At 40.6% G+C, this 144,179-nt stretch overlaps 3 protein-coding genes across 5 annotated transcripts; 2 read left to right on the forward strand and 1 right to left on the reverse strand.

Moving 5' to 3' along the window:
* The first annotated feature begins 22,329 nt into the window (after positions 1 to 22,329).
* Positions 22,330 to 53,355, forward strand: quob (quattro b). 2 transcript variants are annotated; one of them, XM_078248086.1, is made up of 24 exons: positions 22,682 to 23,010; positions 34,031 to 34,228; positions 35,008 to 36,517; positions 37,586 to 37,789; positions 38,019 to 38,142; positions 39,588 to 39,681; positions 40,099 to 40,185; positions 40,294 to 40,410; positions 43,055 to 43,153; positions 43,256 to 43,404; positions 44,766 to 44,904; positions 45,131 to 45,253; positions 45,476 to 45,673; positions 45,854 to 46,839; positions 47,071 to 47,320; positions 47,723 to 47,812; positions 48,250 to 48,474; positions 49,192 to 49,362; positions 49,798 to 49,975; positions 50,366 to 50,482; positions 50,646 to 50,900; positions 51,289 to 51,524; positions 51,985 to 52,041; positions 52,186 to 53,355. In XM_078248086.1, the coding sequence occupies exons 1-23, from the start codon at positions 23,008 to 23,010 to the stop codon at positions 52,021 to 52,023; spliced, it is 5,592 nt and encodes a 1,863-aa protein (XP_078104212.1). In that variant the 5' UTR covers positions 22,682 to 23,007; the 3' UTR covers positions 52,024 to 52,041; positions 52,186 to 53,355. The 2 variants fall into 2 exon arrangements, with proteins under 2 accessions (XP_078104213.1, XP_078104212.1); XM_078248087.1 differs by lacking the exons at positions 49,192 to 49,362; positions 49,798 to 49,975; positions 50,366 to 50,482; ... (2 more) ...; positions 51,985 to 52,041; positions 52,186 to 53,355 and adding an exon at positions 49,051 to 49,184 and having other exon boundaries at positions 22,330 to 23,010.
* Positions 53,356 to 57,475: 4,120 nt separating this feature from the next.
* On the forward strand, positions 57,476 to 76,384 carry tgm2b (transglutaminase 2b). 2 transcript variants are annotated; one of them, XM_078248088.1, is made up of 13 exons: positions 57,476 to 57,587; positions 67,782 to 67,961; positions 69,084 to 69,302; positions 70,945 to 71,063; positions 71,556 to 71,684; positions 71,801 to 71,978; positions 72,126 to 72,258; positions 72,732 to 72,835; positions 72,941 to 73,180; positions 73,701 to 73,976; positions 74,082 to 74,242; positions 75,035 to 75,174; positions 75,903 to 76,384. In XM_078248088.1, exons 1-13 carry the CDS (start codon positions 57,578 to 57,580, stop codon positions 76,051 to 76,053), a joined length of 2,040 nt encoding a protein of 679 aa, XP_078104214.1. In that variant the 5' UTR covers positions 57,476 to 57,577; the 3' UTR covers positions 76,054 to 76,384. The 2 variants fall into 2 exon arrangements, with proteins under 2 accessions (XP_078104214.1, XP_078104215.1); XM_078248089.1 differs by having other exon boundaries at positions 75,035 to 75,171.
* Positions 76,385 to 78,146: 1,762 nt separating this feature from the next.
* On the reverse strand, positions 78,147 to 108,532 carry vstm2lb (V-set and transmembrane domain containing 2 like b). The gene is made up of 4 exons (XM_078248090.1): positions 108,427 to 108,532; positions 79,987 to 80,156; positions 78,708 to 78,752; positions 78,147 to 78,455 (listed from the first exon to the last, which is right to left on the reverse strand). Exons 1-4 carry the CDS (start codon positions 108,530 to 108,532, stop codon positions 78,147 to 78,149), a joined length of 630 nt encoding a protein of 209 aa, XP_078104216.1.
* Positions 108,533 to 144,179: the final 35,647 nt, after the last annotated feature.

Consider the following 144,179-nt stretch of genomic DNA (forward strand, 5'->3'; position numbering starts at 1 on the left):
GTATATAAAGAGGAGTAAAACCGTTTAAACTGATCATAAATTTTTTTAGGATCGGTTGTGACGCCAGAAGGAGTATGAATTTGTGGAATCTGCTGAGAGGAGGAAGCCTGTCGAAGCTTATGGGCCAAAAGTTTGGTCGCCTTATCCCCAGATTCATAATAACAATATTTAGCTTTAAATAAGAGCTCCTCAACCTCTTTAGTAGAAAGAACATCAAACTCAGCCTGAAGAGAGAGACGATCCTTATATATGTTCGTACGTTCGCGCTCCTGTATGAATAACTCCAGTGTGATCAGAGCATGATCTGATATTAGAATAGTATCATAAGAGCAAGACTGAACAGAATGGAGAAAACGGTTGTCCAGGAGAAAATAATCAATACGAGAAAAGGAGTGATGTACATGAGAGAAAAAAGAATACATTTTACCAGACGGATTAAAAAAGCGCCATGGATCAGAGACCGAGAACTCATCCATAAAGGATAAAATGGTCTTAGAAGACTTTGAGGGCACTCCTGGTCTAATAGAAGAACGATCTAATACAGGATTAAGCCAACAGTTGAAGTCACCTCCCATAATGAGTAGATGTGTGACTTGGCGAACAATTGATGGAAAAAATTGTCGTCATCCCAGTTTGGACCATACACATTAGCCAGAATCACAGAATTACTATATAGCTGTCCCGTTACAAACACAAACCTTCCATTGGGGTCAGCTATTACATTAGAGCACACAAAAGGAACCGATTTGTGAATCAAAATTGCAACACCCCTAGATTTACCATTAAAACTAGAATGAAATACTTGACTGACCCACCTCCCCTTTAATCTGATATGGCTGGAAGATTTTAAATGAGTCTCTTGAAGGAAAACAATATGGGCACCTAATTGTTGAAGATGGTGAAGAACTTTGCTACGTTTAAAAGGCTGATTTAGACCATTACAGTTCCAGCTAACAAATTTCAGTCCTGTCCCTGATTGTCGTGGCATCCTAGACTGCTGCATGCTAGTCAAGTATTAGTGTACACTGCAGCATGGAATGTATAACAGTCACAGAAATAAAATAAAACATGGGCGACCTGACTAAACAAAACACAAAACACACAGCAAGAGAAAAAGGGAGAACTCCTCACACACCCACCCACCACCCCACGAGCTGAAGCGTCTTCCCAAACAAGATGCGGGCAAATCCCACAAACTACCAAAAACATCCTAACACGCTCCGTTAACAGCACAAACCAGTAGTGCTCATGCGAGTTTGTAATAAAGCATAAAATAAATATGTAAACAAACACAGTAGCAAAATATTAAAAGTGACTCAAGTCCAAGTGACACAAACTTAAAGCAAGGCAGCTTACCAACAGAAAACGGGTTAAATTTACCCCCAGTTTACCAAACAAACTGCCAGCCGCTTTCAAACTGTAGCTCCAGAAGAGACACCAGACTTTATGTTCACCTTGACAAAGTCCATTGCAGTGGCTGAGTCCTCAAAGGTGTGTGTAGCTCCACCGGGAAGAGTGATCCTCAAAGTCGCGGGAAACCTCAATCCAAACTTCACTCCAGGACACGAATGTAACAGAAGTTTAACGTCCGTGAATGCAGCACGTTTCTTCGCAACCGACGAAGTATAGTCAGGAAAGAGAAACAGTCTTTTGCCTTGGTGGAGAAGAGGAGCCTCGATGGCCCGGCATAAATTGTCATTCCTTACGTGAAAAAAGTGCACACGAATCACAAAGGGTTGGGGTGGTTTACCATCACTGGGCTTGGATCGGAGAGTGCACGCGGCTGCAACTCCGTGATAGCTTGATCATGGGAGCTAAGTTTTTGTTGCATTGGTTCACTTGCGTGCCTAAGCTTCTCTCTTACCGAAGAAATGTTCGCTCGAAGCTCGCAAGACAGTGAGTCTATTTTGCCGCAAATGTCCCCTTTCAACTGGTCTAAGATAGGCCGGAGGTGATCCAAATTGGGCGCACACTCGGGGTCCGTGATCACCTTCGGCGGAGATACGGGCTCAGTCGAGGGAGAAGCCTTAGTACGGCCTGTGTGAGCCGAGTTTCCACGTGCAGCTGCCATTGTCGGTTGAAATTCCCCAAAAACACACCGAAACTGACCACATACTTGTCACAATTGTGCACCGGCCAAACTAGCGAAAAGAAACTGTGTTAAAAAGTTAAAATAAACACAAACTCGCGGAGCAAAAGGGAGACACGTCCTACATGCTCGGTGTCCAACAGCGTCCCCCTTGCCATCCACTCTTACAGGCCTGAAAAGGTAAACATATTCAGTATCTTACCAAAAAGAGACCAAATGAGAAATTAGGACCACATTGAAGCAAAAAACGAAAACCTTTCTATTTTCTCAGGCTTTTGATAAGTTACTGTGTGTGTGTGTGTGTACATATCTCTGTCTGCAGGGTACATGTGGAGTTCCTCCCTGTTCTTGTGTAGGTGGTTGCTTTTTGTTGTATTTTCCCTTTTTTGTTATTGTTGCATTTTCTTGTATTCTAATTGTCTTTGTTACTTGTTGCTGTAAGAATTGTGATGTAAAGAACGTTGAGTTTACTTGTAAGGAAATGTGCTTAATTGCCTTGCCTTGCACCTGCCCTTTCTTTTTTTCTCCTTCTCTAACTCTCACCTGTCTGGACTGAAGAAAGATTAAATAAAAGATGAAAAAGGGAGCAGACATCTGATAGAAGTAAAATCCCAGAGCATCATTCATCCCTCCACACAGCATCGCAGCTAGCAGTCTCTGTAGATGAGATCATTCAATGCTCATCTGTCTCTCTGCAGAGGAATAACGATCAAACACATGTGTGTCATATAGTACATTGACGCATTTACACGTCGGAGGATATTAGCATATGGAAAGATGTCACCTCATAAAACTTCTGACATATGCATGTGTAAATGCCATGGGCAGCAGTTAACACTGCATCTGCTGAAAAGCTTCATAAAAAGTTGGATCCATAACTCCCACATGTGAAACTTGGCAGTTATGTTTTGATTTTTGGTGGGCGTCGACAGTACTGCTTCTCTGAGATACTGTGCAACTACGGTACTGTGCTTCGCTACCATCATGCTACAACATCCTCTTTTTGTTGAGTGCAAATAGAAATCAAACACATTTAAAGGTGCATAATGTAATACTGACAGCTAGCGTTTAAAATGGTTACTGCAGTCCAAATTCAAAATACTGGAGAGAGCCGGCCCCTCCTCCCCAGACTCGAAGTTTACGGGGTTGCCAGGTTGAGAACGCTGAACCCAATGTCCCACAATGTCAATGTTAGCTAGATGCTAGTCTCGCATTGCCAGACATTACTCCACAGCGCAGCGAAATATGCTGGCTATGTTGAAAGCCATAAAAGCCCGTAGTCTCACGGAACTCTGTACCCAGCTGACAGTCACCCTTTAACGACTTAAAATCAGTGTAACGACCGCTAAAAAGACCACAACCTTACGGTCATCTGTACCCGACTGACAGCCACCCTTTCTCGGCCTAAAATGACTGCAACAACTGCTAAAAGACGGTGACCTCGCAGCCATCTGTACCCAGTTCACAGTCACCGTTTGTTGGCTACGGCCGCTGAACTGAAGCGGGGAAAGAATTTTGGCAGGGAGGAGATCCCGTTATATATAAAAAAATTAAATAAACATATAGCCTTTCTTCCATATGATTATAACTGTGTCTGAGTTTATGTGTAGATGAATATAAATATTTGATGATTGGAGCCTAAAACAGAGTATTCATCAGTTATTTTCTCCGGCAAAATATAAGGTCATAAAACATTGAACTGTCCTTTCCCTGTTCCCAAACAATAGTCCCATTTCACTGGACAAAACACAAATTGTGTGCTGAGAATGCCAAATAAAATGCACATGGTAGAGTAAAATACTGGATCCTTTGTTAAAGAATAAATAAAAAGAAATAAAGAACCACTATAGAAACATTTGTGTGTATAGCACGGATTTAATTTCAAATACATTTGCAACTCTATGCAACCATTTCTAATCATCTCAACTACCATAATATATTCATCAAACTTCTAACAATATGAAAAGCAGTGTTTGTCACAATGGGGCTGCAAGGCTTGGACCGAAATGCAGAGTATGTTGAGCTTGATAATTTAGTTAGTAATTCAATCAGGGCGGGGCAGAACAATCAAACAGGCGGGAAAACAAAAGACAGGAAGTAAAACAAGACAAGACTAGGAAGGAACACAGAGACTACAAAATAAAACAGGAAACACTAACAGAAACTAACAATCGTGACAGTGTTTCTAAACACAATATAACAGTAACAATGACTGTAACGTGACTAATTATAAAACATAATGGTAACAATGTTAAAATAATAACGGTACTTTAATGAACAGTGAAATGTACCTATTGTATTTTAATGCAGACTAATACAAAAAGGTAAAACCCTAGCTGCACAGACTACATCTCAGTGATAACTTAGGTGCCTCTAGATTACATCTCAATGGTAACTTAGGTGCCTCTGCATTCATGAAACCGAGTCAAGCCTAAATTAAGCCAGGATACAGCTGGGAAATCCCGGCTTAATCCACTATGTAGGTTTTTGTATTGTATATGAGCAGTTGACAACAACACACAAGCCAAAACAAAAACAGACATTCCATCCCGGAATGGAAATTTCAATGGAGAAAATACTGGCTTTAGTATTGTTGTCAGAGAGGTGAAATACTTACCATGTTTCCTTAATATCTGATGACATATTGTGGTATCTTTTTAATTTAATACAGTAAACCCCCCAACACACACACTCACACACACACACACACACACACACACACACACACACACACACACACACACACACACACACACACACACACATCTTTTGCTTGCATTTATGTGTTGGACAACTTCTGAACTCTGCAGCACACACCCACACTTTTACAGTATCTGCAAAATTGACAATAAAATTGATGTCTGAACACCCCCATCTCTCTCTCTTTTCCCTGTATCTCACACTATCTCCCCATCACAGGTATTTCCACCAAGTGGCCACCCACCTACCCAGACCTTGTGAACCACTAGAGGTTGCTATTGCTCATGTATTATACTCTTTTGCAGTGTCCTAAATTCCACTTGCTTATGTAGCAGCATCCTCTCATGGGTTTAATATTCCCCTAATAACATTCAACTTTTCAGCACTTTAAAAAAAAAAGAAGCAAAACAGCCTTTTCTACAGAACAGGAGCAAGAGTGTTTTGCCACAATAACTGACAGCCAGGCAGAATTTCAGTGCCTGCAGACAAAAAAACAGTATAACTTCCTGTTATTGTTTGGGTAATGGTTGTGAAGTGATACAAATACAGACAGGCAGGGTCCAGGGTTGAATCAGAGTGTGTGTGGGAAGACAGCGTATCAAGTACAGTATGTTGTGTAAGAGTGTGAATGTGTGTGTATTTGTCCACATTCTAGAAGCTTAGGATCAGCTGTTTCAATTTGCAGTACTTTTGTGCAACTGAGTACTGAAGTCTGCAAAAGGCAAATCAGCTTTTTAATTTGCATATCTTGCCTAACTGATGTAACAGCAAGAATGAAGAGTTTCATTTTGGGATACAAAATAGCTGGTTTGGAAAATTAGATTTTAAGGATTTGATCCTAAAAATAATGACTCATAACTTGCAGAGCGATCAATAATTACCATATGAGAAACTTTTTTTTTTAAGAGGGTGTGCACTTTTGTTTCTCATGATAATTAAGTTTAGATCAATTTCAGTCAAATTGACTTAACTTGACTTTTAAAGAGAAACTCCATGTCTAGAGGCATTGCATGAATAAGCCATTTTGGAACATTTTACATGGACATATTTGTGGTGCTGGAGGGGAGAGACACTGTGATATTTTCATTTAGACCTTCATCAACTCTGATTATCTAAGATGTCCGTATAAGAAGATGTTTTAGTCCAGCAGCAAGTTATTGCTCCTGATGTGGTTGTTTTTCAGGGCATCAGTGGAAATTTAAAGCTATAGTGCGTAGTTTCTGTCTCCCCCATGAGGAATTCTAAGTAATGACAACAAAACTGTCGGCGTGTCCTTATGATACAAGCCTTCTGTGATCGCGCACCACCCTCCCCTCCTTCACACGGAGGATTAAAAAACATGATGGACTCTTCAGAAGAGGTAATTATCTTCACTTGAGTGTCTGAGCGTGAAAGTCGCCGGACGACACTAGTTTCTGAACACAGCCACACAGAGTTGTGTGGAACTGATAGTCTTAATTATCTTTGTAACAACACATTTGGCAATGGCTTGAATGTAACGGACGTTCGTGGTGTTAAATGGTTTGTAGTCCATATCCACGACTTTCCACCTCCAGCATTGTTCAGGTGCCACTGGAAATTCCGCCGGATGTCTTTCATTTCGGCCGGATGTCTGTCCCATCTGAGTTTTCTGTTGCACAACTAAAACAACTGTTGAACTTACATGTTCCACCAAAACAAGTTCCTTCCCGAGGCTATATTGCAGAGGCGCTGTTGCTCCGTGCACTGCTTAGCGCCGCCCAAGACGATTGTGATTGGTTTAAAGAAATGCCAATAAACCAGAGCGTGTTTTTCTCCCATCCCAGAATGCTGTGTGAACTCGCCAGACCCTCCTCCGCAGTGCTGTGGAGGAAGGTCTGGCAATGCAAGACTAAATGGTTTGTGTAAGTGCTTCACTATACTTGAAGATGAATTGATTAAAAATGGTCTTTAATTAAATTTGGTTTCGATTTGATCTGTTGTACAGTATATGGGCTTTATTCATTGCTAAATTAATTATTGGTCAACTGTAGACAGTAGGCCAGCATGCTATTACTGGTAAGCTTGTTTTCATCAAACAATATTATACGTGTTCAGCATCAGGAGATCTGACTGTACTGATTGATTACCCAGCTCTCCATATGCCCCAAATATTATCCTCAACAGTGGCACAAAGCACAGCAGGACTGTCCTGCAACATTGACTGGGCCTGTGGTGAGGCTTTTAATAACATCTAAGACGGGAGGTGAAGTTAAACTCCATGCAGACACGAATATCATGAGATGCTAAGGGTTTGCAGACACGTTTGAACATCCTGAGGCTAGTTTTTGTTTGAACCATGAGCATGCGTGAATGAGTTTCGCTATAATGCAGTAAATTGTAACATAATGTAAAACATAATGTAATCAGTGTGGCTTTACTCTACAGAACAATATTTATTAATTGTTTTTTCCGCTGTAAAGTACAGTAGCTCCAGGATTCATTTTTCATTCATACATCACATGAAAGTTATTCTGCCTCAAACAACATGCCTGTTTGAATGTGTGACCCCGTGTTGACAGGAGGAAATGAGTCATATTTGCTAAAAATACATATCTTTAAAGTCAGAGTTAGCCTAAGGATGAGTAGTATTCCTGCAAAGGAGTGTAGTCATGTGTGGGTAAGTGCACCGCATATCTCGTCAATAATATTTGAAAGGCAACACAAACAAAAATGCTGAATTCCTAATATTTCGCTTTGGTCTCAGACCTGCAGCTCCTATGGCAGATCAAAACCCAACTCATTAGGGTTTCTGTTTGTGTTACAAGCAGTTTTTGAATCGCTGCATATCATGTGCTTTCATCATTCAGGAGAGACTTTGTTGCAAATATGCAAAGGTTTATTTGTACATATGCATAATATGAAATGTACAGAGTCTTTGGAGATTAGACTCCATCGTTATAAAAATAACTTTAAAGGGGTAGAGAATCCAAGGCACATCCCCCTGATGGAGTCTAGACACTGGTGGTGGTGGTGGTGGTGGTGAAGGAGCCCGAAGACCAGACAGAAGGAGCCGACGGTAGCGGTCTGCCGGAGGAGGACCCAGGGTGCCATGGGTGACGATGACTGGAGGTGGAAGGGGAGGAGGGGGGTTGCACGCTTTGCTTGAAATGACAGCAGCAGCAGACAGAAGAACAGAATTAAAGCAAGGATGCCATGCTGTGATTGGCTTGTGAAATTCATGACCAATTCTGGTTGGTTTAACTGAAAAGTGAACGCCTCGAAACAGCTGATCAGTTTTAGGAAGAGAAAGAGGTGGATGAAGTTTAGAAGTCTTCCTGAAAGAATTTACGCTAAGCTTCATTAGTAGTTTTGCTGGAAATATCTGAATGCCTGAAGCAAGTTCTTCCATATCTGGGAGCAAAAGGTAACAAGAGTAAATTTAGCTGTAAACAGAACTGTCAGATTAACTGTGAAAACAACCAACTGCTTGCTACTTTACAGTGTGAAACATGCTATAATTAAAATGGACGCAAAGCAGTTGTTGGGAAACACATAACAGCCAACTATTATGTACTTGTGTATGGGGAGCTGCCACTAAAAAAATATTTCTCACATTTTTGTTATTATTATGTATTGTAGTATTTCATTATGATAAAAAATGTGACATGTCATATCAACATCTAATTGTAATGAAAAATAATCTTGTTTTCCTCATATGCTTTGCTACTTTGCAGTTCTTGGTTGTATACTGTAATTCTACAACTACAACTACTACTTCTGTTTATTTGATTAAGACGATTGCATGCCAGTCAGTCCTGAAAGAGGGTGGTGTGTGCTGTGAAGCCCGGTTGAATTGAAAATTAGAGAACATTATTTTTATGACATTTTAATTTATATGAGGACACGTGATAGTATTTAGTTTACACTGCAGCATTAGTAGAGAGTAAATTCATCAAGCACGAGAAGATTTCCTGTTAAAAAATGTTTCCCGGTGTTACAGCTCTGTGTTTCCATACTGATCCAACAAAAGCACGTCAGGTCTGTGGCCCGTCTCTGAACCATTGTCAATAATTAAAGACTTGAAGAGTGAAGGATTAGATCAGACTAAAACTGGCCTACATCTCTGCATGAAAACCCAGGAGGGTGCTGGTGATAACATATTCTCTATAGGAGGAGGTATAGTCATGCTGAGGTGCACTGCATGCAGTATACTGTTTATAGTGAACTGCAGTATACTGTATGCAGAACTCTGTACATGCAGAAGCAGTCAGATAATCCACATTTGTCCTTGTATAAAAACAAGCCACCAGTCTCTGAAACTGCAGTGTGAAAGCAAATTTTCAATTTTCATTTTTCATTTTTAAATAAAAAATTAAAATATGTCAAATTTTGAGACATTAATCTGTAGGCTAATAATTAAATAATAAGTCAAAATGTTGATTTAATATTTATAGTATCTCACAATTTTGATTTAGTAAGTAAGTAATATCAAACGATATTATAATCACTAAATAATATGGGAGATTTGTGCAATGATTCAGAGGCCTAGAACCACTGTTGTAAATGTGACTCCAAATCTCAAAATTAAGTGGGTATGATTAATTTTGACTTAGTATATATATTTTTGACTTACCATGAGTACTGTATGTTTCAGTCTTGTCATTTTTTAACTTTTTCCAATTGGTTTTTCTTTTCATGGTGGAAAAGGGCTCTTATACTGTACACAGGTACACACAAATACATTTCCCAACAAAGGAAACATTTTGTTTTTCAGGAAAACAAAACACTGATATGAATGGGCAAAACGTAATTTCAGTTAGAAGTGTTTCAGCATTGGACAAAAATGAGACAATGAACGATGCATGTGGAGGCAAAGTCTATCCCACCCGTCATCTTTGTTTGTTGCTTGTGTGTACTCCCTCAGCTGTACTAACACACCACCCCACTGTGGCGTTTTAGTGTGATTGTCAAAGCCTGTGAACGTAGAGATAAAAAGGAAGCCTGGGATTAAGATAAATGTTGCAGAACAATCTATGCAATGATGCTGCAGTCTGAACAACTCCTGGGGCTGCTTGACCCAAATTCAGAGCTCCATTTTGTGTGATGGGTGAAAGGCAGGCACACTGGGCACAGCGAGAACAGGGTCGGGCTGTGCATGAGATACACAGCTATATTTATTTAAAAGAGGTTACCTCCAACAACCTCTATCACCAGATGATCTATGAAGGCCAGTGTGTTCTCTGTGGAGTCTTGAACAAGGGCAGAGCTACTTTGTTTCAAGTGTTACACACAGATTGTGTTAATATTTTTCTTTTCTATCATTCCAGATGAGTCTTTTTACAGTCTGTGTCATAATGTTTTAAATTGTGAATTAAAAATAGGTTTTGGGAGCACGGCATTTAAGCTACTTTAATACATACATCCCCTATACTCGGGACTGAATCCCTCTTTTTTTTTAGGTTTGCAGTCTATAAAGTGCAAATGAAAACACTTTACAGCTTCAGTGAATTCAGCTAATGTAAGCGCTGATGTAGAACTAAAGCTTCCCAACTGGTCTGCATATCAACTTAGCCTATCATGATTTGAGAATCTTGTTGTATTGTATTTTATTGGAGTTTTTTTTGTTTTCAATGGCAGCGAGGGTTGGCTGGTGAAACTAAGTAGGACACACCTACTAATTGAAATTCTGTTGCCAAATTGACAACAATGCAGTGTGTTTTTCCACTGGGGAAGCCAATTAGAGCAAGATATCTAGCTCCAGTTACAGCATGTTCTGTGGGAGAAATGCTCTTTCCAAGGCTTTGCTTTGAAGCTCAGCTCAGCTCAGTTGTTTTTGTGCAGGTTTCAGATCTTTTCAGTATCCAATGGAGAAATCACAGCAAGCAGGTTTTTCTTTTTACTTTCTTTGTGTGTATGTCTGGAAGTCCAGTACAAGTTCCTAATCCTCTAAGAAAAATATATGTGAATATAATATTTAAAGCTTTAAAATATTGTTAGAAATAATGGGGTAGAAAGGTGATACAAGCTATCGTTTCAGAGGCCTAGCAGTAAGATGACACAAAGCTGTGTTTGACAAAAGGCATCTGGACAAAGTAAGTTGACGTATTTTTGAAGTGGTAAAAGCCAGGAGGTCACCTTTTCTACCTGTAGGCCTTTTAACTTACACAAAGACTGTAGTTTCACTGACTTTTCTGTTCAGGACTCTGTCTTCCATCAAGGAATCCCAACTGTTGGCCACAGACATTGATGTGTGTGAGTGTGTGTAAACGTTGTTTTCTTTCTAGACTTGTGGAATATGTTGAGTCTCTGAGACTAAAGGTCACAACCTCTTAATAGTGTCCTGCGGCCTGTCTCAGGTTCAGCAGCTTTTGCAATGAGCTGAGCTGCCATTAGGCTTTAACAACTTGAGCAACATGACCCATCAATCAAGCATTCATAAAATAGGAAGACTGGTGCTTCTGTAATTACGCTTTCACCCTTTTATGCCCCTTAATTATTATGTTTTAAACCTAACAAAGATAAAAACATGTCATTTTCATGAAAATATTTTTTCCTGTGCAGAGGAGTGACATGTTTTGAACTACAGTTTTAACTGCTCTCAATTCAAAAAATGTTACCAATACAAAAGAAACTATGAAATACTATAAAATCTTTCTTAGTAATGTTAACTCACTGCAGTGTGTATTTTGCCTTATTTCTGAGGCAGTGGCTATATTTATCCTGGCTTTTCTATTATTCCATTTTTCCACTGTTCATCTGATGCACTGTCACATTTCCCACATAACAGTTTTTAATGTTTCCTGGAACGGAAAGCCTTACAATCCTGGGCAAACACAGGCACAGACAGACAGGTGTGCATATAAACCCATCACAAAACGAGAACATGGACAGTTGTTCGAAACTAGATGTGCATGTTCTTTTGTCGTTTACATTTTAGACTTGTAGAACTCTAGAAAGATTGATGAAAATTGTTAAATCACTGTGTCAAGTAAAATTAAATTAAAATTCACAGCATTCATTTTGTGTGCCCCGTTAAGAGCACATCCTTTGAGTTTGTGTGTGTTTAAGGACAAGGCTCTTTGCTACTAATGTCCCTGTCAGGTTGATTGCTTACACAGCTGCACACTTGAGGATCCTCTCTCTCTCTCTCTCTCTCTCTCTGTCTCTCTCTCTCTCTCTCTCTCTCTCTCTCTCTCTCTCTCTCTCTCTCTCTCTCTCTCTCTCTCTTACACGGTTGCTTTTTGCACACAATGCTTCAGACACACCCTATGTTGAAGAACTTGTGTATATCACTTCTCTTTGCAACAAACCAGCTGTGTCTTTAACAATATGACACACTGAGATCCACTTTTGTCCACCACCAGAGAAGTTGGAGCAAATCCAGATTTAAAGCCAGACACTATCTTATCAAACCAGGAGAATCTTTCTTTAAAGACGTGTTTTGTGTGTGCGTGTGAACCCTGCATCACACAACTTTGCCAGCCAGATGTTTTCTGGTTTTGGGATAATAATACCATACAAGGAGGCAGGTGAAGAGAGGGTCATAATGCCCGTAAGTCCACATGCCATCTGGATCAATCTATCCTCTCAGTGGAAATGACTGCCTTCACCTGGCATTAGGGAGAAAACACTTATCATTAGTCCTTGTTTGGTCCAGGCTCGTTTCAGTGGGTCATCTTGTCCTTTTTAGGGAAGGCTGCTCCTGCACTTGAACTGTATGTTTAAATCTTTTTCATTTAGAGGCTTTGAAGTCAAGATATGATATGCACATGATGAACAAATCACTGAGAGCATTTACAGCCCTCTCTTTCTGTGGTCTTGCTGAGAGGAAGAGACATCTCATATTACAGTGACAACACAATTGTGACAGTTGATGAAATATGACACCTAGTGGTCTCATATTTACACTGCAAGTTCAGTGAAGGAGGGACACAGGCTCGCTGATGTGTTTAGTGTGAGTGAATATGCCCAAGTACAACTGTATATTTTCATCATGTTCTAAATATATTGAAAATGAAGTGTGAATGTGTACCAGTTGTGATTTTGTCTCCGTCTCACTTTAGGGACTGTACGGAAATTATATTATTATGTTTTACTTTACAAAAAAAGGCCTTCCCATTAAACATTATTCATGTTTTCTTTAAACCCATCTTTTGAAAAAAACAGCAACACCCTCTCCATAACAAGTCAAAATAATATTCAATCAAATACTCCAATTTAAACCTTATTATCTTAATGGAACGGCCAATGTTATCAATAATAAAACCCTGACACAGAGACAGAACTGTTGTCTTCTGCATATTATGGCAAAGTATCTCTTTATGAACCATAGTGCATGTGAAAGTTGTCTTTTTAATGTAACTTTTTATATAACAATCAGCTATACTGCAAAGAAAGGATTAATTTAAATATAAATTTAGCAAGATAATAAAATAAAAACAACTCCTCACAGTCGCCTAATGATTTGTGTACAGTCCCTTACCAATGGCTTTCATTCCCAGATGTCTGTCACATGGATAGTAAATCTTGATCCTGTTGTGCATTGGGTTGGTCCTGTAGAATGTCAACCCACCGCTGTGTGGTGTGCCTTTATGGTTATCTAAAACATCTGCTGTACCCACAACCACAACCCAGAGAAAGCGAGGGAAGCAAGCACAGCTGGGACTTAGAGAAACCTAACGCAACTACTGTAAACACAGTTTTACGTAAGCAGACACGCCTAAACAAAATAGGAGTAGTATCAAAGAAGTCAAGAGGAGGGAAACATGGAGAGAATGTGATTGTCTCACCCAGTGAAATAAAATGATTTGGGGTTGGTTTTGGAGTAGATACAAAGAGATCAAAATGACAAGAGAGAGACTGAAAAACAAGGGGGAAAAGTAATGAGGCATAAGTGAGTTTTTCATGCTCAGTGCCTCAGTAAAGGACTATCAAATTTGTCCAATTCAAGTTCCAGTTATCAAATGATAAATCAGACATATTAGCTCCACTCAGAGGCAGCCACCTCCCAACAGCTGCTTACAGTAAAAAAAAAAACAAAAAAAAAAAACTGCAAGAGGGTGAGAAGAGTGGAGACAAAAGAGCAAAAACCACTGAGTTCAGTTGGGATAAGAATAAGCAGAGTGTGATAAAAAAAAAAGAGAGCAAAGTGGCAGGAGGAATTAATGCAAGAAGACAAGACATGTTTAGGGGAAAATGGAGTAGAAAAGGAAATAGCTGACACAGACGAATGCTGAGAGATCTGTGTTAGGGAAGGTAACTCAGTTAGAGGCGGTCAGAGAGAAATGATCCCAGGAGACGCTGAGGAGACAGATGATGAGACAGATACTGGAAAAGAGAGGGGAAAAAGAGGGGTGGGTATAGTCAACATATCAAATTTACACAGACTTGTGGTGACTCAGTGGTATTTTAATAAAGCTCACAAATTACTGTCTCGGGCTTTCCCAACAAAATTAACACTCCTGTTTACTCGCATGTCAAGCTCTGTAAATAACACCATACATCTGTTGTTGATATTGGGCTATATGCATCCCACTTCATCTGAAAATAGGCCTTTTCAAATAAAGCTTTTGGCTGTCTCCTGTTAACCGGTTTCCTCTGTTTATTAGTGGATCTAGTGAGAACCAAACATTACAATCTCAGTACTATATGTTTACTCTGGACTGGTCATATATTAGGAGAAGGATCGGGGAAGCATGAAGGTATCTCCTCCAAGCTGCTTTGTTTCTCATACAAACACCTGTTGTCCTCCGTTTCACCTGAAACAACATTGTCTGTGTGTGCAGCAGTCTATCTCTGAGTCAGCGTCGTGTTTGGGTCTCCCTGTTTCCCATGGGCCGGCAGCAGGCGTTGTTTTCATATACCACTTTCCCAAAACACCATTGTATCGACAGCTTTGCTTACCCAAACCAGTAGAGTTGAGGGTTAAACATTACGGTCTTACAGTCTTTACTGATGTCTTAATGACTACTTCAGTCAGGTGACCTCCCTAAAAAGCTTCAGTATCAGCAAGAAAAAACCTTCATGTTTTTCAATCATTTTTAGCACAATTATAAGGTCGGTCGGTTACAACGTCAGTCAGTCCGTTGGTGCAACACCTTGTTCCAGCATAAAATCTATTGACTAATGGATTACCAGGAATTTGGTACAGACATTCATGTTTTCTAGAAGATGAATCTCAATGACTTTGGTGATGCCCTGACTTCATCTAGTGCCACCAATATGTCAAAAATGTCCCCTCATCTATGAACACTTGACAATTCATGCATGAACGTCTTAAATGGCTGAGTGTTGAAAAAAGACTATTAGCCAATGTGCTTAGTTTGTTGCACTCTGTTATTCACACTCAAACACCATCATTTATTTTTGATAATATAAGTTGCAGTTCAGATATCCACACTTATTTAACAAGAGGAGCCAGTCGGGGGCAGATGATTGTGCCTTTACCAAAATCCAATAACGTAAAAAACATAAGTTCTTTGTAGAATAATATCCCAAATAACATTCGTTTTATCACAGGAAAGATACATTTTAAAAAGAAAGTTAAATCTTACCTTCACTTAAATTATTTATCATGAGGTTTTAGTTTTTTTGTTTGTGTTTCTTAATCTTGTTTGTTTGGTTTAAATTATTTGATTTTCTTCTTTGAATATGTGAGCTACCTTAATGTTAGCCATGTAATATACTGTAATATATCATTTTGTTTACAAGATATTTCTCTATTTTACTTGGTTTGTTATTGTTGTCATGATTGTGATTTCCATTTTGTTCTGTTTCCTGTTTTATTTTGAAGTCCGTCTTGTCTCCCTTGTCTTGTCTAGATTACTTCCTGTCTTTAGTTTTCCCTCCCTTGTGATTGCCCTAATGTGTTTCACCTGTTTGCCCAGCCTAGTGTCACCTGTCCCTTGTTAGTCCTAGTTACCTGGTTTATTTAGTCTCTGTGTTGTCTTTGTCTGGTGTCGGAGCATTTTAATTTGTTGCTGTGTTTTCTGTTGGATGCTGTGTTTGTGATGTCGTGGATTCTGTTTTTGTGTATTGTGCTGATCTTTTCTGTTGTGGATTCTGTTTTTTTTCTGTTTGTTCCTGGCTACCTTCCTGAGGACTTTGTGTAAGACTCTTTTTGTTAATAAATTACCTCTTAACTGCATTTGGGTCCAAGCCTTTCCTGACAAACCGTGACAATTGATTTATTTTATTTAATTCTCTTTGGAATCTTTTTGTTATTTAATTCTGTAAGCAGATATTGTATTTATTATCCTTTTTATTTCTTTTCTTTTTGTATATGTCATGAAATGTTTTAATATTGTCTGATTTAAATGTTGTTTTGGACCCCAGGAAGACTAGCTGGTCATCTAGGTGTCAGCTAATGGGGATCCTTATACTAAATACAATTATCTTTAAAAATACCTCAACCAGTTGTACTTTAGAGCGAGCTATGTTCTGTTATCTATGTTCCCCAGCGCTAAATCTATTTAATAGGACTCATTTAGGAGACCTTTTCAAAGGGTTTTATTTTCTCAGCAAAGTTTTGCTTGGGTCAATATGTTGAAATTATCCACCTACAGCTTTTTTTTTTTTTTTTTTGACGTTAGACATTAATATCTCCGTTCAAAGTGCATTTGAAAGGTCAATCTTACTTTGTTGCAATTTCAACTGCATGATAGCCCTTACCGATCTCTTACAATGTTAGTTTATATCAAGAACATAGGTCCCTGGGAGAATGAACCCTGTTGGATTACTGCTAATATAACATGCTAACATACTAAATTTTAACATGTTACTGTACAAAAAACATGGTTTACCATTTCAGCATATTATATGCTAACTGTATGCATGCAAATTTTAGCATGTTTCAAAATGCTATCTTTGCATTTATAGCATCATGCTAACCAAGGCCATATCAACATGCTGACAGCATTGTGATATTCAATCGCTGTCAACATGTAAAAATGCTAATGACAGACATGTTAACATGATATTTGAGCATTGAGCTCAAACAATAGCCAAATACAGATGGCGGTGACAAGGTACAGCATATACTGCTTTCATGTCATATCATTCAGATCTCAGCCGCCTGGTTGTCAGATTTTAGGAATGTTGTATCTGGTTTCACTTGTTAACAAACACCTCCAAATATATAACGCAGCAAATTATGCTTAATCAGACTATTTAAATGGTATGATGGCATCATCCTCAGGTGAAATTGACAATGTCTGCCTCACTGGTGGTAAAAATCCATCTACTTTTGTTTTGTAATGAGCATTACATCCTCACGAGGCCGCTAGCGTGGCTCCAGACTGTTGCTCTTGTTTCATTCTGAGTAACTTGTTAGGAGAGAGGTAAACAAACGTTTTGAGCCTCAAGTCTCAAGCTTCCCACATTCTTGTGCCTCAGCTTTTAGCCGTTTCTTTTTTTCTCTAACTTGTCTGCTGTTGTGAATTTAACACCTGCTTCCTACACTGGACCAGCACCCAGCAGTGGCCAGCTGAGGTTAAAGCCTCTCAGCTCTGTGGCTCTCAGGAAAACACATCAGGACAGAACCAAAACATGTGGAACTGCTTGGTGGGTCTACCATGAGAGTTTCACATATGACAATAATCAATACAGCATCTAAATGTATTTATTTATTTATTTTTTAACTCTGGAAACAAAAGCTTGCACATATTCCACAGAGATTGAAAAGTCTTTGATTTGATTTTAGAAAACTATCTGGAGAAAGGGCAATTGTTTCTTTTGAAGCTCATTGCACAGTCCTCTATTACTATACTGTAAATTGATATCTCCAAAACCACAAACACTTCACATACAATTGCCCACTTGAATGTCCAGTCAAAGCCTACATTAAGAATATGGAACAAATATGCTTTGTTCTTTCCAGCTATGGCAAAGATGTTTCCAGTTTGCATCACTCCTCTCCTGCAGAGCATGCATGGTCCATTAGTCCAAGCATTTGATGTACTAAGCTCTCACACACAAATGGATTCAGGCTATATTCTAGATTGCAGCTGAGTGGGATTCATTGGCAAAGCGCATTGTTTTTCAAAAGGGATTGAAGTTCATATTGAGGATTTGCTATAAACAGGATTTTGTGATGTAATGACATGAGGACAGTATCATCTGGAATGTGGATATCTGAGCTGCTGCACTATAGGCATCAACAGAGGATTATAATGAATCTTGCTATACTAATAATACATATTAAAGCCTGTTGGTAGGACGGTTTGCTCATTTTTGCCATAATTTAGTAAATTACACTAGTCACTACTTTTCTACAATGATCGAATAGCCATTTAAAAAAAAGATTCTGTATTATGTTATGAACACGTAAGTCTTTTGTAAGAGTCTTGCCTTTTTTTAGTATTTTGTAAGAAGCAAGATATCTTTGAAAAGTTAGACTAGCTACACTGACAAAAGGTTTTATTTGTATCCCAGCAAGACCTTTCTCATTGTATTAAAATGAGATGTCTCATTATAAAATCTCAGTGGGAACAAAGCTGTTAAAGTGGGACAGATGGAAAGCAATTTAAGTGTTGCAAGCGGCTCTGTCCTGTCTTTTATTAGCCCTAAAAATGGAGCGTGATATGTAAAGCTTGATGGATTTACAAAACGAACATTTGGGAACATTTAATGTCACGATGTATCACTCGTCGGCACCTGAATGAACAATGAAAGACGAGTGCACACACATATGCACAGAGCCCCACTGACCCTGCTGGAATGTCCTTGAATGCACCTATTCTCCAGAAGACCCTTATTGTCTCTTAAGCACCACACAAAAGTAACACACTACTCAAAACATACCTTCAATCCTTGCTTAAAAGACCCAGAAATACCTCAGACAAAAACATCTGTGGTGTAGACCAATATAGACTGGGAAGAAGCCTGGACTTCTATCGCTTCTGTTTGCTGAAAAAACAACCAAATGTCTAAATCACAAGCCTGGGCCCCTAATCTTGACGGGCTGGGGTTAGGCAGGAAATGATGTCACAGTCACAGCAGCAGATCTCCAGACATTGATAAGGTCACTCTCCCTGGGAACGTGAAACAAGGGAGGGAGACAGATAACCCCTTTGTCTTCTCTTTCCTCCTTTCATCTTGTCCCATCAAGACAAGAGTGATTACAGACGAAAGCTATTCAGACATATTCAGTCACTGAGACAGTGCACTTCATAATAATTTCACTGAGACATGCTGAAAGTGTTTGCGTCTGATCCAAGAGCAGGATATGAATTATCAATGCTGAGGTTGCTCCTCTTCCCTTGTGTTAAATCCAAAAAATGAATATACATTTGGAGAGCAAATGGATTCAGGTAATTGATCCAAGAAGTGATGTAGGGGGTAGACTGCCAAGAGGAGAGTTTGTGTTTTCCCATTCTTTAATGACGATATTAGTGTGCACATTCACTGTGAGTCATGTTTTACAAACTGTCCAGACTGTGGGCTGCTGTGTCTAAGTATACATGAGAGGTTGTGTGGGCTCTGAAGGGGTCCTGCTCACTCGCCTTAGGGGTCTCCCACTCACTAAAAAGGAATTAGACACAGAGGGAGGAAGGGAGGACAGAGGGCTCAGGGTCTCATCCCGCTGTGTTTGCGTGCAAGTGTCTGTAAATGCATGTGTTTATGTACTTGAGAAATTGCAGTACATGTGCATGTTTATACGGTTGCTTAATGATCCTGTGTGGGGATGTGGGGTGTGTGCTTCCTGGCTTTAACGGTATCTCCGGACACCCGCGCTCTTTATCTCTGTGTACATCTCTTCGTCTAGTTTTGTCTGGTTCTCTCTGTGTGTACCTATTTGTGTTTATGTCTGTGTTTTTAAGAGGGCCCTATCAAATATCACCATTCACTGACTCACAGAGCACATCGCAGCCCCCTCCACCCCGTCCACCGTCTCTCTGTTGGCTTAGATGGACAGCCCATCTGGTTTTCATGAAAGAGTGATCAAAACTGAGTGCCAGCCCGCTGCGGACCGCTTTCATCCTCCCTGCCTCAGCTCCACGTCACGTTTCTGCTGGGGAGACAGCCTGGACTGGTCTGGACCTTGACAATGAGTGAAACAAAAAAAGGAGATTGCCCCTCTTTCTGATAAATCATAACAGGTATTAGGTAATACTAACGAGTAGAGCCTGATGTACCATATAGTAACTGGCCGGTTTTAGCTTATCACAGATATTTCGTATCGCTGAATACATAATCAATGGATAAGTAACAATAAATTGCCAAAGATATGTTTGAGATCACTTAGAAACAATGACATCGCTACATAGTTTGTTCTCCTGTAAAATGTCCCGCTCAGTACATCTTTGTCACAACTGAAATTTAAGGGATACTTATAAAAAAAAATGCCTATTTATGTGTTGTGTTTATGTTAAAAACACTTATTGGCTGATAGATTGTTATTAACAGATTTTTTTTTTATGACTGCCTAATGTGACAGGTGTTGCGGGTCGTGAGAACAAACTCACAGAGCTTTTTAGTGTCTTTTATCTCATTGTTTTAGGCAAAACTCTTTAGCGTAATTTCTAGACAAAGTTAGCTGGCAGTTTTTCAGAAAAAATGCCCTGATTAGCAATAGACTGTAAAAAAATAATGGACAAAGCTACCAGACCTGAAAAGTGAAGCCAATGCATTCTATCTAATTTCCGGTAGGGGTCAACTCCACTGGTTGCAAAAAGAAGTCCATTTCTATAGAAGTCTATGGGGAAATGACCTTATTTCTTACTTGATTTATTAGCTTAATAACTATTTCATAATGAGTTTATGGTCTCACAGTCTAGGCTATGTGATTAACCAAGTGTACTGCCCAGCACCAAGCGGAAAACAGACAAACGTGAACAGTAAAGCATTTAATAACTAAAGCGTCAGATATTATTCTTGAGAGTTGGTGGAGACCAAAAACAGAGCTTAAAGAGGAATGAATATTTTATTTACAATTACAACTTTTTGCCAACACGTTTTCCATATCTACTTGAATTATCCAAGTTGGTTAGCACCCTGAACAGCGTCTCCCACCCCCTCTATGACATGCTGGTTGAGAAGAGGAGCATCTTCAGGCAAAGACTTTTTTAATTCATTCCCACTCTGTCGCAAAATGGACATCAGTGTGCTGGGAGGCTGCTCAGGTCCCTCTGGACTTCCTCACTAACTGTAACTGGACTCACATTTACATTTATATTATCTGCAACTTTGGCAAAGTGCAATATATATCTTTTTGTACATATCATTTATAATAACCTCCATTTTGCACACCCAATGCACATCCAATCTTCACGCTGTTTGCATGCACATTAAAGGGCATACTGCATGCTGCACCTTATAATTGTGCAACATGCAGACTTTAAGGTGATATTCTATCAGTGTTGTGTTTACAGCTTCTTTCTGTTGTAAAAAAGCAGTCAATGCACGTTGAAATATTGATAATGGCATTGGTCTAAAAATTCAGTATCGATCAATGTCAGTCACAAATATCACTCTTAAGTAGACTGTTCATTGTTGATTTAGTATGAGCTAGCAAATTTGGCTAACATCCTTTAAATAGGCTACCCTCTTTTCAGTTTGTTATAGTTATAATGAATTCCTATATAATGGGAACTTAATAGAGCTTTTCTTTTGGAAAGGAAGTTGTGGCCGACCCAAGTTGTGGCCCTTTGTCAAAAAAGTAAGAATGAGGTAAAGAAAGACTGATTGAAAAGGAGAAAAATAAACAAAAAGGAGAAATAAAGAATGGAGTAGTGTACCACATTTCAAGAATGTCACCTACATATTTCTTTGGTTTAGGGTGAAAGATAAATTAGCATGGCTTTCTTTCTGTGAAAGAAAAAAACGTGAGGAATGCTCAAAAGACTGCAGTTTCTTCAGTGGGAAACCACAGATAGCGAGAGAATTACAGAGAGAGAGAGAGAGAGAGAAAGGCAGAGGCTTATGCTTTATGTTTCCAGCTGCAACTTCACCTGCGGAATAAAGAGAAACTTTTGATTTAAAGAAATATATTCTGCCGGTTCTCCTCGCCATGAAAATATGCATGGACTCTCATGTAATTTCTGGAATTTGAACCAACAAACAGACAGGAATTGAGGCCAACTGTGAGCTGCTTGTCTAAACCACCTCACTCACACTCATTCTCAGACAGAAATAAACGATTGCCTGTCAATCTTTTTTCCTCAATGAATGTCTCGGTGCTAAACCATGCGTCTTGCAGCAGGAAGTCTTGGATTTTATACTATATACATCGTCCAAATCCAGATGTAAGATGTAGTCCAGAGGGTGTAACCCCTACATTCCTCTGGCCTAATGTGGAAGTATAGCAGCACTCTTCACACTCTGCTGTCCGGCTCAGACCTCTGCAGGGAAGCCCCCTCTGCATTCTCTCCATTTGATACGAGTCAAAGACTGGGCAGTCTGCCGGAAGACAATTGCTGAAGAAAGGAAATGAGAAAGCCCGGAGCAGACAGTGGAAGTCTACGAGGGAAAGGAGAGAGGAGAAAGACTGACTTAGCCTTTTAAAAGCACCCAGTGATTAAAATAGAAAGAAAAGGGGCCACAAACGAGGGGCTGGATTTCTGCAGCTCTCTGATGCCAGGCAAAATGGGAGTGCATGCATCCGTGTGTTTACATCATGACAGAGTAGGATGTGGAAATGTTTAAATTCCTACATTACATACAGTAACACACACATTCAGTGAGTGTCTCTGTGCAGACTGGCATGGTTTTGTGTATCCATCTGTGGCATATTGTGTCTGTGGGTGTGCTCGGGTATGTGATAAAGCCTGTGTGTTTCAGAGAGAGAGAGAGAGAAGAAACTCTGAAAAGCCTGGAGGGGGATTTCCTCTGAAAGAGAAAGCTTTTCTCCTCCCCCTCTTAGAAACTCTCTCACTCCCTCCTTCCCTCTCTCTCTCTCTCTCTCTCTCTCTCTCTCTCTCTCTCTCTCTCTCTCTCTCTTTCTCTCACCCCCAAACACTAAAGCCAGAGAAGCAAAAGAGAAGTGAAGCTAGAGGATCAACAAGCAGCCTTATAATTTGCTGTTCTTTGTGCTACACACTCAGACTTGTGGATAGTCTATGAAGGATGGAAGTGACTTTGATTACTTTTCGATCAAGACAACTCACTGTCATGTGGATGTACTTCAGTCAACTTCTGTTGTTGATACTCTAAACATGGCAAGACTCTCAGCACAGAGCCCAGGGAGGCTGTCTGCAGAGGATTATCAGGACCAAAAATGAAAAACCCTTCTGCCTGATAGAGGAGAAACCTCTGCAAAGATGGTAAAGTAACATCACAATAGCACAAGTTTTACTCCTGATTGTAATTTTTGTCTATTGTTACTTTCTGGTTTAAGAGTTAAAGTGCTCCACTGACCCAGTGACTGAGAGTGTGAGCCTCTGGTTTGGACAAGTGACTTTGTTTCTCTCTGCGGCTTTGCCAGTTATGTGTGACTGAAATTTTGGAAGTCTGATATGTTGTAACTAATGCATTTTCTATGCTTTTAGCAACCCTTTCTTTCAGTTTGATACTGTGCACAGTATTGATGCACATTCTTTGTTCTCTTTTCATGAAACCTTATCTTTGTGACATACAAAGGCAGCACAATACTAATGTAACTGCACTCTTCAAACCTTTTTGTTATCCTGAGCCCAGTTGGTGGGACTGGTTCACATTGACGGCATCTCAAGCTTTTTAAGTGTGTGCACACTGACAAAGAGAGAGAGACAGAGAGGAGCCCATTGTCTTTTGTTTTGCATCTTTAAGTCCTTTGATTAGGACTTAATTGATGTGGGTGGCACACATACTTCAGTGAATGGAGAGTGTTTTGGGGTATAAATTATTTGACTGCTTTGCATGCTCAATAATGGAATTCTCCAGTTCAGCGTTTGGCACTTTCAAAAGCTGAAATCACAGGGCTTTTTACGACTGGAGAGGACTAGTTTAATCCCGGTCACAACAGAAACTAATTAATGACAAAGAATGAGCCACAAGATGGGAACATGTTTGATGATGGGTTTGTGGGAGGATGTGGCTTCTTTGATCTTTTATTTACTGGTTGTTGTTGCTGCGTAAATTGTCAAATAAATGCAGATAAATAGCAAGGGTTAGATAAAGATCATAATGATGCATATTTAACTTCTATCTGGTATTCAACTTTCTATGTATTCAATGTACTTTTCTTCTTTATATGGAAAACAGTCAGACCCCTAACATCTGTCCAAGCATGCCAGATAAATGATAGCTTCACAGAGAGGAGCATGGAAGGATGTTTAAAGGAGTCCAGACTTAGCTGCTCATCGTGGCCACCACCGTACAGTACATTGTCCTCCCTTCACATCCACTGCAGCACTTGTTTGGCCAGCTTTAACTGCCCCAACTGTTTGCTTTACTTATTGCATGACTGATGACGTCTTCGGTGACCATCCTCCAACTTCCAGTCATGAGCCCGCAGAGTATAAATTATTAGATTACTGCACCCTGCATGACCAGGAGTTTCAATCTTGGGTAAACAAGCAATAATACGTCGCCCAGAGCCCTAGGTTGCTAGTGAGATTTGTATTTGCCTTTACAGGAGTGACTGTGTGACAAGTACAGCCATGAGTCATTCATTCACCAGCAAGGTCAAACACTTTCTTTTTAAGGCATTACAGCAGCCTGTGTTTCATTCATTGTACATGGCGATGCTGTAGTTAGTATTTGCAGTGTTAGTGTCTGTTGCAGCATTCAAAGTCTATTCAAAGTTAATGCAAATCAGTAAAGCCAGAGGTTTACTGCTGGGTTTTTGATATGCTCTTGACTTGCCAAACATATTTAGTTTGAGGGTAGCAGTTTTTTCTGTGATTCGTCCAAACTGTCATTAGAAAACGATTATTTTAGAAGAACAAGTGAACGATGGCAGATTTAGCATTTACAAGGCAAAACATGTATGTTAGATTATGTTTTTCATAACAATTATTATCACATTATTCTTTTAAACCTTGCCTATTTACACATCAAGCAGACACAGAGCAACATTAGAATTCATCTGGTGTTTGTGTCCAACTGATATATGTAAGTCCAATATATCACTTTCCTTTTAGCTCTGTTTTGCTCTCCACTAACTCCTGGGAAGAAATATCAGGCTAGTTAGCTGCTAAATGCTCAACAGTATTCACCAGCTAGTCGCTAATGCCTGTCTGCTGTTTGGTGCTAAACAGGTAGTGTGCAGTGGGTGGTCATTTTTTATTTTTTTTGCTAAACACTACCTACTAGCTGCGTGTGACATTGCGGGCGTAAAACCAATGAGTTGTAAGACACTAAAACGCTCAGTAGAGTCGAGGAGAACCGCAAGGTCGGGTGATAATTCTCTGAGTTATTTAGTTTAGTTAGTTATAACAAGTGACCACCTTTAACACACATGAAGTCATTTGACCCATTGTTAATATAAAGATATTTTGTATGGCAGCTTTAAGTCTCTTGATAACTGACAGCAACAAACTTTCACATACTTTACTATACCTGCTCCATATCATCAGTCAGATATGCTCATCAGTCACAGTGCATTTTTCAATCACTCAGCTTAAAGCATGCATGCACATGCCTTAATCTATTAACTGTTGGAAACACTGTGGACACGCTGTGTGAGAGCATCCAGATTTTGATTGGCTGGCAGTATACGTACTGGCCTAGCTTTAAAGGGTCACAGCTGTGTCTCTCTCTTAAACAGCCATGGGACAGACAATCATCAGTAGCTCCCTCCCCTGCCTATAAGTCATTACATCTTTACAATACTGTCGTCTGTACTCCCTTTGGCAGACAGACAATACTTCCTGCTCACTGCTTCACTTGCTGTGACTTTGCCAAATTTGAACAGAACCAGATGGGGAAAATCTATACAATAAACTAATGTGACGAGCCAACATTTACTGAAGGCTAAAACCTTCAATTTGTATGGCATGTAGTCTGCTGTGCTCTGTTTAGCTCTGTTTGGAGTTGTGCACTTGTTTGGACTTACAGAAAACTTTGCAAAGCTCAGGAACGAAGAGAAGCAGATGTCTGTGTTTTAGTACACTCCTCATAAACACACGGACCAACTAACAAATCTCTTGTGTTATGGCTAAATGGATTTCACAAGGCCTTCCTTTACTTGTATTATTAATCTTTTTAATTTATTTCTTGGCCATTTTAACATTGTGAGGTGAAACATGGAAGCTATTATGGTGTGTTACAGCCTCCAAAAACACATTTTATTTCCTGATAGTTTGCCAGAATGCAAGCTTTGGGAAATGAGTTGAGATCCAGGATACTTTGTTTTGTCCTGTTTAATGGGAGTGGTTCATTATCAATCAGTTATGGAGACATTCTAGAAGAAAAAAAAAGTCAGCATGTTAACTTTTTAGTTTTTGTCAGTTTTTGTTTTTAAATGCACATTGGGGACTTTTAATATTTTGGGGAAGCCTTCCACATATTTTATGTTTTAAAGCCACATCTGTCCTTTTTGCCAATCACATCATCAGGCATTGGGCAACTCTTTTTTTAACTATACAACTGTCTGATCCTTTGGTACTATTTAAAAATACGCTGACCTGGCATGACAGGAAAAGAGATAATTAGTCTAAAAAGTCTTTTTTTTTGAGTGCATCCAATACAGAATTAGATGCAGGTATTGTTCCAGAGCACATAAAAGGGCAACTGTGAGTCAGTTTTTGATTTCAAAAGAGATGGCAACAGTGCTTGATCACACTTGGTTGATTGTCCTACAAGATGGTAAAAGACAGCTCTTTTCAGCAGTATTGTTTTGAGTCTTCCAAGTTACATGGTAGAATATTACAAGACGTCCATTGTTCATTGTTTGCAGGATTCAGTCCATTGTGAAATCAAATCTCAGCTCACCCTCAGAGTAGGCTACTGTAGAAACTTGCTGGTTTTTAATACCTTGAATATTATGCAATATGAGATAAACACAAATGTTTTATGTTATTAATGTGGCCTCTTCACTTTATAAACATAGCTTGGGTTCTTAAAAACTACAAAATGAATGAATAATAGGAACCCTGCCAGATTAAAGGTCTGATAGCAAACACACACCATGTTTACTCCTGGCAGCGGTGACTCAAAGATTTTTGTACTGGTTAAAATGATTTAAGATGGCTCAGCTGAATGGAGTGCCCATCTGCTGAGTTTAACAAGAGTGGATCATACACAAAGACAGCACTGTCTCACCGCCAAATAGGAGATACCGAATGTTAACAGAGGAAAAAGTGGAGAAGGATAGAGAATACCTAAGAGATATCAGTAACATGTTGTTGTTTTTATTATGATTGCTCCGAGACTCTTCCCACTTTAAGGTTAAGTGTGAAACCATGTAATAGTAGTGTATAAGCTGCAAATGACCCTTCTTCCCATGATAATATTTCTTGTGGTTTTATGTTGTATCCCATCTGCCCTCTGTGCCCATTATGTTTGGCTGACGTTATGGCTGAGTTGGTGGTGTGTCATCTGAGACTCTTGAACATATCTGCACGTCCGAACATGCAGAATTCAGGCAGTCTTCAGGATTTACTGACAGGTTTTGACTCAACTGTGACTTCTGCTTATATTTTGGGTTTAGCCCGGAGGTGCAGTGACAGTCCATTTCTAACGAGGATGTCAAGCAAATGTGATGACTGGTCAAGACAGAGACCTCAACAAATCCTTTCAGCATGTCGTATCAGGAGCTGCGCCCATTTAGTTGAAGTTATTCTTTATAATCACATTCTGGTCAGCTTACCTACTCTAATCTTGACACAGATACACAATGTGCATTACATACCTTGACATCTTGTTTTTACTGTGGCTTAAATCTGGGTCCTGACTTTCTTTGGCCAAAGCCCAAGGCAATTTGGAGGAAACCTGTAATTATCTGGTTAATACTCAACACTGCAAAAACTCCCTGGGGGCCTGAAGGGCGGACAAGACAAAGAGAGATGCCTGTTGTCCACACTAGCATGCCAATTCAGGTCAAACAATGATCTTTGTTGGAGACTGAAGCTATTTCTAGAGAGGCTGCACTGGCCAATAATGGGCACAGAGGGAATCCCCTTGTGTTGAATGTGTAGAGGAGGCGGCAGTTGCGGAATGTGGTAGTCAGCTGGACATCGATCAAACCCTACTGTCTCTGAAGGCCAAAATAAAGGTTCAGGATTTAAGCTTGATTGAACTCTCCTTGCTGGCTGATTGTTGGAGTAAAACTACCTCGGAAAAGGAAGTATCAACTCTGTTTCTGTCCACATAAGGAAAAGAGAGTTAGGCACTATATGATTATATACAGTGAAAAATTGTGTTATCATAAGGATGTAGGGAGGTGATTGTGTATTTAACAAATTGCTGTTAACCAGGAGTTTTTTTAATGAGAGGAACTGTTAAAAACACAAAAGGAATGGCTGCAGCAGACAAAACAGAATAGAGGCAAAAAGTTTGACAGGACATTGTAGAAGTACTGCACACTTTAAATGGATAAGCAGCTTATACATTACTATGGGTGTGTTCAGTCAAAGGGAGACAGCACGACTAGATCAGGAAACTTAACCATACACACGGTTTCCGGGGGGTCTTAAAAAGTCTAAAAAAGTATAACATTTTAAAGATCAAAAGTTTAGGCCTTAAAAAGTCTTAAATTAGCTGAAGTGTTGTGTTCTAGGTTTTAAATAATTTTAAACGGGTCTTAAATTTTCCTACGTCCATGCAATGCTACCGCTAATACTCACTGATATGTTTTTTATTTATTTATTATTTTTCTGTGTTGTAGTTCTTTCTTCGTTCATCCAAATATAATTCACTGTTTATTTATAGATCATTATTACTCCGGGTCGCTTTAATTCAATTTTGATTAAAAAAAATAATTAATTTGCAAGTACTTTTGTTAATCTGAATTTCATTGTACTTTTATGTCGTGATATAGGTCTTAAATTTCATCCATAAAGGTCTTAAAAAGGTCTTAAAAAGTCTTAAATTTGACTTGCTGAAACCTGCAGAAACCCTGATACAAGCATACATCTCAGAACTTTAAGTGTATTCCTGGCATTTATAGAGAATATGCATTGGCATCACTTTTTCATGTGGTGTGTACAACTTCTTCACCTCAGTGCCCAAACTAACCATCTATTGCTACTATACATTGGGAGAGCTGTGATATTGGGAGAAAACAAACAAATATCTTGAAAAAGTAAAGGACATGTGAGTCAGTATGATCCGTACAACACGCAGAATGAAAAAAATCCTAATCATGGCGACTACAGAAGATGAAGTAACTTGGTTTTCCACGTGTTTTTAATGTACCAACTGCAGTGAATAAAGTACATAAAGTTCTGGATTTATTCTTTTATAGATCCAAAATTGCTTGCTTACTGAAATGTGCAAGTACTTAGCTAAGTTTTGATTATGATTAAATTAATGTTTTCTTCAAATACTAAACCAATACTCAGGACACAATTTAGCTTTGTCTTAGAATAATTCCTGCTGAATCTTTCACAGTTCAGGCCTGTTTGGCATGTTGTCTGGCAGTTTGTCAGACGTAATGAAATACAGAAGAACTCACAACACCGGCAGCATACCCTTCCTACTCTCAGTTAATTTGGCTGACTAGCCTGTCTGAACTGGGTCCAGCTTAGCAGTGCTTCGTAAACTCTCAAGAGGGTCTCACTCATATGAATATCACTCCCCAAACCACCCACAGAGAGGAGTTCCAGTCTCATGCTTTTAACCTCCTTTGTTTTGAGAAGAAGTTTATCCAGGCCAGAGTGTTAACAAAAAGATGTTTAAATCTCAAATGATTTTTGAAGTAATGTTATGACAATAAGTCACTAATATTTTAGTTTAAAGTGCTCATATTGTGCTTTTTGGCTTTTCCCCTTTCCTTTATTGTGTTATATATCTTTTTTGTGCACATTATAGGTTTACGAAGTGAAAAAGCCCAAAGTCCACCTCAAAGGGACTTACCATCTTCCAGAGAAAACACTGTTCACCAACTGCTCCGAACAGCTCTGTTGTAGTCCAGCTTTTACTTCCGTGACGAACGTGCGTCACTTTGTAACACACGTTATAATGCTCGCCTAGCTGCTAGCATGGCACTCCCTCATACTCTGCAACTGACTGGCTAGCAGTACTTACTGCGCATGTGCGACTCCTAACAAAGATGGTACAGAAGTGAGATGTCTCACTCTGTAGCTAAAACAGAGAGCTCAACACACAGGGTGAAAAGATGAGCTGCAGCAATGTGCAGTACAACAAATATATGATGTTTTCTGAAAATTAAACCACATAAACCTATTCTGGTACAACCTCTAAATACAACTCTGAACCTGAAAATGAGCATAATATGAGCACCTTAAGGTGGAATTACAGTGAAGGATTGCTTTAAAGGTCCCATGGCATGAAAATTTCACTTTATGAGGTTTTTTTTAACATTAATATGCATTCCCTTAGCCTGCCTATGGTCCCCCAGTGGCTAGAAATGACGATAGGTGTAAACCAAGCCCTAGGTATCCTGCTCTGCCTTTGAGAAAATGAAAGCTCAGATGGGCCGATCAGGTAACCTTCTCTGGAAGGTTACCTCCCCTTTCTTTGCTTTGCCCGCCCAGAGAATTTGGCCCACCCATGAGAGAGAGACATCATGGCTTTCAAACGAGCAAAGTGGTAGTTGGTCAAGGCCACACCCCCACTCTCCACCTTGCCCCCCTCTCTCCTCCTCAGTAGCTACAGACACAGAAATGGCACATACTAAGAAAAGCTCATTGTGGGACTGGCTCTAGTGGCTGTAGTTCTGCACCAAGGCTGAATTTCAGGAAAGAGACTTCAGATACAGTATTAGGGGACCACTAAGGCCTATATAAAAGAGACTTCAGATACAGTATTAGGGGACCACTAAGGCCTAAAAGCATCCAAAGAGCATGTCATGGGACCTTTAAATTCAGGCTACAGAAGAGTTGACACACACTAATAATTTTGTAGAATCATCAATGAAATCTGAATCTCCACTTAATCTCAAATAAAACTTACACATAAGGAAATTGAACGTCCCAGCCCTGAACAGTAACTTCACAGAGCTGTGTCGTATTAGATATGACCTCAGGTTTATCGTTAGCTTTGAGAAATACAGTACAACCCAAAATCAAATGGCTGCAGTCAGTCTAAAACAGCTGTGATGCATTACCATTCAAGAGCCAGCCTCGAAGGTATTCTGTTCTCCATTTCCTAATCTGTTGTGACAGATGTGCACAATCAGAAAAAGGAAGCATTCTTTTCTACTGAGGACATGCAATGTCTACAAGCTATACAAAGACTAAACATAAGTGGTCAAATATTGATATTGATTTACATCCAGCATCCCACATTTAAAGGTCCAGTGTGTAATGTGTTTAGTTGTTCATTATCAAAATCTGTGTTGCCCGTTCACAAACTTGTCATTTATCATGAATATTTACCACCACCATCAATTCCAAGTATTCCTTTTGGCTTGAAATTTTACATTTGCATGAACTGGGGTAGACGCTCCATATTCATGCTCCATCTTGAAATACGTTAGCCGGTAAGGGACATACAGGACATACTGCTCCGCCTTTCGCGTTTTCGCTGTCACATGATAAACTCACAGGTGCTGGGTATCGTAGCTTCCCGGCCTCGGCAAGTTTGAAGAAGGAAACATGGAGGACCACATGTATTCATAATCCAAATTTCAGGAACAGGAGTCTTCTTCTTCTCCCAGAAAAAGAAAAAGGATATTGAAAAGAGCAAGAGACCGGCTTTTTGAGGCGTGAAGGCTAGCTGTAATAAGTACTTTGAACTGCGTGGTACGAGAGAGTTGATTGCGATATGTGATCTCAACGTTAGTTGGGAGAAATTCCTACACATTGGACCTTTAATGCTGTTGATTAACGTTTTTCATTTCAGACACTTCATTTGAACAAAATCACTTTGTGTCTAAATGCACAATACAAAAGTTTTAGCTATGCAAACACTAAAGTGAGTAGTATAATCAAAGTTGAATGAGTCACAAAATTATTCAATGAATCATGAAACAACTTTATGACCTTTGTTCCCAATGTTTTATGACTGTCCAAGGTGCTCACATAAGCATCCGTTAGCCAAGCAGTCAGAACAGTCCCAGTGTGAGGTCTTTGAAGCTGCTGCACTTGTGTTTATCCTGGGCTGGTCTCTGGTCTTGGTTAGGTCATCAAGCTAAATGAGGAGGGGGGCTAAAAACAGACTCCTTTGTGATTCTGGGAGATTGACACAGCAGGGATACTGTGAACTGATTGTATGAATAGCACGCCTGCTGTGGTTAGTGGCTGAGACCTGTACAGATCTAGGGTAAGTGTCAAGTCCTTATTTATAACTCAAGTTGAATATTATTCATTTTCTTTTTTATTACAAAGAGACATTTGTTTGGCTGCACTGGATGTGAATGAAAGAAGAAAATTGTACATCTTCAAGCACTCTACAGGTGCTAAATGAGAAAGCAAATCAAGATCAATAATATCAAAGAAGTACTGTACCCCTCTATCCAACACCAGACAACACTGTTGGATGTACTGTATATTAAACACATGTACCTAGTATATAAACAATGCCTAGAAAGTTTGTACAGACATTCATGGTTCCGGGACCATGTGCCTTTGGTGATCCCCTGACATTTCCTGCAACGTCATCATGAGGGTCACATTTTTGTTTTTTAGTAAAATGTCTCAACAACTATTCGATGCATTGCCATGAAGTTTTTGTACAGATAGTCATGCCCCCCTAATGCTTAAAAACACAAGGCAACATAAAAAGAAACACATGAATAATTATGTTAAATTATAGGTTGACAGCCCTCACATCTCAAAACATCACCTCAAATTCATGCCGTCGGGTTGTTCACCAAAAATGCTTTAAAGATGGCCTCTTTTCATCTTTAAAGGTTTCCCTGTGTTTAGCTGGACGTCACCCATGACACAGCTAGTGCTAGCAGAATATCCAATGCAGACATTGATACATGCAGTAAACACTAGCACCAAGTGTGCCTCTTGTTGCATCTTTACTATATATGCATTTCTTTGGTCTGCTTTGCTTCTTCCTGTCACTTTGAATAAGATCAGACGCTGACCCTGGTCTGCTACAAATATACTTGTTTAAATGAAGCATATCCTGGCCAGACATGAAAGAAGTTCCAGAAACTCATGCAGGACAGACTTAATCATCTCCAGATAAGTTGAGAAGCTTTTGATTCTGCTCAACCAAAATACCCCTCCTGATCCTCCTGTTTGTTAAGTGGATAGAATTGTTTGTATTGTTTAGATTTTGGTGAATTTGATCTTTTGCTGCAGGTTTTAGTTTATTAGAGATTATATTGCCTTTCACTTATACAGGTAGGCCCAGCAATAATTCACTGATCCAATACTGTAAGTGCACTCACACAGAGAAGTTTATCACTTTTTCTTCTTCTGACTTTAAAACCGAAGAACTCAGTACAGTGAAGGACAAAAGGCCAAGAAAAATATTTGTCCTGTCATTTTGCATTTGCAGAGCATTTGTTCTTGACACATTCTGGCTATGTGCACCTTCTTCAAATAAATCTGTGTTGAATTCCATTGAAATTCGTGGTCTGCATTACACACTCATTTTCACACACATTTGACCCAACCCTGCATAGTACACCAAGCCATGAGATGAAAAAAGCCACTCTATTAAGATTAAAACCACCTTCAATAGTATTTAATAACTGCAATGCCAGGATTTTGGTTCAAGGGCAGCTGTTTTAATTATATGGACAAGACAGTCTGTAATGAAAGATTTATTAAGCCTGAATTAATTTAGCCTTGGTTGAACGGTCAATACAATTGTCATTTTAAAGGAATGTGCAGATCACACCGCTCCTTTATTTATGTAATGACATTGATGTTCTGTTAACCTTCATTATATGCACAGCAGTGTTTTTCATTACTTTCTTTACTTTGTTGTACAGTTGTTGTTTTTTTTGGTTTTTTTTATCTCTGCAATCCTAGTTTTAGGGTTTGGTTGAGTTCATGTGGTTTTGACACAAAATGAGGTCCAAAAGTATTACAAAATAATGCTTTTAACATAGTATTGATCTCTTTCTCAGACAGGGAAAGTTTGTAATAAAGTCAAACTGTATCATCTACATATGCACTTTCCTTTGATTTATTGTCTATTTTAATGTTGTGTAGTTGCTGGTAGATGTGTCCTAGACAAAACTTAAGCTAGAGTCTCACAGTCTATATAAATATTAAAAATGTTATTCCACAAAGCTCATCTCACTGACCACCAGCTCGTCTTGTTCTCCAGAACCCAGAATCTCTGGACTCGTCCATCCAGGGTGCACTCTCGGCCCTCTTCCCGCCTTTCGAGGCCACAGCGCCCATCGTCCTCAGCCAGCTGTTCCGCACCATTGAGGAACGTTACCACGGTGATGCGTTACAGTGTCTGCTGGACTTCCTCATCCCCTCCAAACACCTACTGGAGAGTGTCCAACAGGCAGCATGTGTGAGTATCAATATATCTCAGTGGATACATATGCACTCACACACTTTTTCCTCAGCTCTCTCTGTATGCTGCAATAATAAAACACACAGACATAATACACAAAGCTCAAGTTTAGCCCACAGGGTATCTCACTAACTCCATGCTGACATCATATTTCCTGTTTACATTCCCCAAGCCCCCAAATTATGGGAACTGTAGTTCCAAAACTTAGAGCTACTTATATCCCAAATAGGAGTAGGACAAAGAATAATAATCAGCGTGACATACAATACATTAATATTAACTTTTTTATTGTTGCAGTTGCTCTATCAATATTTTTTTGACATTACTAAGACTCAGGATGAGGCCCATTGACATTGTTCTTACATACGAGCACTGACACTCTCCTCTATCCATACAGTTTGGCGCAGTTGTCTATGCATTCCATAGATAAAGTTTATATAAAACCATAATACATTTTTAAGCTACAGCTTAACCTGTTTATACTGTGTTGTACAGTACAGTGTATATACACGCACAGAAACGCAAGTGAGATAACTCAGCTCTTCATATGCTGTATGCATTAAATGATCTTGAAATCATCAATGGTTAAAATTACACCTGTAATAAATTCAATTTAACAGTATAGTCTGACAAATGTACTGTAGATAACTGAGATTTTAAAATAGGAGGCAAAATAAAAGTACAAAGAAATTGCAGGGACGAAAATACATCAATGAAACTGAAATTAAGAGCAAATTAAACCAAAATGACACTAAAAACTAATTGTGTTTTTTCAGGCTGGGTACTCCGATGTGGTTTTCCGCTGTGAGGGCTGGCCTCTGTGTCTCCGTGACAAAACCATCATCCAGTTAGCACCTGTGAACCCTCTGTTGCTGCGTCCTGGAGACTTCTATCTACAGGTGGAACCTTTCGGGGACCAAGCAGCTCGTGTTGTCCTCAAAAGTCTTCTGGAGGAGGGTTGTCGAGAAGTGGAGGAGACCCCCGTACCTGAGACTTCCTACCCCTGCATCTTCACTGAGGAATGGCTGCACGACATCAATGAAGGACGCCATGGAACTCCTCTGTCACGCTGCTTGCTTTGCACAGATCAAGGAGTAATCAAATTGCCCTGGGCTGAAATCGCCATCCCAGAGTTTTTAGACAAGCCTAAGATCATGCCCACTTATCGGGAAGCACCTCCTGAGCCAAAACAGATCTCAGTTCCCTGTCATTTTAATTCCTCCACCCTCCCGATGGAAGCCATTTTTCTTCCTGCAAAAGACAGAATGCCTGCATCTTTGAGACCTGTGGACTGTTCTTCCAAACTTGTCAAAATGGATTATGAAAGACGAACCCCCAAATCACGCTCCAGACCTTTGGTGAAACCCGTGGGTTGGGTTTCTCCTAATACCTGGGACAGTCGCAACTATCGAGAGATTGAGGGTGATTATGTAGACCTGGTGGATATCACCAAAGGGAATGAGTTTGTGGATAAACAGAGAGGCAGCCATCCAAAACCACCCAATTCAGTTTTGTTCAAACCTGTCAGGCCACCGCCACCAGTACCTCTGGGGAATATTGTTCCCTGTGGACACACACTTCAGTATGCAGAGGAGCCTTGTATGCCGTGCAGCCAGAAAAAGCTGGGGCATGAGCCCACTGAGCAAGACTTGAAGTGTAGGTACAGAGACTCGTATGTGGCAGCACTGAGAAACCCAGTCGCTTTTGAGAGGGGGAGTGTAGACCTCCTGGCTGCCCTGGAGGAAGTCAGCCTTTGTGAAGAGGGAGAGTTGAGATCCAAGGGTGCATTTGAAGCTCCAAGAGACAAACGTAGAATCTTTTGTAACCACTGTAATAAACCTGTAATAAGTAACGAGCTCTGTCAATACGGACACTGCTGTGAGCCAATTCACCAGAAAGACCTTCCTACAAGTTCTGAATCCGAAAACCTAATGAAGGAATCACCCATGATTTTGAAATCAACCCCTGGTTTAAGCCATAGTCACAAAGTGCAGATGAAACTTATTTCCCACCAATCGGGACATCATGCTAGTGAGCATCTGGGATCAGATGGTGACATTAAACCCCATCAGAAAGTGGAGGTTGTGAAACCATCAGGAAAACACAAAGTTAAGGTTAGGTCTCTGTCAACTGTGTCAGAGACTTCTAAAGGGAGTCCACTTCTCTATAAACTCAACAACAGGAGCCACAGTGATATCTGCCCTGAAACAATCACCAGCGTAATGCAGTGTAAGAAAGGTGAACTGTTGGATCAGGTCACTCTGAAGCTGACGTCCCCTAAAAAAGGTAAGCAGAGTAGGCAAATTAAGGCTGAACGTTCAAATGACTTTTTTGATACAATCTTTTGTTCTCTTTTCCTTCCCTCTGTCCTTTTTAAACCACACACAAAGTGTGTTATTACTGCACACACACAGCCGTTCATTATGATCTGTTGCTCAATGCTTAAAGGACCACTGAACATTCACGCCAAACAGAATGATTTAAAATCGACCGTGACCTTGCATGCTTCAGGGAATGTGCTCCACTGGGATCATGAAGAAAGAGGAAAGAGGGTTAAAATGTCAAAGATCAGGCTTGAGTATGATCTTCTCCCACTGCTCTCTGGGTTCTTTGGCAGTACGGCTACATTCACATATTATTGCATACATATAACATACATTATTCCCATCACCAAAGGAGTGAACGGAAATAGCATGCCGGACCCCAATGAAAGGGAGGGCCTGAACCCATTGGGTAAAAAGAAAGAGCAGAACATTCCTCTAATGCAGAGAGACAGCATGACATGCAAGAACGAGGTTTCTGTGTCCCCTGCACCCGCTGGCATGCACCCTCATGCCCTCAGAGGGGCATGTTGAGATCTTGACTGGAGACAGGCTTGTCATGGACTATTAAAGCAGCAAAGAGAGAGCACAGGCAAGGCTTTGTTGGCCCTAAGGAGAGGCCAATTAGGATATCTGAAATCAAAGCCAGGCTTAGTATGCAGTTGTTACAGAGACCATGTCCAATGTTTAAAGGCTGTCTGTACACAGCTGTGCAGCTGCATCCATGTTGATAGAGGAAGATATTAAGATATTAAGATTTATGGATGAAGAACTAATTAATTACTGTTGGTAAAAAAAGGGCAAAAATTTCTGGACAGAATAGAAAGTTGGTGAAAGTTGAGAGTTTAAAGGAAATATTAGCACTGTCTAGAAGAACGTTGAAGAAGAGACAGTTGATGGATTAAACAAAATCAAGTTATGAGAAACAAAATACACACAATCTAACTTTTTTCTTGCAATTGTCAATTGCATTACTTTGGTTTTCTTAATTTTTTTTCTGTGGGAAACTAATGTTTGTTTTACTGTCATGCAGACTCCCAGTCAAGTAGGAGTGACACTCCCTCCACTGCAGATGGACCAGACTCCAAACTCCATAACTCAGAGATAGAAAAGCCATCTTCTCCACAAGTTCAACTTCCTTCTGCAAGTTCTGACACTCCTCATTCTCCACAGACCGAGGAATCAGGTTTCAAAGGCATCGGTGGTCTGCTTGAACTGGGCATTATAACTTTGCCAGGTACTTCTGTATGATTTCAGTATCTCAACAAGTCCCTATCAAAATCATTTTATACTGTACTTTCACAGAATTTGTCATTAAAAACTTGACTTTGAATCAGAAAAATCTGAATCATATTTATTACCAAACCAAATTGTTTACTTGCAAGGAATTTGAAGGTTACTCTTTGCACCTTTTAAAAAAACTATTATTTTTCACCAACCTTTTTCTCTGTCCTGTAAACCCTCAGGTAGCAGGGACCGGACAGGCAGGGCAGTGGTGCAGGTCCATGGGGACAGAAAGGACTGGATGTCCCCTCTTGTGTCAGCCCACAATGTCTGTGAACTACTGCTCTACTTACACTCCATACCAAGGTATACTGAAAGCGATGACTATTAGATATCTGTGTATCAAAAAATCAAACAGACCAAATATCTGTAATTGAGAGGAAATATGTTATTGTTAGCTTATTGGGTAGCTCCAATGTATGCTGGTATGTAATAAGAGGTCTGACCACTAGAGGGCAGCAGATACCATTTGAAAGATCTCCAGTGTTCAGCACAGGCTTTCAATAATATGATACTTTTTTTTTTTTTACATCCAGACTAAGTGATGCCTTTGTATAGTTACTGTTTTACAACGAATAAAACTATATTCTATGCAGAATCACAACTATATGAACTGAACAATCCTGCCTCTGTAGTACTTAAAAGGACAAATCCGGCGCAAAATGAACCTAGGGGTTAATTACATATGTGTACCGAGTCAACCGTTCTCTGGGATATGTAAGCAGTCACAACCAGTCGAACGACAAACGCCGTGCTTGAGCTATGTTACTGGTTATTGGTTGCACGGCGTTCGTCGTTCGACTGGTCGTGACTGCTTTCCCAAGATGGTGTCCGTCTGTATACATGAACAGTACTGTCTCTCTAAACTATCTTTTAAAAAACTGTCTGTACACTTACAAAGTTCTCAATGCTTCGGTTTACATGTAGGGACCCTCATTATGCTACCGTGGAAGTGTGGTGCTATTTTGAGCCTTGTTAGTGGTACAGAAATAGCGATTTCTTTTTACTTTATCCTCTGCCCTGACGACTAGCGTTATAAGCTAATTAGCGGTTTGCGATGAAACTGGTCACACATTCGATTAGCATGAAAACATATCCCAGAGAACGGTCGACTCGGTACACATATGTAATTAACCCCTAGGATTTGTCCTTTAAGATCAGCTGGCAGGAACATTGACCTGTGCTGACCTCTGTCAAATGAGTGTCAATACTCTGCCTCAAAGGTCTGATAGCGAACACTTTAACAGTGTTATATGGTAACAATGATTTAATGGAGTCTTTGAAGTTCAAAAAAGCCATTCTAGATAGCTTGGCCTTCTTCTGTCCCCACTAAAGAGTCATACCTCAACAGTCTCTGGTCAGGCTGGCTGTCAACTGTCTGGTATGCAGCGCCTTGCTAGAATTAGCAGCCATGTCTGATGTAGGCTCACACAATAGTAACCCAAGAAGAGGCCATTAAGAGGGGGGTGTGAAGGCATCAAAGTGTGGAAAAGGATGTGTGAAGAAGAGTGTATGTGTGTGTGTGTGTGTGTGTGTGTGTGTGTGTGTGTGTGTGTGTGTGTGTGTGTGTGTGTGTGTGTGTGTGTGTGTGTGTGTGTGTGTGTAAGGCGGGGTGTCAGAGAGGGATTAAATAAAAATACAGATTTGAGAAGTGGAATAAGTAAATATGCCCGTAAGCCTTTTATCACACAAAGGCCATGCTGAAGTGAAGAAGTTCCATTGTGCCCTAACAGGTTTCAATGTTTTGGCAGGAAAGAAGTTCGAGAGTTAGGAATGACTTTGGTCATCAATGCCAGGAAGAAGCCTCCTTTGCTTCACCTCTACAAAGCTCTGCTGATGGCCCAGGTTAAAACAACAAACCTGCATGCACAAGTCCGAATCAACAATGCCTGCACTCACCCAAAAACACTCACACACGTCATCAGATGCTGACAGATGTCAAATTGTCACGTACCTTGATTCACAGATAAGTCAGTGTGTGTCTGAATATATACGAAACACAAACACTCAGTAACACAATTTGTGCGAGTTTGTGTTTTGTTAGCAGTAAAGAAAACACTGTAACACACTGTAGGCCTGTTGTACTTAACCTTTATAGTCAATTGAGAGGGAAGGTCACTGATATAGTACACTTGTTTTGCGTTGACAATCATTTATCTCAAATATAAATGATCAGAGCAACTAGTGCAACGTATGTTGAATTTAAACAAATAACAGTCTGACTTAATTTTTTGTAGTTAACTTATTGACTATGTGCTACAGGAGCAAGCTCTCCATGCTGTCCACAGTATTGTGATGCTGGTGGATAAAGACACTTGTCCTCGACCTGAAAAACAGCCTGGTTTACAGGTCAGAAATGAAAAACACTTCCATGTACTCCTTTGTTCTCTTGATTCAACGAGAGATGAGTGGTACTTTTAATTCATGCCTAACCTTGCCTTTGTGTTTGTCTATAAGATGGACATAGTGACTTCTATGAAAGCCCTCAACAAGACAGTTGAAGCTTCCCAGCTGACCCCTGACCTGGGAGGGACCTTTACATACAGTCATACCGACTGGCTGCAGTTCCATCAGGTACTGAACATTCCCATACATCCCACACTCACTTTTCTAAACTGAGGAGTTTCCCATATTCAGAGGAGACTGTTGTTCAACCACAGTTCACCAACCGACTCGTTCCACACACCCACACCAAACATTCATCATCTCTTGTTGTTGTTCTTGTGACATTTAGCTTTGGTTTTTAAATGGAGGGAGGATGAGGTCACCCGGCGAAAGTCCTATACAAATGATTAATTCAATTATTCATTATAGTGTAAATTACTGACACAGTATAAGATACAGTATTTTATACCGGTCATGTAACACTGATCAGTACAACCCTCACTGGCTCCACTACCAAAAGCTGGGTGTGTGTGTAATATAAGTATTTACTGTAGCTCATATAAACTATACAGTATTTCAGCATAATTTAATGGGAATGGGCATATGATGACTGCAAATAAAATGTGGATGTATTTTTAGGATGCATTCAAATATCCAAAACCCAACCCACCCTTTCTGACTAAATGTCCCTTGTTTGTTTGCACATTACATTATATCAGGCTAGAGGGTCATAACTTGATTAACTGGATAGGAAAGCAGACAATACATAACATACATAACATTTTTCTGCTAATTGTTTTTGCAAACAAATTTTTGCATTTGTTTGTGATTTTCTGGATAATTATTCATCTTCTGGCCCCTACCGATGGATTTCTTTAAAAATCTTTCGAATTGTTTGGCTTTGGATATTCTACAGAGTGTAAACACGTCTCTTTTCTCAGGTATCTTTCTACAGGCCCTGAAAACTGCAGTCATCAAGCCAATCTTAAAAAAGAACAATCTAGACACCTCACTAATGGACAACTATAGGCTGATATCAAACCTTCCATTTTTAAGCAAAATTATTGAAAAAGTGTTTTTTCAACAACTCAACCTTTTTCTATCCCTAAACAATATTTTTGATGCCTTCCAATCAGGATTTCGACCTCTTGTCAAAGTTTTTAATGACATCCACTTGAACACATATGGTGGTAAAACAGTCCTAGTATTACTCGATCTCAGTGCTGCATTCGATACGGTTGACCACAATATACTTTTGGATCGATTAGAAAACTGGTTTGGCCTCTCTGGCTCGGTACTAAAGTGGTTCCAATCCTATTTAAAAAATAGGAATTACTTTGTGTCCATAGGTAATTATGTTTCTGAGCACAAAGACATGACATGTGGAGTTCCCCAAGGCTCTGTCCTGGGGCCTCTTTTGTTTAATATCTATATGCTTCCACTGGCCCAGATAATGAAAAACAATAACATAAGTTACCATAGTTATGCTGATGACACACAAATCTACATAACGATGTCGCCTGGAGACTACAGTCTAATACAAAAACTGGCTAAGTGCATTGAACAAACTAATGATTGGATGTGCCACAACTTTCTTAAATTGAATGAAGGAAAGACTGAGGTGATCATTTTTGGAGCAAAAGAGGAACGATTAAGAACCAGCGCCCAGCTTCAAACAATAATGTTAAAAACAACAGACAAAGCCAGAAATCTTGGTGTAGTTATGAACTCTGACCTGAATTTTAGCAGCCACGTTAAGACAATAACAAAGTCTGCCTTTTACCACCTTAAAAATATATCAAGGGTAAAAGGACTTATGTGTCAACGGGATTTGGAAAAGCTTGTCCACGCCTTTATTTTCAGTAGACTATACTACTGTAACGGTGTCCTTATAGGTCTCCCTAAAAAATCTGTCAGACAGCTGCAGCTGATTCAGAACGCAGATGCTCGAGTCCTCACAAACACAAGGAAAGCGGATCACATCACTCCAATTCTGAAGTCTCTACACTGGCTTTCTATACCCCAAAGAATAGATTTCAAAATTCTTCTGCTGGTTTACAAGTCGCTAAATGGTTTAGGGCCAAATTACCTTACGGATTTACTTGTTAACTATGAACCGCAGAGGCCTCTAAGATCATCAGGGACAGGTTTGCTTGCCATCCCCTGAATCAGAACAAAAAAAGTTGAAGCTGCGTTCAGTTTCTATGCACCACGTATCTGGAAGAAACTTCCGGTAAACTGTAGATCGGCACCTACGCTCAGCTCTTTTAAATCAAGGCTGAAGAACTTTCTTTTCAATACTGCCTTTATTTAATTATTTGCACTGCACTGTTTTGGGAATTTCATTCTTCTATTCCTGTATTTAATCTGTTTTTGATTAATCTGTTTTTAATTTCTAACTGTGTTTTAATGTTTTATGTAAAGCACATTGAATTGCACCACTGCTGAAATGTGCTATACAAATAAGTGTGCCTTGCCTTGCTTTGCCTAAACATAAAACAAACTGAGAAAGAAAAAAATATTATTCGGTTTAACGGGTCACCATTCGTAGACATAATGCAAAGTAAGGGGCCACTGCTGTGAAGCAGAAGCCTGATGTAGATGGTCCAAGACACATTGTTCAGTATGTCTGAGGTCCCTGCCATAGCTAGCAGCACACTGACGGCAGTCTCCTGATTTTGTAGCTAATAAGCACACCTCAGGATGGTACTGCCTGTGGTGATCTCTGTAGGCAGCAGATGGCAGAGATGTAGTGTCTCTTCACCTCAAGCCTCTTGTGTTCATTACGATGTATTAGTTTTTCACTTCCAGTCTTAAATTAAATTTATTTCAGAGACTGGTTTCTTTCATGACTGACCTGCGAGGGGCAGACAGCTTGTTGCAGAAGGCCATCAAGAAAGTGGATGGCAGCAAGAAGATAGACTCTGCCCAGGTAGCATATACATTTTCATAGTGTGACGTAATGTAATCAGTGCACCGCACATTTTGGAGCAGGTCAGATGTGTTGACTTTGCTTTTGCTTTGGCTGCTACAGGAAGTGCAGCAATGCATTCAGGAACAGAGGGCCTCAATGAAAGAGGTGCTGGAGGACATTCGACTGGTAACTCTGCAAAGAGAAGGAGGAGCCATACTGGCCAGAATGAGGAGGGAGGAGTTCAGATTTCCACAGTCTGAGGACTACAGGTATCAGATAATGAATCTACTTACAGTATGTTCTCCTTCAATCAGTACACTAAAAGACATACATCACAGCAACATCTCTCAGTGTTTTAACCATATTTCACCTCTACCTCGACCAGTTACAACACTGAAACAAATCAATAATAATATAACACTGCCGTGGCACACTGTGCAGTATGATTAGTATTATTACTTTATGGTTCTGTTAAAAAAATATATTTTAATATTGAGTGAATTATCTATCTTTTCATGCCTAAATATTTGTTAAACATTTACGGAAGATTTTAATATATATACACATTATTTACACTTCACTTGTTTGCAATCAGCAGTATGGCACCACAATTTATCAATAATAGCAAGTTGGCATGTGTGTAGTTATTATGCACTTCATTTTACAGCCTTAATGAACTTATTTCTTACATAACATATTTAAGTATTTGCAAAAACTCAAACAATATATGATAGAACAAGTAAGGGATAATGTAGAGCGAGGCGGTCGTTTTAGCGAATACAACCCCGACAGGGTGATCAGGACCCCTTAAACACAATGTTGCAATGTAACTAATTGGTTGTTGTCCCTATGGCTGAAGTTATTGCATAGCGATCATAGAGTGTATGATTTAGCGATAGGCGCTCACCAGATCTTTCTGCCGTTGCCTGTATTGGAGGACAGGAATTGCTCCACGTTTTCCCACTTTTTGCCACAGCTGATAAATTAACTGGACTTCTTTCAGTGGATTGATGGCTGTCCTCCAGAGTGATCAGAAATGCGCCCATGACATGCTCTGCTTTGCATGCAGCGGTCTGTTATAGACTACAGTACTTAGCAACGGTCTTTTATAAAGAATTAGCAGACCGCAGAATGCTATCGGATTTAACCAAGCCGCCCAATAATATAATAATAATGTCTGTGTAGAGGCTAAGCCCAAGCTTTAAGCCCCTGAGGTGCTGTTCCACGGGTAGAGTAATTGACACACTTTTTACCTTTTTGATCAATGAAAGTCAAAGTCATATTTGCAGTTAAAACCTTTGGTTCCATTTATTTCCATGAGATCTTAGTTGGGTTTCCAGACAAATCACTGCATGTTTGTATGCCTGTGTAGTGTTGTGGTGTTTGTGTGCATGTGGTCAAAACTGTATGTGCTTCTGGGTTGCACCCGAGGAACCAAATATTGGTTCCTATATACACCAAGGGTATTAATTAGCTCTTACAGTGTGTAAGCCTGTAATTTTCGGAGGTGATCCTAACTTAACAATGGTGCATTTACCCCCTCTTGAAAAATACAGCCGATACTTTACAATGCAATTCAAGTGTGATTTTTCACATAATTTGTAATTTGTTTGTTTCACCGTCCTTGCAGAGATGCTCTGGAGTCAGTGACAAGTCTGTATAACCAGGTGGAGGAGAAGCTCCACACTCTGGTTATGAGATCAAATGAGTCACTGCAGCACCTCGGATTACTCTTCAGGCTCAGAGAGATGGAGGCCAAAATTAGCACGGTAATAGCAGTTCTTTCAGTCACTTCACAACATTAAAATCTACAACATTAAAATCTACAATACAAGTTGAAACAGCTGAAATTCATTAACGTGGTGTTGTACACAGGGAGATGAAAGTTGCTCTCCTTTTGTACATTTCCATTATTGTGACTGTTTCTAAAAAATAAAATATGTAATGCCAAGCTCACAGTTTTGCCAAGCTATAAACCAACGTTACGTCTTGCAGGCCGGGCTGTGGTTCAGTGCAGAGGGGGAACAGAGACTGAAGGACTCTTACACTACAGACAATACCCTGGTGTGCACTGAAAAGGCCTTGCAGCACTTTGATGTGTTCCTCACTCAGTCTAAGGTACTATGGCAAAATAACAAAAGGAGTTTAAAACTTAAGAAAAGTTGCCCTTATTTGGCTGTCTGTGTTTCTCTTTACATACAAACAGTTTTCTTTCATTTTCCCGAAAGTTGAAAATATTTAAATTACTGCACTGTTAACAGTAATCAGTAGATCAGAGTCTCGCATAGAGGAGGGGGAAGGAAATACAAGTTCCACTTGACAACTTATCATTCGCTACAGGAGAAACAACAGTACGCCTTGATCCTGGTGGCGGAGGCAGAAGAAGCTGTTGGCACGAGTGATTCCAGTCCTGCAACAGATGTTTTTCGGACTCTGGTCAGCACTTTCAAATCCAATGTGGATGATTTTATGTTGCGTGCAGAACAGAGGCACAAAGAACTGGATACACTGGTGCATGTGCACCGCTTCTGTGAACAGGTTTGGGTTTTGTCCTTTGTACTTTTTCACCCAACTGACATTTTTAATGTAAGAATCTTTCTTTCTTCACTTGCCTTTTGTCTACATATTTATGACTGATTTGTGTTAACCTTTAAATCTAAAATGGTGACTTTACTTCTCTCTCTCTCTCTCTCTCTCTCTCTCTCTCTCTCTCTCTAGGCTTCTGCCCTGGCCAAAGAATGCATTAATTCTTTGGAGCAGGTAGAGCAGGGGTGTTATTCAGCTCAGGCCCTGAGCACACTTCAGATGTATGAAGAGAGATTAGGTGGCGAATTCTCCACCCTGCACTTCCAGGCTCTAAAAGCTAAGGCCTGTGCCGTGGGAACAGGGGCCTTGGGGGTGATGAGAGTGTGGAATGTAGCCTGGGTCCAGTGCCAAGAAGTTAGGCAGCGTTTTCAGGAGAAAAAGGAGCAAGGCGTAGATAAGAACCAGATCCAGCCGACCACAACTGCAAACCCTCAGGGAGATGACGGGGGAATAGAGAAGGAGGAGAAAAAGAATGAGGAGGGGGAGAATGAATGCTTCCTGACCCAGCAGCCAACTTCTCAGAAAGAGTTGGTCAGTATATCAGAAAGTGAAGGAGAAAGCACCACTGCTGCATGCTTCAACCACCATTTAAAACCTGACTTGAAAGCGAGCGAGAAAGGAGGATCTCAAGAAAAGAAATTACCTGAAGCAGCAGTTACAAATGAGAAAATGACTAAATTTTTTCCACAAAACCTTGACTGTCATCTAGAAACCAAAGGGAGGCCAAGAGAGCACCACAGTGAAGCAGATTTGAGGAGCTCAGACTCAGTTGAAGGGGGTGATGACTTTCCATCACACCAACTTTTGGGCCGGTCCCTGAGCGAGGGTTCATGTGTGAGCTCTCATTTGACAAGCATTTCTGGCTTTTCACCTTTGAATGTAAGACACAAACACTGTCAGAGCGAAACTCAGCCACTGGAACAAAATCTGCAGCCCGTCCAAAATCTGCCCATTTCCCATAATGAGAGTTTACAGTCAGGAAACCTGAGCTGCGAGTCAAAAAGAGACAGTAATGAAGAGGAGGGTGGAGGATGCACACTCTTCACCCAGAGCCCTAAAGATTTAAGGACCCAAGAGACATTACTCACACCAACAGAAAACAATGGCAGCAATGTTTTGTAAGTAACAACCCCCTCCCTCAGCTGTAATCTAAAGCTCAGTGAGATGCTGACCAGGACGTTGCAAAATACATTGTATATATAGTCATGAATGGCACAGTTGTTCTCCAGTTAAACAACACTATCATACCTACAAATAAATAATGTAAACCTGAGCTCATCTGGGTATAGTTATGAGCTTTAATAAAATCAATGATTTTTCACATTTTCCATTTCCTATATGTGGAACAGGAAACTGCGGAGAATCATGGAGGAGCTGCTGTCCACAGAGAGGGAGTACGTGAAGGCTCTGGGTTACGTTCGAGAGCACTACTTCCCCGAGCTGGAGAGGCCTGACGTCCCTCAGGACCTCAGAGGCCAGAGGGGGAGCATCTTCGGCAACTTAGAAAAACTCCACGACTTCCACCGACACCATTTCCTTAATGAGTTGGAGAGCTGCGTGAATGAACCCTTCAGAGTGGGACGCTGCTTCCTCCGACATGTAGGTGTATTGAGAGCGCACAGAAGTATTGAATATGAATTATAGTTTGCAAGTGGGGTGCACCTAAGTTATTGCTGTTTCCGTGACACTTCCAGGTTTTGGCAGATGGGGATCTGTATTATGTCAAGTAATGGTTTCCTGTTTTGAACCAAAACCCTGACAATTAATCGATTGCTAACAGAGGCCATTCCAGATGTGTTTTTACTGATGTTATGTCTTTAATGCTTCTAAGGAATTAACTGCTTAAGTGATATCATTGAACCCATTTATTGGAAATAAGGAGTATGTAGCTCATACAGCTGTGTACTGCTATGGTAGTCTGCATTTTATGTGGCGCCTGAATTTCTTTTGTTGGTGATTATGCTGATGACTAATGGTCTTTATTTCTTTCTTTTATTTTAGAGAGAGAGCTTTGCTTTGTATGCCCTTTACAGCAAGAACAAACCGCAGTCTGACAATCTTCTCATCAATCATGGACAGGCTTTCTTCAAGGTGAGAACCACTGCCAGCATTCCTTTGCTCTTCATTCTCTCATTCTCTCTTCTCAAAACCACATCATGACTTTTCTTAAACAAGAGGGGAGAGAATAGTTTATTGTAACAAGATCAGAGTCTATGCTAGCAGCTCTGTGAGGCTGTACTTTGACAGAGCAGTGCTTTGAGCCTAATGCTAACATCAGCATGCTAACATGCTTACAGGACAGACACCCTAGAGCCAAGCTGCTAGCATTGCTAATAAAAAGAAATTACCAAATAAAAATGTGCTGTACAGTACATCTCTATACACTATTTTAGATCTGTTGGATGCCTTCTAACCTTCTAATACTTAATATTAGTGTGTTCTCCAACTCAGCGTTAGCATGGTCCTGATAGCTTTAGCCATACACTGCTGCAGGTTCACTAAGCACTCTGTCTCTCCTCATACACCAGCAAAAGCAGCTTAAGCTGGGGGATAAGATGGACCTGTGGTCGTACCTGCTGAAGCCCGTGCAGCGGATCAGTAAGTACAGCCTGCTGCTGCAGGACATGATGATGGAGTGCGGTCCGGGACAAACCAGAGAGATGGCTGAGGTCAAGGCTGCCCTGGAGGTCATCCACTTCCAGCTTCGCCACGGCAACAACCTGCTGGCCATGGACGCCATCAACCACTGTGATGTAAGACAGTTTTCTTTCTTTTAACTTTTGTGTCATTTTGTAAACCGAAATATAAAGCAAGATTTCATGTCTTATATATAGTACATACATATACAGGTATGCTGCACAGATATAGTATGTACTTTACTGTGATAAGAATGACTTATCACACTCTCATCCAGCATTAAGCAACATCATTGGAATCTCACCAGCGATGGGGATGGCAGAGTAGGGAAACAGGCACTTTGTCATCCTTGAATGAAGGATGACGTGTAGTGAGGGAGAGGAGACATGTTCTGGGAAGAAAAGAAAGATTTATCATCCTTTCCATGGAATGCAAAGGGGAGTTGTGTGAGTGGGATGATAGCCTGGAGCTCCATTATCTGGAAAGCAGAGATAGAGGGAATAAAGTTGGATTCCTAGGATTTTTTTCAGGTAGTTTATGAAAGTTAGGCCTCTGTTTCATTGTCAGAAATAATAAAAAAGTTCATATTATTTTGTATTGATGTTCACTTTAATCGCATGATTCAATTATTTCAAATATGCCATTTTATTTAATGTTAACAAGTCTGTATGTTTATTTGACTGTGTCTTTAGAAGCTTACTTATTATTTTAGGGAGCAAAGGCGGATTGTATTGGACTGGAATTGTACAGTTAAAGTAAGTGATTTCTTCTTTTTGGTGCATTATTGCTGACTACGGTACATGACCCCCAGACTCTCCTTTTGTGTTCGGCAGGTTAATCTGAAGGAGCAGGGGCAGCTGATACGTCAGGATGAGTTCTTGGTAACATTCAGGAAGAAAAAATGTTTACGCCACATTTTCCTCTTTCAAGAACTCATTCTCTTTAGCAAAACCAGGAAGACTGACGTAGGAAATGAAACATATATCTACAAACAGTCATTCAAGGTACACACATTGCAACACACACAATTCCATGTGAAGTTCAAATGTATCTCATGTGTGAGAAGTACCAATAAATTAAGCAATAGCAGCAGTAGAAGGCCTTAGTAATGCCACCACTTCCTCCTTCCAACAAGTCAGTACAAGGTTACCAACAAATATTTCATCTTTTACTGTATACATAGAAAATGCAGCTTGAGAAAATTTCCAAATCACATTGATAGAGGGAAGGACTGGACATGAACATTTTGGCCCCACGCCATACATTAGAATGAATATTAAAAAAATATTTGAATACTATATTACGTTATTTATAGAAGAAAATTGTTGCATTACATTAAGGAAATGTAATAATGTCTTTTGTCTCTGTGTTTTGCCAAACTGCTTGTCATATTTGAAACTACTATTTATAAAGATCAGTTTTTCTTTGTTGACATTTAGACATCAGATGTAGGCATGACCCAAAACAGCGGTGACAGTGGCCTGTGTTTTGAGATCTGGTTCAGGAAGAGAAAAACCCAGGACACATACACACTTCAAGCAGTCAGCCGAGAGGTGAAGGACGCCTGGACCAAGGACCTGGAGCGGATCCTGTGGGAGCAGGCAGTACACAACAGAGGTATACCAACAAATGCACACAGACACATAGCTAATCAAACACAGTTGATGCTCTGATTACAGATTGTTTGCAAGCGGTGTCCCCAACATTATCACAGCAAAGGTTATAAGGTTAAAGAGCTTTCTCCATGCTAATATATTGTACATACAGTACATTATCAGAATCATATGGTAACGTGTGAGGAAAATGTCATAGAGACTCATTGATAGAGGCTGGTATGTTCATAATATATCAACATTTGCACTGCCTATGTGTACCTATGTTTTTTTGACATTTCAAAGTCAGTGACAGCAACATTTCAATTGTCAGTGTGTATTCAACTTGAACATGTTTTAATTCCATTTGTTAAATTTGAAATATTCTTAAACTAATTATTTCACGTTTTTGTAGAGGTCCGTATGCAGGAGAGAGTGTTCATGGGTATTGGAAACAAGCCTTTCATGGACATCCAGCCCAGTGATGCAGTTATCAATGACAGAGCCGTCAACTATGTACTGATGGGAAGAGGTAAGCAAATACTGCCAGTTAAACAGGTTTACTTAGTTATTCATTACTTTCATTTTAATCAGTGGACATTGTGATAGTTTTCTATCACTCTTTGGCTCTTCTGGCTTTTCCCATCTTATAACACTTTTCTCTCATAAAACTTATTCTCACCTGGTCTCTGCAGAAAACAGGGTGCTGTCCTCTGTGGGATCATGTGGTTCACAGGACAGGCTCCCTGGGGGTCGGCCCAAATCTGTTGGTTCAGGAAGCAGTTCTTCTTCCTCCTCTTCCTCTGGAAGAGGTTCCCTGTCCCCTGTGCAATACCTGTGCGGGCCAAAGCGGAGGGTGGTGGCGGGGGGCCTTGGAGGATACGTATCGCCTCCTGGAGCTCTGGAGGAGGATGACCTGGACCATGAGAGTGGGAGTCACATCTTATTGTGTGAGTTTAGTGTGTACAATTAGGCACATATGTTATTAACTCATATATGACCAGAATGGATTATTAGATGCAAATGGTACACCCAGGAAGCTCCCATTGCCATGGCAGTGGTATCATTGATGGCCCCTGAACAGCTTCACTGAGGCTGCTGGGTATCGTGTTTCGAGCCTGCCAACGAGGTCAGAGGCCAGACATCTGGGTCAATTATTTTTTTAAAGGCATCCAAGGACATTTTAGAATGGAGATTGATTGCTGGCACAGTGCTTGAACCTTGGCTTTCCAGTTCAGAAATGTCTCTTACTCACTAAGTTACACAGGTTGATGTATTGAATGGATCATGTATCCATTCAGTGATCATATGTATAATCAAGCCTTTTCTTTGTTGCAGTGGACAGCTCTGAGTCATCAGGAGAGAGTGTGAGTGGCTTCAGCAGTTCCAGTCACTCTGCTATTGGAGGAGAGGTGGAGGATGCCTCCTTGGTCTCTGTCTCTGTGATCACTGTGAAGGAGGCAGCGGTTGCAGCAGTTGCTCTGGCAGGATCCCCAGAAAAAAAAAAAACACCAGTTGCACCCAAGCCCAAAATCAAACCACAAGACCAGGCCAAGGATCTGCCCTGTAGCAAGGTGCAGTACAAAGCTCATCATTGTTCATATGGTTAAAAACATCAAGAACTAGGGATGTTTGGCCCCCGATCCGATTTTTAAAATATTAAATATCTGCCGATAAAGAGTCCTGATCCAATACTTGTATGATAATAGAGCAGCACATTGTTTACAAAAAATAACTAATAACTAACTAACAAAGTAACTAAAGGATGTCTTCAGCGTAATACATTTAACTTAACAGCATTTAATACTTTTATTTTAATTTTAATACTAATGCAACTTGAAAGTAAATTACTCACTCAATAAACTATCTCTGCCCTCCTTATACTGTAAAGTCTATTTTTTTCCTGCACCTGATGTCAATGATTATTCTGTAAGCACTTTGAATTGCCTTGTTGCTGAAATGTGCTTTACAAATAAAGCTGTCTTGCCTTCTGTTGTTATTAATATTAAATTAATGTTTTTATGAATCTCTCAGGTTCAAAACACTAGTGTTGGAAAATCCACTGAGGTTTGACCTGTGTTACAGTACAAGGTGAGTGTAGTGCAATTATACATCACCCATCCTTTCTTTAACTTGTATATAATACGACTAATTTTTTAATAGTTAGTTATTATGTGTTCATTCATTATAAACTGTTCTGCTGTGGAAACGTACATTTAATTTTTTTTTCTACAGATTTGGAGGCAACCCAAGAAAAGCAGAGAGCAGTCTGTTGGTGTCAGCGTTGAAGATGAAACTATTTAAACATACATCCTTTTATACCAGCTGTTGCTGTAATCCATTGCCACTCTGTAAAAAGATGTTCTTTTTTAATCTCACCACTAAAACAATAGGTCAGAAAAATGTCTGTAAATGTATTGTAATTAAACAGAGATAAATCTCGAAATGTGTAACTGGCCTTTCACAGTGCACTGAAAATCATAGTTTCGTAGCTCATGCAAAGGATCATAGAGTTGCTGCGGACTTTGAGTCATTGCTTACCTGCTATTCGTAGCATAATGCTAAACTTTACAATAGGCAAAGAATGTGGCTAAATAATCCTGGTGAAATTAAATGCGCAGATTTCTATAAGCATGCACAATCCTGAACCCTGAGGAGTTTGATAAAATCTTGTGAATCTGTGAAGAATTGTGTCACAAAGGCAGTAAACACCATAATGCCATCTTTTATGTGCCAAATGTATTTCTTTTTGTACAGATTTATCAAACTTAATACTAACATACAGTATGTGTCTTACTTATTTCCTAGAAAATAAAACACATTCACTCTGTTCTTTCTTTTGATTAACCGTTTTGTATAAACAAATATGTTACTGGAGATTTGTGTATGTAACACTTATATGGGTTTCTATTTGAAATACAAAACTATGCAGTGATGCTGAATATGTTGGCTTTTATCTGTTTTTATTTGCGCCACAAATATTTTTTTGCAATAAATTTAACCAGCATGCTTACAGTCAGATGGAAATGTCTAAACTCAATTATTGGTGGCTAATATGTTACTTGTCTTTAACTTGCATTTGCCAAATAGTTTTATTACGTGCCCATTTGTCAGATGACAACTGTCATTGATGTAGATGCTGTAATATGTAATACAGGTGTATTTCTCTGGATTAAATGAAAAGAAATAAGCTATCATAACATCACATCATCCAAGTTTTTCACGTATATCACTGAAAAAAAAAACTGTCCATATAAAATGTAGAGAATCACTTGGTTTTGCTACAATACTTACTTTTTTTGCAGAGAAGAAAATGAAACATTGGACATGCCAAGTCACATTTTACTGTATCACAGACATTTAGCGTAACTACTGTACTAACAATAAATGACATTTTATGCTGAATTGCTCTTAACAGGTATCTCCCTCTACGTCACGGTTTTTTTTTCAATGCTTTTTGCAATATGGAAAAAAATCACACTTTCCTTAAACTATTTTTATGGAACGTTCTTTGGAAGTACATATGAATGGCTTCATCCTACTACTTTTATTGACAAAGTTACACAAAAAGTTCAGAGTGTACTTATTCTTTGGTAACCACGAAATAGGCTTAGCACAAAAGTCACCATTCTGACTGTAATGAATCACCGGATTTCAAAAAGCATTTTGAAAAAATCACACTTTCCTTAAACCATTTTTATAGAACGTTGTCTGGAAGTACACGTTTCAAAGCTTTGTTTTTACACACATACACACATTTATTAATAAATCTGGAAGTGAGCCTAGGCGATAGATGCAACATTCCCTCTGAAGTAGTCAAGCCTGCCTTGGCAAGGGCAGTAAGTCATTTCCACTCTGTGGGTTTGGAGAGAGCTCTGGCTTTGGTTTCACCCCTGTTAATCACTGAATTCACTTTCCTGATATGTAATGCCCAACTCTGGAGCCAAGACTCGTGTTTGTCGTTATTGCTAGTCTGCAAACCCAGATAGCAAACAGTCATTGAAACTATGTTAAATCAACATTCCATTGTCTGTCATTAAGTCATTCAATCAACATCGAACTCTGATGTTGATTCTACATCATTTTGCACCCTGTTTTAATATTGAAACGTTGAAATCCTGTCCATAGATCAACGGAATTTCAATGGTATTTCAATTATCAGGAATATTGAAACTGTTGAAATTTCAACTGAACTAAGGATCAACGTGATTTCAATGGAATTTCAATTGTTATTAAGCCATAGAAAAGTATTGTTAGGCATACGAAAATGTAATGCCCTAAATTAAATAGCCTATAATGAATATCCTGCTTTATCTACAGCCAGGATGTTAAAAAGTGATGGAACATTTGAAAGCTTGTATGCCTATAGCCTAGCCTAAAACATTGACCACACCACACTATTTAAGGTAAAAAAATAAATAAAAATCATTCTATTAGCCTCTTATTTCATTATTTGTCCTCTTCAGCATATTTACAGTTCATGGTCCTCTGACGTCTGACTGGTTTGTCGTCCAGTCCCTCCTGCCCAGTCTGGCGCATAGTGCAGCCACTTTTGCACGGCCTGGGCAAAAGTAAATTGGGTGATGGCGGCTGTCCCCATCTGCTGCGTAAGAGCATCTAAAACAGAAAATACAAGCACAATGCAAAAAAATGAGCCTTTAAATTAAACAGAACACCCACATATGCACACTTGGAAACACATTCAGTAGCCTAGGCCTAGGATTTTTCGTATCGGATAAGGCAATTTGTCCAGTGTTGTAGGCTAGCCTATCATGTTTTCCCTACATTCAAAGCACTTTTCAAAAGTGCCCAAGAATATGTGCATGGGTTTATTCGAATTAAAGGGAAGCAAAAAGGATCAGCTTGCAGTGACACCTGTCATAAGGAAAATTTCCAAGGCCTCTCCCCCAACACACACACACACACACACACACACACACACACACACACACACACACACACACACACACACACACACACACACACACACACACACACACACGCACACACAAGAAGGTTACCATTTTACTTGCTTCAGTCCCTCCTGCAGGTGATCTCTCTTTTTTTTCCCTCTCCGCCTGGCATTTTCCTCTCTCTAAACACATTACAACATCATTAGAGCAAATACAGTCCTTGCCAAACATCAGTTCAAAATAGATTTTTATGCTAAGACTAGCGCTAGCTAATGACCTAATTCTAAAAGTTGTCCTCAGCAAAATCCAAAAGCTATAATGCAATGTCATATCCGATCATTTCCTTGCCAAAACATAATTTCCAACATCATCTGTATCATATTCTAAGACTAGTTACTGCTAGCTAACGTTAGCTAACATTAGCTATTTTTAAAAGTTGTCTTCTGCAGAATCCAAAAGCATGATGGACAAAACCATCATGTTAACTAGTAACAGTATTCGATTTGGTACAATTCATTCATATCGAACATTACATAAGCAAGCTTATCTGATCGTATGGGTCCCAAGGGTCCATAAATGAGATGTCGCGGTGCAATACGTTGGTCTACCACCCGATGATTTCCCGGTCAACCAAAAATGGATTTTCAATCATATTTCCCGGTCAACTATATGTCGATGGCTTTTCAACAACAGGTCGTTTCCCGGTCAACTCTAGCTAAATCAATGACTTTTCAACACATTGGCAATATCGCCCGGTAAACCAAATATCAATGCTAATCAATCATAAAGATAAGATCAATTTGTTCCAATACTGTTGCCATCAATATTAATAACGTCAGGTTTCATCGATATGGTAATGGTGATTCAACATTTATTTTGCATTGAAATTTCAAAATATCAACCATAATGATGATTCAGATGGAAAATCAATATTTAGTCAATGTTGGCTTGCTGTCTGGGAAGAGTGCTTCAAACCATATGAATGGCTTCATCCTATTACTTTTATTGACAAAGTTACAATTTCAAAGTCATTATTGACTTTACTTTAGCATTTTTGGTGCATAATTGGTACTTGTTGTCAAGTGCGGACTAATAAGCGCCAGTGCAGTATATGTTTTTAATTAATTTTGGGACGTCTAATGTCTGTGGCACTGATATATAAGCTACAGACAATAAGCCTAATTTATGTTTTTTTTTTGTCTTTTAATTGGATATGTGAATAATACGAAAATACAAAATATCGCCAGCCTGACCTTTTCACTATGTTGGATAACTTTTCTAAATCTCAGTGAAACTATAACATTTTTTATTTTTAAAGGTTTATTTAGATAGAGACAGATACAAAAAAACATAGATACACTTCAACAGTCATCTGATGTATGTATCATAGTGTTTTTAGCTGAAGCTAGTTCTCGACACTTGTCCCTAGTAGGGCTTTTGGTTACAAATAAAAATACAGATTTACATCCATCCATCCATCTTCATCCGCTTATCCGGGGTCGGGTCGCGGGGTAGCAGCTCCAGCAGGGGACCCCAAACTTCCCTTTCCCGGGCCACATTAACCAGCTCCGACTGGGGGATCCCGAGGCGTTCCCAGGCCAGGTTAGAGATATAATCCCTCCACCTAGTCCTGGGTCTCCCCGAGGCCTCCTCCCAGCTGGGACGTGCCTGGAACACCTCCCCTAGGGAGGCGCCCAGGGGCATCCTTACCAGATGCCCGAACCACCTCAACTGGCTCCTTTCGGCGCAAAGGAGCAGCGGCTCTACTCCGAGCTCCTCACGGATAACTGAGCTTCTCACCCTATCTCTAAGGGAGACGCCAGCTACCCTCCTGAGGAAACCCATTTCGACCGCTTGTACCCTGGATCTTGTTCTTTCGGTCATGACCCAGCCTTCATGACCATAGGTGAGGGTAGGAACAAAAAACTGACCGATAGATTGAGAGCTTTGCCTTCTGGCTCAGCTCTCTTTTCGTCTAACGGTGCGATAAATTGAATGTAATACCGCACCTGCTGTGCCGATTCTCCGACCAATCTCCCGCGCCATTGTCCCCTCACTCGCGAACAAGACCCCAAGGTACTTGAACTCCTTCACTTGGGGTAAGGACTCATTCCCTACCTGGAGAAGGCACTCCATCGGTTTCCTGCTGAGAACCATGATTTACATTATTATTAAAAATACAATAAAGATGAAATAAAAAGAAATGAAATGAAACTGGAAGGAAAGTATACAATGAGACCACAGTGTAAAAACTATAACATAATGGTAGGCCACTGGTTCAACCTGCAACTTCAACTGCACCCAACAATACTGCATAGTAGCCTAGTGACCTGCCTATGGTTCCCACCATACCTGGGCTTCCTGTTCCCCATGTGTTGTTTTATCTCGTCTGATCATTAGACAACATACACTGCACACTACACTTTGCAATATTTTTCTGGCTCGACTGCTCCACACAAAAAGTTCAGAGAGTGTACTTATTCTTTGGTAACCACGAAATAGGCCTAGCACAAAAGTCACTGTTCTTCTGACTTATCGTCTGTAATGAATCACTGGAGAATTTAACACAAAGTGGGCGTGGCCACAACAGACTAGCACGAGGAGGGGAGACTACATATAAAAGACCGAGACAACGACGAGGAGTGACTACAATACTTCTCTGAGCTGGAGATTCACTTGAAAACACAGTTTAGTCAAAGAACACAGCAGCAGTCATGGCTCAAGGTAAGTTGTACTCTGACTACTTATATTGTTTAAGTTTATAGCTAAATAGTAAAAAAAAAAAAAAAAAAAACATGTTGGTTGTATAGGTTTATTCCCCATAATATGAGTGTTTGTGTTATTGCAACGTTAACCCTTGTAAGGTGTTCGGGTCTGTGGGACCCGTTTTCATTGTTTGCTAAAAGAAGAATATGCTATTTATTATTTATTCTAACTCAAACTCATTTGCCGTGGCTCATTTTCTGTGAAGAAAAATAACTTATTTTCAATGACTGCACACGGTACACCCCCCCTATACATAACTATTACATATGAGGTGTTCGGGTCTACTGGACCCGAGTGTATTTAATTGTAGGTACCATGTTGTCTTTCTGCACCTGAGTCCCACACAAAGTTACAAAATTGTTACATTTCAGGCACTTTCACCTGTTCTGATTAAGTTCTAAGATATAAGCATTAATAATGATCAGAAATCTTGTTTTTATTTTTTACCTGTTTTATAATTGAATTTCCTTGTTTTCTCACAAAAAACGAATATTCGTTTTGTGAGAAAACAAGGAAATATATATATATATATAATCATAAATGTGATCTCACAGGGGTAAATGGCAAAAATGAACCATAAATGATGTGTATATATCATTGGTAATTGAGCTAAAGTAAACATATGTTAAGTATTTTTACATAAATTGTTATGGCTGTATTGATTTAAAAACCTAATAATGTGGTGGGTCCACCAGACCCGGAACATTGGCTGTGTAACAAAAATATGAACACCACACAAGGGTTAAATGTAACTCACTGTGTGGAGTTTTTCTAGTCACTGACAGAGGAGTAAATGACCAGGAAGAACAAACTTTCACACTGTTGTCACTAAGCATGCTGTAGACATGATGACTAAGAATAACAAAGGTGACAAATGTGAAGTTATCACAGCCTGTACTATTCACCCATATATCTATATATAACTATTCGCTGGATTCAAAGCTGCACTCTGTCAAGCAGATGTTAATCAAAGGTCTAAAGACCGATGCATCTAAAAAATGTTTCACTCTTATGTCTGAGCAGATGATTGTTGCCCTGGGACCCTTATAATAGCAGCTGAAGCAGCTGGAGCCGCCACCAGTCAACTGCTGCTCTCAGACTCTGGGCTACCCTACAAATAGTTACCTTTTATGCCCTTGTAAAGGCATTAAAAACCTCCCAAACAAGAACCTCCAGGTTTACTCAGAATCACTTCTAAAGGTTGAAATACATTTTTGAACTGTGTGTGTAGGACTATAGGCAAAATGTTTAGCATGCCAAAAATATCCGAGGAGGGCTTTTGGACATTATATGGTAAAAATGCATAGAGATTTTACTTTTAGGTTGTGTATTTAACATAACATCTGTGATCAGGAACAGGCTAGTCCGAAGTCATAAAAAATACTTTTGCCATTTTCTATATTTAATCTTCATAGTCATAGGATGTTAGGAAGTCTATTGGAGCAGCTACACGCTGCACACAAATATGAGCAAAACTTACACCACTGCAGAACTTGCAGGGAGAATAAACCGCATATTGATAAATCAGAGTCACCTGCTTCCCGTCTGTTGGAAGTTTACAAAGCATTTAGTCAAAATTGAAAGTGTCTGTGATGGAGCACTGAAGTCAGCATGGGTGTTACCTGCGAGACTGAAAACTCCTTTCACTTCTGATGGGAGCATATTTATTTTTCCAGGATTAAAATAGTGTTTACTGTACCAACGTCTACACCAGCTAGATCTTGTTTTAATGTCCTTATTAGGCCTATGCTGGCCTCAGTGCTGCATACTGAGACAGTCCCTGTGTGTGTGGTGTGGGTCATGGTTGGTAAAATGGGATTGAAGCGTGGGCGTGCACAGTATGTCAAGGTTAGTGAGGAGGGCAGGTCAAGGCTGTGGAATTTTTGCACATGCATTTCATATTAGAGCATTATGCTGCTAGAAGTTGTGTAACCCTACAGAATAAAAGCTGCAATAAAATGCATTCAGTTTGGCTTTACATCACACATGGCTACCATCTGCTATACCACAACTGCATATTCTCTTTTAGATCAATTATGTAGCCACAAAAGACCCCCAAGTTACTTCAGAAAGCATGACCTCAGTTTCCCATTGCTTTATTAATCTGTAGTTTCTAAAGGTTTGGCTCATTCATATGTTATTCATTTTTGTAATACATTCTATAAGCAATCAGTGAAACTCCTCTCTCTTCAAAAGAAAAAAGTGAAAAGAAATCTGAATTTTTTTGTACCAAAGTGAGATATTTCTTTCCCCAGATGGCTTCTCAATAAACTGTTAAATAGCACCTGTGCTCCAATGCAATGCTGATATTTATTTGACATTAACACAGATCAAATGTGAGCTAAATGATTGGGCAGTAGGCACAGGTTAAACAGCAAAATCCTCATAATCGTCTGACTACAATCTCCAACTGCCCCAGAAAAGGTAGTGTTGTCATCTGTAAGGCATTTCCCCAAACATGTCTTCAATTAGGAACAGGACCAAAGTTAAGATCAGTAAAACATCAGAGCTATGAGAAATACTGAGGATTGATGGACTTCATGTAAAACAGCGGGGAGTCTTTGCTTTCCAGTCTTTGTTTACCCAAGTCCAGCCTAGCCTTGACACAACTACCTCATGTTTGTTTGCAGGGCTTTTTTTAACACCAACCAATAATATATGGGGAGGGGTAATCTCCTGACATGTCATGGAGCAGGACTGTGGAGGCATTATATGGGGGGAACTCCTACAAACAGGAAGTCAAAGGGTGGCATTCTCTTAGTTACAAGGTGCCCTGGAGAGAAGGAGTGGTTGTGTGTTTGCACATTTCACAGGGAGTGACTCTGTGTCTCTCTGCCTATGTTTACCTCTTGTTCAATCCATACAGAAAGCCCTGTGAAACTAAATTATCTTACCATAAATGACTGAGTGTCCTGCAGTTTTATTCCAACGTCCACATAATTTGCAATGGCTTTGAGGATCAAATAGTAAAGCTTTTTCTTTTCTTTTTTTTTAAATTAAATCAGCCAGGTAAATAAAATTATTATAAAAGTCTGTTTGTAGCTAGGAAAGCAGTAGAAAGTTTAAAAACCACCTTCAGGACCACAACATGATCTAGTTAAGCACAGTTTTCTGGTTAATTCACCACAAGTCTGCCATGAAAAAAAAGTTATTTGTAATTGTTGTGTCTTGTAAATTCTATTACGTATCCCTTACTCTATACACAGTTGTAAGTTTCACAACTTGCACTTCATCAAGACTATGTTTTGGCATTTTAAAGTGATTCATAAACATATAACTGTTATGGCTACCATGCACTGCCGATCTTCACAGCTGCAGCTAATCATCCAGATTCAACCCAGCAGTATTTAAACCCGGGCTGATCATCCCCTCAGCGCCAGTTCGTTAACTACAACCCATGTGTTCCCGCTCAGACCTGCTGCTTTCTCCGCTGTGCCTGCATGCTCCCAGCCTCACCGTCCAGCCTCAGTCTCCACTTTGAGAAAACCACCAGTGTACTCATCTCTGCCTGTCTCACTCGTGTCCCGAAACCACCTGGACTCTTCCCCGTCGTCTCGCCTCTATCTCGGACCAGCCAGGAGTTTTCCCGCACTGTGTAACTCTGAGTACACGTTGTTTACACCTTTTAAAACTGCTCTACATTGTCTGTGTTATATCTCTGCGTTCTGGGTCAGAACTAGCTCCTAACAGAACGAACTGGCCATGGACCCTGCAGAGATTTCACACGTAACAGATGAAGACGGCATCTTTCGTGGCATCAAAAATCAAGGAGCTTTGTTAGGGCAGCATGACCAGTTAATTCACTGATTACTCGAGACCAATCGGCAATTGTTCAATCAAGTGACTCAGCTGTCTGCTCAAATTGCTACTCTGTCTCTTCCCAGTGCACCTAGTGTTTCACCTCTCCCCACTCCTCCCTCTCAGTCTGCTTCCTCAGCCATGGACCCCGCTTCATTCACCCGGGAACCCCCATTGACACCACCGGAGCCATTCTCTGGAGAACTGAACAAATGCAGAGGTTTCCTGCTCCAATGTGGACTCATTTTTCAACAGAAGCCGTTGTCGTTTGCCTTGGAATCATCCAAGGTACATTATGCACTGTGGTTACTCAGGGGAAAGGCACTAGTGTGGGCAGAAGCTATGTGCTCTAATCAACACCTCGCCAGTTTAACCTTTTCTGATTTTTTTTTTTTTCCGCACGGTTGAGAACCGTTTTTGATCACCCAGATTATGTCGGAAACGCCTCCAAGAGACTGTTGGACCTCAGACAGGGTACTGAGAGTGTGGCTGAGTACTCAATTGAGTTTTGGACATTAGCAGCTGATTCCAAATGGAATGATGAGGCACTACAGGGAGTTTTTGTGCATGGTTTGAACCCTTCAGTTAAAGATGAGCTTGCTCTTTGCGATGAACCCAGTACCCTGCACAGTCTTGTTTCTCTAGCCATTAAGATCAACAACAGGCTCCAGGAGAGGAGACAGGAGAGGAGCGGTCACACATGTTCTGGTTCGGGCGTCCAAGGCACCTAAGTCCTGTTCCTCATCTCCCCGTCGAGAGCAAGAACTTGGGAGAAGTTCGGAGAAGACATGGAGAAGGACTTTCGGTCGGCACCAAGGTGCTTCTGGAAAACCGTTCGCCACCTCAGGAGGGGGAAGCGGAGAACCATCCAAGCTGTGTACAGTAAGGATGGGACGCTGTTGACCTCAACTGAGGAGGTAATAGGGCGGTGGAAGGAGCACTTTGAGGAACTCCTAAATCCGACTAATACGCCCTCTATGGTAGAGGCAGAGCTGGAAGATGAGGGGGGATTGGCATCAATTTCACTGGTGGAGGTTGCTGAGGTAGTTAAACAACTCCACAGTGGCAAAGCCCCAGGAATTGATGAGATCCGTCCAGAAATGCTTAAAGCTCTGGGTGTGGAGGGGTTGTCTTGGTTGACACGCCTCTTCAACATTGCGTGGAAGTCTGGGACGGTGCCTAAGGAGTGGCAGACCGGGGTGGTGGTTCCCCTTTTTAAAAAGGGGGACCAGAGGGTGTGTGCCAATTACAGGGGTATCACACTTCTCAGCCTCCCCGGTAAAGTCTACTCCAAGGTGCTGGAAAGGAGGGTTCGGTCGATAGTCGAATCTCGGGTTGAAAAGGAACAATGCGGATTCCGTCCTGGTCGTGGAACAACGGACCAGATCTTTACTCTCGCAAGGATCCTGGAGGGAGCCTGGGAGTATGCCCAACCAGTCTACATGTGTTTTGTGGATCTGGAGAAGGCGTATGACCGGGTGCCCCGGGAGATACTGTGGGAGGTGCTGCGGGAGTACGGGGGTGAGGGGGTCCCTTCTCAGGGCCATCCAATCTCTGTACGACCAAAGCGAGAGCTGTGTCCGGGTTCTCGGCAGTAAGTCGGACTCGTTTCAGGTGAGAGTTGGCCTCCGCCAGGGCTGCGCTTTGTCACCAATCCTGTTTGTAGTATTTATGGACAGGATATCGAGGCATAGTCGGGGTGGAGAGGGGTTGCAGTTCGGTGGGCTGGGGATCTCATCGCTGCTTTTTGCAGATGATGTGGTCCTGATGGCATCATCGGCCTGTGACCTTCAGCACTCACTGGATCGGTTCGCAGCCGAGTGTGAAGCGGCTGGGATGAGGATCAGCACCTCTAAATCGGAGGCCATGGTTCTCAGCAGGAAACCCATGGAGTGCCTTCTCCAGGTAGGGAATGAGTCCTTACCCCAAGTGAAGGAGTTCAAGTACCTTGGGGTTTTGTTCGCGAGTGAGGGGACAATGGAGCGGGAGATTGGTCGGAGAATCGGCACAGCAGGTGCGGTATTACATTCAATTTATCGCACCATTGTGACGAAAAGAGAGCTGAGCCAGAAGGCAAAGCTCTCAATCTACTGGTCAGTTTTTGTTCCTACCCTCACCTATGGTCATGAAGGCTGGGTCATGACCGAAAGAACAAGATCCAGGGTACAAGCGGCCGAAATGGGTTTCCTCAGGAGGGTAGCTGGCGTCTCCCTTAGAGATAGGGTGAGAAGCTCAGTTATCCGTGAGGAGCTCGGAGTAGAGCCGCTGCTCCTTTGCGTCGAAAGGAGCCAGTTGAGGTGGTTCGGGCATCTGGTAAGGATGCCCCCTGGGCGCCTCCCTAGGGAGGTGTTCCAGGCACGTCCAGCTGGGAGGAGGCCTCGGGGGAGACCCAGGACTAGGTGGAGGGATTATATCTCTAACCTGGCCTGGGAACGCCTCGGGATTCCCCCAGTCGGAGCTGGTTAATGTGGCCCGGGAAAGGGAAGTTTGGGGTCCCCTGCTGGAGCTGCTACCCCCGCGACCCGACCCCGGATAAGCGGATGAAGATGGATGGATGGATGGATGGATGGAGGTTACACAATCCTCAAATAGACTGGCAACACAAGACTATAAACAGTTGGAGCAGTTTCACATGTCTCGGTTCAGCTATTCCTCCCAAAATTGTAACCCCGACTGCATCTGTGAAACTGCCTGATTTGTCATTGGTCCCCAAAGAATATGGATAATATGGATTTAGCTGAAGTATTTAGCAAGGAAAAGGCTTTATCTTTGCCACCTCACAGACCCTAGGATTGTGCTATTGAGTTGTTTCCAGGAGCCCCCTTGCCTGAAAGAGAGGTGATGGAGGAATATATCGGTGATTCACTGGCTGCAGGTATTATTCACCCATCAACGTCTCCTGTGGGGGCGGGTTTCTTCTTTGTGGACAAGAAGGACAAGACACTATGCCCCTGTATTGATTTTTGCAGATTGAACAATATTACAGAGAAAAATAAATACCCATTGCCACTCATAAACTCTGCTTTTGAACCCTTTCAGGGCACCACGGTTTTCTCAAAACTGGACCTGCGCAATGCCTACCACCTCGTCAGGATTCTGCAAGGGGATGAGTGGAAAACGGCCTTTAATACACCGTTTGGACACTTTGAATACCTGGTAATGCCGTTCGGACTTGCAAATGCACCAGCAGTATTCCAAGCGATGGTGAATGATGTTTTGAGAGACATGTTAAATCGTTTTGTGTTCGTCTACCTGGACGACATTTTGAAGTCCCTTGAGGAACATGTCTCCCATGTCCGTCTAGTCCTTAAACGATTCTTGGAGAACAAGCTTTTTGTAAAAGCGGAAAAATGTGAATTCCATCGTGAGTCAGTTCCTTTCCTGGGGTTCATCATAGAGAAGGGACAGGTTTCTGCAGATCCTGAGAAAATTAAAGCAGTAACTGAATGGCCCATACCTCAGACTCACAAACAGTTGCAACGTTTCCTGGGTTTTGCTAATTTTTACAGGAGATTTATCTAGGGTTTTAGTCGGGTAGTAGCTCCCCTCACCAAGCTCACTTCCCCTAAAGTCCCATTTGTGTGGTCTCCTGAAGCAGACCAAGCCATGAATACCCTGAAAGAACTGTTTTCCACCTCCCCAGTGCTCATTCACCCAGACACATCATTGCCTTTTATTGTGGAAGTGGATGCGTCAGATTCAGGTGTTGGAGCTGTTCTCTCACAACGCTCCCCCACGGACCAAAAGCTCCATCCTTGTGCCTTTTTTCTCCAAAAAATTGTCACTAGCAGAGAGACACTACGATGTGGGGAACCGGGAGTTGCTGGTCATGAAACTGGCATTGGAGGAATGGAGACATTGGCTGGACGGGGCGAAGCAGCCTTTTGTGGTTTGGACCGACCACAAAAACCTGGCCACAAAAACCTCAGCAGGTTTAACTTTACTCTTACTTACCGTCCTGGCTCTCGCAATGTAAAACCTGATGCTTTGTCCCGCCAGTTCTCCGTCTCTGAAGAGTCCAGTGAGCCTGAGCCCATCCTGCCGTCTACCTGCGTCGTGGCCGCAGTCCGTTGGGAAATCGAATCCCTTGTCAAGTCGGCCCAAGAATCCGACCCTGGACCAGCAGATGGACCACCTGGCCGGCTCTATGTCCCTGTGTCTATGCGGTCTGAAGTGCTGCAGTGGGTCCATTCTTCCCGTTTCGCCTGTCATCCAGGGATGCAACGTACCCTAACATTGCTCAAAAGATATTTTTGGTGGCCGTTAGCTGAAGCTGACGTCCGGGCTTACGTGGCAGCATGTACCACCTGTGCCCGAGGAAAAGCCTCCCACCAGTCTCTCTCGGGTTTACTGTAGCCTCTGCCGGTTCCAAGTCGTCCCTGGTCCCACATAGCCCTGGACTTTGTCTCCGGTCTCCCTGTGTCTGAAGGTAATGATACAATACTCACCATTGTGGACAGATTTTCTAAATCTGCTCACTATGTAGCATTACCGAAATTACCGACTGCCAGTGAGGCAGCGGACCTCTTAGTCTTACATGTATTCCGTCCCCATGGAATACCTGTAGACATTGTTTCTGACAAAGGCCCACAGTTCATTTCTCAAGTCTGGAAAGATTTTTGTTCTGCTCTTGGTGTGACTGAGTCTCTCCTCAGGATTTCATCCGCAATCAAACCAGGACCTGGAAGCATCTCTTCGCTGCGTGGCGGCTCAGCATCCATCTTCTTGGGCGAAACACCTTCCCTGGCTCGAGTATGCCCATAATTCCCTGACCACCTCTGCCACCAGCCTATCCCCCTTCGAGGCGTCGCTGGGGTATCAACCTCCTCTGTTTCCTGATCAAGAAAAAGAGTTGGCTGTCCCCTCAGTTCAGGAGAACTTACGTCGCTGTCATCAGGTTTAGCGCGACGCCCATGAGGCGTTGCTCAGGACTGCGGAGTAGAACAAGAGTTCGGTAGATCGGCGCAGGATCCCAGCTCCCCAGTACCAACCGGGACAACAGGTGTGGCTTTCCTCCAAGAACATTCCTCTGCGGATCGAATCACGCAAGTTGGCACCTCGGTTTCTGGGTCCATTCATTATTGATTCGATTATCAATTCCTCTGCTGTGCGGCTAAAGTTGCCGCGGACTATGAGGTGTCATCCCACCTTCCATGTGTCGTAACTGAAACCTGTCTTGTCCAGTCATCTGTGCCCGCCTGCGGATCCTCCACCTCCTGTAGGCATGATTGACGACCACCCAGCCTACACTGTCCAAAGGCTTTTGGATGTTCGGCGGCAGACTTATGGACCAGAGGAGCGTTCTTGGATCCCCAGGAGTTTTATTTTGGATCCGCAACTGGTGACGGACTTCCATCGAGCTCACCCTGACAAGCCGAGGCCTAGAGGGACGCCGGGGGGACTCCGTTGAGGGGAGGGTCCTGTTATGGTTAGCTCTCTCCGCCCTGCTTTGGATGTCTTTTTCCTGTGTCTGTGTGTTTGTTTGTTTGTTTGTATGTTTTTTTTTGTCTGTGTTTTTCCATTTGGAGTGCTGGAGGCGTGGTCTGGAGGAAAGTAGGTCAAGGGGGCGTGGCCGCTTCTACCATGCACTGCCGATCTTCACAGCTGCAGCTAATCATCCAGATTCAACCCAGCAGTATTTAAACCCGGGCTGATCATCCCCTCAGCGCCAGTTCGTTAACTACAACCCATGTGTTCCCGCTCAGACCTGCTGCTTTCTCTTCATGCTGTTTCTGCATGCTCCCAGCCTCACCGTCCAGCCTCAGTCTCCACTTTGGGAAAACCACCAGTGTACTCATCTCTGCCTGTCTCCCTCCTGTCCCGAAACCACCTGGACTCTTCCCCGTCGTCTCGCCTCTATCTCGGACCAGCCAGGAGTTTTCCCGCACTGTGTAACTCTGAGTACACGTTGTTTACACCTTTTAAAACTGCTCTACATTGTCTGTGTGATATATCTGCGTTCTGGGTCAGAACTAGCTCCTAACAATAACCTATCCTCCAATTAAATTAAAATAAAATAAGATCCAAGAACAGTGCTAAATATGTAATGTATAAATATAAAGAAATACCCTTTATTTGCTGTGTAGCATTTTAAGCATCTGTTGTAGAAAACTAAGATTTCTTAAATACAAATCAAAGTTGTATCTACCATTTGACTAGTTGTAACACAAGTTTTTAAATGTGTTTGTGTGTTGATAAAAGGATCGTAACTTAAATACTTAGTCCTTCAGATGATGATGATGATATTTCTCCATCTATATGTTGTACATTTCAGAGATATGTAATAACCAACTCTTTGGTAAGGTTATGTGTTTAGTTTTTCTATGCTTTTTAAATGCCCCCTATTCTTTTAAGCTCTGGACATTGATCGCTGGAACCTGGAGTGTGAGTTCAACAACACCGACCATCGCACTGATCTCAACGGAATAGATCGCCTGATCGTGAGAAGAGGCCAACCGTTCACAATCAGCCTGTACCTTCGCTCCGGAATCTACCAACCGGAAGACAGCTCTCTTGACTGCGTCGCAGAAACAGGTGCTACTCCTTCTTAACCTCTTTACTTTTACATCTTTCTTAAACACGTGGGATTTTAGAACTAATGTGCCTAACTGAATGCAATTTTTCCACAAGTAATTGTTGTAGCATACTGTATTTAAATATTTTAACTAAGGGTTCTTTCGGATATTTATGCACATTTCTGTTAGTCATTTGCACTGCATCAGAACATTTAGAAAAGTGCAGTAAATGACCAAAACTTTCACTTTCCTCTTATTCAGGAATTTAGGGTCACACTGTGTTTCTGTAGGTTTTCTTTGCAACATATTGTGATTTCAGAGATGAGAGGGGAAAGGAGCTGTAATGTTGGTGGAAAGGAAAAGGAAGTCATGTTTCCTTTATTCAGTATCTCAGTGACACTGCTACTGGAGCTAAAGGAGCTCTAAGATGTTCTGTTGGTTTTTCCATTGTTAACCTCAGCTACTCCCTTATTGTTCTGTGGGTGTTAATGGACTTTACTTGGGAGCCCGAGATACTAAAACCTAGATAAAAAAAAAATATCCTAAACACTGAAAACCATCTGTCTCTTCACTTCATATTTGGATAACTGTCCCATGTACCTAATGACTATGATAACACAGCTGTTACTTGCCATCAAATCCAAAACAGGAAGTTTTGCTTGCTAACAGGAAAGTATGTATAATCATAGATACCATTATCAACTCTTGAAAGTCAAGTTGTTTTTAATGGATTGAAATAGGACCCTTAATCCCACCCAATGAGAAGGAAGTGGGCTGCCCTTTAGTTTAGTTGGCTGTGCCTGGTGGATGATGTGAAGGAATTTGGACTGAAGTGAACACAGTTGATTTTAAGCATACGTAATTTACCAGAATTCAAATCTGAACAGAGGTCACTCAAGGAGACTTGAGTCCCAAACAATTTTGTTCATAATTAGATGCCATTACACAGTTACGCTGTCTATGCATGAGATAAGATTCCAAAGATGTTTGAACTAAATATAGGCGGCAGGATTGGGAAACCAGTGTAAATGTACCCTGCAAGTTTCCATTCCCCAGGCACAAATGTTTCACCAGGTCCCTTTGTTTTTTTTCCCCCCACATTTAATCTCAGGGCTCTAACTATATTCTCTGTAACATGCAGGTCCTCAGCCCTCTGAGCAGTATGGCACCAGGGCCTCCTTTGGTCTGTCTGCCAACATTGACACTTCCCGTTGGAGCGCCACTGTCACCAGTCCCCCCGGGGACATGGTGGCCCTGTCCATCTGCTCTGCTCCTGACGCACCTATAGGCCGCTACACCCTGACCCTGGGGCGATCAGGGCGGATTGAGTTTGTCCTGCTCTTTAACCCCTGGTGTCCAGGTGGGTTAACAGACCATACGTCAAGCTGTCGTGTAGTGGATATTGTGTAGCGATATAAGGCTACAAAGTGCTTTGGTGATCATGTTTCATTCCAAAGTGGGTTTATGAAATGAGATACTCAGGAGCAGTGCTGCAGAGATTATATAGGCATTATAGGGGAAGGTAATAGTTCAGTTTAATAATTATTGTGTGACCTTTGCAATAGTTCCACATTCATTGCCGATCTATACTGTACCACTCTCACACATGTCTGGTAAATATAAGGCTACACCAGGCAGCCAGTTAGTTCAGCATTTTACCATCTCAAAAATATTGCCAAACTTTTTTTGGTTTTGTCAAAAGATGACTTAGAAAAACTGATTCATGCCTTTATCTCCACTAGGGTTGATTACTGCTATGGGCTGTTCACAGGCCTTCCTAAAAATACCCTTAAACAGCTTCAAATGATACAAAACACAGCAGCCAGAGTTCTTACAAAAACAAAAAGAACTGAGCACATAACCCGTATTTTGAAATCCCTGCACTGGCTTCCACTAAGTTCCAGGGTTGAATTTACAGCACTGCGGCTTGTTTTCAAGTCGCTTAATGGAATAGGGCCAAAGTATTTATCGGACATGTTTATGCAGTATGTACCACTCAGGTCTCTCAGATCAGAGCAGAAACATCTTTTAGAAAAACCCACTGTCCGTACCAAACAGGGTGACGCAGCACTCAGCCATTATGCGGTTCACCTCTGGAACCAACTTCCAGAAGGCATCAAAAACACCCCAACTATTCACAGTTTTAAATCCAGACTTAAGACAAAACTCTTTTCAGATGCCTTCTGCTAATGCTTCACTGAAGCATTATTACTTATTTTATGATTTTTACTATTCTTTTCTTTATTTTATGCTTTTATTTTTTACTGTTTTTATGCCTTAATGTTCTCATGTTTTTATTTCTTACTGTTTTTATGATCATGTACTGATCATGTTCTTGCTTGCAAGCTCATTGTATTGCCACAGGTATGAAATGTGCTATATAAATAAACTTGCCTTGCATTAAGAATGGAAACGGAAGGAAACATCTAACCTGGCTCTGCCCGAGGGTAACAAAATCCACCTACCAGCACCTCTAAAGTTCACTAATAAACATGTTCTATCTTGTTTATTCAATCCAAACAAAACCAAAGTGTAAAAAATGTCATGGCCGGGGGTAGTCACTTACTGAAGTCTTGTCAACATTTGTAGGTTGCCAGGAAACCAGATAATAGTGAGCTTACAGTTCAGGTGTTGGTAGGCTGATTTTGTTACCTTTGGACAGCACCAGGTTAGATTTCTTCCCCTGCTGCCAGCCTTTATACTAAGCTAACCTAACAAGCTTCTGGCTGTAGTTGAATATTGAATGGACAGGCATGAGAGTGATATTGATCTTCTCATATAACTCTTAGCAAAAGGTTGAATAAGCATATTTCCCAAAATGTCAAACTATTCCTTTAAATTAAGTCCAAGTTTCAAATTTTATGAGAATGCTATGAATGAACACCATCAACTGCAGGGTGAGAATATATGTAATTTTTCAAGAAATGATACTATGCCAGTCATGTTCCACTTGGACATCTATTAGGATGTTCATTGACATTTGTGATGTCTCTCGGCAAAAGGAGATGCAGTATACATGGACAATGAGCAGAGTTTGGAAGAGTATGTCTTATCTCAGGATGGAATCATCTTTCGAGGCAGCTACAAACATCCCATATCTACTCCCTGGAGCTTTGGCCAGGTACCAACACTGATGCTGTCAGCCTCACTTCATCTTATACCCACAGTCCAATGGCTGAGCCAACATTGTTCCAGAGTGGTTAAGGAGTTGTAATCACGCTTATTCTGATAACAGAAAAAGATCCACTTATCAAGTGATTTACGATGAGTTATGTAACTGCACAGACAGTAATTTCTGAACATTTGACACTGAAATTAACTGAGATATTTGTAACTGACAATCTGGATGTGATAAAGTGAGTGTTATCTTTTCCAGCTTCTTTGATATCTGATATATAGTTTGATTAGCCTGGGATTATCAGTGTAGCTATTGAGTTTTACAGCATGGCAGAGTTGCATATTTAATTTGCTATGAGTTTGCACCTGTTTTTGTTGTTTCGAAGAGGACATGTCTAACCATGGATCTCTTGTTTGATTATTTTTCTATTTCTATACTTGTATCAGTGACAAACAACTATTCAGCAGTAATACCAGTTTTTTTTTCTCTGTACAGTTTGAAAGTGGGATTCTGGACATCTGTCTGAGAATTCTGGATATGAATCCTAAATGTCTGAAAAATCCTGGCAAAGACTGCTCAGGGAGGAGAAATCCCATCTATGTTTCCAGAGTGCTTAGTGCCATGGTATTTGTTTCTGATATCTCTATACATTTTTCTGTTTTTATTTGCATAGATCGAAGGAAAACTTGGATTTCATATGTAAAAAAAACTGTTTTACACTCCTTTCCTTTGGCTGTTAGGTAAATTGTAATGACGACCAAGGGGTGTTGCTGGGAAAATGGACAGATGGCTATGAAGGAGGTGTCAGCCCCATGTTCTGGAGGGGCAGTGTGGAGATTCTGCGTAACTGGGACACACAAGCCTGTCAGCCTGTTCGCTACGGACAGTGCTGGGTGTTTGCTGCAGTGGCCTGTTCAAGTAAGATAGGACGCAGTGGAGCTTTGTAGCCTATCACTGAAAAACAGTGACACACCATATATGTAAACACACAGTTACGACATTATACATTTTGCTCCACGTCTTAGTATCGCAATACTCATGTAAGTTGTTTTTATACCCTGTTAGTTTCCCGAGCCCTTGGCATCCCCTGCCGAGTTGTCACCAACTACCTTTCGGCCCACGACAGCAACAGCGACCTGGTGATCGAACGCTACATTAACGAAAATGGAGAACCCATTCAGTCTAGAGAAATGATCTGGTAAGAAGAAATCATGTTTTTTATGTCACAAACATGTACATATTCTGAAGGAATTCATTTTTACTGTAATACAGTATACTTTAACTGGAAAGATATTTGTGTAAAATTAGAAATTATCAGGACTACTGTGAACTATTTGAATGTGAAAGTAAGAATTTTAAGATTTTAATTTCTGTGCTATACTTCAAATATAGAAATGTGACCTCAAATTAAATGAAAGATTTATTAGGGAATACATTGAATAGTATTAAATCAACATGCACTTCCCATTTACAGTTTGCAATGGAAATTATTTTCATACTAACCTTGACAGTACATATTTTTATTTATTTTTTTAACCTGAAGTCAACCAGTTTACTACAGTTTTGGTAATGACATCAGAATAAGTCCAGTTATGAGATGTCTTTATAAAGTGCCAAGACAGAAAGTCTTAAGTGTAGGAATCCAGCTGATGGTATGCATTGTATCTGTAGGAATTATCACTGTTGGGTGGAAAACTGGATGACCAGGCCTGACCTAAAATCTGATTTTAACGGCTGGCAGGCCAGTGACCCTACACCTCAGGAGAAAAGTGAAGGTAACAAACACTCTGCATCAATAAACACATGAGGCCAATTTAGTTTGAGGCAAATCCTCACCCAGGTGGATTTATCATCTTTGTTTCTGCTTTTATTCCCCTTAGGAGTGTACTGCTGCGGCCCCATCCCTGTCAGGGCCATCAAGGAGGGTGAGCTCGCGTTCAAGTACGATGCCCCGTTTGTCTTTGCTGAGGTCAATGCGGATGTCATCACCATCATGAAGAAAAAAGACGGCAACACATCGAAAGTCACTAGCACTGCAGTGGTGGGCCAGAAGATCAGCACAAAGAGTGTTGGCAGTGACGCCAGAGAGGACATCACTCATCTCTACAAGTACCCCGAAGGTAGACAGCACTGCTGGATAGACTGTACATGTGGATAAACCTAGAAATGGATAATATACTATAAATGAAACTAAACATCACTAGAGTTGGTCCTTACCAAAAATAGTGTAGGTTATTACTAGGGGCATAGCAAAAAATTCCGGGCCCTGTAGAAAGGCATTTTCTATGGGCCCCTCCCCACATCCACAGCTATTCATTCTAGCATCTTTTTGGGCCCTCCTCACATGAGGACCCTGGGTACTCAGTCCCCCCCTCCCCCCCCCCCAGTCCGACACCCCTGGTTATTACAACACACCATAAAACACAACCTTAACTATATGTAAACCTCATCAGCATACCCAGCAGGTAGCAACAAGGTATTTGTGTTACTCTTAATTTACACTCAAAGTTGTTTAAGGAAGGTCAGGTTTAAGCTCTTTTACTTAGCAATTTGTCATGTTAAATGTATAGAAACTTACTATTTCAGATGGCAAAAACTTCTGTTACTCAGTGTATGATTTTGTTGCTTGCATATTTTAAGGCTCGGATGAAGAGCGGGAGGCTTTCAAGAAGGCTAACCACCAAAACAAGCTGTTCCAGCAGCAGGAAAATGAAGGCCTACACATCACTATCAAGGTCAGCTCAGACATGAGGAAGGGCTGCGACTTTGACGTGTTTGCTGTGGTTACAAACAACACGCAAAGAGAGAAGAAGTGCCGTCTGGTGTTTGGGTCCTGCGCTATGTCCTACAACGGATTTCTGGGAAAGAATTGTGGTTTTAAAGATCTGCTCAATGTTGAACTCTCCCCAGGAGAAGGTGAGCCAAGTTACCATGCGGTGTTTACATGATGTGAACATGTGAATGCTTTATACACTCGACTTTTCACTGTGAGTATTAAATGTATTGTATATGTTGTTCTAGAGAGGCGAGTTCCACTAAGGCTCAACTACTCTAAGTACGGTGTCTTACTCACTGAGGACAACTTAATCCGACTTGCTGTCCTGTTGATGGACTACTCAACCAGAGAGACAACACTGGTAGTGAGAAACATTGTGCTGGACAATCCTGAAATCAAAGTCAGAGTGAGTACAATGACCTGCTACTAGAGATATAGACTTAAAGCATTTATTTATTTATTTTTTTTTGGGGGGGGGGGCATTGCCCACCCTGTGCCCATGCTTAGAACCAGCCTTGGACGTCAGTATGTAAAATCCTGTTAGGACAACTTTTTGGCTGCTGTCATTACTGTGGAAGGACCACTCGTCATTAATGATGGCAAAATGTTGCATATGCAATGTCCAATTAAATGACTGAAACAATGTTAAGGGCGAGTCTGAGGATAATCTTAAAAGCTTAGTACCAGCCTACATACCATACAAGTTCCACCATATCACGGTTACGTTGGTACAAGATTACAGTATTGGAACACCTAGTCTCGCTTTGCCAGACCCTCCTCCAATGCACATTGAAGGAGGGTCTGGCTTCTCCACATAGCATTTGGGATGGGAGGAAAACATGCTCTTGTTTAGTGGAAGTTCTTTAAACCAGTCAGAATCGTCATGGGTGGTGCTAAACTCCACACAGAGCCACTGCAAAATAGTCGTGCGAGAAAAAACTCAGATTACACAGACAGTCTAGTTAGCTGTCTCAATTTACCCTGCAGATATCTGAGGAGCAGTCAACAATTGTCCTCATAAATCACCGAATTTAAAATTCCAACACAAAGAAAGCGGAAGAAAATGGAAAATACATGCATCTGGCGGAATTTCCTGCAGCACCGGAGCAATCCCGGAAGTGGAACTGAAGCTTGGTCCAAACAAAACTGTATCGTACTTACTGTGAGACTAATTCATGGTTGTGAATGTGCTCTGCAGATCCTGGGTGAACCAAAGGAGAATCGGAAGCTGGCTGCAGAGATCACCCTCAAAAACCCTCTGCCAGAGCCGCTGGAGAACTGCTGCTTCAGCATCGAGGGGGCCAACCTCACTGCAGGAAGCGTCATCTCTGAGAGGTTGTATGAGTTCCTCCTTATCCAGCTAGACATTATTATTCTTTACTCACACAGATCACCAACTGACCTGTCATAAATTTGACACTGTTACACAACTTCTCTGTATACACAAATATGCATGCAGTCAATCATTTAAACATTTTTTTCTCCAAGACAAAGAAGCAAGAAACATTCAAAATATGCGAAAGAACGTAGAGCCAACAGCTCACCAAGCAAACACATTCTGCCCTTTTCACATTGACAACATATGGGCTTCTTTTGGCCTTCTAAAAATCATCAAATTTGTGCAAATGTTTCTTCAAGTGGCACGGTAAATGGCCAATGAAATGATGATCATTATAGCGTTTCAAGCTAGCTCAAAATCAAACCCAACTAAGCCACACAGCCAACGGACGGGACGCAGCGCTCCACAATATAAACAAAATATTGCATACTTATCGCGACACTTTCGATCTAATATTGCGCAACGTGATATCGTGATAACGATGTTGAGTAGATATATCATGCACCCCTCACCGTAATCGAAGCATACTTCTTGTTTATGTCCTTGAGTCTTCTGCTGAGTTCAAACACTCCAGCTCCATTCACATTGTCTCCATAAATAGTCAAAACTGTCATGAGTCCTATGTCAGTGGTAATGGATCTCCTAAATATGTATGCAATCGGAGACCTGTGATGAATCCCTCCTAGTGTGTGCCAAAAAACTTAATATTTAAATATTTACTCTACAGGCTGGGCTCCTCAGTGGGACCTGGGGAAGATGCCAAGGTGAAAATTTACTTCACTCCAACCCATTCTGGGCTGAGAAAGCTGGTGATCGACTTCGACAGCAGCAAGTTGTGTCACGTCAAGGGCTACAGAAATGTCATCATTGGAAAATAAAGCCTTTCAGCCTTTACAGTCCATTAGTCAGCAGTACTGTTATGCTTTTGTAACTTTTAACTGTTTAGCCGTCTGAGGATAAGCAATTGCACCCTGTTTTTCAGTGTTTAATTCATAAAATGCTTTTCTATTGAAATACTTTTCACTGTTTATTCCTAATTGCATCATATATATCTGTTTTTATTCAGAGCCGTAGATATTTAAATGTGAACGCTTAGTACTCATTAAGGCTAATCACGTGTGTACGCAAAACCTTTAACAGCATTATGTGATTAGTATCTCAAATACTGTCATATTTTTATACTTTACAATTAAAAGAGTTGTTTCATTATTTTGTGATGTTTCAACCAGTCAGACTGTCTTCTTCACACAAACTTTGACCTTGTTGGCCAAAATGTGTTCTGAGAGCACAAATGCAATGTGTACATTTTTTATTTTGCACTTAGTGAAATAATCTACATTTTGCACATTATACCTACAGCAAAGGTGATGAGGCATCTGCTGCAGTGTTTATGAAGTTGTTTCATTCATGAAGTTTACTTCTTCTCTCCCTGTATCCAGAACACACACCACATCTTCGTCGTTCACGGCAAGCTGCAGTGCTACTCAATTCATACTGCTGATCCTGTGGCCTAAAAAAAAATCCCCAACTTTTGGTAAAAAATTAATTCCTTCTATCAATACAGGCATGTGCGTGGGCATAAGCATGCACGTGTGATTAGTTTTCCTAAAGTTAGAGAAAGTGCTGCTCTCTTCTGGCCACAAACAGTAACTGCAAGTGTTTAAAACAAAGCTGGAGAGGTTCTGTAGAAGGCGTTGTTTGTGTAGCACACACAGCTATAATACCATTTTAAACAGGATGTGTAGTTGAGTGAAAAAAGAAATGCTAAATTACAGAAAACTAAGTTACATATCTATCTATAGTAGATAAAAGGTCATGTCTGCCCATTCACAACATGTATTAGATTAAACACCATAAAATGGGATTTTACCACACAGTTCAAATGAAGGACACATACGGATCTACAAACCAGTTGGTTTGTGCCACCTTGTGTGACATGGCTTACCCACACTCTCACTAACACGTATAGTAAAATACTAATAAAGTACAACACTGTATACTGGAATCACTGAAAAAAAGACCAAAGACATTTCAAATGAATGTATTTTAACAGAACAGCAGCACTTAGAACAAACACAGACAAGAGGAGGATGTGATTCAGACCACAAACTTCATAAAAGTTTAGACAAAAAGTTATATTGTGGTTGAGAAAATTATGACAAAATGTAGAGTGATTAACATCCTAGCTGTGTTTCTTGAGTCATTGGTTAAGTAGCACAGAGTAAACTTTATTTTAATGACAACAGTCTACAGTGCTAAGTGTGAATAGACATAATATATATATACTAATTTTGATGTGATGAAGGCATACATTTTCATTTTGACAAACATTCTAGTCATGGTTTAGAAAGCTAAATACAGATATTGTTTAAACAAAGGTCAATTCACTTTATAAAGTTCTCGGATAAATGAAAAAAGCTTAATTTATTTGTTGTTCCTTAGAAAGCATTTACACTGAAATTCTGCAGCTTTTGGTAAAAGACAGTAGAAATGGCACATTGCAAAGTAAATGGTCTGTTCTGTCTCCGTATCACCTATTTAATATTTATTATAATATCCATGATCATTTGGACTCTCCACTGCCATGTACAGTAACTTTGTGAGGAGAAGTTCAGGGTGCTCGGCCAATGAAAGAGTCCTGCTCAGACAAAATAAAATAAAGGTTCTCTCTGTGATTACAGCCTTACTGTCAGATAAACATAAACCTAATGCACTAGGAAAAAGCACAGAGACAAATAACAAAGCAACAAAAAGAACACAATCATATGTAAAGTCAATAAAACCATGCCCTGTATTGGCATTAAACAGCATCGGCATCCAAACAACAATATTAAAGATAGACAAACAAACCGTGAAACACAAAGGGGTCCAGTGACGTCTGAGGCCTCGACTCTGGTAACGTGTGCGTTGATGACAGTCCCTCTTTAGCGATAAGTCATAAACATGCAGACAGATGGGCAGACTGCCCACTCTAAAGCATACAGCTGTCATTACAGTCAGCAGTGCTGCCAGCTGATCTCCTCTTCAGTTCCCTGCCCTCTGTCTGGTGCTGGGGGTGCTGGTGGTTCCCCTGTGACCGCTGCCTTGGCTCCTGCAGCTTGACACCATCCGACCCCTGACTCCTCTGAGGCTCCACCTGGAGGTAGGCATGAACGCGGTGTTGCTGCGCCACAGCGCCACTGAAGTCAATGACACGACACTCATACGTGCCCTGGTCTGACGGTTTGACACTGGAGAGACGGAGCTTGTGGGAGATGTTGCTGCCGGCCACTTTTACCACCTAAATGGGGACAAAAGATGATGTATTCTTACTTAAAGCCATTTGGTAAACATACAGTGAAACATGTTCCATATCATTCTAAACTCCCTATTTGTGGTTAAGAGTTAATGAAGCACCGATCCATATAATGGATAATATAAACATATCTTGCAAAAGCTTGGATTTCTTTAATATTCATGACAATAAAAACAATATCTGCTAGCTTTCTTTGATATTGTCTTTACTTTGTGCTTGTTGACAGATCAAACTCACACTAATTTTGGTGGCATCTTTGGAAGTTTCCTCCAGGGGTACAACCTGCACAGAAATATGGATGATGCATTAGCAACAGAAGACTGATCGAGGCTGCACATTTCTAAAAACATCTCATGCTAAAAATGACACATTTCATAAGCAAAACATGTTTGATGTTTTCGTCAGTATTTTCTGAACAAAGCTTTCTTGTAGTTACCATTTTCTCTGGTGGTTGTGCTTTATGCACATTTGTGTGCATGTGTACACATGCTTATATGTGCATGTTTAAATGTGTGTGTATGAGCACACACTCTACAGCCCCCAAGCACATAAGCCTCTGAGCAGGAGAGTGTGTATGAATGCATAGGCACAGGGGCATAGGTATGAATTATGCATGGAGCAGACTGAGATTTTGAAAATCTATTTCTTTCTCAGTGCCAATTATAGTGTCTAGAGGCACAACAGGGGAGCCTGAGTTCCCCCATGATGGGTGAGAGTCAACCTGTTCCCCCAGTGCTAATGCTAATCAGCAATTATCCCTTCGTTTCTGTGCCAGAGGGTTTCTGCCATGGCAAATATTGCATTTCCCTCCGCCTGATATATAGTGAGCTTTAGGTTCCGTCCAAGCAGCAGGTCTAAGTAAAAAGTAAAACTGAAAACGGACTTTGTAACTCTACTTAACAGATTAAAAAAAGAAAGGTTTAACCTTGAAAAACGGATATTGCTGAGTAAAATAAAAGCCCTCATGTATGAGAAAATAACTCTGTCATAGATTATGTTAAGGTAGGCTTCTTTCAAGCACTAACCGTAACGCACCTCAATGATAGGAAGTGAGTTCCATTTGGTTTTCTGTTGTCCTTTTTTTTTTACCACACAACCACACAATATGTTGTTTAGTAAGATAAAAACTGAAATGACAACACACAAAGAATGAGTTGGCTATTCACATATGACACATTTATGTTAGACAGCAACATAAGCACCATGTGCACTTAGTCATCTTACAGTAGCCTCCACTAATACAGTGGGTCACAACCTTTTTTTCTCAATTGAAACACGTGGTGTTAATGTTTTATAACTGAGTCAGGTCATTACTGGTTAGGCTAAATAGCCAACTAAAAATTAGATCACATCAGTTTTTTGCAATACTATTTGGCCATTTATTTTGCCCCTAACACAAATATGTGGATATATTGTTTAGAAATAAAATCAATTTCTATTTTTAAGTTGAGTTTAGTGGAGTTTTCCACGTACCCCCTGGCAACTGTACAAGTACCTGTTTTCCCTCACGTCTTACATTATTAGTGATCTGGGCAGGCTTCTCTTGCCAGTTTCTGTGGTCCTTGATGTACCACCACTGGATCTCCAGGGAGTAGGAAGGAGAGCCTGCCCCACGGAAGGAACAAGCCATCTCTACATCCTCACCGCTTTGCATTGTGATGTCGTGTGGCACCTCTGTAAAGAGAACTGCAAGAGAAAAAAAAGAACAAAGGTTTAGGAGCTTAAGACATCCCTAAAATGACAGAAAATGACACAAATCCTCCAGATTTCTATTTCTCAGGGAGCTCAGTGACAACATTTCACTGGCAACATTCTGCATCGCACTTCAACAAGAAAAAAACTGTGACACAGATACAAGGTGTTGGCAGCCAAGTTAATATAGCTATGAGAAATTCAGAGAGAAGGTATTGACTGCTGATTGTTAGATGAAAACGTTGCTTACGTTACTTGGTGGCCATTTTTGCATACGATCCCTCATGCATACTCAATAATCTTTTAAAAAAACTTTTCACTGTCTTAATCTTTCTCCAGATACTGTAGTAGCAAGCTCAAGTGTCAAGAACATTATAATCTTTGCTTCTATCTATGGTACAGCAGCCTGAGCTGAATATACTGATATATTAATTTGGAAGTGTCATAACACTTCAATCCCACGCGCATGCTGTAATACTGTACCACCTACACAGAGAACATCTTTTCCTCTGGTTTAGCTTCCAGTTATGGTCAATTATTCAACAGAACACTACATTTTCCATCACATATCATCTGACTCAGCATGCAGTATGTGTGGGGGGGGGGACACTTTGGAATCCTAGTCTATGAATGCTCAAGCAAAATGGAGACAGCAACTGAGATAAATGTACCTCTATGTACATGTACATCTGACTGATGTGTATGATTGATGACAAGTATGTATTCGAATACCTTCAGCTCCAACTAAAAAACAAAACAAAACATAAGTAACCTCCTAAAAGCTCCAACTAATTTACACTACATTTTATACAACAATAAAATTCTTAAAACTCATTATATGCACACATTGAAATAAAAAAAATAAAAAAAATCACCCATTATGTACTGACTCTGGATATTTGAAATGTGAGACAAACACATTTTAGTACCATAAGTGTGATAAGAGAATAATCTGTCTGTTCTATCTATAGGTAATATTCTACGTCTTAGAATAATCCTCTTTCAGAGAGACCTGGCAAAAGACACACAGACTGAGAATATTCAGACCAGGTTAGCAAAGAGAGAAGTCAGTCACTGTATTTATAATTGACATTGTCTTGGCTCTTGTGCAAAGCTTCAGCTTGGACAGGAAGATGTGAGGAGAAAGGCTAAGAATAGAGGAACGGTGGAGAGGGCTTTGGTGTCATTTGAGCGACTGGGCCTTCAGGAGTCATGTCCTTGATGCACCGCTGCTTGCAGCCAGGCAGTGGCCTCATTTGTCAGTAGGAGATGTACTTGAAGGATGGAGTCGTACGGGGGCCAAGAACGTTAGAGGAAGAGGAAAAGAAGGAAAGGAGAGAAAAGAAGGGCAAGGGCAAAAGTGAACCGAGGTGAGTGTGTCGAGAAGTATTACTATCCACACACACGGCTGTCTTCTGGTGTGGATTGGACAATGTGGGATGAGCCCACTTCCTCTCTTCACACACACAGCTTTAGCATAGGGTTAACAAGTCGAGGACCGAGAAAATTAAATAAAGCCACACACACACACACACACACACACACACACACACACACACACACACACACACACACACACACACACACACACACTCACACACACACAGTGCTAAGAAGCAAATGGGACAGAGCAGGACATAAAAGTGCACTGAACCTTGTACACAATAGCTACAGACAAGTATATACTTCATGTTTCCCCACTGTTGGCTCTGCTGAAAGCTGCAGCTATATTCACATCTATATTCACCAAAGTTAAAAAAACACATTTACTTTACACCCCTGCTAAGCTACTGAGTCAATCAATTAAAAGTCACAACAACATTAAAAAATACTTAGAACTATAGAACTAATAATAATATATATTATTTAAAGAGATAAACAAGCTGGATAAGGCTATATGACAAGACAATGCTACGTTTTGGTTTAAAAACAAATATCTCTTACTACGTTTACACCTCGCATTCACACTGTTCTGGCGTTTCTGAGCCCTCAACGGCCGCTCTACTGGAGCTAAAAACACTTGTGTGCACGGAGATCGCTTTCGGCTTAAAACTCTGCTTAAAATCCAAAACATAGCAATGTAAATTTAGCCTAAATTATACTGTAGGCCTAAAAAAAAAAAAAAATCTCAATATTTAGGATTTAAATCCTTGGATTGTTCCCTTATTATGTAAGATTTTAAATTGTTTTATGCATGCATGCATTTTGACATGGCAACCTGGTTTCTGAAGCTCATGTTAGGAGGCAGCTCTCAATACATCAATTTGATATGTTAATGAAATTAACATACAGAATTGTAAGAAAGATAACAAGATCCAAACAGACAAATAATTCTCTGTAAGAATTTTTATTTCAGTGCAGCTTTGTGTAAAGCAAAAGGAAAAAACATGAAATACTTCTGCACTGATGTCTTGTGATTCATTCCACTGCACAGTGGGACATATTTTCTGAGACAATTTCCTGTAGCACTAACTGTTCCTACCATGCCATTGTAGACTGTAATCTCAACTGGCATAATGATTCACTTTCATCTGATGATGCATGCCTTTCCTGATGGCAAGAAAATCTTTCAGGATAACAAAGCAACTCAATCTGAACTGAACACGTCCAAGAGATTCGGAAATAGCATCTGATGGAAAGCTCTGATGAATATTAGAAAGTTAAAGGATTCAGAGATTAAACTGTAATGTAACCTTTGAAAAAAGGAGCTCACAGTAGCAGTTATTTTACAAAACTGTAAGTTGCAATTCTTAGGCAGCCAATTATTTCTTTTTTCTTTTGTTTTTTTCGTACGGCTAAATCAATACTTGGTGACAGAAAAGATACATTCAATCAATTCATTGCCACAAATTAATTTTACTCTTTTGGACTAATAATGAAAATTGAAAAAAACAAAATTGTTAAGGGGCCAAGTTGAGGTAAAATGCTGATTTGATGCCTTTGTGTTTTGAAACATTTCTGAGAAAAGACATTTTCTTTATGGTTTCTTGCCGGTGATTCTTCTTTCTACAACAGTTAGGGATGCTAAGTTAGATATTTTTTTTCTGACCGATAGCCGACCCTTGTTAACCGATCATTAACCATTTACCGACAAGCAGGCAACAGTTCAGTTCAGTTCAAGAGTCCCAGTTCACCCTTCCAGGACGCTTGGGCATATGTACCAATCGCACAGCTACAACGTGCATTGTCGTGGGCACATGCAGCCACTTTCCTGGAAGCGCTTGCACCTTCCGTGCGACCAACACAAGTCTGCAGCTGTCCCAGCCCGTCTCCGCCGCATCATACTCTGTGTGTAGGATGGCCAATTGTGCGACATCGCAATTTTGACGCAACTTTTCCGCAAATTTTACCAATAACATGAAGTTTCCCGCGACTTCAACCAATCCCAGCGGCTGCTGTTTCAATCCTGTCGGCTCTCTGCAGTGGGCGGGGCTGCTTAGTTCCCCCTGCGACTGACGCGCGCACACACACACACACACAAACACACACACAATCGCACACGGTGGCTGCAGGAAAAACCGGAGATGAGACGTAAACGATGAGCTAAATTGAGGACAGCTACGCTCGTTATTGTAAGTGCAATGATAAGTTAAAGTCCAATAAGAAGCGTTACTTTATCAAATCGTATGAATGTGTCCCAGGCCAGGTTAGGAAATTAACTAACAATGTAAAGATCAACAAGCCACTGACACATGTTCAGATTTGATTCAGTCAATAAATTATTTTTTTGTCCACCAGCCATTTTCATATTGTACCAACATCTGCAGCATCCTGAGCCTTTTTAGTAAGGTTACATAGGAAATCTCAGCCCAGAGTAATTTTATTCTCCCCAAAACAAGTTTCCTTTTTTATTTTTAAAGAACTATAAACAAAAGACATCGCAACTTTTATTGCAACTTTTTACAAAAGCTCCTGTGAAATCAGGCATTTTGGGCCGCAACAATCTAAAAAAAAAGGCCGCGAAATCCTGGAGGGACTGGATTTTTATTAATCTGTCAAAATTCTTATTGTCGGTTAATGGTTAATGGTTAACCTCCCTAACAACAATATTAACTTTATGTTTGAAACAGCACTTTATAGGTATGTTTGAAGAGGTGCTGTAGAGTAAAAAAAAAAATTTCACTTCTATTCAGTTATATTCTTGTTATTTCTTCCATTTTTTCTTCCTCTACATCTTATCATTCAAGGCTAGCACTCCCAGAGGGGGAGGGGCACTACAGAGGGTGTGACAAAACTAATCACCATGTCTTGTAATGTGTTTTGAACATATGGTGCCAAAGATGAAGCCTGGAATAGAGAACTTCACTGTGCATAAAATGTATGAGCAAAACAACAGAGGATGGCATTTCAATCATCTGAGTATTCTTAGTATTCGCAGGGTGCTCAAAATACAGTATCAACAGCTAGCAGCAGAGTACAGACAGCAGCATCTGTCACTTTGAACCGGCTAGGTTCCCACAGACAAAAAGATCTTTGTGGGACACAGTAAACAACACAAAAACAAGTGAGCATCAAACAATCTTTTTTGACTAAAGTAATGCTAAAAGAATAGGCCTATCTTATTATTATTTGATTAGTTGACCAATAGAACATCAATGGATTATGCTTTCCTTATCAATTGTCCGTTCGCTGTCCCCCTCCATTAAACAGTGTTTGTAACATCATAGTTAGCAATCATAGCAACCACAAATAGGCAATGGCGGGCCTCTCGAGCTTTGGATTTCTCCACGTTGAAGCGGTGTGCATGGGTGTAGTAATAGTGATACTGATACTGTTTAATGAATTATATAAAAAAAACAAAAAACATTTGACTTCTTCTGTCTGCAATTAAATAAAGCACAATTGCAAAATTAATAAACTGCATTTGGTCAACCTAATATTCAAAATGAACATCTAGTTAGTTGGGTAAAATAATGGTTGGTGGTTCTAGCAATAAAGGATGGAAAACCAAAAACACAAGAGCAAACTTGTAAGAAATAGTTTGAAAAAAAATGTATATCTGCTCTAACATAACGTACCGTCTTACTGCCCAACCAATACTGGATTATTTTTTTTATATCAATGGGTCGAAAAAAAACTTGTCAGTGCTCTCTGGTGGACAAATTATGTTATGGTGTTATTGTTTCTAAATTGCCTCAAACCTAGTTTGACATTTCTGTACTGCAATTTCTTGTTAGTGGCAGACATATGCACTGATACAGATATATCTGCAATAGGCTAATATGGGGTCTAGCTCTACAACCTACTGTATAGTAACCTAACCCATCAATCACCTCCAGGGATGGTACAGTTTTCCCAAGAGGTTACAGGTTAGATAAAAAGAAAATGTCCTGTTCATGTTATTTCTTCTCTGCGTTAGAGCGGGTCCTGGATGCTACTATATCAGAGTGTAGGACAATCTTAGTGGCTCTGTCTTGCTCTGTTGGATTTGGTAAAATTCAGACTCAATCCTTCAGCACTATATCATTTGCATATGCTATTCAAAACCCCATTTACAATATTCTTGTTTTAAAATGAGCCAGAGACAGCCGTTTTTAAACCAACTAATGAAGCTAAAGTTAGCCTACTAAGCTACCTAGCTACAGCTGATAAAATCTGCTAATGACAATTGTCATTTCCTTCGGTCAGTGTATGTTTTGGTCATTCGATTTTCATTTCATTAACAGGTATTAAAAAACCCCAAAAAACAAATGGTTATTTGATTTTTGTTTTAAAATACAAAATTTGTATTTTTATAATTACCGACAAGCATTTTTGTTTCGTTTCGAATTTCGAGTGATTTTATTTTTGTTATAAGGAATAGAAAATGAAAATAAAAACATATTTTAAATTTCTCCCATCCCCTTTTGACAATGAAAAGAAAAAAAACAAAACGCCTTGTTGTTTCAAATTTTGTATTTTAAAACGATAATCAAATAACCATTAGTTTTTTGTTATTTAATACCTGTTAATGAAATGAAAATCGAATGACCAAAATATACACTGACCTCCTCCCAACAAAATCAAGCTGGCTAACAATGAGAAGCCTGCTTTTGTCTACCTGTGTTTGAATTCAAGATTCATTTCTTCAAAAATTACCAACAATTCTGAGTGGAAAATCTCCCACCGATCTTACTGTGTATGTGCTGTTTACATTTGTTACTAAGATTAACTAAGATTACAGTGCTTGTCTTTAAAAGCAATACATATCTGACTGTCACCATTTGTCTTTATTTTATACAACAATTGACTAATCAATACCAAATTTGATAGTGATTTCACACTATGTCATTTTTTTTCTCCTAAAAGCAACCATTGACACCTTTTCAAATGTAATAGACAATCATTTTCCACAACTTACAACTAAAGTAGAGTACAAAGGAGAACTGGTGAAGAATTAATGAAGCTTGCTGAGTCTCCACAGCCATTTCAAAGTCAAAGTCAAGGACAGAGCTGCATGTGGAGTCCAGAGCTACAGTCGGACAGGCTTATAGCTGCAAGGTAATTCCTGCACTTTCCCATGTCCCCAGCCAACCAATAAGACCCAATTCTGCAAAAGCAAGATTTTTCTCAATTTTCCACTTCTTCCTTTCTCTTGTTTAAATCCTTTCTTTGCTCTCGCTCTCTCTCTCCAGCTCAGTAACATCTCCCACAAATCTCCCCCTCATATTGTTGACACTACGTTTTTACTCCTCTCTCCCTTTCCTATTTGCCTTTTATTCTTACTTTCGACCTATTAAAGGTTCATCTATCACTTCAGCCTCTTCTGTACTTTCACCTTCCTTCCTTTAATTCAGTTCCCCTCTACACTTTCTCCTACTCTCTGTGGCTCTCTCGCTGAGTGGGCAATCTGTGTCTGTTGGCTCTCTGGTGTGTGGCATAAAGCGATGCTTCCAACTCTCAGAGTAGCTCACTACATCTCCTGGAGCCTTGCCCACTGGCTCTGGCAGGTGTTGAGCATCCTGGGAGACGTGTGTGTGTGTGTGTGTGTATGTGTTTCACTGTGTGTGGTGCCCTGTGGGTTGTAAAAAAAGAAAACTGAACCATAAATGAACCATAACGGTGCTGCTGTGTGATTCTGTTGCATGTTTTATGCAAGCCATAATGCATAGGGTGTCCTTATACAGTGTCCATGAAAGTAATGGATGTGAGGCAGAAAGGAGCCCGTTCAGTTATGGTTTTGCAACGTCTCTCTCTGACACACACACATGCACACGCACACGTACACGCACGCACACACACACACACACACACACACACACACACACACACACACACACACACACAAACCTCTCCCAACCAAAAAACCAAAGCACAGGATATCACAGCAATTCTAAGCAGATTAAAGGAATGAACTCCTTTACCAAATGGAGGACAGAAAAATAAAAATACATTTATGAGCGACTCCCCATATTATGTGCTGTAAGCATTAGAAAAAATACTGGACTTTTGCTAACTCCGCCTTCTACTTTCTTTCCTCATCACACAGCTGAAATGCAAATGTTTTTATTCTCTTTGAATCTATCATATAATAAACTTTGTCCACTGATTTGTTTCCAGTGAAGGGCAATGAGGCAAACAGCCTAATTAACAGAATAAAAGGCAGAGAGGGATTCAAATACATATTTGTGACATGTTACTCTATGCAATGCAAATATTACTCCACTTGTAGTATGCCACACTAAATATTGGTCAAAAAAAGGTTTTTCCAGGGTTGTGTATGTTGATAATGTGCACACATTTTTATTTTGACGTACATATTTTTTTGTCAAAAAAACAGCACATTTCCTGGTGTCATATAGCCATAGCCACTAGCAATATCATTAGATGTGACCATGAGCCAGAGAGTGCATGAATCCAAAAGAAAGGCAAATAGTTAAAATAGTCACGTGTAAAATCAGTCAGTGAACAGACAAAATGATATGTTCAAATGCTACAGGTTATTTTATTATTAGATGTGCCGTTACACAGCTGTCCGATATGTGTCTGACTTATCTTTACTACATGATGATTGTGGTAACCTGCAACGGTTGTTTATTGATCGCTTACTTAATTGACATAAAATTAGTTGCAAGGGTGGTGCTTCCGCTCACAGGCGCTAGGGGGAAGTGAGATGACCACCATTCAACCCGAAAAAAGTCATACAACCATTCCAATGATTCCGAAGCTGTTCAGTTAAGGTAAATTAAGCTAAAAAAACTGCATAGTTCCCCTTTAATCAAGAAAATAATAGTTAGATGAATGGCTAATGAAAATATTCATTAGTTGAGTAAACATATAAAATAAAAAAATCCTCAGTGGGTCAGGTGTTATAACAATAACATCAATGTAATAAAAACAGATAGGTGGGGGTGCCTGGGTAGCTCACCTGGTAGAGCACGCACCCATATAAAGAAGCTTAGTCCTCAACACAGCAGGTTCAACTCCGGCCTGCGGCTCTTTGCTGCATGTCATTTTCCCCCTCTCTCCCCTTTCAAGTCTAAGCTGTCCGGTCGGAAATAAAGGCCTAAAAATGCCCAGAATATAATCTTAAAAAAAGAAAAATAACAGATAGGTACATTGCACACAAATTAAAGCTCTGTTGTAAAAAGGCTTTATTGGTGACATTTTGACCAGGCTGGTAAAGGCAAAGGTCCACATGAAGGAAATGAGACAAGCAGTATAAATAGAAAACTCTGACATATCATAATCACCTTGTGGTCAAACAGTAAAGTAGTAAAGCATCTTAGAATATGATCCTCTATGCTGTATTACAGTCTACAATGACCATTTGGCCTGTCAGTGTGTGTGCTAGTGAATGGCGTTACAATATGCGCCCTTCAATTTCTCTCTTCACTAATGGATTTGTTTTACTTGTCTGTCAAAAAACTCCATCCATCCATCCATCTTCATCCGCTTATCCGGGGTCGGGTCGCGGGGGTAGCAGCTCCAGCAGGGGACCCCAAACTTCCCTTTCCCGGGCCACATTAACCAGCTCCGACTGGGGGATCCCGAGGCGTTCCCAGGCCAGGTTAGAGATATAATCCCTCCACCTAGTCCTGGGTCTCCCCCGAGGCCTCCTCCCAGCTGGACATGCCTGGAACACCTCCCTAGGGAGGCGCCCAGGGGGCATCCTTACCAGATGCCCGAACCACCTCAACTGGCTCCTTTCGACGCAAAGGAGCAGCGGCTCTACTCCGAGCTCCTCACGGATAACTGAGCTTCTCACCCATCTCTAAGGGAGACGCCAGCTACCCTCCTGAGGAAACCCATTTCGGCCGCTTGTACCCTGGATCTTGTTCTTTCGGTCATGACCCAGCCTTCATGACCATAGGTGAGGGTAGGAACAAAAACTGACCGGTAGATTGAGAGCTTTGCCTTCTGGCTCAGCTCTCTTTTCGTCACAACGGTGCGATAAATTGAATGTAATACCGCACCTGCTGTGCCGATTCTCCGACCAATCTCCCGCGCCATTGTCCCCTCACTCGCGAACAAGACCCCAAGGTACTTGAACTCCTTCACTTGGGGTAAGGACTCATTCCCTACCTGGAGAAGGCACTCCATCGGTTTCCTGCTGAGAACCATGGCCTCCGATTTAGAGGTGCTGATCCTCATCCCAGCCGCTTCACACTCGGCTGCGAACCGATCCAGTGAGTGCTGAAGGTCACAGGCCGATGATGCCATCAGGACCACATCATCTGCAAAAAGCAGCGATGAGATCCCCAGCCCACCGAACTGCAACCCCTCTCCACCCCGACTACGCCTCGATATCCTGTCCATAAATACTACAAACAGGATTGGTGACAAAGCGCAGCCCTAGCGGAGGCCAACTCTCACCTGAAACGAGTCCGACTTACTGCCGAGAACCCGGACACAGCTCTCGCTTTGGTCGTACAGAGATTGGATGGCCCTGAGAAGGGACCCCCTCACCCCGTACTCCCGCAGCACCTCCCACAGTATCTCCCGGGGCACCACAGTATCTCCCGGGGCACGCCTTCTCCAGATCCACAAAACACATGTAGACTGGTTGGGCATACTCCCAGGCTCCCTCCAGGATCCTTGCGAGAGTAAAGATCTGGTCCGTTGTTCCACGACCAGGGACGGAATCCGCATTGTTCCTCTTCAACCTGAGATTCGACTATCGACCGAACCCTCCTTTCCAGCACCTTGGAGTAGACTTTACCGGGGAGGCTGAGAAGTGTGATACCCCTGTAATTGGCACACACCCTCTGGTCCCCCTTTTTAAAAAGGGGAACCACCACCCCGGTCTGCCACTCCTTAGGCACCGTCCCAGACTTCCACGCAATGTTGAAGAGGCGTGTCAACCAAGACAACCCCTCCACACCCAGAGCTTTAAGCATTTCTGGACGGATCTCATCAATTCCTGGGGCATTGCCACTGTGGAGTTGTTTAACTACCTCAGCAACCTCCACCAGGGAAATTGATGCCAATCCCCCCTCATCCTCCAGCTCTGCCTCTACCATAGAGGGCGTATTAGTCGGATTTAGGAGTTCCTCAAAGTGCTCCTTCCACCGCCCTATTACCTCCTCAGTTGAGGTCAACAGCGTCCCATCCTTACTGTACACAGCTTGGATGGTTCCCGCTTCCCCCTCCTGAGGTGGCGAACGGTTTTTCCAGAAGTACCTTGGTGCCGACCGAAAGTCCTTCTCCATGTCTTCTCCGAACTTCTCCCACACACGCTGCTTTGCCTCTTTCACGGCAGAGGCTGCAGCCCTTCGAGCCCTTCGGTACCTTGCAACTGCCTCCGGAGTCGTCTGGGATAACATATCCCGGAAAGACTCCTTCTTCAGTCGGACGGCTTCCCTGACCACCGGTGTCCACCACGGTGTTCGTGGGTTACCGCCCCTTGAGGCACCCAAGACCCTAAGACCACAGCTCCTCACCGCAGCTTCAGCAATGGAAACTTTGAACATTGTCCACTCGGGTTCAATGCCCCCAGCCTCCACAGGGATGCACGAAAAGCTCCGCTGGAGGTGTGAGTTGAAAGTCTGTCGGACAGGGGCCTCCTCCAGACGTTCCCAATTTACCCGCACTACCCGTTTGGGCTTACCAGGTCTGTCCAGAGTCTTCCCCCACCCCCTGACCCAACTCACCACCAGATGGTGATCGGTTGACAGCTCCGCCCCTCTCTTCACCCGAGTGTCCAAAACATATGGCCTCAGATCAGATGAAACGATTATAAAATCGATCATTGACCTTTGGCCTAGGGTGCTCTGGTACCAAGTACACTTATGAGCATCCCTATGTTCGAACATGGTGTTCGATTATAGACAATCCATGACTAGCACAGAAGTCCAACAACAAACAACCACTCTGGTTTAGATCAGGGAGGCTGTTCCTCCCAATCACGCCTCTCCATGTGTCTCCATCATTACCCACGTGCGCGTTGAAGTCCCCCAGCAGAACTATGGAGTCACCGACTGGAGCCCCATGCAGGACTCCACTCAAGGCCTCCAAGAAGGCCGAATACTCTGAACTCTTGTTTGGTGCATATGCACAAACAACAGTCAGAGTTTTCCCCCCCACAACCCGCAGGCGTAGGGAGGCGACCCTCTCGTTCACCGGGTTAAACTCCAACGTAGCGGCGCTCAGCCGGGGGCTTGTGAGTATCCCCACACCCGCCCGGCGCCTCACACCCTGGGCAACTCCGGAGAAGAAAAGAGTCCAACCCCCTATCCAGGAGTATGGTTCCAGAACCAAGACTGTGCGTAGAGGTAAGCCCCACCAGATCTAACCGGTAGCGCTCCACCTCCCGCACAAGTTCCGGCTCCTTCCCCCCACAGAGAGGTGACATTCCACGTCCCCAGAGCCAGCCTCTGCTGCCCGGGTCTGGTCCGTCGAGGCCCCTGACCTTCACTGTCACCCATGTGGCAGCGCACCCGACCCCAGCGGTTCCTCCCACAGGTGGTGGGCCCATGGGATGGAGGGATGTCCGCCACGTAGCTTTTTCGGGCTGTGCCCGACCGGGCTCCGTGGCAAACCCGGCCACCAGACGCTCGCTGACGAGCCCTCCATCTGGGCCTGGCTCCAGACGGGGGCCCCGGGCTTCCTCCGGGCAGGGTCACTTCCTCCCTTCCTCGATTTTTCATAGGATTTTTGAACCATTCTTTGTCTGGCCCCTCACCTGAGACCACTTTGCCTTGGGAGACCCTACCAGGAGCACAAAGCTCCAGACAACACAGCCCTCAGGTTCATAGGGACACACAAACCTCTCCACCACGATAAGGTGATGGTTCCCGGAGAAGAAAAAACTCCATTACAGCTTTTTTTATGGAACTTTGATGATACGTTCTGTCATCGTTTTCTATTTGTTGCTTTTAAAAACGTTTCTCTACCTCACTACCTGAGCTGTCATTGTTGTAAGATGAACTCCTTTACTGTAAGATGTAGTGATTGGCATCCTCTAACACCAGGGGTCCGTTTCAGGAAGGAGGTTTAACAAACTCTGAGTCTAACCCTGAACTCTGAGTTGATTTACCCTGAGATGGGAAACTCAGAGTTTTCGGTTCCAGAACAGCTGAATTGAGTTGGTTCACTCAGAGTTAAGCGTGTGCACCACCACTATAAAAAGGCAGCATGAATGGAGCACTGCTACTACGATTCACCATGGTAACAACCACAAACAAACTGGTCGGCGGCTACTGCAAAAGAGAAAGAATTTGCATGGGAGAAAATTGCTGCAAGAGTAAATGTGTAAGTTCCAATATAGTGTATTAATATCATATATTATATATATTTAATCATAAGTATAATATTACTGGTGAAATTGTATAGAACCTATAATCTATTTCATTTAGGTGCAATCCTGCAGGCGAAAAAGTCCTAGGCCTTCTAATCCCATTCTGAGGCTGCAGCACCATCATTAACAGAATTATAATTCATAATCTTTTATTTCAAAGGGTTTACATCTAGAGATGGTCCGATACCATTTTTTGCTTCCCGATACCGATTCCGATACCTGAAATGGCGTATCGGCCGATACCGAGTACCGATCCGATACCAGTGTGTCATATATTTTATTATGTTTTAAGAACTGTATACTACTATCCCTGTATGGATGTGATATTATTTCTATCTTTGTTGTCGATACCGATACCAGCGTTTTAGGCAGTATTAAAGTAGGCCGATTTATTTACATCATTCACCTGCAATACTGTGGCTCTTAGTGGTCTGTGTCCAGGGAACAATACAAAAATGTTTAAAAAACGTTTCAGAGCGAGTCACAGACTAAAGTTATCGTTTATTCCAACTTCCGTCAAGCTGCTGAACTGCAATAAATACACAAGCACTTTTTGCACTTAGCACTTTAATTATTACAGTTAATTCTTAGGATGTTGTGTTGTCTGTGCTGTCATGTGTGTCCTTCTTTTGTGTCTTAGGACGCTTTGCTGATCTAATTTTTATGTTAATTTTATTGTATTGTATTGTATTTGTATTTTATTTTATGTTGATTTTAGAATGTTTTTTTCTGTTACATGTTGTTTAGGTTGTGAAGCAACAGATTGTAGCACTATGTCCAAGACATATTTCCCCTCAGGGACAATTAAGCGTATTTTATTCTATTCTGATCGTGTCCTGCGTGTCGCGTATATCAACCGTTTTTTTTAATAAAGCCTTCCCCAATGTTCTTTTCCTAAACCCAACTGTTTATTGTTTCCCTAAGCGTGTACAACGTCACCGTCATGTTTTTGTCGTTTTTTAGTGTTACTAAAGCCTTTCCCAATGTTCTTTCCCTTCTTTTTTACACGCGTGTGACGTTCTCGCGATAGCACGGCACGTGGCGATGCCACGTGGTGTGTATGTTTACATCCGCTGTATACAGCATAGACATACACGTGGATAGCTCAAAATGCGTACAGATAACACGCCATTTGGCTTTAGGAAAGTGGCGTGTATGTTTACGCAAAGTCATGATGCCATGTTGCTTTCTGAAACAGAAAACCCAGAGTTTCCCTCGTCTCAGGGTTAACAAACTCAGAGTTTTCACTAAACCTGCTTTCTGAAACTGATCCCTGAGGCCTGTACTACGAATCAAGATCAACATGTCATCCGTGCTTTTGTCTTAACATCTATAGGCTGAATAAAGGTGTTTTTACCATAAATTGGTGCATTAAAGTGTATCGTGGAATGCAGGAAATGAAGTCGTTAATGCTTAAAACTTTCCTGGGGGAGGACACCCAGGCCCCCCCACTATGATATGCCCCCTTCCTCCCCCAAAGGCAGATTCTGGCCAATATACAGTAGGCTACAGTACACCCACTATAATAGTAGGCTATACATTAGACTACACTGGTCACTTCCCCATCAAGGATCCACAAGATCTGACCATAATTACACTTTTGCTTTCTATGAACTGTCGTTGCTTTAGCCTTTTATTTCAGTTGAAACCCTGGCAGTGGTAAGCGATCGTGAGAGAAAATAAAAACATATCAAAACATAATTCTAACCGATGTGCGTACTGGCAACACACGGCTGAAGAAGCCGACAAATAGCCTATATGTAATTCCCTCTGCTTAAATATCTAAATCTTTCATAAAGATACCCATCAGTGAATGTTAACGTTGTTGTCCGTCTCTAAATCTTTTAACTTTTATAAGCACACACCTCTCTCTCTCTCTCTCTCTCTCTCTCTCTCCCCCCCCCTCTCTCTCTCTCTCTCTCTGTGCACCGAGCTCCACCTGATCTTCTAAGAACGGTGACGCCGTTATCAATCGAGTATTGATTGGTCAGTAGGCGGTGCTTTAACTCTAATTTCCAACTTAACCTGCTCCTGACAAGGTTAGGTGTTCAGCATGAGTTACCACGGTGACGGACGCCAAATCTTGCTTCGTAGTACAGGCCTCTGGAAACATTACATTTGGGAGGGAGGGGACATACAATCCAGGTGAGGAGCAATTTTAACCAAAATGATAAGCATTAATTATACAAAAAATGACTCCATATTGGTGCATACTAATTGCAAAAAAAAAAACAACTGAGGGAACATCCCAAATGTGTGGATGTGGCAGTTCAGAGACTAACAAGGATTGTAAAGTCTGCAGAGAGCTGTCATGAATAATGAAAAAAATACAAGGCGACTGAGTCACTGTCACCTAAATGAAATTTTTCCTCAATCTAAAGAATTGAGTCCATATGACAGTGTACACTTAACTTGTGTTTCGTAACTTCTCATTGAAACTTGCTTATACAATATTTACCATATAATAAAGTCAAAATAAAGTCAAGATTCCTCAGCAGCCAACTAGATAATATCCTTTCAAGTCTGTACCATACCAAGATTGTGAATCTTATGGTAACTCATTTTTAAATTTCAAAAGTTCTTTATTTTATAGCTTTATACAGTGTTCTCCGTGTCCACCTCACCCTCACATCAAATCACCACACCTGTTCTCACTGGAACATGTACTGCAGGACTGATCTGGGGAAGTGGGAAGTGTAGAGTAGACAAGGAAAGCCAGGTAACCACAGAGCTGATGAGGAAAGTGGGAACAGGTGTGTAGATGGGCAGGGCAGTCAGGTGATGGGGAAAGAAGGGAAAGTCAAAGTAGTAGTAGTACTACTGTAATATTTAGTATGTCCAAAAACAAATGCAATACACCCAAAAGTACCAGGATGTATGTATCTTGTATTGTCTGGCAAAAGGGGCGGGTGAATGAGTGACATAAAAGCATATATGACTGTTCAGACTGAGGTTGCATTGCAAAACATCTGACCTGTATCTGATTTAGGACCACATATTTATGAAAGTGGCCCAAATTAGAATTGAAAAGATCAGCGGTTCAACCTCGGTGGAAAGCTAACGCTAGCCGGCCACCTGTTCATCAATCCTGCTTGCAAGTGTTCGCTCATTAGACAACAAACTGGACTACATCCAACTTTAACGAAACTCCCAACGCGAGTTCATAGACTGCTGTGTTTTTGTTTTTGTAAAAACATGGTTGAACAACAGTGTACCGGACTATCCAGCTACCATGCCTGCTAGCCCTGCTGTGTCGCCGGATAAAACTCGTGGAGATAGGGTGTGTTAACACGGACTGGTGCAGGAATGGGTTACTTGTATCCAGCTAACTGCTAACTGCTGGTGTAGTTTGTGACTGTTAAATGCTGACCATTCTACATTCCACGCAAATTTACAGCTGTGTTTATACTCTGTGTTTACAGCCCACCAAGAGCTAATGCTAGTATGCGTAAGCTTTACGGAGCCTATAATGTGTGTGCACTAAATGTGGCGTGTTTCGTAGTCGTTTTTATATAATGTCGTTTTGATATATTTTAAATGTGTAACACCACTTGAGCCACGGCGAAACGTTGTTTCGTGTATATGGCTTTTCTCGGGCCTAGAAGCCACCAATTTCTAAAACATTTTCACATTTCTACTACATAAGTGACCCAATTTAAAGATATATTCATCTTTCCAACAGTGAAATATCCCTTTAACACCACCAAATCACGCTGTTCCAAAACTAATGCTTCACCATCCTGCCTCTCATCCTTCCTACTCCTCATCGATCTGACTGAGTTGTCAAATTGCCTTTCAGTTTGCTATGCAGGCGCCCTCTTCAACCTGCCTGTGAAACATGATTTGTTGACAAACGATGAGTGCTGTGCCAATGTCAGGCTGTCTGCTCTGACATCCAACTGTTTCCTGACTTTAATCACAGGGGCGTCACTAGTAATCAATCCCATAACCTTGGTAGAATGCTAAATCAACACAACGGCTGACGCCAATGGTACATTTTCACAGATCCAAACTGGCAGAGAAAAGTGTGATACATGTACAGTACTTGTGATGTTAATATTGACTTCCAGGGAAATCTTTAGCACCCTGGGTTGCCTCATTGTTAATACTATATAACTGGCACAGAAAGAGTTTTCTTGGCTTGGCCTTTTCTAAGTATAGATTTTCCTAAAGGCAGTACTGTCAAAACCGCCTCATAGTAGAAGCAGAGGGCCCTTGTTTCAAGATGCAAGTACAGTACATTAATTTTTAAAATGGTCCTCCTTGGCATTTCTTGGCAACAATATTGCTCAGAGAGCAATGATAGAAGTGAGGCCACGAGAACACAGAGGCGGCTGCTTGCTATTCACCAAAGACTAATTAAAAATGAAAAGGGATGAAAATAATGAAAGAAAGCAATGCAGTAAAGGACATAAATATATAACAAATGCATGTACACTGCTCCAGCCCAAAAGATACCACTCTTAAATATTTTCTCACTTCAGGTCCATAGCAAAATGAGAGGGATAAATCCAGCCTGAGTGCCAGTGTGAGGTCAATCCATCGATCCTCTCTCTCTCTCTCTCTCTCTCTCTCTCTCTCTCTCTCCATGTCCCTCCCTGCTTTGGAAGGAGCTTGAGCTGTTTGAGGATGACTAAATTAGAAGGCTTATTAGCATGGACGAGAAGCAAGTGTGACACCCGTATCTTTGCTGGTCCATGTGTGTGTGCTTGTGTGTGAGAGCCAGAGAGAGAAGCTTGCAGAGTAAGCCTGTCACCAACCCTGCAAGCTTCTGTTTTTCTTTGTGAAACCATTGAACGATAAGGCTTATGTTATTCTTTATTTTTTTCCTTATTGTCAACATGTCACATGAAAAGACCAAAACCAACTATGTGTTGGTCCGTCTCTCAACACTTTCAAGTCCAATCATCCCTACTGAAGACGTAAATCTTAACTAACATATCATACATATATACAGTAGTTCCATTCCAAAAGAAAAGGAAAAATAGCTGTAGTTTTTAGCAAACATTACACAAACAGGAGTTAATTGTGCATTCTTGGCGGACTACTTTAAGCACATTAAGGATGTTTTTACACCTGCCTGGTTTAGTTCGAGTGACTCAAACCCTGGAACGTTTACCACTATGGTGCGGTTCGTTTGGGTAGTTGAGGACACAGAAATCGCACTCGGGTGCAGACCAAAAGAACCGGTCCGAGACCAACTTAAGGAGGTGGTCTCTGTCAGGTTACAAACGAATGCTGGTACGCTTCCGTACAGTTCGTTCGTAAGGAACGTGATCCGACCTCGATCCGACCCAACAATGTGTACACCGCAAGTTTGAATTTAACAGCACCTGTAGTCAAGTGTGCTTGGCAATCTGTGATGCAGCAGAGCATGCAACTGTAGCAGCTTGCAATATTCTGTAATATACTGTGGTCAAGCTCTAACCAGTCGTTGCTAAAGTTGGAGACCGACACAGAGTGACAGAGAGCAGAGCGACAGAGAGCAGAGCGAAGTCTCGGTGAGCAGAGCAGACGTAGTAACGTTGCTTCCAGATTTACTTCCTTGATCCCGCCCCAGACACATCTGACCAATAAGCAGAGTGAACGTTCTTGCATGGTTTGTAGTGATGCATTTTAGTTTGCTTGGATTTTTCTCTGTGTGAAACGAAACCGAACCAAGGGGAAAACGCTCCAAATTTACACTCATCAACTGATTTGGTCCAGAGCAAACAGACTCTAGGTGTGAAAACACCCTTAGTATGCTAGCTTAATACTGTACACCACCAGAATGGTGTATGTCGGAATGACCTAAAATAAACTACAATGTGTGTTGTCATGGTAATGAAATGCTGTATTGCGTAGAATTAGATATAGGATTTGGCTGGTAAAGTTGACACTTTTTATTCAAAATGTGTACTGTTTAAACCTGGTAAAGAAATTAAACGATGAAATGCCTGTATCACCATGCATGAAATCAGGGAATGTGAGAGTGTGGGTCATACCTTACAGTCAGGTAAAAGTAGTGTACAGTACAAATAAGTCAAAGGAATTTTGAATGAAGCCCTGGTAGCTGGAAGAATTATAGAAAATCCTTCTCTAGGTTAAGTGCAAACATTTTTCACCTGAAAAGTTGCCACCTTACAGGGACAGCAAGTAAAATCAGGGTCATTAACTCAATGCTTCCATTTGAGTCACATCCGTAGGGCACTGAAGACTAGAAATGATTCATTGAGAAGAAATCAGCCACAGTAAAAACCAAGACATAAAAATCCAGCTAAACATCATAACTTCCACCAAGGTGAATGTAAATAGTCCGTGAACAAAATCCCTGTGGGAAGAGGTATTTCACTAACTTGATGAATGGCTTTAATAATGAGGGGAGCCCCGAGTGGATGAAACAGCAAGAAGCTCCTGTAATGAAGAGATATGCTGCAGATATTTATCTTGATCTTAATCCTGCATGCAGATAACCAACCAACTAGAGGAAGAAGTTATGTTCAGTTAGTGAATATGGGAAAAACCTTCAGGGACAGCACTTTTGTTTGGTTTAGAGGCTATAGTTTCACCCATTACCAATACAAACATATTTTTTAGAAGTCAAAATAAGTCACTTTTATTAAGTTATTGTATTTTTATGAATTCACCACTAAGTGAGTCAAAGATGAGTCAAATGTTATACCTGCAGTTGTGAATAGCGCTATGACCCTGACTTACAAGTGCACAAGTGACAACTAATAACCTAATGTAAAAAAAACCTGATAACACTGATAAACAAAAATAAGCAGCCTGGGAATTTGCCAGAAAGTCAATAATACTGTATTTGGTTCAGAATCAGTGGCAGTGCAAATAGACAGGAGTCTCATTGGGGAAATAATCGCTTGCTGCAAGACCTTCAGCCTCCATTCAAGGTGGAAGGTAAAATAATGAAATAAGAATGGAGCCGGTAATCAAGCAAGCAGCTGTCTGCCCCGTTGCCGCCGGTACTCCAGAGTGAATTTTCTATAGCCCTTGGGACACAAGACTCAGAGGCTATTTCTGCGTTTCCTCTCAGTGTGTGGCAACACAAAGTAGCATGTGTTGTTGACAACACATATTGGGGCTCTGAGCTGTTTTTGAGAATGCACCCTGTACTCCAGCTGTACTCTACGGGAAAGAAAGACAACATTATGTTATGTTTGAGTGCCCCGGAGAACCTTTAAGTGATGGTGTATATGTTTTCACAAAACGCGACAGTTGAGTGCAGCGGTGACCAAGCTGCTTAGCGCACTGTGCTAGGCATGATGTGTTGAATGAAGTTGAATTAAAATGGAAGCAGTTTCACATTGGTGGAAGTAATGGAATGGAGTGTTAACATATTTTAAGTGAGTCTAAGTGAGCTCATACAACCAGGACCTCATTGCAAATGGCCTGTACACTATATTCAATTGTGTAAGAGTAATTTACTATAATTGCACATTTCACTGAGCATAGCTGACCATCTCAGCCAGAGGTGAGAAGGGTCCACACAAAACAGGCTCTCTGCTAACTTCTCACTGGTGGTTCAGAACAAATGTAAGTAGCTGATCCTGCTGTTATTAGCTAGTATGTAATGGCTGCTGGGATGGGTTGCAATATTTGTAATGAACAAATGCCTCCAAAAGCGAAAAGAAAGCTAATTTTCTCCCCTAAATATTCAGTGTTAAACCAATTCCAAAACACATTGGATCATCACTGAATTTCTTCTGCTTCATTGTTTATAGTCTGTATTACTAAAATCACAAATTCTGAAAATGCAGTGAAACAGACAAATATTATTTTAACTGTGTGTCATGACAAGCGTAACTACTTCACACCAGGTATTACTGCATCACCGGAGGAAAGCAGCTGTATGTCAAGTTGCGACATGCTAAAATCGACTCCTACCTCCGGTTACCTCTCGCGGTAAGCATTGTTTCAACCATCCTTTCACTCTCCTGCTCTCTCCTACCGAGCCTCTGTGAGCAGCACCCTCCGCTGTAACAGCATGATTGTACAATCTATTGCCCCCCCCCTTCCCTCACACAGTCAGAGCTCCATTAATTTGAAAACCAATGCACTGCTGGGGCTGGCCATCCTCATTAAGAGGACACCAAGCAGAGAACTGGCAGAGAATCCCTGACACTTTGGAAGCCTAATGAATTGGTACACGCCCCCTCACTGTGAAAGTGGTATGGTCACTCTTAGCTACCTCCTTTGTATTCACTGGTGAGACTCGACCCTAAGGAGCATATGGCAGGTGAGTCACACTGTGACACAAGTGGCCCACACATGTTGGTGAAGGCCCTGGTTCACATAACCTGGTCGTTTGACTTCACACAGAACATGTCATTTTGCGTTGCAGGTGATTCAATCTACACTACAGCTGAAGCCAGATGCACTTATCTGAAACAAATGAGTCAGGGCTGAATCTAACAAGCACTTTCCAGAACAGTGCATCCAGCCCCTCTGCCTGAGCAATTTATCAAAGAGCCCGATTGAAAAGAAAAGAAAAATCTCCTGAGGATAACTAAACTTAAAAAAATGCTCTTTTCTGGAGCTGCATCTACTGTTGTTCAAAACTGAAAATAGAAGGATTTATTTTGTTTTCTGGATCAAGTTTTAAAAACCTGAACAGTTGTTTTTCCAGAGGAGTTTTCATTCTTGTTAAGAGTCCACATCCTAAGGCATTTTCTTATGGCCAGTCTGAGACATGGAGTGGGAAAGAGAACACAACGTTTATAGCCAATTTTAATTAACTCCCTTCAGGAGAAATGTGACTAATTGATTTTCTAGGCCGTCCAAGACAGTCAATCCATTTGAAACTGTGCGTACCACATTCATTTATTGCGGTCAAGCTAAAGCTAACTTGCTAAGCAGCGAGGGCTCAAGGAACAACTGTTGAGACACTGTGATGAAGTGGTTATCACACAATTTAATTAGACAACAGTAAATCTATGTTTGGAGCTGCTGGAAAAAGGTAAGATTGCAGGTAAAAAATGCCAGTTATGTTTAAAAGAGCCTGAGATACTGAGATAAGTAACAGAAAAGGTATTCTACACTGGCTGAAAATTAAAGCATTTATGGAGCAGTAATTAAGTTGTTTTTGCAGCTATCTGAACACTATGCCTTACCAAAGCAAAACATATTTTCGAGGATACCATCACCTACAGCATAACTGCACCTACAGAATAACTGTGGACTCAGTCACTATGAGGTGAAAATATATACTCAAAAAGAGATTTGGAGCAACATTTACACTGTGTAAGTGGTTATAAGAAAGTCTAAGGCTATGCTGAGACTGCAGGCCTTAACGCGCAATTCCAGTGTATTGCCAGATCCAATTTGTTTGACTGACTGTTCACATTTTTTTTTCATGTGGCCCGCAGACTCAGGTATGAACTGGTCACGGAAAGTGACCCGCATGCGCAAACAAGTAATATAAAGCACAATGTTTAAATGCTTATCAAAATAAACCCCTGGATGTATTAAGAGAACCAAGGAGATACAATCATTATGTCGTGCTACTAGCTACTGCTAGCTACCAGCCAATTTTGGCAGTTTGGAAACAGAGACTTTAATAACATTACATCAATGTTACTAGCTTTACAGCATACAGTCCTTGGATGTATTATAAGATAATACAAATGACAAATGAATTACAGCCATTATATCTATTATTAGAGCTACAAGAACTCAGGAGAACCGTCATATGAGCCTGCAGCCTGAGCCTATTAGTGCATGTTACAACTTTTAAAACAATGATTTAAATGAGGACTATTTATGTGTTCGGACTGGCAACTTGATGTACCTCAAAAAAATGTATTCGCTGATATATAGACGTATCTTTCGCCATGTAAAGTCTATGGGAAAGTGCAGAATTGTGACTATTGTCGATCTAGAGTGACATCAGAGTCACATTAATTCCAATCTGACTGTCCATTTAAAAACAATCTGACCTATCGGAAATTTACAAAAATTGAAAATTGCAAAAACCTCATTCATTCATGTATGACGGTGATTTAAACCTAATTCTCTTCAATAAAGATAACTATACATGCTATTTTTTTCATGAGCGTCGAGGTGTTGTGGCGCTGCGGTGCAAATTAAACTCATACGAATCTTTGCGTTAAAATGTATGTTAACTCAAAGCGCCGTAGAAATAATATAAACGTTGGAGGCCATTAATTGGCACGCGTAAGTCCTTGAAATCCATTCTGCAGTTAGCATCATATAGCCATGGCAAAAAGAAAACAATGCAGTTTAATTAATTTTGGTTTTACTAAGAAATTGTGTAGCAATGGAGTTAATAGCACGATCGATTCACCTGCTGCAAGCCCTATTAGCACACCTCCCGCCAGGGTGACAATGCAAGAAGAAGCTGAAGAAATAATGTCCTCTCTGGCTGAAGATGGTGGTGGTAACAGCTCGTCAGATCCTAACCCCTCTTGCTCCATTCCCCCGTTGAATTGGAACAGCCAGCAGTGGAGAGACTGGAAGAGCCAATATACATGGCTGTTTGTTAAGGATAGAAGCTTGGGGTGCATCGCTTAGGCCTAATTGAATGGAATGGAGGAATTATGGTATTCTTCGGTAGCTTGAGTAACTTTAACCGTTGTTCATGTGAAATCTCGAAGACAGCCTGATGCTTTGTTTATAGACTAGTTGTGGGTTGGTGTTTGCTGTTTGACCTATCAATTCCTGTCAATGAAGTATAATACGGTAAATGTATCGTTGTAAGTCATTGTAAGTCGCAAGCGCACGACAAATCAGATATGAGCAAAACAATTGGATTTGGGTCACTTTGGACTGCAGTCTGAAAGTAGCCAAAGAAACATAATTAGTAGGGATGTAACGTTTTTTTGTATTCGTGCCGAACCGTCACGGTCCGGTGCATGCATAATGCGTAATGTGGGAACAAAGTTCACAAGCGCAAGTTCCGCCCATAAACCTTTAGCCAGGGCTGGACTGGCCATCTGGCATAGCGGGCATTTTCCCGAATCACATTTCGGTATTTTGGGCCGAATCGCCGATATAAATAGGCCTTTTTTTTTTGGGCCGCGCCAGCCCATAAAGAACTCCTAGCGGCCCATTGGTTAATTTTCTTTATTGGCACTGGCCTGACCCAATCAAATCCAAGAACCCCCTTCCCCACTCCGGGCCACAAATTTACGAATCCCACTAGGGCCACGCCTCCCGGCCCTGAGACACGAGCTGTAGTAGTTATGCTGGAAATTTAGCATCCACGTTAAAATGGACGAACGACCACCAAAGCGCAAGGGAGGTACAGAGAAATTACGGGAGAAAAAGATTAAGAATCTACAGGCGAATTCCTCAAAATGTGCCAAAATTTCTGACATGTTTGGGGCTGTAGTAGCTGCTTCAACATCAGCATTACCTGAAGTAGAGGAAGGAGGAGAGGTGGCTGGCTATTAGGGCTGAAACGATTCCTCGAATAACTCGAATAATTCGATTACAAAAAATCCTCAAAGCAAAATTCTTTGCCTCGAAGCTTCGTTAAATCAACGTAATTAAGGTTGTAAGGCTCACTGTGTTTCCACACGGAGGATTATTACTAGTGCACAAGACTGACAGCCCAGATTACAAATGAAGGAAGACGAAAATAGCAAGGGTCTAAGAGAAGAGACAGGTGAGAGAAAACGACAGAAAGTTTGGGATAATTTTAAGCTGCATCTCTGTAGAAAACATTCAGTGTACTCATCCATTCCACGGAGCGAACACAAGGTAGCTAACTAACGTCTGCTGCTCTTGTCCACCGCGCTGTTTTACACAACTAGCCTACAGCATGCTACTCTCCAAATAGCAATGTTTTACCAACAAGCTAAAACGAAAGCTGTCGGTTTATAGTCTAACTGTTTATTAGTTTGCTACTAATCTTTGGAAACTTAGCTGCTGCCAGAGACAAACCGGCTCCTCCCCCCAGCATGGCCACTTAATATGCACATGAATGACATCATCATGCCGGTGATGTCTGCATTCTTTATTATTTCTCCTCGCTGTGTATTAGGCTTCTGAAAATGTGTCCCCCAGAACAGTGTAGTTGAATAGCCCTGCTGTAAGCTTTGTACAGTCACATTTACCCTCTGGTTAGTGAACAGCTCTTTTGCATATTTGCAAAGAGCCAGAGGCCAAAAATATTAACATTTGGGCCACCAAAAATTTACTTTTTTTTAAGGGTCTTGGAATTTGGCAATAATAAATGTTGCTTTTTCTAAAAAAGGATATACAAAAGTATATATACAAAAGACAGGTTTCCTTTTTTTTTAGTAAACAGCAATAATAAATATTTACTATAGCTGTGTGGTATCTGAAGATTTACAACTTTGACTTAAGGATTGCCATATAAGGGAATTCCTATGAACTTTATCCTACTGTTACTGAAACATTTAGAAACTGTTAACATTAGAAGGGGCCCCCTAAGACAGAAGATATTTTGTTGGAGCTATACCATGTATGGGGCCTTAAATGGTCAGTTCCCTACTCCAAGCATATACTCACACCCCCACTAAATGCACAGAATATATACAATGAGATAGCCGCAGAACTTCAGAGCGACAAATTTTGAAGATTGGGTCGGTCGTCTCTCCAGATGTCCATGGAGTCTGTAAATTGATGCTGGAATCTTTGATGTAATAAACCTTTTTATAATCAAGAACAGTGTCAACGAAGTTCCTTCTCCACACATCGGCAACGCAGTGCTGCAACTAAATATACAACAGCTGTTTACTAAGTATTTCTTACTAAGTATTTCTTATCCGATTACTCGATTATCGAATAATCGGTAGAATACTCGATTACTAAAATAATCGATAGCTGCAGCCCTGCTGGCTATACAGAGAAGCAGAAACAACATCATGACAGGGAAGAAGCCGAGAAGGAGGAGAGTGACCATGACAGGGCCATGGGAGCGAATGAGGAAAAGATGGAAGAGAGAGTAGATGACGATGTGGTAAGGAGTAGGCAAATTAACAGGGACTCTCAGAAAGAGAGGAAGGCTGTGAGTGTGTGTGTGTGTGTGTGTGTGTGTGTGTGTGTGTGTGTGTGAGAGAGCGTGCGTGGGCGCGCGTTATGTGTGCCTCATGTCATAACGACAACAAGCAGTTTGGCTGTAACATTAAAGTTAGTGGCTGTCAGGTAACCTAACTGCTTAAGGTTACATTCAAAATGCTAGCGGTTGGCCTGTGTGTAGCTGAAAAGTCTGTGTGATGTATAAAATTAGTGTTGATACAAGCATCAGTGTTCCTTGAATTGCTTAATTAGCTCTTTTCCGGGGCATATACTACTCCCAGCTTTATTGTAGCTTTTGGGAAGGGTTATGGTTATGGTTATTGTATTCAGCAGACACTTTTGTCCAAAGCGACAAAATATGAATCTTACAATAGTTAAAATTAACAGTAAACTGTTTTTAAAGTTGCTAAGCCGATATTAAGCAAGATAGTAATAATAACAATAACGGCAATACAATATCAAATATCAATAATAATAACAAATAATAAAAATACCATAAATATACAAATCATAACTTTAAGAATGAATGAATTATTTAAGTGTAAGATCAACAGATAAGTCTTGAGACCCCTCTTGAAGGATCCAAAACGATCACATGAATGCAGAACACTAGGCAACTCATATCATAGAATGCACACATATTTTAAGAGGACTGTCTGCAGGGAATGTGTCTGACCAATCACGCAGGGTGTGGGCCGCCTGGGCCAAAAATGCCAAGGCCAATTTTTTGTCTCAGTCCAGCCCTGCCTTTAGCTGTACGCCGTTAGCAACAATTGACAGCACAAATGAAACGCCAGAGCTGGAAGACCATCCTGCTGGTTCCCGGTCAGCTACAACAGCAACAGAGAGAAAGGTGTGTATGAGACAAGGAGGGTGTGTCGCCGTTGCTCCACCGTTGCAGGCTATGTCAATGGAAAAACATGCTAACGCACATTCGATGGCATTACCCAGATGTGCCGATCCCTGGAATGAGTGCATGTCTCAAACAACTGACTTGAACTTGTATTTGTGTTTACTAATGTGTCACTAAACACTACTTTACTTAGCCTACATTATATAGCCTACCTAATGATGTATTATTTCACATACAGTGCCCAGAGGTAAGATGAAATCATAGTAAAAGAAGATAGTATTTCAAGATGCCTGTAGCCTCACGATCTAAGGCAGATACCATGTAATTGCAATATTCACAATCTGCTTTTGACAGGGGCTTATGTTGCACATCATCTTTTGCATTTTTGAAATTGCGTTCCCTAAACCCACCAGACTCCATGTAAATAAACAGTAATTTAATTTTAGCATCTAAAATACACTTAATTCAAAGTTGACAGAAAAAAAATGGGTCTTCTTTACACTTTTCCAACCATCACAACTCTAGTTTTCATTGTAATAAACACAGAGTTTACCAATTTACATGTGAAAATATGTTGGCTCTATACACAAGTATTGCTTTTATAAATGGAGTCCGGTGGGTTTAGTGCTAGCGATTTCAGAGCTGGTTCTGGTTAAACAGGAAGGTCTTAAAGAGGTCTTAAAGGTCGATCTCTAAAGAGATCTTTTCCATAATGTTGTCAGACACTTAGAATATTAATCTGAGCCAGTCAGTGGCAAAAAGAGCACTTTTGTGAAGATATGTACAAGCAAAATCCTGGTGTGGCTGAGTTAAGAGTAAATTTCCTAAATTCTTAAAAAACATAAACTGTTCAGTGGCTGTTCAGTGGCTTTCAGATGTGATCTTATGAAGGATACAGTAGACACAGCTGAGCCTCGGAGAAACAGTTTTGTATATAGCAGACAAGACAAAAAACTCACTTTAACTGTACATTTTCCAGGATGAGCCAAGCCATACAGCTCCTTTTAATTTCCATCCTAATCCCACTAGAACAGTCATGATCGTATAAAAAACACATCATATGTTATTATAGAATGAGCTTGTCCTTGATTTACTCTTACATTGTATCACTATTTCCCTGGGAACCTGTTTATTTTGCTCTGACATTTAGGCCATAACTATTTTAATAGCAGCTACTGTTTGAATTGTATGCTGAAACAGCCTCTTGTGACAAAGGTTTGAAAACCCCTATATGCTGCTGTAGCCTACCTGATGGTCCAACAAAATAGGTTGAGTTTACTATAATTAATTCATTATTTATAATTATAATATTATATTTATAATTTTACTAATTCTTAATTTATTGTGTGGGTGAATGTGGGGTACGAATGTGGGTTGTGCCCAGCTCTTAATAAGTTATTAAAGTGATCTGTCAAATTCAGTTAGATCAAATGCTTCACCAACTTGCACTAGCCTATATTCAACCACTTTCATGTGGACACTTTAAAAGATGATAAAGGTGGGGTATTCGTTTTATTTAATCCCCCAAACCTACCTTTCACAGACAACAGTATGACTGCAATTATAGTCGACATTTATCTTCATAACAAGAATAAACTTTAAAAGATTAAAAAAAAAAACCACCCAGTCACTCCTTCTCAATAATATTATAAGCTACCACCAATAAACACAGGCATAAAACAACTTACCATTTCCAGAGACATGATTATCGACCTCGCCGTGTCCGACGTTGAGAGCTGCGTTAAGTTGAAAATAAAGTCCCACGTACTGTAAAATCCCTCCAAAGGCTCCCATTGCTTCAGTCGGTGTTTCAAGCAGTTGAATAAAATGTGTGAAAAGTGAAGAGCATCGGTAAAATATCCCCGCCGGCGCTGAGCAGTCCCCACAGACATAAAGATTGGAGCTAGAGGGGAGAGACGCTGCTGATGCTCCACTCTGTTCTGCGGGAGGAGACGATGCGGCCAGCGGAGGCGGAGGGAGAAGCAGCGTGGAGACAGGTGCAGCGGCTCACACTGATGAAAGTCAATTAGGCGGAGGGATCTCACAGAGATGTGTCGGTTTAAGTTTAATTACTGCACTACATTTGAATCTTGTTAACTTACTTCGGTAGTCGTATGTCATTCTGATGTTTAAGTAGAGGCTCTCAGGAGATCTATTTGTTTCTGTTTGGAGAGAAAACACTCTTGTCTGTCACTGTTGTTTGAGGTTGTTTTTACCCCTTCAGGTTGAGCATATCCTATAGCTAATGCGAGCCTGTTTTGTATAAGAATCACGTTTAGGCTTCCTTTTAGCTACTGTTGACATACTGTATTACTGTGCAATGGATTTAGATCTATTAGTGGGAGATTATTGTGATGTTTCAAACATTGATGATTGGGTTGGGTGATGATGGGTGGATACTACAGGTGTTTATAGCTTTGTGGTGGATTTCACATGTTTTAAATACAGTATGTTTATGTACTTTAGTATTCCGCCTGGGGAAGTTAAAGTTGAAAGCTAAAGTAAAAGGCCTAATCACAGTTTGCTTATGCAGACTGGAAACAGTCGGGAATTTTACTTTTTACCTAAGTACTTTTTTTCACAAAGTAGCCTATTGTTCTTCGATACATTTCAAGTCTCATCTGTTACAGAGTAAAAACAAAAGTTTCAAAATGGTCCTGATAAATTGTTTGAGAATGGAACAGATAAAAAAAGGTGATCAATCCGCTGCAGCAGAGAAGAAGCTCCTGGTGTGTCTGCGGCCGCAGGCTGGCAGAGGTTACGCTCTGCATTCAGCTGACACTGGAACAGATAGCCTACATGTTGTAAATGTGTAGCAACATTCACTGGCCGAGTGTCACAGGGTGTGGGGGGTGTGGATCAGCGGTCGAATCTGGGCCAGGGCTAGCACTTTGTGCAAAAAATGAACAACTATGCAATCAAATTAAGGATCACATACTTATGCAGAATGGTTCTAATTAGCATTATTGTATTTCTGCATAATTAAAAGTTGCATCTAATGACTTAATGCCTCAAATTTGGATTTTTGACCCAAATCAAACCCACAATGTTTATGACCTTTACATTAGGGGCACGCTGGGTCTGGCTAACATGCTAAAAGCTAAAATGCTCATGGTGGATCTAGCAGCAGGGACTTCACTGAGGAACTTTTACCTTCAGTGAGGTGCGTGAGACCGTTCCTCTGTTTTTGACAGTAATCCCTGATGTGACTGCAGAGCCTCATTTAGTTCAAAACCTTTTGAATTTCAGGAGCCCAGTGGGACAGAGCAACTGGGTGGACTGGTTATACTGGGACAGAGAGGCCGAGTAGACTGGTCATATTTGAGAATGAACAAGAACAGAAGTTGAACCTTTTAATTGAGGAGGACTTTGAGATGCTCAAGACTCGCATAATGTCGTTTAGACAGGTGAGTACAACAACACACTACTGAACTCATTCTACAGATGAGAACATCATCATCCACTCCATTGCCTAGCAACATAGCATTGTGTGTCTGCTTTCACGGTGTGTAAAAACTATAGTCTCTCCTGCAGAAGTGCAGTCTATAGAAATTTTATTTATTGTTGGTTTGAACATAAGTGCTCTTTTTGCTGATGTTGTTCCTCTTGGGTATAAGTTGACATTCAATGCAATCTATACCATGAAAAGGATCTATTGGCATACAGATGGTTTGCAACCTCCTAATGGTCATAGAGATGGAGATGAATACTTGCATTTGTAGGCTTAAAGAACAGTATAAAACAGCAGTGTGGTACAGCTTAGATCTGGGAGTGATGCCACAGTCATCAACATCCAATTCCATTAATATTAATATTATTTTCTGAATAAATAGATAGATAGATACTTTATTGATCCCCAAGGGAAAATTCAAGGTCCCAGTAGCTTAAAGACAACACACAACATACACATAAACAGGGTGATAAAATAATAAATCCACATGAATAATATGGACAATAAAAGAAAAGATACTAAATAAAAAATCCACATGAATGTAATAAGGGATGTATAAGCATGAGACGCTTGCAGTGACAGGGCAGGGACTGACCCTGTAATTCAGTATGTATGGTAAGGTGCTCTATGAGATTGTGTGTCATGGTGGTAGTGCAAGTCCAATAGTGCAAGTATAAAGTCTAGAGACCAGCATTAAATATGGACAATATAAGAGAATAATGTAGACATAGTAATATAAAAACTATAGCAGTGCAAGAATAAAGTTTAAAAAAAGACAGCATTAAATATGGGCATTATAAGGGAATAAAGTAGACAGTATGATAGACACAAATCAACAGTCAATATTAGAGGTTTGAAGTAATAGGTTTACTGCCATTGTTAAAGTATTAAGTTAGACCTCAGTCCAGGCTGGGGGAAGGAGGGAGGGAGGGAGGGATGTGTATGTGCATGTATTTTCAGAATCGCCTTCACATGATACAGAGGTGGGTATAGGTCTGTGTTGAGCTGTCCAGGGCTGACAGTGCAAACACAGTCTGGGCCGGTGGAAAAGACAAGTGGCCTTTAGCCAGTGTTCTTTCTTTACCAGTTTGACAGCCAGAATATTCACATTATAGGACAATTATCTCATATTGGAGACATGGAGACAAGGAGAATATCCTCTGCTCTCTTCTTGTGTATAACTGCACAATGAGCACAAATTGCATCTCAATTTCTCGCAATTCTCTTCTATATAAATGCTGCTGTTTCATGTATCTTTATTTATGTTTAAGTGAGCTCTAATGACTTGCAAAACTAGACTCTCTATCTGTTGTAAAAAGAAAATGTTTGCCGTTTTCTTTTTGGTGACAGTGTAAAATACATAGTGAGGAAATTATGCTATGATTTATGTACTATGGTGCCTGCATATGGCATTTGTTTTTGCTGAGTGTGTAATTAATTATTATCAAAGAGAAGAGAGACATTTATCCTGCTGACACTGATCCATATGTGCAAGAGCCTGACATGTGGAGCTCACAGCATGCAGCCTTCTTTCTTCTTCTTTTTTAATTAAAGTTTGAACACATTTAAACAGTTTTTTTAATCACAGAGGTTTATATGAGTTGTATTCGATTGGGCCATAAAATCTGTTTGTTTTCTCTGACTCTAATATGGTATTTAAATCCAAGGCACGTGCTGTCTTCTGTCAGTGATAGTAAGACTGAAAAAAAAGATTTTTATTTTTAGGGTTTAGACATTTGGGACATCCACAGCTAAACGCCTGCTCCCTCCACATATGAGGGCGCACAGATAGCACTATTTGAAGAGCTCAGAAATCAATTCACAGCTACAAAAAGAAAACCAGTTAACCTTAGAGGTCTTTGAAAAACGTTACAATTTTCACTCTGTGCCTGGTCCAAAAGAGGCTGTTTATTTTTCCCATTGGCTGGTGCAGCTCATTTCAAGTCTCATCTGTTACAGAGTAAAAACAAAAGTTTCAAAATGGTCCTGATAAATTGTTTGAGAATGGAACAGATAAAAAAAGGTGATCAATCCGCTGCAGCAGAGAAGAAGCTCCTGGTGTGTCTGCGGCCGCAGGCTGGCAGAGGTTACGCTCTGCATTCAGCTGACACTGGAACAGATAGCCTACATGTTGTAAATGTGTAGCAACATTCACTGGCCGAGTGTCACAGGGTGTGTGTGTGGATCAGCGGTCGAATCTGGGCCAGGGCTAGCACTTTGTGCAAAAAATGAACAACTATGCAATCAAATTAAGGATCACATACTTATGCAGAATGGTTCTAATTAGCATTATTGTATGCTGGGTCTGGCTAACATGCTAAAAGCTAAAATGCTCATGGTGGATCTAGCAGCAGGGACTTCACTGAGGAACTTTTACCTTCAGTGAGGTGCGTGAGACCGTTCCTCTGTTTTTGACAGTAATCCCTGATGTGACTGCAGAGCCTCATTTAGTTCAAAACCTTTTGAATTTCAGGAGCCAATAGTGCAAGTATAAAGTCTAGAGACCAGCATTAAATATGGACAATATAAGAGAATAATGTAGACATAGTAATATAAAAACTGTAGCAGTGCAAGAATAAAGTTTAAAAAAAAGACAGCATTAAATATGGGCATTATAAGGGAATAAAGTAGACAGTATGATAGACACAAATCAACAGTCAATATTAGAGGTTTGAAGTAATAGGTTTACTGCCATTGTTAAAGTATTAAGTTAGACCTCAGTCCAGGCTGGGGGAAGGAGGGAGGGAGGGAGGGATGTGTATGTGCATGTATTTTCAGAATCGCCTTCACATGATACAGAGGTGGGTATAGGTCTGTGTTGAGCTGTCCAGGGCTGACAGCGCAAACACAGTCTGGGCCGATGGAAAAGACAAGTGGCCTTTAGCCAGTGTTCTTTCTTTACCAGTTTGACAGCCAGAATATTCACATTATAGGACAATTATCTCATATTGGAGACATGGAGACAAGGAGAATATCCTCTGCTCTCTTCTTGTGTATAACTGCACAATGAGCACAAATTGCATCTCAATTTCTCGCAATTCTCTTCTATATAAATGCTGCTGTTTCATGTATCTTTATTTATGTTTAAGTGAGCTCTAATGACTTGCAAAACTAGACTCTCTATCTGTTGTAAAAAGAAAATGTTTGCCGTTTTCTTTTTGGTGACAGTGTAAAATACATAGTGAGGAAATTATGCTATGATTTATGTACTATGGTGCCTGCATATGGCATTTGTTTTTGCTGAGTGTGTAATTAATTATTATCAAAGAGAAGAGAGACATTTATCCTGCTGACACTGATCCATATGTGCAAGAGCCTGACATGTGGAGCTCACAGCATGCAGCCTTCTTTCTTCTACTTTTTTAATTAAAGTTTGAACACATTTAAACAGTTTTTTTAATCACAGAGGTTTATATGAGTTGTATTTGATTGGGCCATAAAATCTGTTTGTTTTCTCTGACTCTAATATGGTATTTAAATCCAAGGCACGTGCTGTCTTCTGTCAGTGATAGTAAGACTGAAAAAAAGATTTTTATTTTTAGGGTTTAGACATTTGGGACATCCACAGCTAAACACCTGCTCCCTCCACATATGAGGGCGCACAGATAGCACTATTTGAAGAGCTCAGAAATCAATTCACAGCTACAAAAGAAAACCAGTTAACCTTAGAGGTCTTTGAAAAACGTTACAATTTTCACTCTGTGCCTGGTCCAAAAGAGGCTGTTTATTTTTCCCATTGGCTGGTGCAGCTGTCTGCTCGCTTCCTGTGGATGTCAACCAGGCTCTCAAGCCCAGAGAACTGAGGGTGAAATTGAAGCTGATGTATGCAGCCATGAGCCCCTAACGGCCATGACACCTGCCCGGTTGCTCTGAGCTCAGCACCCCCCCCCCAGCACTAACTACCTCAGACAGCCCCAGCCAGAGATGGGGTAGCCTATATATGAATGTGTGTGTGTGTGTGTGTGTGTGTGTGTGTGTGTGTGTGTGTGTGTGTTGGATATGATTCGTTATACAGCACAGGGCCCGTTAAATGTAAAAATGAAGTGAGCGAACTGGGAGTGTGACTCAACCAGGGAGTGGATTTCAAAGCCGACAGCTTCCACAGTAACTTCATGACATCCATTATTTATTGAGGTCTCTTTGACACATTCAGACACTTTTTTTTACCTGCTGCTTTTAGATAGCAGAACAGAGGTGTACGCTCCTCTCTCTGAGCAAATTGATGCAATCAGCCGAGAATTTAGCACACAATAGTTGGTCTTGCCATTACAATAAATTAAACATTATTATACTATTTAGATTTCAGATTTATATTAGATTTACATTACTTTTTTGTCATTTGACAGATACTCCCATGGTACCCATTGACTGATCTCCATTGTCATTATATTCCCCAAAAGCATATCAAATAATACAAAGCTAAAGATAATGATACCAATTTCAGCAGCATATTAGGAAAATTCCAGCACTTTTCATATGAATTCCTAAAATAAATCATTTAGATATTGATCAATTTTTAATATCCTCCCTGGACATGCCTGGGCTGTCATCATAAACATGAAGTAGCTAGAAAAAATGCTGGTTTCATCAAACCATCTTGATTTGCTTGGGCTGTATTATCTTGGCTCAATACTCATATACCTTCTGCTTAGATTTAGGGTCAGTTTAAGACTGTTGGCCATTAGACACTCTTTATGGTGACCTGCTCATTTACATGTAACATGTAAATATGGTTTAACGCCACTGGCGGCTGCTTGATTCAAGCTAGCTGCATCATGTTCATGAAAAATAGAAAAAAGGCGATAGGTGTAAATGAGATTGACACAGCTGTTCTAGTTTCATTAGTCCATTGTCATAACAAGTGTTAATTTGAGTGTGAAAAATGTGAACTGCTTATAGCAACAGCAGCTTTAGTGCCAGAATATATTGACATTGGTGGGACAGATACCATTCTTACTACTGTCTGTCTATGAAATTCACATTAACCCTAAGCATCCTGTGTACTCTAATACCTCTATTGCTATTTAAAATAGGGTTGAGGAAATGGCAGTATGTGTGGCAAATTGCCTTTCTACACTTTCTTTTCTGCAATGCTCTGTTTACCACATCAAATAACAATATATCTGTTGGCTCACGAGTGCACAGAGATCGCAGGCTGTTCAGTACTTCATGAATACTAAACTGAGCTCCCAGCTTTGAAAACTATATAACCACAGCTTTAATACACAAGGTGATTGCTTAAAATGTGGGCACAGCTTGCAGGCTCAATCATATCTGTTTTTTCAGGCTGTTTTGACCCAAGTGAAGATGTGCAGGGGCTTACACTCTAAGAAAGGTGACCCTATTGGGGGTCAAGTGGAGGAGAAAGCTGACTTGAGAAGAGTGATTATACCTTCCTCATAAAGAAGAGCCTCAGTAATCGCTGTGCATCCAAATGTCAAAAGCATCGCACAGGGAAAAAGATGCACTTTCAGCATTTTTGTTCTAATCCCTCTCCTGATTAGCAGCACTGTAACAATAACTACCTTTGGACTTAAAACTGCATGATGTTCAGCAGTGAAAAACATTTCATACGATTCATTTAAAAGTGTAATGAAATGCAGAACTCGGTGTGTGGTTGAAAAATGATCCTTCATTTACAGCTGCCAAACAACCAGGCTGGAATCTGTCAAACCCATCTTTTGTAGCACCAACTGATGCAATGTAATTTACCTTAGCACGACCCTTCATGAACTTTACACCATGACACTTGTTCTCAAGAGGAGGAAAGTATTTTCACACACCACAGAATCCATTCCTTTTCAGTCAGGCAGATCGTTGGCCAGCCTCTCTCCTCTGTTTCTACCTGTCATCTCACTGACCGTTCAGGAAAAATTACATGATGGCAAAAACCTCACCACCATTTGCTGGTTCACTGGAGACGGCTTTGTGCTCCAGTAAATCTTTCCTGTTCATTTCTGGTACAATTTCAACTGGCTGCCGCTGAGAAGCGAAGATGTCAACTAGCATTCCGGCAGCAGCAGGTGCGTCCCATTAACCATCTTCTTCCTCCATTTACCGCCTTCCTTCTGAGGGTAATGTGGCTTGACAGAAACATGCAACATGCATAAGGATACATTAGGGGGTGACAGTGATGAGTGTATTGTGCGTCATGTGCAATGGTGTTGAATATTTAGGGGGAAAAGTGAGTTTTTGTCAAATACTTACAGAAAGTGTGAAGCAATAGAATTAGTTATGATCAGTAATTAATAACTTTTTTACTGTAAAGTGAACTTCTACATGTAAAATACTCTTGATGAGTGAATGACTCAGCAGACTCAATAGCTTTGTGATCACTTACTATATGCCACCTCTGTGGACTCACAGTGCCTGCTGTTCTATGTGGAGCTGGGCAAGGGAGATCCATTCTGGCTGTTAAACAGTGCAGTGTTAATACTCCCTCATTAGAGCAAGCATTTTGCACAGGAGGTGATGCTTTCTTCTGTGCTCTCACTGCCGTTGGCATTTCAACACAGTGGGCACAGATTGCAGTCAACTGCTTTTTTAATCTTCTACCAATTGTCATCAGTACTGCATGCTCGGCTTTTCTCAAGTCAAGTGACCACACTTTGGCCACGTGAAAGCAACACAAGACATGAAGTCCCATATGTGGAGCATACCTGCAACATGCATGCTTCTAGCCAGGGTAACAAAACAAGCGCACACTCATAATTGCTGAAACTCTGCAAGTTCATACATCAATCATATTTAGCCTCTACAAGATGATGTCATAACTTGAAAATATTTTTCCCGTTACAAAATAATCTCTGGCTGGAACATTTAAAAAAAAAAAATGAATTTAGCTATTTATTTATTTATGATAATAATCTGTCTTTCTCAAAAATATGCTAACTTTTACCCAACATTCACTTTTAAACCATAGCCTGTGACAAAAAACGGATCTGAAAAAGGAAATACTCAGGAAATACTCATTTACTTTCCAAGAGTTAGATGAGAAGATTAAGATCATTCACATGTCTGTACGCTAAATATGACACTACTACCAGTTTTTTTTTTTTTGCCTTTTCCAGAAAACAAATGAACAAAATAGTAGGCCACAAGAAATACCACAGCAAGTTCTTTCTGTCTTTGGAGGAAACCTAATAAAGGAAGTTGTCAAGAAGACATACATTTCTTATGAGAGATCATTTGTTTTGGCTACAGTGGGCTGCTAGTTATAGAGTTGTCTGTCTTTGTAAATATTTGATGGAGTGAGTCCCTGTTTGAAACAACTCTGTTGTCACTTGTACTTATCATGTCCCTTCATATTTTAAGAAAAATGAAACAATAGGTTTCTAAAACTATGCTTATACTTGACAATTTCCCCAGGGGATGATGATTCTTGTCCCACTGTAAAGCAAACCCTTCTGCAGCAGCACACTGAAATTTGAGAATTTTTTGAACATTTTACCACACTGACATGTTGAACTGCCTTCCTATCTCCATGCATTTGCTGTACATAGAGGTCACTACAGCCTTCTCCACATCTCACAGTCATATTGTGTTTCAATCATGTGAATGTATGCTCTTGCAGAACACATACATTCAATCTCCTTCCTTACATGTATCCTCAACAAGCCTCACTGTCAAAATACTGACAGAAATCAATCCAACTACTGCGGCAACACTTTTTGTTGCCATCACACATTATTAAGATGGGTAAATGTATTAAACCTCCGAATTTAAGACCCCTAAAGAAGGATAGCTACAAAAATTACTTCATTTGTAAAGTGATGGGATTTCCAGAGTGTCTAGGATCCTGCTGTATGTTTGTTCTCTGATCTGATTTATCCCGTGTTTATCAGCATTCCCAAAGAGAGAGCGCACGATTCGGGGCGCATTATGCAGAGTCAATCAATTTTGCATTTGCTTGTGTGTGCAGCTACTTAATTCCAGCACTATACCCTGTTGTCATGACAACACTATTATACATTGTCATTGCCTTCAAAAGGAAATGAGAGGTTCAACACTGAGCATTCACAGTTGCTGAAATTTATTGGGTACACAAGATTGACAACATGTGAGGACAATGTGGCTCATAACAATGTCTTCAGAAGGTTTTATTTTCTGTCTTATATAAAATCTTCATGAAAACATTCTCCTGTATTTCTGGCAGCAGCATTTGTATAATGCATATGTGATGCTATCTGTATGAACTGAAACAGAGTTCTGTTCTAAAAAACATTTTAAAATCAAGAGAAGATGACTCTTAAATTGTTGGCCAAATCCTCAAGTGTACACACACACACACACACACACACACACACACACACACACACACACACACACACACACACACACACACTTACATACAGAGGACAAGCTTCAGTTCTAGAAGACTGGCTCAGTGTCAGTCTTCTAACAGATGGATTTTTATTACACTTTCATGTGCAGCAGTGCCAAGCTCACCAAATAAACTGGCATGTGCTCTAAACCACCCCTCCAGGCGAATTCATGTGTCTTATGACCAACAAGGGCTCAGGTGTGGTGTGCCAAGCTTTAAAAAAAAAAAGGAAAAAAAAAATCAGCTTAGCAGCAGGGCAGAGAAGTGATCGGTACGTTCCAACTTTATAGTGATAAAACGCAGAACAGGCACAGGGTTGTTAACAGCCAAGCTGTTTCAAGTCTGAAAGTTGATGGTTATGTTTTTTCCCCTTTAGAAACTTCAGTGTCTGAGCTGCTTAGTTGACAGCGCTACCCTCTACTCATAGACATAGAAATTTAGTTTGAATACATGATACAGTTGTGGACAGTGATATACATTCATAACTGTCTCAGTAGCGTATGTTGCCCGTATGTAAACACCAATCAGCAGTGACTATGGCTATGGGCAAAGGAGATACTTTAACAAAGAAAGGCCAGATTAGTTCATAGAGCTTGTACTGCTGTCCTCCCACTCAGAACTGCATCTAGTCCTTTTGCTCTCAGTGTTGCCAACACTTTTCTAATGAAAGTAGCTAGCACTAGCTCCAAAAGTCGCTAGATGATGCAATATGCAAATTTGCATATTGATGACATCATTTTATCATTTGCATAAAGCTTGAAGCGTGATTTATGGTCCTGTGGAGGCTCCACGCAGAGCTTTCGCCATAGCCTACGTAAGTGGCCTGAAGTTTATACTTGTGTGTGTACGTCGATCTCTTCAAGAGCATAGCAGGGCTGGCATGTGTGTGTCCATGGGGAACGTGTGGTAGAGCGAGTGAGAGAGTGAAGGCAATTAGGTTCGGAGCGAGTAGTGACTCTAGAGTCATAGTGAGAGAAACAAAGTGTCTCCTCTGTGCTTTCTGACCATGGTGGGAAATCTGTAGCAGGAAAAGTTAACGCTCGCCTTGATTTCATGTTGTTTACGGAGGAAAACCAGGAAATAAGTAGGGGGAAATGCAGCGCTACCAAGCCACAGCCGAGTGACGTGCGTTGCCACGACGTGTAGTTACATTTTTCGAGAGGTGCACGTCAGGCTACGGCGTAGGGTCCGGCATAGGGTCCAGCGTCCGGCGTAGGGTCCGGCGTAGGGTCTGGCGTAGGGTCCGGGCGTAGGGTCCGGCATAGGGTCCAGCGTCCGGCGTAGGGTCCGGCGTAGGGTCTGGCGTAGGGTCCGGCATAGGTCCATGTCTCCACGTACTGACGTACATAGCCACTGCGTAGATTTTATACTGAAGCATAAATCACGCTTTAGTGGTTGTGTCGACTAAGTGGCTGCTGCTCACGGACGAAGGGGGGAGAGAGAGTGAGACCCCTGAGTGAGGCTGTTGGCAGAAGAGCTGTGGACTGTGATTACTCTAAACAGCATGCATGGAAACGAATTACAATATAATATATTTTGCTTTTCCCCTGATGGTCTGAAGTTGCTAAATTTGTCGCTAGTTGCTTTTTAGAAATAAAGTTGCCAAGAGGGTCTTAAAAGTCACTAAATCTAGCGAGAAAGTCACTAATTTGGCAACGCTGTTTACATTCACCTACTCTGTAATCAGATCCCCAAAACAGACAAACGCTATTTTGCCAATTAACCATTTGCTAAGCCCCAACCGCCTTCGTTACTGTTGCTACACCCATCAAGCTTTCATCCTAGCACAGTTCATATGCAGTTTACAACAATAACGGTGACAGGTTTACCATCAAAATTCTTGGTAATTTTGGAAACAATAGGTTCTTGAATTCAGACTAGAGGCTAGCTAGCGAGTTAATTAAGCTAACGATAGCAAGTGGTTGATGAATTGATTGAAATGCTGTCTCTGGCTGACTTTTAATGTTGCCTGCTGACTCATTTTATAATCACAATCTTGTAAAAGAGGCCTTGAATACGCACTTGAGTCCCGACAAAAGCCTGTCGGGACGCTAAAATGTCCCGGTTTACACCAACCACTATGAAATTGTCCCGGTTGTCAGCGATTACATAGCCAACGTGGTCTTATTATAGCCTGATAATTAACTAAACCCATGTAGAAAGACTAATAAATCGTCCTGTGTATGATTTTTAACAATGTGTGTGTGTCAGTCAATTGTAGCGGTCTGCATAATCTGTGCAGCCAGCGTTACAATGTAGGCTATATTTGTAAACACTGTTGCAATGCCTCTTCTTATCTGTCTTGTTTTAACGAGTCCCTCCAGGTCCGCTGGAAAGTGGACAAGCGGACAAGCACTGGTTGGAAATGGGCACATTCTAAAACGTGAAAAAACTTAACGTGGTTTAATGTACCTAAAGAACGATCAATGATTACCACATTTCTCTCTCATATTGCTCTGGTTATGAGGAGCAATATGAGAGAGAAATTTGGTGATCATTGATTGTTGTTTAGGTTCATTAAACCACGTTAGCTTTTTCACATTTATGGTCCTGTGGAGGCTCCACGCAGAGCTTTCGCCATAGCCTACGTAAGTGGCCTGAAGTTTATACTTGTGTGTGTACGTCGATCTCTTCAAGAGCATAGCAGGGCTGGCATGTGTGTGTCCATGGGGAACGTGTGGTAGAGCGAGTGAGAGAGTGAAGGCAATTAGGTTCGGAGCGAGTAGTGACTCTAGAGTCATAGTGAGAGAAACAAAGTGTCTCCTCTGTGCTTTCTGACCATGGTGGGAAATCTGTAGCAGGAAAAGTTAACGCTCGCCTTGATTTCATGTTGTTTACGGAGGAAAACCAGGAAATAAGTAGGGGGAAATGCAGCGCTACCAAGCCACAGCCGAGTGACGTGCGTTGCCACGACGTGTAGTTACATTTTTCGAGAGGTGCACGTCAGGCTACGGCGTAGGGTCCGGCATAGGGTCCAGCGTCCGCGAGGTCCGGCGTAGGGTCCGGGCGTAGGGTCCGGGCGTAGGGTCCGGCATAGGGTCCAGCGTCCGCGTAGGGTCTGGCGTAGGGTCCGGCGTAGGGTCCGGCATAGGTCCATGTCTCCACGTACTGACGTACATAGCCACTGCGTAGATTTTATACTGAAGCATAAATCACGCTTTAGTGGTTGTGTCGACTAAGTGGCTGCTGCTCACGGACGAAGGGGGGAGAGAGAGTGAGACCCCTGAGTGAGGCTGTTGGCAGAAGAGCTGTGGACTGTGATTACTCTAAACAGCATGCATGGAAACGAATTACAATATAATATATTTTGCTTTTCCCCTGATGGTCTGAAGTTGCTAAATTTGTCGCTAGTTGCTTTTTAGAAATAAAGTTGCCAAGAGGGTCTTAAAAGTCACTAAATCTAGCGAGAAAGTCACTAATTTGGCAACGCTGTTTACATTCACCTACTCTGTAATCAGATCCCCAAAACAGACAAACGCTATTTTGCCAATTAACCATTTGCTAAGCCCCAACCGCCTTCGTTACTGTTGCTACACCCATCAAGCTTTCATCCTAGCACAGTTCATATGCAGTTTACAACAATAACGGTGACAGGTTTACCATCAAAATTCTTGGTAATTTTGGAAACAATAGGTTCTTGAATTCAGACTAGAGGCTAGCTAGCGAGTTAATTAAGCTAACGATAGCAAGTGGTTGATGAATTGATTGAAATGCTGTCTCTGGCTGACTTTTAATGTTGCCTGCTGACTCATTTTATAGTCACAATCTTGTAAAAGAGGCCTTGAATACGCACTTGAGTCCCGACAAAAGCCTGTCGGGACGCTAAAATGTCCCGGTTTACACCAACCACTATGAAATTGTCCCGGTTGTCAGTGATTACATAGCCAACGTGGTCTTATTATAGCCTGATAATTAACTAAACCCATGTAGAAAGACTAATAAATCGTCCTGCGTATGATTTTAACAATGTGTGTGTGTCAGTCAATTGTAGCGGTCTGCATAATCTGTGCAGCCAGCGTTACAATGTGCTATATTTGTAAACACTGTTGCAATGCCTCTTCTTATCTGTCTTGTTTTAACGAGTCCCTCCAGGTCCGCTGGAAAGTGGACAAGCGGACAAGCACTGGTTGGAAATGGGCACATTCTAAAACGTGAAAAAACTTAACGTGGTTTAATGTACCTAAAGAACGATCAATGATTACCACATTTCTCTCTCATATTGCTCTGGTTATGAGGAGCAATATGAGAGAGAAATTTGGTGATCATTGATTGTTGTTTAGGTTCATTAAACCACGTTAAGCTTTTTCACGTTAGGACTTAAATAAAGCCCATGAGAACCGTGGAGCGTCAACCCACAGCCGCTCCGCTGCCCTGCTGAAAATGTGAAGCAGATACTCGTCACACGGGCCAATTTTTCTGACACCTGTGCATAATTTAACAGTAGGCTTTCAGCAAACAAATTTCTTTTCCTTTTTTCTTTTTGAGCAAATTCACTCCTCTAACAAATATACGGAATGAATGTTTCCAATAGGGAAGCTATCTGCTCTATCAAATGAGATTACTTTGTGTGTGTGCGTGTGTGTGTGTGTGTGTGTGTGTGTTGTTTGTTAGAATAACACTGGTAACACTTTACGGTAAGGGTACAGGAATTATCATGAATTCATGCATGAATTAATTGATGTAGGCTATGTATTATTATGCATTATGTAATTAATGATTTATGTGTTACTGCATTCCTTAATATCCCATGAATCATCAGGAATTGACATGTTCATATCCGTCATTCGTGACCTCATACATGAACAACACAACTAAAGCATTAGGTATGTGGGCACATCATTATGAATTATGATTTATTAAGCATGATCATGATTATTTATTTTTCTGCAAAAAAATGTGGTCATCACTGCGCAAATTCTGATTTGAACACAACTTGTGCCTAATGATGTACCCACGTAACCTAATGCTTTAGTTGATGTTTTGTTCATACATGAGGTCATGAATGAGAGGCTATGAACTCATGTCATTTCCTGATGATTCATAAGATATAAAGGAATGAAGTAATGCACAAATCATGAATTAATTCATGCATGAATTCATAATTCATGTACCCTTACTGTGAAGTGTTACCATAACTTTAGTTCAAGCCTGTGGCAGCAGTTCCAAATAATTCGTTTAGTGCCATGCAATAAAAATACCTTTTCACAAAGTTTTTCACAAGTTCAGTGGGTGCATTTTCCAAAAGAATGCTTTAATTCTGAAAAATAAAGTTGGTCCCACACAAAACTCACTCAATGTCTTTTAATAGCCTATTATTTCTCAGATATGTAGGCTACAGACCAAGAAAATTCATGAATATTAACTGAGATAAGGCAAGGCAAGGCAATTTTATTCATATAGCACATTTCAGCACAAGGCAACTCAAAGTGCTTTACATAAAACATTAAACATTGAAAAGCAAAGAGCAAAATAGTGATTCAAAATAAAAATAAAAATATTAACGAATACATGTTTAATACCATAGAAGAAATTTAAAAAAAAAAAAAATCATAGTTCAGTATAACAATTAATACGAGAATGAAAATCCAAGAGTAAAATTCACAGTTCCTTATTAAAATTTAATACGAAATAAAATACAAGAATAAAAGTCACTGTTCAGTATAAAAAAAATTAAGGAAAAGCAACATCAAAAACAAAAGGTCTTCAGCCTTGATTTTAAAAAGCTGAGAGTTGGGGCGGACCTGCAGTTTTCTGGTAGTTTGTTCCAGATATGTGGAGCATAATAACTGAATGCTGCTTCCCCCTGTTTAGTTCTGACTCTGGGGACAACAAGCAGACCTGACCCAGACGACCTGAGAGGTCTGGGTGGTTCATAGTGTACTAACAGATCTGAAATATATTTTGGTCCTAAACCATTTAGGGATTTATAAACCAGCATAAGAGCTCTTTAAGCTCTTTGAGGCACAGGAAGCCAATGTAAAGACTTTAGAACTGGAGTGATGTGATCCACTTTTTTGGTCCTAGTGAGAACTCTGGCTGCAGCGTTTTGAATCAGCTGCAGCTGTCTAATTGATTTTTTAGGGAGACCTGTAAGGATGTCGTTACAGTAGTCAAGTCTACTAAGAATAAAATCATGGACAAGTTTTAGATACCCCATTATGTTGTGAGCAGTAGGCATATGTGTGCTGTTCGCAAAATTGTGTCTAGTCTGTCTGTGTCTATCTGACCTGGGCTGGCACATGTTTACGTTAAAAAGCGTCCCAGTTTTAGTTCCAGGAAATTTGGTCACCCTAGGTATGGTGCTAAAAGACTTATTCAGTTCTGATATGACTGATATGTATGTAACATGTTACATTTTCAAACAGCTTTTCACTACAAGAGAGAAGGCTTTTAGGATGAGGGTGAAATTAAATCTTTGGCAAATGTAACACTGTCTCTTGGGTAATGTTACTAATAATAATGTTGCTGGAGTCCCTCAAATTCAATAAAGAGCATGATAGAGCTGCTAACCTTCTAGAATCAGCTTTCACACTGTGAAAAACCTGTAACCCCACAAACCTGTAACCCCACAAACTAACAATTTGCTTTTTAGACGTAACGCTCAGTTACTAAGATAGCTGGGCATGCTAACATTTTCAGATTACATTAGAGCAAACAAATGCTCTTAAATCCATTCCTTACACTTTAAATACAGAGTATCTTATGGGTTTTAGTGCCTACTTCAATGTGGAGATTGCTAAACTAAGATTGGCCGTTACTTCTTTTGGGGAGGGGCTCAGCTCTTACTTCAGATCATACTGTGCATGTCACAGCTGGGCACCATGCAGACATGTAAAGAGGAGAGGTGATTTTGGTCGGACCGCATCACATTGAGGACACTGTGTAATGTGTTTGAGGTTTATTGTGATGTGCGAGTGCATATGCGATACTCTTCTTGAATCCCAGCTCATAGTCGTTATGCACACATGGGGCAGCTGGTCCACATCTGGCCATCATCCCTGAGAAGAGCATGACAGTTGGCATTTCTGTGGTCCTAATCTGGGATTCGGCTCTGCTCCTCATGAAACTGCTGAATACATTGATGGAGAAGCTTAAGCTTCACTCATACTGAGCAAGAAATACACATGCAGGATTACATATACGCCTTGGGGAGATATGAATTATTCATTGTGAGATGCAAGATTTGTTAGAAACTCAGCTCACTCTATGCATACGCTGATCATAAAAGACGAAATGTATAAACTTTGGAGTGATGTGTGGCAGAACAACAATTCAACACAAAGACAATCTTGTTCATTATTTACTTTTGCTGCGGGCTGCGACAAAAATGCAGCTTAAAAATAATAAAGCTGTCTCTAATTAAAGCTTTGACACTTATTATTCCTTTAACATTCCAAATATGTTCTTTATTATATAAATTTAATTAAAATGCCAGGTGAATGAATCTCAAAATGGAAAAGCCCCCGAAGTACAATGTTATGGTGCAATAACTGGATAATGAAATAAAATTATCAAAGTTTTGTGGACCGTAGAGGGCTCGAACAAAGAAATCACTCCGATGATGAGATGCTGGGTTTAGGCTGTAGATAGTGTCAAAGTAAATGAAAACAAATGCAATATCATTTAAGTGGAACCGCTGGGACTAGACGGAAGGAGAACAGTGAGTAGGCGGTAAAATTTGCATACGGAAAAAATGTTTTCTTGAGATTTGTCATAACTTATTACCAGAGGGGAAAAAACACAGTGCTTCATGTTTTATAATCCTTTTTTGTTTTCATTTGCAGGTATAGAATTTGTACCCATGGAGTGACCCCAAATGATAATTAATGTATAAAGGCTGGTGTTGAATCCATTAAGAGAACTTTTTAAAACTCTTTATCTAGATGTATTATTTTAAACTAAGCTTTTCCCATAATAACTTATTAGGCTGAAAGCATTTTTTCACTATTTTCAGACCTGTTTCCTCATCATCCGCCATCAACTGATTCTAAACAAAATCTTGTTAATTGCTTCCCTGTCAGGCTATTTTCACTTTTGTGTAATACACAAGAGTAGCATAAACATGGAAGTTGTGGATCAAGTGAAAATATACACATTTATACACAATTTCATTAAATTGAAATCCATATGAGTTTGTTTTTTCAGTTTTGATTTAGCGGAGTGAGGCTGTTCCATACTGAGGTTACTTAATCTAATTTGTCTGTGCATTTGTTAATTATAAGATCAAAACTTCTGCTTATATGTTTTTTTTAAGGATTATTTTTTTGGAGCTTTTCCCTTTAATTGTAAGTGGATAGACATGAAAGGGGGATGACACGCAGCAAAGGGCATCAGGTCGGATTCAAACCCTGCGCTGTTGCAGGACTCAGCCAACATGGGTCGAACGCTCCTACTGGGTAAGCTAGAGGCCACCCCAACATCTGCTTATATTTTAACTTGCATAACAATGTCTTAATGTCAAATAGTTACAATAGTTAATAGAATAGAAACCAACTCTCAATAAAAAAAAATAGCATGTAAACATACTCATATAGAACTGAATCAATTATAGACTTAGACTATTTTAGGCCAATGTGTTAAATACTGTGAACACTTCTTTTGCATTTCAGTGAGATTGTGCTGCCTCTGTTAGTTTAAAAGTGTAAGTTGTGACTTGCAAAATGGCAGGGGTAAAATTCCAATTAGTTGTCCTTAACGCCACATTTGACAAATTTCCTGGTATGCCATGATGACTGAGCATATGCAAAGCTAACTAAATAAACAACATGCACTATATAGACCTCAAAGCATGTTAACACAAAGGGCCCTTGCAAGAGATTCAACTAGGAGGGATTCTGAGATATGAAGTTTGACTGTGTATCCAGTTACGTATTAGGCAATATATTCTTAATCATGAGAGCTAAAAGATAAACATGCACATGTCTATATGAGATCTGGATGAGTTAGAAAACTGTCCACTGAATAAATGGTACTGTTATGTTCCAAGTACCAAGTAGTAATTATATCATACATACCCTCACTGAAGATCCTAAACCTTGGACATGTACTAAAAGTAAAAATCTAAAAATTAAAATGGGTGAGCGTATGAATTTGGGGGTTCTAACATACAAAAGCAACAGTATCTGAAAAGGTATAGAATTACAATTCTATAACATTCTGTACAAGCGGTTCAATAATAATTATGATCATTTGCATGTATAGTATAAAAATGATTATACAACAAAAATGTTGTCATATTGATGTTGACATGTTAATAGAATCAGAAATCAGAATCAGAAAGGGTTTTATTGCCAAGTACATTTTTTAACACATACAAGGAATTTGTTTTGGTGTTGTTGGTGCACGTCACACATTCTCTAGATGGAATATTAAACAATATAAGTATAGGTATAAACAATAGAAGTATAAGTATATGTACACAGTATGTATTAAATTAAAAATAAAGAATAAATAAAAATAAAGAGCAAAGAGCATTACAGCAGATGGTAATAGGAGGCTGTGTGTACCTATGTATCTAGAGATGTACCTGCACTGAAAAAACCTTTACAGGATGACAAGAAGTGTTAACGTCTGTACATTATAATCCCATCATATTGCTACGTGGCTCAGCAATATTCCTGCTGGAGCAAAATCCTTTTAGCTTGAAAGATTTGCTCCTGCTTTTCCTGTCCTCGTGTGCTGTACTGATGCCCTTTTTATGCATGAATCTTACAATCCCTGAATTATGGACAACATCTCACATATGTTTGCGTTGGAAATGTATTATAGGTGGCCATAAAAATGCCAGTGCTGTGACAACACCGTGGTCACAGCACACAGATGAGCGTTGAAAGTTAAAAAAGAGGCAATAATTTCAGAGGGCCTGCTGCTCTGCCGACATTCTGATTAGCCTCAGCTTCCAGGTATGTAATGACCTGCCACTGCTAATCCATTGCACAGCAGGGCCAGGCACACCCTTGTCCTCCCTGACCCCATGAAGACCTCTGTTTAGACTAACCATAGGATCATGGCTCTTTCAAGTTCAACAGGAAAGATATACTGTAGAGGTAAATTGCTGAAAATATTTTTTCAAGGCGGAAACTAGTATTTTTTGGATGATTTAATGTATGATGATTATGTAATGTGTAGTCTCGCATTGCCAGACCTTCCTCCACAGCGCTGCAGAGGAGGGTCTGGCTAGTCCATATACAGTAGCATTCCGGGATGGGAGAAAAACGTGCTCTGGTTTATTGGCATTTCTTTGAACCAATTATAATTGTCTTGGGTGGTGCTAAGCGCCGGCAGGAGCAACGGTGCCACTGCAAAATACATACATACATACATGTATACGTTCAAAGGTTGTTTTAGTCGTGCAATAGAAAACTCAGATTAGGCAAACAGTCTAGTTATCTGTCTCAATTTACCCTGCAGAGCAGTTAACCATAGTCCTCTTAAATCGACCAGGGTTTAGAATGCCAACACAAAGAAAGCGGGGTGTGATGGACATCTGGCCTAAAAAACAGGGACATCCGGCAGAATTTCCGGCGGCACCTGAAAAATCCCGGAAGTAGGACATCGTCGATATAGACTGTGTAATGTGAAAACTGTAGACATTGCAAATATGCACATCTTTTAACTGTTAGATTTAGGGCTCTTTGGTTGAATTCAATATTCCACTTCAGTATTCCTTTTAGTAAAAATCTTATTTTTCAGGTCCATTATATCAAAGACCCTTATAATTTCCTGGTCTCCTGGTAAGAACTAATGTGGTACTGAATACGAGGAAAGTAGAGATAAACTTCAGTTAGTTTAGTTTGTTTAGATTTCCAGAAAAAAAACTGCTCCAGTTAAACGGAAATAATAATTTTGTTATTGGAAACTGTTTGCTTCAGATATATTGAGTTGAATGTTTGCAGACAAATTGAACATTTGCATGTTACTCTGAACTGCATTGGCTAAAAGACTGTTGCACTTCTTTTGCACGAGATTTAATCATTTGTATGCCATTTGAACATTGTTTTGACATTACCTAAAATTAGTGACACATGACATACTTCTTTTGAAGAGATGTTCTAGGAAATTGGGAATTTACAGACCCCTTAAAATAAAGTGTTATTTGTATTCTATATTGGTGCATTTTCCTATCCTAGTCTTGTGCTGTGACTATTCAATGCTGAATGATCTAGATTATTGGTTCCCAACCAACCAACCAACCAACCAAAAACTACATTTGGCGACACAAATATACTGTGTAGTTTTATCTCCACAAGGCTCTAAAATTTTTTTTAAATGAAACAGTCAAGGGGTAACAATTTGTACTAAGAGGTCACAAGCTAAAAAGACTCAGGTGTAAAGCGGCTGTGGGAAAGGTAGGTCTGTCGAAAGTTGTAATAAAACATCACTTTAAGTGGTTTCCTCGAGGGAACACCAGCGAACTGAGGTGAAAGTGACGAAATAGACCAGAGGAAGAGAGGGAAAGCACTGTAGCAGATTTAGAGATAGCGCTGCAGAATAGAGATTGATGAGGTGCTGGAGAGGGGAGAGGAAGGTTGAGAAAGGGAAGCAGATGCAGAGACAACGGTAACAAATGGTGGAGGAGTGCAAACATTGACAAATACACGGAATAGAGGGAAAATTTATCAAACTGTGGGGCTCATTGAAGCATCCCTAACTGACGAAAGTGTTCTTTTGAGGGGTGTAGCTGCAAATTCACTGTATGTGGTAATTTGCTGAGAGAATGTTAATGGAGCCCAACTCTACAATCTACAGTCCAATTACTCATAGAACAAGAATAGTCACAAGATGTAAGGCAGGTGTTACAAAAAACATCAAGTTCCTCCGTAATTTATTCAAATGATTTGAAGTTTTAAGTTATAAAATGTTGAACTAAATGTGTACAAAACATGAATTTGTTTACCATTTATCCACCTTTCAGTTCCCTATAGATGCAGATCCAAAGTACAGATCCAGAAACCATGAGAGTCACTGAGCACCTTATAGCAGCCTGGTAATTTAGGCATTTATCATGGATGATTTGATATTAGCAAATTTAATGAAAAAACTTTTCATCCCCCTTCGAAATGAAGAAGTGTATTTGATGACTGGGCTAAATTGGATTTGTGAATATGAATCAATAATAATTGTTTTTGGTCGCTATGTTTTCAGAGTTTGATAACTGCAAGTAAAGAAAACTTAATCCCTGGACTGAAGTTGCATTTCACCCATTTTTGTCTATAATCTCCTCATCGTGCCTCTATTTTTGATTTCCTTGATGCTTGTTAAATGCTTTTTAGTCTCTTTTCTAAAAATAACAAAAATAACAGCAAATGTCTAAAGGCTCTATCGTGCACCCGGCGCAGCGCAGCGCAAAGCCCGATGCAAAGCCCGACGCAAAACTCGACGCAAAGCCCAATGCAAAGCCCGACGCAAGTGTCTATGCTAGTTTAAGACCAATGCAGTTGTCAATTTTCCGTCCAGCGCCCACGTTGTTTAAATAGCAAATGCACCTGCGCCCATCTTTGCGCCCATGGGCATGCTGGTCTTACAGGGAGGTGTGTTCAGGTGAATTTTTGGTGTATTGCTATCTTGAGGCAGCGGGAAGTGATCGCGCCATTGACCAACAAAAACCTGGTCTAAAGCCAATAGCGCAGCATTTCATTGTTATTTTAACAGCAAATTAGTAAAATGCGCCTAGGCTCGTGCACAGCGCGCGCACACTATGCTTGTTACACACACACACACAGGGAAGCACAGCAGCACACAAATACGCAAAAGAATACAAATAAAAATATTACGGTGCAAATCTGCCATCATAATAGCAATGTGCCAAGGTACAAACGCGCCTGGCTTTTAAAGGGAATGGGAGATGATACTCTGATTGGTTTATTGCATGTTACGCCCAAAACACACCTATGAATTAATGAAGACACTACGTACAACCCTTTTGACTACAGACTAGCAAAAGTGGATTTGGACACGCCCTAAGCGCACCTGCGCCATGCACTTCACGCCGTGCGCTTAGATCGTTAAAATAGGGCCCTAATAGTCATTGAGTCAAGTGTAATTCACAAAATCAAGTTGAATCAAAATAAAACAATTCAGCAAAATCAATGTTGCTTCTGAACTCAAACATTGTCATTGTTTTTGACTTGCCATAGCAGGAAAAAGCCCAGGTGTAACTGAACCACACGGTTTTCTTAAATAACCCCAACATCTTCCTGTATTTGCTCCGTTGTTATGTGAGCACAACAGTAAAAACAATACACAATACAATCTATGAGGCAAAGCCCAGATCTGCCCTGGGCCTGTGAACAGAGTATAAAGTTTCAGAAATCCCAGGGGGGGGAGGTCAGCCTTCAGCCACTGTGACACTTCACAGGTTTGCTCATAAAGCTGGAAAGGCTTGACATTTCCTCCTGTATAACAATACTGCTGTGCCTCTCCTGGCTCAGCCTCACAATGATTTTTTTTTACAGTAAATACTGTTACTGTACTGTTTAATTATGTATATAGTAAAAATGTAGTGATCATTACACAAATGACTATCAGCTTTATTCGTTATTTACATAGCTGCATAATAATTTAAAACAGGAACTGTCTCTTAAGTGCAGTTTAGTCATGTATTAATAGCTAATTCACAATATAATTTATAATGTGTTGTAGTTGGGTTGATCCTATTTTGACAACACCAAGAGCTCAAATATAGCTTTCTTACTGTCTTTTATTGTGAGCAGATTTATTTTCCTGCTTTTTCCAGACAATAGACACTAGGTTTACAGAGAGATATACATGTATATAGTCTCCTGTGAGGACACAGAGCATCTCTTTGGGATCCCTTTACAAAATGGGTTTGCGCAATTTTGCTTTGCTCCTATCAGAGAAACAACAGCATGCAAAGAGACTTAGCAGTATAGCAATGTATAGATAAACAGTGAGTGAAATGGACACACAGTCACTAGAATGGTTGCGGTGTCAGTGTAGCGATAACGTACCAGAATTTGACAAGTGGGAGAAACGGAATGAGTCAGAGTGTAATTGAAATGGAGAGTATGTCAGTCCGTGACACAGAATAAAATTCTGAGATGTTTAAAAAAAAAATCCTAATCACTTGCTTGCTGTGAGGAGCACATTCCTGTCGTGACCATGAACAACACGGATTAGTGGCTGAGGATCACGGTGTGATGCCTCAATTGGAATACAGTGTGTCTGTCTGCATACCAAACAGCAAATTCTGTGGCCAGGGCTCCGGTGAATTCTCTCACATAAAGACTTCAATTAAAGGTTGACCTGTAGTCATTGTAGCAGCTGCTGATGTCAGAGTATTGATGACCCCTTTCAAGGACTGAAATGTATGTATGTGAAATGTTTGTTTTTTTATGTTAATCAAAAAAATTATTTTCATAAGAAACAATGTGTTCATAATTCTCATCAGAAAAATGTCTTTATTGTTTCTCTGTCTTTCAATTATCTAGAGCTGCTATCATTATTCCTCCTCCTCTGACATTTTCTACTGCAGTGTTTCACCCAGTAAATACAGCTGCAGATGCTGCAGAGAGCAGTGCTAATCACCCAAAAATGATTGACCGGTGTTGTGTCAACCCATGGAATAATAATGGAAAACTGTGTATAATTAAGGGTAACAAAAAGAGACTGTTGTATGGCAGAGGCATAATCAGCGCAAATGATGGGTGCAATTATTTGTTTTCAACATAAATATACAAGAAGTCAAAACTCTACGTTGTGTACATGTGGAAGTTATGAGCAAGTAGCAGTGGATGTCATTTCCTTTTTGGCAAAGCAGATGCACTTCAAGGTTGATCCTGTCTGACACTAGAATAATGTGGATTAGTCTCTACATGTTTTCTCTACATTTGTTTTGCACATCATCAACAAATTAAATTCTGAAATGCTCAATTAAAATATTTCAGTTCACTTACTGCTCACTCAGTTTATGTTTAAGGCTCAGTCTTGACGTTCAAGCTCACAAATTGTATAAAAAAAATCCAGGCTTATTTGTATGCAAGTGCAAATCCACAACATGAGTGTACACCCAGCAGAGCTGAAAATCTCTCACACACAGTCAGCAATCCACCAGCAGTCCTCTGATCTGCTTATTTGAGATAAAAGAAGTCACGCCAGCACTCCAGGGCATTAAGGAGCGCTAACACCTTCCACCTCTCAATTCCCTACCATGTAATTCCTGTTAGTGCACCTCAGAAAATGCCACAGGAAAGGGCCAAATGTATTAAAGCAAACCCAAATGAACATAACTTCTGTGACTTGAATAATGCAAACCTTGACTATAAAATGATAAGCATATCATAGTTTAAAAAAAACTAAAGGGGACTATAAAAAGGAAACTGAAGAGGAACCATAATCAAGAGTTCCTTTACTAGAAACAAACAGATTACATAAGGTTGTTAATGTTTACATGACAATTACAAAGCATTCAAAGCACTTCAAAACACTGAAAAATGGAATGAATCAAAACCAAAAAGTTAATCAATATATTTAACAACAACATTTGAAATGAAATAATAACCACAAGATTATGATATTATTAAAAAAAAGAAGATAGTTATTAACAAGCTAAAGACTGGAGAGTAACATTGGAGTGGCTTAAGATGTTTACTCAATGGTAATAATTGGCATAATATTATTAACATATCAATTATCTGATTCCTTGAAATGGCTAGCTATTACTAAATCATGGGACTTTTGCATGAATTGCAATGTTATTTTTTAAAATGTGACCAGCCACAATTTGATTTAAATGGGTAGTTCTTCAGAACAAATAATGAATTGAGAATAATTTATACCAGGATATGGGTTAGACAATGAATAGAAACAACACAGTATTGGCTGTATAAAGTTAATGCACTCACTGTGTTGGCACTCAATTTGAATCAAAAAGCCCCTAAGAAATCAAAGTGCTATGCTCATAATGTCACCCAAGGGGGCAGGTGGCAAGTTGTTCTGCAACTGCTGACATAAGAAACTGCATAAATGGGTCTCAAGTAGCTTTATTTTATATTACAAGGTAGCTTTTTATTTTGTATTGTAGTCAAAACAACTGTTGCTAGCTCCTTCGTGATGCAATATGTGATAATGCCTTCAGTTTGTCTGATTAATGCCAAATACAGACATGTCTCTACTCTTTCAATTGCTACATTTTTATTTTTTTATTTAAAAATTCCTTTGGGACTATGCAAATATTTTCATATTTGTGTACTTCCACTATTTATCATGTGTGAGTCAACTGCTTGTTTTCTTTTCAGTCTCTCCCACCCATGGGCGTCAGTTTGGTTTGAAATGTGCTGGGGACAGAGACGCATTCGGAAGTACATTTCCAGAAGTGCTGGGTACAATGACGCATTCATTTTTTTTTCTCTTTCGCGCAGGTCATGTTTTGAAAGACGCTGTCCTGTAGCTTATTAATGAATAAAAACGTGGTTTAATGTACGTAAACAATGATCAATGATTACCAAATTTCCCTCTCATATTGCTCCTCATTACCACTGAAAACTGTCAAAAGATCTAACCCAAACTCCAATTATTATGGACGTTATCTGACATTAAGCGTTTCTGCTTCACATTTTCAGCAGGGTAGCAAAGCGGCTGTGGGTTGACTCCCCACGGTTCTCATGGTCTTTATAAATCCTAACATGAAAAGGCTTAACGTGGTTTAATGTACCTAAACATCGATCAATCATCACCACATTTCTGGTTCGATTTTTTGACAGTTTTCAGTGGTTATGAGGAGCAATATGAGAGAGAAATTTGGTAATCATTGATCATTGTTTAGGTACAAGCTTTTTCCTCGCCATAGGCACCAATGAAGAAGACAACGCTACTGTGAGATAACTTCTATAATCGTTGGATTTCGGTTTAGTTTTTTTGACAGGCTTAAGTGTTCATTACAAGATATGGCCATGAGAAATTTGGTGATAATTGTTTAGGTACATTAAACCACGTTAAGCTTTTTCACGTTAATGTCCCGACAGGCAGTGTTTGAACAGAGAGCGTGCAGCCAGCGCAGCAGCAGAGCGGCTGTGTGTGTGTGTGTGTGTGTGTGTGTGTGTGTGTGTGCGTGTGTGGGCTTGTTTAACTATATTCGTGGGGTCCAAAAACCCAGAGTCCAGTATACTTGTGGCGTCGCAACAGCTTTGTGGGGCCAAAATGCTGGACCCCACAAGTTTAAGGGGCTGTTTGAGGGTTAAGACTTGGTTTTAGGATTAGGGTTAGAATTAGGTTATGGTTAGGGTGAGGGTAAGGGTTAAGGTTAGGCATTTGGTTGTGATGGTTAAGGTTAGGGTAAGGGGCTAGGGAATGCATTATGTCAACGACGGGTCCCCACAAAGATAGTGCCACAAACCTCTGTGTGTGTGTGTGTGTGTGTGTGTGTGTGTGTGTGTGTGTGTGTGTGTGTGTGTGTGTGTGTGCGTGCGTCCTGTGGGCATAGAGATTGTTGTGGATTTTTTGGCATCTGTCACTCAAGAATTATATGTGTTATGGACTTTTTTTTTAACTAAATTGAGCTCGAAGGTTTTCAAAAAAAGTGGTGGGTACAACATGACTCATGACGAAATCTGGTAGGTACGCATACCCACCGTCCCCACCGAAATCGACGCCTATGCTCCCACCGTTGTTTTAGGCTCTTATCACGTTTCTCAAATTTGAAGTTTCTGCTTCCAGCAATTAACGAGGGGGCAAAGAGCAGCAAACCCAAACTCTGAGCTTTAGAAAGTATTTTCAGAAACCCAATTGATGTGTACAGGTAGGTAACACGTGCTGCCAGACAGGCAAATCATCCTCTTTTTTTCCAAGCATGTCAGATGTTTATGAGCATGGGCTAACAGTTCCTGCTGTGGTTTGCAATCGCCGTCAGTCGTGCTAAATTTCTGGTGCACTTCACCTTGAAAGGAAACCAGGAAAAAAAGAAAGAAGTGAAGAAAAGAGCTTAAAGGGAAAATATTCACTCTCAAACTTTACTCTCAAATTAAACTGATGTGAAAAAAATCCAATGATCACAATGATCGATTTATTGGTCTCATGATTGGTTTGCATACTGCACACTCAAACATGAAGTGTGCTGTTCTACTCTGTAGGTTTAAATGGGACACATTGTATGCAAATACAAAAATATATGCTGTACCTAGTCATCTCGTTACTGTTTGTGCAGGGAAAGCATTTAAAAGTTGATGTTCGTGCTTTACTGTAATGTAAATTTTGAAAGCAGCATAGCTGTAGGGGTGGCTATGTCAGACCTTTGACATGACCCCTCAGCCCCAGATGTACTTTGTCTTTAATGATATTTTGCAAATGTTGGCATGCTAACATGCCAAACAAATATATGGTAAACATTATACCTGCTTAACATTAGCGTGTTAGTATTGCCATTGTGAATACAACATAAGCATTTAGCTCAAAGCACAGCTGTGCCTAAGCCTCACAGAACCGCTCTGAGGCTCTGGGCCTTCACACATCTGAAAGTCCAAACCAAGGTTCACGTTTTCGTTACATTGTATACATTTGATCCGGTTAGTTTTGGTTTCACATTGCAATGATGCGGGCGCTCTAAAGAACTATACATGACATAACTGCGCCCTATCATCACCTACGTGAGCTGCACCTCCAGATACTTGTAATTGATTTGCTTCCCCATCTAGCCTGGTCCTACCAGACTCTCGTACATTTAATTTGTACAGAGTCTGGCCTCTCTCCATTGACAAGTATTAACTTCCTTAAAGGCGGGTACTCTGTTGAAGTTTAAAACTATTGGATCTGCCCAGAGCCACTCTGGATCTGCCATAACCAATCGTTAACATTGGGTCGTGACGTATGTCATGCGCATGTGCAACAAGAGGGGAGACTGTCAAGGCTATTAGCCTTAGCACCTAGTATTAGCCTAAGCCAACTCCTTCACCACTAACAGAGTGAGCTTGAAAATCAAACTTTGGGCGTCAGTACAAGGGCCACAATATCATGGCCACCAACAAAAACTCAGCAAAGATTGTCCTTCCTCGGGCTTTAACTTCTGGATATTCGGCAGCGCTGCCACAACGGACCGAATGGCTTCGCTCGCATCTTTCTCCGCCGCAACTCTAGCGCACGGCCTTAACGTCATGATTCTCAGCCACTCCCTCTGTTCGCTGATTGGACCGGTAAAGGTTTGGCCGGAGAAAACCCAAGACTATACCGCAAACCCAGACAGAGTACTGAAGCGAAATGAAAATTGAGCGGAAGTAAGTAGGAGGGCAGAGCCAGGCTATTCCCCATCCTCTTGTACCCGCTCTCTAGTGTCGGAAGTTTTAGTAGCACTGCTCTCCCCATGCTATCGTGGCTTATTTGTTTTGATCTCAGCGTATCCTCTTTCTCCCTCTGTCTGAATCATCCTAAATATGCTTTAATTAAACCCATCCATGGTTTAATTTGATCCGGGACGTTTTACACCTGTAATTTTGGTTCGGATCAAACTGAAATGTCCAAAAGTCTGGAGGACCAAACAAGGTAGGTGTGAAAGCACCCATAGTCTCATTTGATCTATTGTTAATATCAAACACAAAATGAGGCCACAACCTGACAATTGCAGTCATACATATGGACAAGGATGGTTCAGTTGTTATTTGTAAATGTAATTTTAATTATGTAATATAAACTAGCCATCAAACCAACGATTTCCCCGGAGCACGAGGAATTTACTGTGTTTTCAGATGATATTGTGCTTCTTTCTAACTGAAAAGGGAACAATGCATAATTACACCAACTCCTCTGTGAAAATCCAATACTAAATCTTATTCAGCTGCATTCTTGTACATCTCTGTCTTCATCAGGAAATGAAGTAGCCTCAATAAGATGTGATAAAACTCATAAATTTTAACAAGTCCACTTAGGCTACCCCTCTCCTCAACTGGCCCTGTTCTCAAACCATTGCCTGTCCAGCCCCATCAAGTGGTGAACAGCCAGACACCGTGGGTTTAATCAGTGTCACTAATGGAAGCTGGGCTGCCTGGAGACATGGCCATTACTACTGGAAGAAGGGATCACGGGGATCATATGATTGTACAGTCAAGAGGAATTCAAATCAGGTATCCTTCATGCTCAAAGTAAGTTGGAACACTATGAAGTTATACACTGAACAACTTTCACTGAAGTGGTTGATCTAAAAGAGATGATTACACATTTCGCTTGTGTTGATCATCTTGCACTGTAGCTCAGTGGTTAGTGGGTTTGAATCCACTATGTGGCTGTGTGGGTTTCCTCTGGGTGCCCGGCAATGGTGAAAGAAGTTTTCAGATGTTTTACTTAAAGTGCTCATATTATGCTTTTTGGCTTTTCCCCTTTCCTTTATTGTGTTATATATCTTTTTTGTGCATGTAATAGGTTTACAAAGTGAAAAAGTCCCCCCTTAAAGAGAGTTACCATTTAAGGCCCGACCAAAGCCATAGGTTATTGGCTGAAGCGGGTTTGTTTTGAATCACACTAGCTTGCTTGTCAGGGCCCGCCCTACTCTGCTTCTGACTGGCTAGTAGTCCTTACCTAGGTACTGTGCATGTGCGACTCTCAATAACGATGGAACAGAAATGAGTAGCCTCACTCGATAGTTGCAGTACGACAAAAATATGGTGTTTTTAAAAAATTAAACCATGTAAACATATTCTGGTACAACCTCTAACTACAATTATTAACCTGAAAATGAGCATAATATGAGGTCTTTAAGTAAAATTAACAACACTGTAAAACATATTCTGTTACATGGAAAAGTCATGCATTCAAAATCTTACTTAAGCAAAAGTACAAGAATTTGCACCAACAATATACTTAAAATACCACAAGTAAAAGTATGGCCCAGTTCAGAATCATATATATTATATGACTGAATTATTGATGCATTCATGTGTACATCACTTTAATGTTGCAGCTGGAAAATATAGGGATAGTTTTAATTATTGTATATACTTTTGGGTAGCTTAATTAATAGATCATAATGTATTAGTTGATTTATAGCTTATACCTTTAGCTCCTAAGGGGGGTCCGTCCTGCCCGGGTGCTACAGCGGATTCCCTACCGAAGCTTTCCACAACACAGTCAGGTTAAGTCAAACCTATCTGTTGATGGTGTGGTCCTTGCAAGTGTAGAGGAGTAAAAAGTACAATATTTGCCTCTGAAATGTAGTGGAGTAGAAGTACGAAGTAGCATAACATGGAAATACTTAAGTAAAGTACAAGTACATTGAATTTTACTATCTTGAGAGATACCCATTAAAAAATGAAGAACCACTTTGAACAAGCTTAACAGAAGGCTAGCCTTTCTTTCAATAAATCAAGCAATAGTTTATTCTGATAAAACTGTTGCTTCAGTAGAAAAGCTTCATTACAAAATCACAGCAGTACGTAGCAGTAGTATTTGTATTCGAGAACAGACCTGTCAGTAAGGACACACATCCTCCGGCAATTAGAATGTTGTCTTTTTCGTTAAAGGTTATTCATAAGACATACTGTATGCTTTGGGCGGTCTGTGTTGTGCTTGTTAATAAGCTACTGAGGTGAGTCCCCAGGAGCTGTAACAATCGTATAATACTGAGTGAGCTCACTGGCTGTCATTGAGATGCAAAGTGGCAGGAAGTGGAACCAGTAAAGCAGTGGTCCGCTGCGTGCAGCTGTTTTGCAGAGAGCACAGCATTAATCTAAATCAGTCAGGGCCAAATTACCATAACCCTGGCTTGCTGGGATAATTAGGTCAGACAGAGGACAGTGATTTGGAACAAAAAAGTTTACATTGGATCCATCATATAATTCAAACTATACATTGGGCAGACATCCACTTAAAGAATAATATGTCACTGATATTCCCAATTGTGTATATTTCATATTGAGCCAACTCAAACCTGATCCGAGCCTTGTATCTTATCAAACATGACTTCAGAGTTCAGATGACTGAGAGTTCAGTTAGGATTCCTTCAACCTGTCAGATGCAAATTCTCTTTCCTGTGATATTGGCATAAGGAGGGCTAATTAAAATGAATTGGCCAGTGACAAAGACAAATTTCCATTTTACGGAAATCAAATGGACAATAAAGTAATCTGAATCTGAACGATCACATGGAGAGTCAGATGAGGAGATTGATCTTTTGACAATGTTACTGGCAATCAAATCCTTTGTGGTTAATTTGTAATTCTACTTAAGTACAGTAACAAAGTACAAATACTTTGTTACTGTACTTAAGTAGAATTTTCACGTATCTGTACTTTACTTCATTATTTATATTTCTGTAAACTTTCACTTTTACTCCACTACATTTCCCCTAAGCATCTTCGTTGCTCGTTACTTGCAAGTAATGTTTTCGCACGTTGGAGTGAAAGATTCTTTTTCACAAAAAAATTTAAATTCTGTTGTTGGAATTTGATGTTCAAGAAGGATGTGGAAACCCTGAATATTATGCTTTACTATGAGGAAGCCACAATAAAGTTCAGAATCTAAGTTTTTATTTACCTTTACTTCTAAAAATTAAGAACATTTAATATCAGAAAATTACTTTTGATACTTAAGTACAGTAAATACAGTACAATACAGTAAACTTTTACTCAAGTATTGCTTTCAAGTACTTTATACAAGACTGCATGTCAGCATCTTGTTTGTAATTGATAAATACACAAGACTAATGCTGGTGTTATTATCAACAAATTCCCTGAACTTATATTGTTTAATATTCAATCTAAAGAATGTGTGACGTGCACCAACAACACCAAAACAAATTCCTTGTATGTGTTAAAAAACATACTTGGCTTTCTGATTCTGAAGAGAAAAAACCAAACACTGAATGTATCTACTAATAAGCATTATCTGTGCACCCAAAGCTTGATTATCCATTCAGTTAGATTCAGGTAAGTATTTATTTTATTATTTTATGTTTATTTTATAACAAAGAGCGACTGTATAGCATGTAGACTTCACATAAAATAATTGCGATAAATTCAGAGGTTTTGTTCTTCGTGGAAATTGTTGATAATAAAAGATAGAATAATGATGACTTAAACTCAAAGAGGAAAGTGTTCACATGTATAGCAGCATCACAGGGAAGATTTTATAAAAAACAATTATGAAGTTTGGAAGCCGAGAGATGCTTTCTCCCTGCCAGCATTGCATTGGGTAGGCTACAGTACACCCACATGCTACTTTTCAGCTGAGGTTAATTTTGTTGCTCCACATCAATTTCTGTTTTCGATTTTCTAACACAACACAACTGGCTAAAGTCAAGTTCACACACACACACACACACACACACACACACACACACACACACACACACACACACACACATACATACATACACAGAACATGTGAAGAGAGAGTGCAATTACCTCTTTTACACCTTTCATGAAGGGAGAGACCTCCGTGAAAGTTGGCCAGAGGTTGGCGAACTCCTGGTGGACTGGGACTGTCTGCATGACTGATGTTCTGTGGTTGGAGAACAAATTATTTTCTATATTTGTGGCTGGTCATAAAGCAGCATTCAGTCCCCTTAGACAAAGCAGTTCACTGCAGCTCAGTGGACCTGAGCAGATTGTGTAGAAGAACAGTGTGTTGACAGAGAGGCTGTTCATCTAAATTACGTTTACTTTCTATTGCATATGTTTCTTAAAAGAAGTGCAGCTAGCAATGAGCTTTTAACAGCTTACTAAGCTATGGGCCTGTTACAGAGGGTCAGTTTCACAAACGGCTTGAATTAGATTAAAGTGCCCATATTATGCTCATTTTAAGGTTCATAATTGTATTTAGAGGTTGTACGAGGATAGGTTTACATGGTTTAATTTTCAAAAAACATCATATTTTTGTTGTACTGCACATTGCTGCAGCTCCTCTTTTCACCCTGGGTGTTGAGCTCTCTGTTTTATCTACTGAGTGAAACATCTCACTTCTATTCCATCTTTATTGGGAGTCGCACATGCGCAGTAGCTAGGTTAGGACAACTAGCCATTAAGAAGCAGAGTATGAGGGCGTGCGATGCTAGCAGCTAGGCGAGCATTATAACATGTGATACAAAGTGACGCACGTTTGTTACGGAAGTAAAGGCTGGACTACAACAGAGCTATTTGGAGCAGTTGGTGAACAGTGTTTTCTGTTGGAGATGGTACCGTAAGTCTCTTTGGGATGGACTTTGGGCTTTTTCACTTTGTAAACCTATAACATGCACAAAAAAGATATATAACACAATAAATGAAAAGGAAAAAGCCAAAAAGCATAATATGAGCACTTAAATCATAATAGTGCAGCCATATTCTTTGGACATTACACCACATTACCTGTGCCTACATACAGGTGCAAAGCTCAGTAGTGGATAATGCAGATGTGTAGCCGTCATCAGTGACTGACGTCGCGGTACATGATGAGAGTAAAAGATGTCTTTAGGGAATTGGGTTGCAAACAGCTGTGACCCAATTCCATAATTCCAAGCAGGTTTTGATATCATGTAGTGTGTTTACAATGACAAATAACGTATACAGGTAAAATAGAGAAGCTGTGGTGAAACAGCTCCAATCCCTCAAAACAAAAACATATTGATTAATATTTGAAGGTAATTCCTTGCTCTGTTTGAGAATTTTTTTGTGACTCTGTCATTATGATACATACTTCATGCTGTTATTATGCAGTATTAAACTGGGACATTAATCTCTAGGCTTGGTTGTACCACACCTGTCCAGTAGGTGTCCTCGATGATTGTGTCGATCACCTGAGTGTCCTTGTGATCCTCCTGCCTGCAGAGCTGCTGATTTTGTCCGTTCCTCTCTTATTGACTATCCCCTTGATCCAGATCCAGAACTCTGCAGCGCGTGTTCTGACAAGAACTAAGAAAAGAGATCATATTTCTCCTGTATTAGCTTCTCTGCATTGGCTTCCTGTAAAATCCAGGATTGAATTTAAAATCCTTCTTCTGACCTAGAAAGCTCTAAATGGTCAAGCACCATCATATATTGAAGAGCTCATAGTATACTTATTGACCCACTAGAGCACTGCACTCCCAGAATGCAGAGTTACTTGTGGTTCCTAGAGTCTCAAAAAGTAGAATGGGAGCCAGAGCCTTCAGCTATCAGGCTCCTCTCCTGTGGAACCAGCTTCCAGTCTGGGTTCGGGGGGCAGACACTGTCACCACATTTAAGCGTAAACTTAAAACTCTCCTCTTCGATAAAGCTTATAGTTAGGGAGTGATAAGTTGCAGCATTCAGCCAGACCGGCGGGGGAGGGTGTGTTTCTGCAGACGCGGTACCCCTTCTCTTCTCTGCCTCTCTTCATAGTCGTTAGATTCATCTACCATATAATCAATGATATAATCAAAGTAGAGGGAGGCAGGCCAGTACAGCCCGATCCGGCGGGGGAGAGTTCTAGCCCGACCAGGCTCCTCTCCTTAACCTGTCTCTCTTAATTATGCTGTTATAGTTTTAGACTTGAGCTTCTCTCTCCTCTCTCTTTCCATCTCTCTTTCCATCATCCAATTAGGGTGGCACCTAAATCATGGTTGCAGCTGTCGCAGTGGTCCTGCTGCTCGCCCTGCTATGTCCTGTTACACCCTGCTACACTCTGCAGTGCCCTGCAGTGCCCTGCTACGTCCTGCTACGCCCTGCTACACCCTGCTACGTCCTGCTATGCCCTGCTATGCTCTGCTGTGCCCTGCTACGTCCTGTAATGCCCTG

The sequence above is a fragment of the Sander vitreus genome, chromosome 4 (assembly GCF_031162955.1).
Source record: "Sander vitreus isolate 19-12246 chromosome 4, sanVit1, whole genome shotgun sequence".
NCBI lineage: Eukaryota > Metazoa > Chordata > Actinopteri > Perciformes > Percidae > Sander > Sander vitreus.

What these genes read in the sequence shown, in the direction of transcription:
- vstm2lb (XM_078248090.1), bottom strand. Translation starts at nt 108,532, where the DNA reads ATGGGAGCCTTTGGAGGGATTTTACAGTACGTGGGACTTTATTTTCAA. An exon ending in CTGCCCAGATCACTAATAAT is followed by an intron (nt 78,753 to 79,986) that starts GTAAGACGTGAG and finishes ATTTCTGTGCAG; the next exon opens with GTTGTACCCCTGGAGGAAAC. An exon ending in AAGATGCCACCAAAATTAGT is followed by an intron (nt 78,456 to 78,707) that starts GTGAGTTTGATC and finishes GTCCCCATTTAG; the next exon opens with GTGGTAAAAGTGGCCGGCAG.
- quob (XM_078248086.1), top strand. An exon ending in AACAATGGCAGCAATGTTTT is followed by an intron (nt 46,840 to 47,070) that starts GTAAGTAACAAC and finishes TATGTGGAACAG; the next exon opens with GAAACTGCGGAGAATCATGG. An exon ending in GCAGGCAGTACACAACAGAG is followed by an intron (nt 49,976 to 50,365) that starts GTATACCAACAA and finishes ACGTTTTTGTAG; the next exon opens with AGGTCCGTATGCAGGAGAGA.
- tgm2b (XM_078248088.1), top strand. An exon ending in CAGTCTAGAGAAATGATCTG is followed by an intron (nt 72,259 to 72,731) that starts GTAAGAAGAAAT and finishes TTGTATCTGTAG; the next exon opens with GAATTATCACTGTTGGGTGG. An exon ending in ATCCTGAAATCAAAGTCAGA is followed by an intron (nt 74,243 to 75,034) that starts GTGAGTACAATG and finishes TGTGCTCTGCAG; the next exon opens with ATCCTGGGTGAACCAAAGGA.